The sequence below is a fragment of the Drosophila eugracilis genome, unplaced genomic scaffold (assembly GCF_018153835.1).
Source record: "Drosophila eugracilis isolate 14026-0451.02 unplaced genomic scaffold, ASM1815383v1 contig_2152, whole genome shotgun sequence".
NCBI classification, from domain to species: domain Eukaryota; kingdom Metazoa; phylum Arthropoda; class Insecta; order Diptera; family Drosophilidae; genus Drosophila; species Drosophila eugracilis.
The window spans coordinates 1,235,134-1,357,029 of record NW_024573036.1 but is presented as its reverse complement, the minus strand read 5'-3'; the positions used below and the strand labels follow the sequence as shown (position 1 = coordinate 1,357,029).

Genomic DNA, 121,896 nt, shown 5'->3' with positions numbered 1-121,896 from the left:
TCACATGGTTCTTAACAAATTCTTCAGACTTTCCAAAACTATGTAAAAAGAAGAAGAAGTTATCACTAAACTGTTTCTCTGACTCACTGAACTTAAACCATTAAACTACTTCCCCTTGAAATGACACATCCGAGTTTGGACATAATCACGGTTACTTTCGCAATTGCCCGTCTTCGGTTCACTTTCGCCAGCATTCTTATGAAATGCCATTGACTAATGATTCAGTTGACCATAAAACAAAAACCTTCGCAAACCAGTTCCCCGAGGTATTAAACTCTTTCGGCCGCTTATCCACGGATCCCCTCTTCTGGGTTAAGGCCTGACAAATTTGCTGACAAATTCAAGGCAGCAACAGCCGCAAAGCTGCCAGCCATCAATCAAACCATTAAAAAGAATGCACCGCGAAATGAGTCAAGTCAACGCCACCTACAAAAACTGACAAAGGAGGGTCCCCAAAACTTAAGCCAAAATCCGGAGAGGGTTCAGAATTGGGGTGCCTACACTGAAAGGAAAAGTGGGTCAATCTGATAATATAATTTTCTACTTCTCTAAGTAGTTTCCTAATCGGAATCCTAGTTACTAAGAGTATCATATGATTTCTGAGTACAGCACTTCAAATACCTATCAGTTCAACTTCCCCCTACATTTCTCTCTGTGTAGGAAAGCGTTCCCCCAAAAGAGACTGGCGAAATTATCAGCAAACATGTTGATTGTTATTGATCAGCGCTGTTGATTAAAACGACGGGATCCCGCGTTGCCTTTTTATTCTCGATTTCAGAGAGGTTAGGGATCGGACTCCGGATCGGGATCGGGATGGGCATGGGACATCGGATATTTGTGGCCTGGGTGGCCGTCAAAGCGACACTATGTCGCCTGTCAAAATTCTTAATCAAATACGCGGTGGAATGTCATCATTATGCACGAAAGGGAGTCTCCATGTGGCCACGGCTCCTTCTTTCTGAAGACTGCCGCATTTTCGCAGACATTTACAATTACACGGAGGGCGGAGAGAGAGGAGAGGCTCCTGCCACCTTTTCTAGGCCCCTTCTGCCACTTGACAGACGGCCAACAACATTTGCGCCACATTTACTTCACACGTTGCCGTCGTCTCAGGCCAAGAGGCTCTTCCATTCGCTGTCTGTGACATTTTAATCGCATTTGCTAAAACTCACTGAACAATTCGCCTTTTGAGGGGACTTGGGACGGAGTAAGACCTTGACATGGTAGCACTTTTATATACTCTAAGGAAGTCTTTTTAAGAAATGGTATTTATCTGGATGCATAGTAATAACTTCTCTATAACTCAATCAAATTATTATCAAATGAACTCCTTTCTTTGTAAGAACTGCCATGAAATCTTCCCCTTAGAGTAACTTGATCACATTGATCAGATCAATGAGACCCTATAGTTGCCATACCCAACTCCATAGACATATTATTCGCTGCAGGAACTGCAACTCCCAGCTGCAGGCTCCTTCTGCGACTGTCATTAAAATAGAGGATCGCGAAAGCGCGCGACTCGCACACGCATTTTACGAGTCAGCGGCAATCCGCAAGATCTGCCTCTCCTCTCTCTTTGAAGCTCACCCAGGTGTACTCCATGGCCCACTGTGACAAAAGTTACACTAAGAGAAAAAATTAATTTATACTTTACTGTAGTTTTAAAACAGATTTCAGCTCTTTTCCTTATCTCTCTGTGCCTGAATTTCAGCTATAACTCAACTTTAACTACAACTTTCTCTCAGTGCTGTGAGATAGCCCGCCTGAAGTTGAGAAGCCCGATTCCGATTCCGATCCCCAGACTGAGCCTGAGCCTGATGATAGCTTACTTAGTGACTGCGACTGCCACGCCGACTCCGTGTGTGTGTAATGTATGAAGCGGATTTCTGCAGGCCGTCGCCTTATTTAGGAGATCGTGATAAAAGTTGGAAGTCGCGTTGATTTATGTCAAGGCATGGTCTCCGGCTCTCCGGCCGAAGAATTCCCCAGCTTCTCCTCGCAGAAACAGCTAAGAATGCCCCGCTCTCATTGAATTTAAGTGCCAAATTAGGAGCAATATTGAAGCACAATTGCCGGGGATTCGGTTCTGGGATGTTGGCATCTGGGGATCTGAGGATCTGGGGATCTCCCCAGATTGTCAACCAAACCGAAGTGAGCTGTCACGTTTGCGGTCCGCTTATGTCAGCTTCAGCTGCAACCGGCTGCAGTCCCTCAGATTTTGCTGGCCCGGCTCGAATCGCCCGCCTTTAAGCCCTTTAAAATGTGTTGTTATGATCGGGCGGCGGCGATAAGTTTGCCTTCAGATGGCAATGGAGTCGGAGTCGCAGCCAGATCCAAGATCCAAGTCAGAGTCGAAGCTGCAATCGCAATCTGGCAGCCTTGCCACAGCCTCTAAAGTTACGCGGCATTGGGTTTTAGGTTTTGACTTTCGATGCAAATCATTTTACGTGTTGGCGACATTAAGCGCGAAATGACCCCGTTATCCCACTTGTCATCATCACTTCATAAATTAATGCTAACCGAGGAGGTAGCCAGGAGACACCGGAGCCCAGCCAGTGGGCATTAACTTATTTTTCAGTCTGGCGAAGGAAACAGAAGTTGTGCACCAAGAAAAATAGGGGACCAAAATTGAATATTGTATTGATATTTTTAAGCTCTTTTTAAACAATTTTTCTTCTTATCTAAGGAAGTAGTATTCGCCCTTCTAATAGGTTTTCAATCCCTAGTTTTAAACTAAAGTTCCTTCTATAGGTTTTGTTCTATTCCTTAGCTAAGGAGCGCCCCTTCACTCATCCCCCTTGCAATTGGCCTCAAATTTGTGCAGACAAATTGGTGCCTGGGTGCCTTGGACTTGGCCAAAACGAAACCAAGCCAACTGCAACCAACCGAACTACCAGCTCCACTGAGACACTCGGTCTGGGACTGCGTCTTTGGGGCGTGTGTGCTCCGCTTTGCGATTACGATCACTTTTAGATCCAATATATCAGGGGAGCGCTGACGTCGTACATTGGACGACAATTGATATAAGTTGTGGTGAAAAGTTTAGTGGCATTCAACGATTGCTTTGCTAGATTAAAAGCGACAGGCAGCCAGTTGGGACTGGGATTGGGAATGGGACTGAGACTGAGACTGGGGAGTGAACATGGACTGGGGCCGGAGATGTGGTCCTGGTCCTGGAGCTGGACCTGGACCTCGACCGGGATCTCAAGTCTTGGCCGGCCACAAATCTTTTTGGCTCTGCCACAATCACAATGCCACAAGTAAGACAAACGAAAGGCAACTTCAAAAAATGCGGAACAAAAATAAATAAATAAAGGAAAATAAGTTAAGAAGCAGGCAGACAAGTCAGCAGACAAATAGCCGCGAGTTTGTACGTGCCGCTCTTAAATCCGTTCAGTTATATATATATATATATATAGCTGCCTCTGAGGGTGTAGATTGGCCATATAGAGTGCCTTGCTCCCTGCACTTGGAGGTAGTTGGGCTCTTTTAATTGCAGATACAGCAGCCGCCACAGGAGCGGCCGCCCGTTAGCCGTAAAAAGCTGAATTATGCGATGCTACGTGATGACAACTGCAGCCGAGGCATTCCGATCCGTCGCACAGATGCTATCAGATCGGGGGATACGACTCGCGGGAGTACCTATACGAGTATGTATGTGGCCATCACTTATTACGCTCAAATTAGGGGAAAACGAAGGTCGAAGATGGGATTCCCTTACTGCTACTAACCAGTAATGTTATGAATAACCAAATTAAATACACAAAGAGGTATTCAAAGGGGTATTCTCCGAGTCATACAACCCCTTTGTAGGGTATACCCCGTGTTTATCAGCAAATGACATCTAATGAGTTAGACACCGTCGCTTAACGGGTCCCAAAGTCCGACTCCGCATGCCGAAAGGTCTGAGCTGGAATCTGCTGCTGAGGCTGCCGTTCAGGTTGCCCAGATATCGCCGCCGACTCGTCGCACCTTAGAGATCTGCTTTTGATCAGCTGGAGGAGGCTGGAACCTGTTGCCAAATATCTCGCTTAGATGTGACTGCCTGACTCGGATAGAAACTGTGAGTGAGTCAGTGGGATGGGAAACAGTTTTTTGGTAGCCACTCAGCGGCTTAGATGAGCGGTGAATCAGGCCATAAAAGAAATCTGCATTTGCACTTTGAAAAAACCCAAGTTGTCACCTCCTAAGAGGCGGAAATGATGATTGCGCTACCGAAGTGTTGAATCAGTCTCTGGCCTGGCCATGAAAGATGGCCCAAAATGATAGCAATGACCGAGAGCTGATTATTTTTTGGTAACTTAATGAGAAATGTTAAGTAAAGTTACAGTTTATACAGGTAAAAGAAATATATATCTAGCAGAGGTTGGGTGCGAGTGGGTGGGCAGTGGCTCGCCCCTCCTGACCATTTGCGATAAGTCTCTGAGATCGCAACGGATGGGATCGGCTTGGTTTGGTTTAGTTTTGACCAGTTTCGGGCCTAAGCCAATGTGCGGCCAACAAAATCAGCGGGTGACGGCGCACACAGCGGGCCTCCGCCTGGGCCTCCTTTTGGCCCGGATTTGACTCTGAATGTGACTTCGATACTGACTCCTTTTCGATGCCCACGAAGTCCAACTGCGTGGCCGTCGTCCTTTGGCCGGGAAGGTGGAAACAGTTTAGGTTAATGCCATAAGCAGCAGCAGGAAGCGGCGGATGCAGCAGCCTCGGCGCGGTTAGCTGGAAAACCACACGTGCCTCGGAAGGCGACCACATGCCGCTCCACAGCGGAGGTCAGAATAATAGAAGTGCCACCGAGAAATGCGAGACCAATCCCAGTGAAAGCCCATTGCGAAAACGAGCAGTCAGCTACTATCTTCTTGGGTATATATATTGTTAGTACAAAAATCAAATAAAATTCTAAATATTTCTACATAGAATCAAAGTTAAGTTAAAGTATTGCTAACTTCCTAATACTGTCGTGCATTTAAGTCACCTTCTTGGCCCATCATCATACACAGTGTCTCTACCTAATATTCTGACCAATTTTGTACCTGCCGAGATAACCACAGGCCGCAGCCCGACCACAGGCCCTATATCTATATGTCCTGGCCCACACTCGCCACAGTAGCTGTTCCAGCATTCGTTTCGCATTTGGAAACGCTTTCATTATGTGCAACTCGCCGTGGGCTTGGTATCTGGTTCGGGTTCTGGCTCTACCTTTTCCGGGATCCTGCCGCGTAGTGCCAACATTTAAATTTGTGGAAAATCGAACCTGGAAGCGGGGTGAGAGGACTCCTCCCGGGGCAATGTTACGGCTTATCAAAACATAGTCAATATTTAATTAACACGAACGCAGCGGGCCAAAGGGAATCGCTAACTGAGAACTGGGAACTGAGAACGGAGAACAGAGAACTTCGAACTTGGGAAATGATTTATGATCGCATGTGAAATCATATGCCCTCTCCTTTCTCCGCCGGTATTTACCAATTGAGCGAGCCGACAAAGGAGCAGTTGGTCTTAATAGTTTGCTTAATTGTTGGTAAATAGTTAACCTAAATGCTAGGCAAACGTTGCGATGAATTGATTATCGCATCCCTCACAGGTACAGTGGGTTCTCGCAAAGGGGAGATACCAGCCACAGCACCTCGAAGGTGAGAAGTTTCCTGAACACACACACACAGGTACACCCACGTGCTGCAGATAACAATTCGATTGGTTTTAGGAATATTTTAGGAATTTTAAAGATATATTTTTTAAAATTACTCAAAATAATAAAAAGATTTGATTTTTAAGCTATTTCTTTAAGCAAAAAGTTAACAAAAATGAAATAGTTTTGTCTGACAAGCTGGTTTGCTAGCAATGTTTGTCCTATTTCCCAAAATAAATATTTCATTGCTTCTAAGGAAAAGCCAGGTCTAACCATTCTTTAAGTGCCTAAATTATATCTAATATGATCCATGTTCTTAAGTGCTTTAATAGCATATACTTGAGCATTTAAAAGCCTCTTCTCGACACCTGTTAACTAGCCAGTAAAGCAATCTTTCCCTCTCACCTGCTAGATAACTAAGAAGCAATTCATTTTATGTCCTAAACGCCAGAAGTGCATAAAACATGAGAATTACTCTGTAAGCTGTCAGCTTGCTGATGTTCTTGGTAATTAACTAGTTGGAATTAATTGAGATAATCGTTTAAGCACCCACCTGCATAATTTTATAAAACTAATTCCGTTCTTCCTACGAAACAAACTTAAGAACTTTCCCTTTAGAACACCATCGTGAAAGGAAAACCTAAACTCTGCTTAAATCTTTCGCTTGATTGATTACCCTAAAGAGCCCCCCTTTCCCCCATAAACAAACACTTTTTATAATTGGATTTTGATTTTAATAGTATAAATATGTTTATTTTATTACTTATTGTTTCGCCATTTAACTCTAGGTTTAATCATAAATTGCTGTTTGTCGTTTTAGCTGATTTATTCGAGGGAAATAAAACAGAAAATGTCCAGAGGGGGGAGGGGGCGTTTAGGCGTTATTAATTAATTCATTTTTTATTATTATAAATAGCGGAAAAACATTTACAATCTTATTGCCGGGCACTTAAACGAGGGAAACAAAAACAAAAAACAATTTTCTTATTATTTTTCGCTGATTTTGGGCACAATTTGTTGCTTTTCTTTTTTTAAGTTTTCGTTTTCATTCTATTTATTTAAAATTTAAAATTTAAAATTTAAACTTAAACAAAACAATCGCATACCGTAAATATTTATTTAATAATTGTGTTTATTATTATTATTAATTATGATTAATTTTATGTAATACATTTTCAACGTGTTTATTCTTTCGATTTTAAAATACAAATACTTAAGATGAAGGTGCGGGGGTTTCTCGTTTGATTTCTTGCGTTTTTAATATTATTATTAAATTGTAATTAATTTTTATTACTCGTAAAATATAGCGAGAGTGGGTGTGGGTGTGTATCTGTGTGTGTAAAATATGTTTAAGGCAAGATGATTGCAGCTGATTGTTGTCGCAAGTTGCTGGTGTAGGCTGTTGCTGTTGCTGTTGCACGTTGCTGGTGAGCTGCCCTGTGTGTTGCTGCTGTTGCCTGCCTTTTGAAAAGCGCAAAAAGCTTTGGCTTAATTGCACTTTCGCCGGCAACACGAGCAACACATGCGGGAGAGCCAGCAGCAACATGTTCCATGTGTTGTTGTTAGGTCTGTTGCAGAAGTCTGCTGGGATTGCTGTTGTTTGTCTGCTGTTGTCGGCGGGAATGCTGGAGAGATGTCTGCTAGGTGTTGCATGTTGCAAGGACAGATGTGCTCTAATGTTCAGAGGTTAAAGTAAAAGTTGCAGGTAGAAGGGTTTTCAGCTAAAAAGCATCTAAAAACTGCTTTTAGGATGTTGCAAGCTCTCTGCTATTAGATGTTGCAAGTTGCCAGTTGCTTTAGGGTTGCTCCTTCATCACTTCCCGAAGCAGCCACGCCCACAAGTGTCCATGTGTAGATTTCTGCAAGTATTATTGAAAATATTGTGGCTGCTGTTGCAATGTCGGTTGCAAGTGTTGCAAGTGTTGCAACTGTTGCTGTTGTGCTGCGCCTGCGCAACATTTGGATAGCTTTTGATTGCCCGCTGTTGTTGATGGGGGCGTGGCAAGTGCATTGTATAGACCAGATAACCGAAAAGATTGAAAACCAACACCTGAACTTAGCATTCCGTTCACTATGATCGCTGTCGTGGCTGTAGATTGCATCTAGTAGTTAAGCAGTTGCCGCCGTTGCTGTTGCAGTTGCACTTGCAGTGGCAGTGGCAGGCATATATGTTTAGAGAGTGGTGCATGGAGAAGTGGGCGGGGTGTGTTGCAGTTGCAGTTGCCTCATCAGATCCCATTCAATCGTTAAGTGTGCGTAAGATATAGCTGTGATATTGCGTGCTGTTGTTGGTGCTGCTGTGCTTAGATATCGGTTTTACTTTATATATTGCTCTGTGTGTGGTTTTATATATATCTATATATATGTTTATATAGTATTTTAGCTTATCGCCAAACACACTGACTACATCTACAAATAAAAGAGAGAGAGAACGGAGAAATAGAGAATAAATCGTGATGAGCCAAGAAAAATTATAATAACAAATGGTAACAAGGCCTTGCTGACTGACTGCCCAGAAATGATTTCGGTTGTGTTGTTGTTTGGTGTTGTTTCGGTGGGTTGAGTGGGTTAGTTGGGTATGTAAAGGGTGAAGGGAGTGCTGATAAAGTGATTGAGCTTTTTGTCAATTAAAAAGAGCTTTTGATTCGAGAAATTCGGGGGTTATCTTTAGGTCTTTGGATAAGTTTGATATTATTATTTAGTACTTCTGAGTTCTGCTGATGTATACAGCTAAATTGAAAACTAAACTGATCTGCAATGTAATCTGTCAGTTTGTAAACTAATTACTGATTAACATTATCAACTTCTTGAATAAATAGTTTAGAAATACATTTACTTGACATTGCCTGTGAAATTTGCATAAGCTGCCTTCTGAATTGTAAATTCTAGTTTAAAAATCCCAGGGAACTACAATATTCCTTTTTAATTATAAACATTTGCGAGTTTAACTTTTAACTAAGAAACTTATCTCACTCAAGGGGGTTTTCTAAATGCAAATTTAATCTTTCTAAGGTAAACTTTCCCTGTAAGTCCCCTTGAATGTTATAAACTGCTTCTATTGCAGGTAAAATAAACAATTATCTTTTATAATAATATGAAATTCAAAAAACCGATAACCAACACCATTATTTGATAGTTCCATGCCTTATGTTTCTGAATATTTGTATATTTACACGCAGATATTAATCATATTGGATTTTATCAATTCGACCTATATAGTTTATCGTTTAGAAAGCAATAATGATTCAGTTGACTTGATATGATTTTAATAGAAAACAAATTAACACTTAGGTAGGTATGCAAATGTAACTTTAAATGTTTTTCAACATTTTACAAGCTATTTAGAGAGAATTTACTGCACTTCTTATTGAGAAAATATTGGCATCTTATGGCTTTATTAAATATTATATTTCTATTTAAAATGAGAAGTCTTAGCCAATAAAATCATAGAAAATCACATCAAATCAGTTTGAATCAGGAAAAGCTAAACCGAAGAGTTCTGTGCATGGGAATTATGGATTGCGGATTGGGACTTATAGTAGCATAGTGAAGACACTTTGGCTTACCTGTGCTGGCGGAGGTTGTCCCGCTGCTTGAAGTACTTGCCGCACACCTCGCACGAATAGGTGATCTCGGGGGACTTGTGGGTGCGCTCGTGGATCATCAGGTTGTACGGCTTGGTGAATCGCCGCTGGCAGTACTTGCAAATGAACTCGCACTTCGGACGCATCTTGCGGCGGAAATCGGACCGGCAGTCATCGTTGTCGATTCGCATTACAGCAAACATTTTGACAGGCGATATGTGTACTTCTGCTCCGCGGTGCTGAGGTGCTGTTGAGTGCTTGAGTGGGGTGCTGCTCCACGTACGGCGTTCGATACTGCTCGGGGCTCTCCCAACTGGGTGCTCCCGCTCTCGGCAAATGGGTATTGCTGTTGGCTCCACTCCCGCTTCGCGGCCCTCTCAATGGCGCTCTTTGGCTCCTCGGGGGGTTTTCCACTCAATGGGGTTTATTTCCACCTCTAATCGCTATCTAGCCAGATAACGGCCCGCTTAATTGCTGCCTTTTTGGCTGATTGGTCGGTGAAAAGCGGCAACGTCGCTTCCTCTTCCTCCTTCCTCTAGCTTTATCTTTTTCGGCCCGTATCGCTGCTCCGAGATTTCACCTCTCCTCCCCTTTTTTTCACGGGTGACCAGTAGGTGGCGTTGCGGTGGGCGTTATTTAGTTTTCGCTCTCCGCCGACTCTTAGGTTGGGCTTTTAGTTTATGGCGCACTTTAAGGCAAACACCTAAAACAGAGGGAGACGCAGGGTTTAAATAAAGTTAGCAACAGCAACGCCTGCGACAACTTTTATGGGTCAATAAATTTCAAGCGGAATATACCGTATATATATATAAATATGTCCAGGCTTATATCTAAACAGTTGCGGTCGAACGAATAGCACAAGTCGAGATTTCGTATAGTTACTAAACACTCTTCAGGGCTTGCAACTAATATTTAAAGTTTATATAAGGAAAATAAGGATATTTAAAGAAATAAAAAGAAGGTAGAAGTACAGAAATAGCTATTATTTTGACCACGACTGTGTATACACATGGCTATTACTTTCGTGCCACAACAGGCCGCCGAGATCACGCAACACGGATCGGCAATGACTCATTAAAAGCAACCAAATCCGCACCTCGGACGCGGTGTTGACATTTACAAATCACCCGACGTCCCGACAACTGTTTTTCACAGTTGCTAACCTTCGGCGGGCTTTATAATAATTTGTCTTCAACGACACCGACGACTGTTCACCGTTGTCTCCGGGTGCTAAGCTCAAGTATTTATATTTTCTTCCAAAACTTAAGCAGAGTTCATTGACGGAAGGAGGACTGTATGTTACTTCCGCAAACACAATTATTCAATTTGTGTGTTTGAAGAGGTCTTAGAAGTTCACACTAACTCTTTCTTTACACTTGACCTGGAGACTAGCAAGGAAAATAAAAGATATATATTCAGATCCAATATGAAATGGATTCCCATAGCGATACCCTTACCAAACATAATCAAGTTATGGCCATAAATACTGAAGTTCCCATGGTCGGTTTGCATTTCTAAATTAACTGAGTCATCACGCAGACGGGCCAATACCTTTGGCAACTCCCCCGCCGCGTTATGGCCAAGTACAGTTGCCAAATTCCCCTGTTTTTGGCCACTTCATTAAGGTGGCGCTGTAACAAGTTTATTTTTAATTGGCGCCTTGCGTAGCCGATCGAAATTTATGCCCATCGCCGTGCTTTCCCTTCACGCCCGCACCCGCACCCGCACCCGGGCGGTAGTTAACAACTGTTATTTTTTATGTAATTTTATTTTTGTCATTTCGGCGCCGCTGGATCTCTCCCTTTTCGGATGGCCTTTTCTTTTCGGGATATAGGTATATATATTTCCCAGATTTACTGGCCTTTTTGTTTCGCTCGGCTATTCGGGAATCTTTCTGCGCGAAACAAAAGCCAGCGCTGACTGGTAGCGACAAGCGTCTCGGCAAGACCCGATTTCGATATTTATTTATATGTTATGGTGCTTTCAGCTCGCAGCTGGAACACTTTTGGGACTGCGACTGGGACTGGCAATGGGAATGGGATTCGGATTCAGATTCAGATTCAGATTCAGATTCGGATTCGAAATGGGAATGGAAACGGGTTCGGCTCGGGGACCAACCATCGGGGAGCTAACGTTGACAACAAAAGGCAAACGTCACAGCGGGTGCTGCACCGGCCGCAGACGGTACGTAGTTATTGTCATTATAACATTAATGCCCACTAAACATATTCAAATTATAACACTGAGACTCGCTTGGATCATGCACTGAGAGAAAATCTTATCTGCATTAACACTTTCTTGTTATTAAAGAAAGTAAAGTTGATTGTCAATCCCCTTTCCTGCCTTAACAGATAGCTTTTCCATAGTAAATGAAAATATAAACCATAAACTCCTAGCATTCGGATACACTTTTTCCAGTGGGAGAGATGCTGGGTTCGGGGCTTGGGTCGCTGATCGCATTGGTCATGTCTGGCGGGAGACTGGAGCTCGGCTCAAAAGCCTGGCCAAAAGAGACTCCTCCAATGTTAATTTGTGTACACAATGTGGCGTCACATTGGCATTTTAACGCCGTTAATCATGCGACACAGGGCGCCTGCATAAGGCCATCCATTCGATATGGATTCTTTGGGTCCGGGTCCGCGATCGGTCTCGCATTTGGCCATGCTTTGCTTTGGATTTGGACTCGGATTTGGACGGATTTTATTCTGTCTCTGGGAGCGTGGGCCTAAGTGGAGCACCATTAGCCACGGGTTGCTCTCCGGGGTTAAGCACTCTATTTGGCCATTTGCTGGATGCGTCGAATGCCGATGGAATTGTCTGTCTGTCTGTAGTCATCCTAAGATGACAAAGGCAAAGTCCCAGCAAGGGAAAATGGCGGTGAAACTCGAGCTGACAATTGAGTGAGCCCATCAATTTGGAAGGTTAAATGAGTTGGGGAATGTGGATAATAAAAGTGACAAGAGGACTATCCAGAGAGATGAATCTGTGGATTGGGGGACAAATATGAGACCTTAAATGTTGTTTAAGTAAACAATGCTCAAAGTCAACCTTAAACTCTAACTCAAAGATGCTGTACGAATATTGCTTGTAAAGACTAAAATGACAATCTAACGATCTTTCTAATCTGTGGAAAATCCCAGCCAAACAATCATCTAAATCCATGGAACAACCTGTTCGAAATCCTGCCAAATCCAAACAGGCGTTTCTTGGCAGCTTCTTCTGGCCAGAATTTAAAACGAACTCCAACTGTTAGTATTTGGCAACTGGACATGGCAATCCGCTTAAGCGAAGGAAGAACACCCACAGATCAGAGGGAAAACTGCCCAAATATTGTATAATAAACTGTTGTCCAGCGCAAAGATAATCCCATTAATCCGCACTGAAAATAATTAGTGTTGTGCACACACACTTTGGGTTATTTGCTATATAAGGCAAGGTTGCGATCTTGTGAAGATCTCAAGATCTGGGAGATCTTTCGCACAGCGTGATCCTGACTCTGGACTTGGGTTGCCGTGTGAAGGGCATGCGAAAGGCGTTAATGCTGCGTGAAATTAGATTTGCAGCGATGGGAAAGAAAGAAAGAGAAATGAAATGGCAAATGGCCACGGAGAGTGGGATTATATGTGGCAAGATCTTTGGCGATGCGGAGTAAGTGCGTCGGCCACTTCCACGAACCTCGAGCCTCGAACCTCAGACCGAGAGTTACAGTTTAACACCCCGAGATAAATGTGCAGCGGCCTGGGCGATAACAGGCTCAGAACTGGGTCCAAAAAAGGGCTCAAGCCAGTGACACACACGTCGAAGGACGGGATATGGTCAAAAGCGATTACCACACTTCTTTCACCTCTCATCCCGGAGCATCCCTTCGTTTTTTGTAGGAGGCGGACAGTGAGTTGGCAAGGTGCCATTAAAAATTACAACCGAAAAGTGAAAAAGGGAAAAAACCGAAGCGAGAATAAATGACAATAAAAGGACATACGGCTGGCAAGACAAAGGCACCGAGGCCCGTTTGATACGAATCTAATTGTGCTAATGGCGCAGAATTCCCAGGAAAAACACCCACACACTCTCGAGGTCCTGGCAACAGGACCAACAAGTCGGTGGAAACAATTAGGATATGTGGCACTGCCACTTCAGCGCAACAAAGGAAGGCGACCCCAAACACAAACACACCACAAGGTACAAAGCCACAGAAAAGACAATGCATCGTAGAATGAGGAATCTCTTGGGATCCATCGCAAATCGGGTGGGAAATTCGGATCGCAGGAAAGTCGATTTGGGCCGCTTCTCACCTTCAGCTGTTAGGATATGACAGTTGCTCAAAAGTCGGCGCAGATTAGCTGCCAGCTGAGCCCATTTACCGTAATCGCTTAGCTAATTAGACTCTAATTGATGAAGCGCAGCGGGCGGTCCAGACGAGGTCGAAGATCAGACAAGCGGAAAAGAAATGGTCGCTGGAAAAGCGTTTGCTTTTCTTTTTAGCCAAGCAGCCAGACAGAATCTATTTGTTAACAATTTTTAAATTGTTAAATAAACAAACTAAAGTCAGCTTAAAACTCGAATGTAAAAGTGAAGTAAATGAGTATAGTTTAACCTACTTGTCCTGAGGTGCTTTTCAGACTGCTTAACTAACTTAACAAACTGCCTTTTTATATTTTCACTTAAACTGATTGCTTCTCAGTAATTTCCCCCTGGATTCATGGGAGTTTTCCTGCAAGTGTTGGCCACCTGAAAGAGACTTTGGTATTTCGGAATATCAGGCAAGAGTATTCGAACATCTGTTGGTAGCTTGAGCCGCACTCATTGGTATTTCATAATCGATCGAAAAAGCACAACTCCATGAGTCATAGTTTGGAAGCTTGTACGAAAACGGCTGCTGATGATGATCTTTCGGACATTCTTGGCGATGATTCGCTGGGCTTTGTGCGTTTTGCGATCAACCTTCGACGAGCTAGGCTTTGTCCAATCTAAGAGAAGTTTCTTCATGCTGACTCATCAACTTTTCGAGCTTACATTCCTTCGACTTGAACAAATGCCGACGGCTTTTCAAATTCATCTGTCACTTTTTGTAAGAAAATCAAAACAAACCAAAAGGAATTTTAAGGAAAACTGAGTATGGGATGCGGAAAAGCTGTATCTTGTACAATTTTAAAGAAAGAAAACATTTTTATAAACTAATCAATCATTTGTTGCATTTGCAGGTCTTAGTTGGGGATTTTCTCACTTTTTTTAACTGAGAAAATCTCAAGTCTCAAACAAATTTTCCATCTTAATTTTTATTAAAGCTTTTAGCTTATTATTGGACTCAAGAAATAAGGTTTGACCCATTTAATATAAACTTAATAAACATTTCAAATTTAAAAATTCCCCCAATTGGGTTTAAGACGTGTTACCAAAATAGATCACCCGATTTGGGAATTTGTGTCAAGATAAAAACTTTTCCCAATCCAATGGGGAAATGCTCGAACTTGGCGTCCGCCATTTTGGCAAATGGCGACACTTTCTCACGCACACAGAGGTCGAAAAAGCTCCGTTGGCCACACGCACGCCATGTTAGACGCGTCGCCCTCTCTCCCTCTGGCACACTGAGTGCCGCAACAGAGAGGCCCAAGAGGCAGAGAGAGAGGGCGATACACGCACCCGTGTTACGTGTGGGGTTACTTGTTCTTCGCCTTCGCCTGCTTCTTCTTTGCCCACTCTTCAGTTGTCCAATGAAAGCGGCGTAAAACTGGTAGCGAGGCAAGTGTGGAATGGGGAAGAACGACAGGCAGAAGAACGTGCAGAAGAACGCCATTGAAGAGAGGAGCGGAAGAAAGACTTACCCAATCGGATGCACTGGAGTTACGCGTGTTCGGGAAAGTCGAGAAGTGGCTGAAAACCGATTGCCTTAGCTGACTGATCGGGCGACTTTCGTGTGTCTTTTGTGTACAAGTTGGAATATATCGATTTGTATCTCTTTTAAAGGTACTCGCGAAGGAACTGATGCTGGTATTACTGTTACTGTTTCTGTTACTGATACTGATACTGATGAGAGGGAACTGTATACGCACGCTCGAGCGGCACAAAGTTGAATGAATGAATGCTACTAATAACTGAAAGAAATAGTAGTCGCCTCTGCCGCCGTCCTCTGCCGGCGTCGCTGCAGGCGTCGCTGCTGGCAAGTTGAGGAAGCGAGATCATCGCTCTGTCCCTGTCTGTTACTCAATTCGGTGGCACTGTGTGAGTGCGAGTGTGTGTGAGTCATCCGAAGAGAAACGAAGCGAAACGAAGACCAGTAGCCGAAGCTACTGCTCATGCGCAGCGCTCCCATAGCCATCCCTTTCGCACGCCTGAAGTTCTTATGCGTAAGTGCAGTAGCTGGCGAACAGAAGCCACAAAATGGCGACGCTTCTAACGGAAGCCAAACGAAAAAGCCACAAAATGGCGTCACTTACCTATTGCAAAAGCCCCAAATTCCCGTTGCTATTTCGCAAATCACTTTTCCGTGCGATTTCTGCTTGCTGGCACTGTGTTAGCCCGCGACTGTTGGGTAATATTATTAATAAAATATATTTCACTTCCGAACGCTTCTGTGCGCGAGAGTCAACTGCAAAGTTACGATCGAAAACTTCAGCTTGATGGGTTGAACTTTTTGTGTTTTCCTTTTTTTTCGTTACCCTCTTTTTCAGCAGCCCTCTCTCGGTTGGCCGTCTCGCTCTGACGCACTGTGTGGGTCGAGTCGAACGAGTTTTGAGTGCTTCAGCTGATTGGTCAGAGCCAAATGAGCTAAAGAGCGACCGGAGAGCGAACGGGAGAGTGCGCGAGCGAGAGAGGGCTACCTGAGTTGAGTGGTTTCGAAGGCGTTACCTGAGTTGACTGTTAATTAAGCTTAAGTAAGTCAACATTTCAATTAAGTTCTTAGCACTAATGAGTGAAAGGGGTGCTGGTTCATGGAAGTTCTAATACACCTCAGATTCCCTTGGATTACGCTCTCTTCGGATCGGACTCCCTCTCTTTCTTTCTAGCTGCTGTTCTGTTAAAAAAGTAACTTTCTTTCACTTATACCTGTGCATATTTTATAGACGTGGGCGTGGCTTTGGGCGGCGCTCTGTCTGTCCCTCTTTCGCGGACTTCCTCTCCCTCGCACACCCTACTTTAAAGTGCTTCCTAACCCGTTTTATGTGCGAGCGAGAGGCGGAATATAAAAACCAGTGGCAGAGCAGAGCAACCGTATTACGCAGTACTCATTTTTTGTATACTTTTCTTCTTTTTTCCTTCGTTGGAGCTCCATTTTGTATTCAGGGCCTGGGAAACTTTTTTCTCGCATTTCTTTTGGCTTTGCCGCCTCCGCCTTTGTTGTCCCTCCTCTGCTTGTGTGGCCTCTTTAGACCGAAAAAAAGATAATACGAAACAAGAAACACCATATTGATGGTCTGTTTATCTCCTCTGCCCCACCATATCTGTTTATCTTTTACGATTTCTCAATGAAAACTGAAGAATTGTGTCTTTCATTCAACAAAAAACTTCATTAACTTAACACCCAGTCTCTTTAATTAAGTGTTCCCCAAAAGGATTGTTTTTAATTAAGTTTTCGCCAGTCCATAAAGTTTAACAAATTATTTTCGACTGCTTTTGGGCACTTTTAAGTGCAATCCGCTGGCAACTCCACTTTTGATGGCTTCATCTCTGTCCGCCTCGGCTTTGTTTATGGATTTCTCATTGTTTTTCGGATCAAATTTGCATATTTTAAATGGGCAATCAGCGGACTCGAAAAGGAGACGAATCGACAATCTTGAGGAGCTTCCTTATGAAGGAGAAACTAATTAGGAACTGTCTAAAGAAGCCACGACTTTGCTGGACCATGGACTCTGATGCAATACTCAATTTGATGTTGAAAGATCTTTTCTACATTAAAGTTTGAGTCTTAGTAAAGCCATTTCATGATCTAAAACACAAAAATGCCAAGTTTTTCCACTGATCTATGTGATTTTAACGATGCTATTTTCTATATTGTCAACCTTTGTAAGGCTTCCCTTTAAAACTATCAAATCATATACCACTTTCCACCCTCATCTATCATCTGCAGACAATCTGTCAGTTGAAAACCCTTGAATGTTGCCCAAATACCTTGTCACAACTTTCCCAATCTATCAACGAACCAAGTTAAGGCCAGAAACAAATTCCAGCGAGCCAAAACTTCTGGCCCAGACAGTGCACACAAAAGTATTAAATTTCATTAATTGCCAATATTAAAAAGGCAAACAAATCGAACGACGAGAAATGAAGACTGGTGAAAAATTAAAAATTCATACGGCAGCGATGCGGTCACATAAATTTTGGAGGAGCAACAAAGAGCACAGACAGATGCAAAATTATAATAATATATATATATATATATCCGAAGATATATACGGATGAATCTGTGGAAGCAGGCAAATGTCGAAGACGTGGGCGTTGAATGGGATCCGTTGGGGTTTTTTCGGCTTCATTTTTTATACTTTTTTGGTTAATAATAATGAAACTGGACCGCAGCCACCGCAGCAAGGCGTTGTCAACAGTTGGCGACGTTGCTGATGATGATGCTGGTGATTCGGATGATTCCAATGATGACGAGGCCTCGACTTGGTTCCATCTTCATCTGCTCATCGCTCCATTTGGCACACGGTAGTTGGCTGAGTTGTCATTTGGCTTCGGGTATCTGGGCCCCATTCAAGGTGTGCGAGTGCTGAAAAGCTGGGGGTATCTCTTCACTCAGAATAACTGATAGGTAGCTGTGATTTAAGATCTTTTTGGTAATATTCCAGTTTTGGCTTGTTTTTATTTAATGATCTATGTATTTGATTTGATAAAACATTTCATAGAAGTACACAAATTATAATCTACTTAAAGCCGCTTTTTCCGAGTGTATCCTCTCCCCAGCAAAGTCGTGACTTGATTTATTTTTTGGCCCGGACTTGTGTTTTCACATAAATTTGAATTATGGTCCGCTGGCTCGTAAAGTCGCTGGGTGATGTGTCTATTTTAACAGTTAGTCGGGGACGGAAACCGGCGAGCGATCTATCAATGAATCCGCCGCATCAGCTGAATGAACTGGCCGGACCAAACTTGATCGGATCCTCATTTGATATGCGTTTCGATCTTCAGTTTGTATGCTAATTTCGGTTGTTCGGTTTTGGGTTTTTGGTTTTCGGTTTTCGGTTTCAGACCGCGTCCATTGTCCGCTTTTGGCTCTTTTAGCCGAGCGGTGTTTTATTTAATTTTAATTTTTATTTCGTAAATTTTAAATTTGTTGTCACTTCTGTGGGAGCAGGCGAGGTTTTTCCACTCACGAATCGCTTTTTATTATAATTGGGCGCGGTTCGCAGTGGTTCGGTAGTATTTCTGCAGAACTCCATGAATCGATCCTATTGTTCAGTTATAAAAACATATACACACACACACCCTGCCTTTTTGTGAGGCAGCCGCTATAGAAATTAATAAAATTTATGGTTTATTTGAAATTCTTGTTCGTTTTTTCGGTCATTAATTCGCCATAAAGAAGTAGGCAAAGTGTGTGGCAAAAGCTTTTAGAGTGGGCAGACAGGAGGGTATTCATGGCTGGTTGTTGTTTGTTGGGTCTTAAAATCAATTTCGGGCTTGATAACTTAGTTAGGAGCTGTGGCTCAATGGGTTTCTTAATGGTGAATTGCCAGCTTAGTTCCTCTTTCATTCAAATGCCTAGCCATCACCATTTAATCCCCTTGCCATCTACTTTGATTCGGTTTAATGGTCAACGGGGACAAATGACTCCAAAAGAGGTGATTTACCATAAAATCACTCTGCCACTTGACCCCAACCATCTCAACCCAGAAGTGGTCCATTGTAATTCGGCTCTTATGGCTCTTATCACTGCCCAATTGATCTGAGAAGGTGTCAACCCATGTCTCTTGGTTTTCCAAACAGCCATCCCTCCCCTTCCTCCCCTCATTGTGCTTGAAAACCTGTAAATTGCTGTGTTTTCCTAGGAACACAGTCCCCATCCTATACAAATTACCAGCCCACATATTTTCACCTGGATTCTAAGTGATTTACGATCGATTTAGTTCTTTGGTCTTATCCTAAGCGCCACACGAACTTCCGTTCCGATCGTGGGGGACATTCAATCTGAGAGGTGTCGCCTGCGTGGGTGTCTCCGATTCAGTTCCAAATTAATAGGCTAGGGCTAGCCTTTGCGACATTCAATACTGTTAGCTGCACAGTGAAATAATTGGAAGCCTATAAAAATCATAAGAAAATCAACCAAGGATTTATTATCTTACTTGAAGTAATTCCTTGAAAGTAACCAAGTTAAATATAGTATCTAACGAATGATACTTTTTGTACAAATCATAAAAATATTTCTCTATCTGTAAGTCGCAGCAAAGTGAAAAGACCAAAAAATGTTTTATTACATTGATTTGCATTTAAATCGATGTTGGCGGCGGCGTCACTCTTTCCGAATTTGGCTGGGGTATAGGGGACTTTGGAGGGGGGGATAGACCGATGATTACGGGCACAGCGAGCGGTCAAAATGTTGACAATGATCCCAGATATCCCACACCGCGATCGGGTCAAAACCCAACCCAAAAATCTCAAAAGTTTTCAATGAATTTGTTTCTTTCTTTTGCCCTCCGCCATTCTTTCCTTTCTCTCTTACTTTTTGAATGGGAAGCGCCGAAGTTTTCATCCTTCAATCTGGAGACTTTTTTCTTTTGTATATTAGATCATAAATTATGAAACTTTGCATATATGACAAAACAAATAATTTTTTCGGTCTGTCGTGCTTCCAGTAGCCACCCCGCTGGGTCCCGAACCCCCACTTCGCCCGCTAGTTGGGCAAAATTTATTAGTTTTTCCATTTTTATTGAGGAATTACAAAGAGAGGGCAGCAGCGGGCACAGGAATCTCTGGGGTAGGTGGCGCCTTGCTCAGGGATTAGAGACCTACGACTCGGAGAGGAACAAAGGCTGCGAGGGAGACCTTTGGGAGAGATCCGATCCCCTCACGATTTATGCTCACAAAATGCTTTTTAGCCCGAGGCCCAAAAAACAACAAATCTCAAAAAAATACACTTTTTTCATTCAGAGTCGAAAACGGACAACAGGTTTACTTTTTTCGTTGGTCTACAGTGGAACATACCAATCTTTCATTTCATTGCCTTTCTTATGATTATTATTTTTATATTTTTATTCGAATTAAAAACAATAATAAGTAAGAAATTAAGAATATTTCTTTAATTGACTTTTTCCAACTGTTTCCTTTATTGAAGTTCACCTGTAAATCAAACAATGAGAAAATGAAACTCATCCGCGTACTCGCACAGCAACAACAATGAGAGCAAGAGAGGCGGTTCAAGTCAAGCTCAGACCACCACAACAACAAGAGTGATAGCTGCAAAGAGAGGCTCCCCCTTTGTTGTTGTTTCTGCTGCCAGTCACTCGGTCTCCATTTCATTCTCTCTGTCTCACTGGAATGGCATCCGAAAAGAGAGAGAGAGGGAGAGAGAAGTCCTACCGTGGGAAATGAACAGTAGTCGCCTTTTGGCTTTTGCACAGCAACAACAACAACCATAACAGCAACAACGACAACAACAATAAGCAGCAGCCAGTTTACTGACGTTCCTTCTTCCTCTCTCCTTCTCCTTCTGCTACTCCTTCTGCTCCTCCCACTCAATCCCCTCTCCACAACGTTTGCTGTCGTTGTAGTTGGTTGAGTGAGCTTTGGCAATTTCACTGCAGTGCTTTGCTTTTGTTTTTGTTGTTGTTGTTGTCGGCGCATTTCAAATAAGCCTAATAATAATGCAATTTATGCCAAGTGGGAGTAGTGCGAAAATGGTAAAGAAGAAAGAGGGAGGGAGATGGTCAGCAGGACAAAAGTTTTACATGTGTTCTTACGTTATATTTTATATATATATATATATATATTTTCGTATATATATTTTATAGCTTACGTATACATAATATTAAATTTATAAAGTTTTAGTTCTTTGTGTTAAGTTTACTTTGGAAATTTCTCTAACTTATCAAGTGTAATTTTAGAAAACGCTCTAATTTCCAATTGCTATAAGTAATTTTCCCAATTTTCCACGGGTGGAAAATCCCTCTGCTTGTTTTCCTTTTCTTTTACGTGGCTTGCGCTTGGGAAAAACCTTTTAGCACCTTTGGCAGGCCGCAGCACAAATCACAACAAGTTGCGGGCCAAACCGAGTCCACATTTGGCCCAAACACATGCAACCCTCGGATCTCCGTTTTGGCTTATCAGTTACCGGGCCAAAAAGTGGGCAAACAGAGTATATGGGATGTGGAGTGGGACGCGAGATGTGCAAAGTGGGTTGCCCGATGCAGATGCGCAATGTGGACGCGGATGCAGCGGACAACACCTCCTTTATGGGTTTCGAGGGTTTTCCAGGTTTGATTGGTTTGCTTAGGTTATGGTTGCGGTTACACCGAGAACAACTTTGATGACTACATATTGGAACTCAAAAACACAGAAAAATGTAACTCATTTAATAAATTAAATATTATATTATATTTATCTTTATAAAAAAATATAATTTAGTCGAATAGTTCTAGAAAGGCAGAACTTATCAATAAGAAACATTATATAGCGTGATTCCGATTTATACCCATTTTTTCTCGCAGTGCATAGCTATGTAAGAGGTAGTTGTGTGGTAGTTGCGGCGTCGTCGGCGGCGTCTTTGTCAAGTACGTGCGCCACGGACCCGTACCGTTATCTCCGATCGATCGATGGGCGAAGGATAAGGATCGCACGCGCTTGTTGGTGCAACTACACCCCGAGTGTGAGTGTGAGTGTGTGTGTTTGTCCGAGGAGCAGATAACAAAGAGGTGATAATTGACCGCCCAATTGGCTTGCCAACCAATTACGGAACTTATCAGCGGCACCGGCAATCGAATCAAACGCTCGTCAAAGCAGGCGGGGTTAACGCGGGTGGTCCAAGTGCCATCAGTATATTGCACTAAAGCACTGAGAGAAATCGCACTCAACTTATGAAATATAAAATGGAAATCAAATAGCAAATTCTAAGATCATCAAAGCAAGGAAAGATGTTCTTAAAATTCCAAAGAAAAGAATAATCAAACTACTTTCCAGGAAAACCAATCTTTAATAAAAACTATATTCCAACAGGTCATTATTTTTCAGTGCAGTTATCTCCTTCAGAACGAGTGCAAACGAGAGCAACCGACACCCATCGGCAAGGTGTGAAAAGATCGGGCTGGCAGGGATTTACCAGATGATAGATTATGCTAAGTAGTTCCTTATCAACGGGCTATAGGTTTTATGGGCTGTTTGCCACGTCGGTGGTTTGATTTTGGCTCAACTGCCGCACCACTATGTCCTGGTCGTGGGCATGCACCAGCAGAGCCACTTCCAGATTGAGTTGCGCAATGTCCTCCTTCAGCTTGGCGATCGATTTCCTGATCTGCTGCACCGAACCTGATAAGTAGAGAAAGGCAATCGGATAGGGATTAGCACCATGCAGCGACGTGGGTGGCTCCCAGAGGGATCTGTGATTTTCTGTTAACCGGAATCAGGGACAAAGATGCCAAACAGAGCACCTCTTATCATTGCAGAGCAAATAGATAGTGAAAGGTGTCGATGTTAATGGTATATTGCCCTGATCTCAACTGATTGCTGTATTTGTTAAGCATGGAAATACCCAGCCCTGAAACCCAAATCCCTTTAAGCAATCCCCTTATACTCACTGCCATCGGACATGACTTGTCCACGTCGCTCCATTTCCTCCTTCTTAAGCTCCTGCTCCAACATGACCTCGTTGAGCTCCGCCATCTGCTTCTCCGTGTCCGCCTGCACTTGATTCTGGGCATACTGAATGGCGGACAGCTCAATCGACAGTTCCTTGAACTGCTGAATCAGAGGCTGGAGTTCATTGTTTAGATGCTTCTCGCGACTTTCGATCTTCTCCAAGCTAAAGGTGAACTCGCTGTGGAGTTTCTTCAGTTGCGCCTCGGTGGTCTCCGAGATTTCTTCTATAGTCGCTCTGAGCGCCTCCATCTGACTGATGTGGGTCCTCCAATCTCTGGCATCCGCCTTGACGAAGACTTTCAGATGCGGCAGAACCCTCTCCAGTTCCAGGTGCCACTCCTGATGATCGCTCATCCGGGCATCCAACTCCTTGTCATCGAGGTTAACATCCCCAATCGACTTTTTCTGGGGACGATTTATCCAATTTAGCTGCCTGAAATTGTGCGCCTCCAGCTCCATGTCGCTATCATCACTCAAGGCGGCTGCATTCTGCTCATCCTCCAGCTTTTCCAATATAATCTCAGCATTGTCCTCCAGATAATCACCCAGAAACTCTTCCTCCTGGGCAATGTGCAGCTTTTGGTATCCCACCTTGGCCACCTTGCAGGCTTGCGATGAGAGGACATCCAGGACCATCAAGCAGATCGGTCCAGCTCCACGTATCAGTTTGTTCGGTTGGAAATCCAGTGGGACATCCTGAGAAAAAGTTTTCCAAAAATTACTCTAAAAGTGAAAGAAATTCAAGTACTCACAATCTCTCCCAGCATCTTGATGATATTGGCAGCCACTGTGTTGGGATCATCGTACTCCTGTGGCCGCTCCATGTCCTTGCCAAGCTTCTTACAGAGCCACCAGCATATCAAGGTAAACATATAGAACTGCTCGCCGGGATTGGTGGCCTTCACAAAGTAGAAACGCGACAGGGGCTTTAGCTTGAACTCCTTCAGCAAATGCTTTTCGTAGTTGAGTAATTTTAGTTTTTCCAGCAAGTCGTCTGACTGGAAGTTTTGCAGCTGCTGCTGGGCTTTATCCTGTCCGTCGTCCTGCTGCATTTTCTTGATCTTATTCTGATAAACAATTATACCTTGGAAGAGAACAAGCTGTTTGAAAACCAAAATGGTCGCCTTGGTAGCGAAATTCGGACAAACATTTGAAATGCGCATGCGTATTTTTTTGTAATTTGTCGAAAGTTCTTATTTTTATTATTCGCTTTATTCGAATTTTTATATGTTTAAAAGAAGTAAATAAATAAATAAATAAAATAAATATTTATGATTGTTTTAAATTCATAGGAAAAGCCAACACCAAAAAGTAGGCTACACTTTTAAAATTTCAGCGTGCATTATCGACAACAACTATCGCATACATATTTCGATAGGACATCGATCGATGTTGCTGCAACATGTTGATGGCCTAGATTCTGTTACTTAAAATGTCTAATTATGAGAAATCCTCTTTTATAATTATATAGATGTTGCTTCGATTAAATTTCCGATTTTGGATAAGAGCATTATATTACCGGTGCAAAAGAGAACAATTATCATTCTTATTTCATAGTGAGGCTTTTCGGCTACGGTCACACTGCTTAGCTTGAAATTTTCTGGCAACGCTAATATCAAGCGTCTCTTTTCAAAAAGAAAATAATATAAATCGAGTAAACAATTTAATTGGAATTCAAAGACGTGCAATATGTATAAAAATCTAGACCTTTCCGCCCTAAGTGTGGATGATATCGTGGAGGAGTACAAGCTTCTGCACGATCGCCACCAGCAGTTGAAGGATCAGAGCGAGAAGGATGCGCAGAGGATTTATGAGCTAAAAAGGAATCTGGACACTGCTTTGGCGGCAGAATCGTATTTAACCCAGGAGCTGGAACATCTGAGCAGCCAGCCGGTGGTCAATAAGTCGGGAGCGGACTCCCAAGAACTAGAGGAACTGCGTCGGAAGTATAAGGCTCTAAAAGAGGAACAGGATACTTTGCAGCTGGATTATGACTCAAATGTAGAGGAGTCTAGGAAACTAAGGGATAAACTGGCCGCTACTGAACGAGAACTTGCAGATAAGGCGGCGTCCAAATCAAATGATCCACACGAGGATTTTATGTCGCGATTTAATGCCCTGGAACTAGAGAACTGTGAGTTGATGCAAAAACTGGCGGACTACGAGGACTCCCAAGTCGCCACCACCTTAGCAGTCGCCGAGAAAGAGGTTACTATAAACTCATTAACAGCTGAAATACCTAACCACTAATGTAACCTCCTAAACTGTCAGAAAACTATCGAGTGTCTGCAAGATCGGGTGAGCTGCATGGAGCAGAACCTCAACTGCAAGCGGGACGAACTGGAGGAGAAGTTGCAGTTGCTAGAGAGCTGTCAGGAACAGCTTGTGGATGCAAATGCCAAGATAGCATTGCTGACTTCCGCCCCTGAAAACAATGGTAGTTAAAGTAGAACCGCTTTGTAAACTAGAAGTAAAATTGAATTTTATACTTTTGGTAGATCGCAAAGGGAACTCCCTGTTCGCCGAGGTGGACGATCAAAGGCAGGTGATGAAGAAGCTGCTGGCGGCACAGAAGAAGAGCTATCTGGACATGAAGAAGACTTTCTCGGAGAGTCAGTTCGAGATCAGGCGTCTCAAGCGGGAGAACGTGGCCATGCACACGGAGTTGCAGGCCTGCAGCACCATCTTCTGCAGTGCGGACAAGACGTATCAGAGTGGGTATTTCCTTTTATGTACACGGGAGCGATAGGACGCACATCTTCTAAATATTTTTCCTCTGCTAATCGTTATTTTCCTTTTGCAGATAAGCTGAATGAGCGCATTCGTCAGTTGATGGCTGCAAACGATAGTCTGGAAAGGCAACTGAATCTCTCCCAGGAACGGCTTCGTCAGCTGGCCTCCGAGAAGTCGGTCACTTGGCTGGACTCGATACTGGATTTCTGCAAGTATGAGTTGCCCCTCTTGGTCGATACCGCGCTGGCATCACTCGGCAATCAGTTGCTGAGCCTCACCAGCTACGGCCTGTTCTTGCTGACCAGTTAGGTAGCCTCAATACCCTTAATGCATAATCCTAATCCCCATTTAGACGCGAAACGGAGGAGCTGAAGGCGCAGCTTCATAGCTTGCACATCCAGAAGGCCGGACTAGAGGAACGAATGCGATCGGTGCAGCAGGAAATGGCACGGTACTATATCTACTATAGGTTAATTTTCGGTTTCAAAACTAATATATATTTATTTCAGTTGGCGCTTTGAGTCTTTGAAATCCCGCTGTGTGCTCATTGATCGTGAAAATCTGCTTACGGAGCATAAAATCGGTTTCAAACCCATGCAGGCCATGGAGTTTAACATCAAGGAAGCGGAGTTAAATGCTGCGTTGCCTCGCATTGTCAGTGCAGCCCAATCATCATCTTCATTAGCCCAATTACCTACTCCGAATAACTGCTCAATTGGACCAAAAACCACGTCCACAACTCTTCCAACTCCTATTGAAACTATTGTTCTAGATACACCCATTAAGACTGACGTTAAGGAAGAGGTAGAGGGTCCTCTTATGCATGCAGTAAAACCTACCCGAAAGGGAACACCTGTAAAAATCAAACAGGAAGAAGATTACGGAGTTATGCCTGTGAAAAACAGCACACCTTTTAAGACAATTATGGGTATCAAAATAAAAAAAGAAGTCAACTTGAACTTTGAGCAAACGGCCGAGGTTAATATCAAAAATGAAGAATCGGAAAACATGGAGTTCAATGCTTCGGAATCGATTCCAAAGCCCCAAATAAAAGGCACTCCTGTTAAAGTCAATTTAAGCCTTCAACATAACGATCTTGATGAAGCGACGCCCCAGAAGGACATTAACCAAAATGACGCCCAAGAAAAGAATACCCCAGCTAAACCTTTAATGAAGGGTACTCCAGTCAAGCAACGCTTGGGCGAAATTAAAGTGAAGTCCAATGAAGTCTTGCTAGAGCCTGGGATGGACACGCCTGCTAAACCGCAGCGTAAAGGAACACCTGTAAAGCTCGTAAAGCTGGAAATGGAGCCTGATGACAGTGGCGAAGAGTCTTTCAAAGAAACTCCCAAGAAAGAGGGATTCGAGGCCATTGAAATTCTTAACAGTCCCACGCCGCAAAAACCGCAACGTAAGGGAACTCCTGTAAGGGTTCCTGCTATTAAAGAATCGACTAACAACAATATGCGCTCCATTCTGACCAAAAAACGACAAGTTTTTGCTGAAGATTCGCAAAAGACGGTCAAGTTTAGTGCGAATGATCCCATTGTTCACAATTTAAGTCCTACCGATAGATCTCTAACTGCGGAGCTCACCAAGGAAAATGAAAAACCAATGGAAACTGAAGAACTCAAGGACATTAAACCCACCATAAAGAGACCAAACATCATACGGCGTATAGTAGTGAGCTCCCGGAAACCAATGATGAAATGATTGCATCAGTGTTTTAAACGAACTTTAATTCGAATTTAATCTTGGCCAATCTTACCATTTAATTACACAGCGAAGACAGAGAAATTAAGGATACAAAGAGGCACAAATTAAAATAAATTTATTTCACCACAGACTAAATGAACTTAGTAACAATAAAAACAGAAGTTTATAAGAAGTTTTTCTCTTTGGATGTCATCAGCCAGCAACTGTACAGGAAGTGTCATAGGGCATTTCTGTTACAATTTCAATGCTCGTATGACACTTACTATACATTTACTGCTGATGTGCGAAAAATATAATATTTTCAAAGGTAAATGTATCAAGAATATGTGTTCGGTTGATGTTATCTTTTGATTATGTTATCACTCAGTTAAGCATTTAATATAGGGTTTAATAAAAATCAACTATCATATAATATTATTCGGTATAAATCGTAAATGATATCTAGGAAATATCTCTCAGTTCGTCCAATTTGGGCATCTCCTCCACAAAGGACAGATGATCGTAGATGGGAGCAGTTGGGCCTGGAGTGAGAGCCAACACCTCGCCTTGCTCTCCATTCTCATCTGCTGGCTCCTTGATCTCTGCGTAAAGTTGGTATGGAAGCTCAGTTGGCAGAGATTCGTAGGTGACATGATGGGTCCTCGAACAGGCCGATTCCCTGTGTCCGGTGCAATTGCAAATCGAAGCACCCCCACTGACTGGAGTCTCGTAACCGTCAGGCAATTCCGTTTCTAAGTCCACTGGAGAACTGCCGTTTGCAATGGGATAGCGCACTATGTCCACGTGATCCACAAACCTAGGTCCACTGGATGACTTTTCGCCGCCAAAGCAGGGCAGTCCAGAGGCGTAGTAGGACAAGTGGAAGAGTCGTTCGCAATGGAGGTATAGGTACAGCAACAGGAAGAGGAATGCAATCCCCAGAGGCAACATAAATACGATTATCAACGCCAGTGATCGCTGACTCCGGTGCAGCTCTATCGGGTTTCCATAAAGAACTGTGAAGCTGGAAACATTTCCTGGTGGATGTGGCACTGGGACGGAAGAGTCAGAACCATTAATTCTCACATGCATGATTCTTACCGCCTTGGGGGGTTCTTCCGTAGGCGGTTCTTGGGGCTGGCAGGTCAAACCTTTGACATTCATGTGAAATATATACTTGGAGTACTGGAAAAGCCTGAATAGTTGAAATTGCGTGTCCGAGAATTTCTGAAACCACAGGCAGCTCCAAGGATTGCCATCGACTGAAATGCGAAGTTGTGGGTTCCAGTAAGGGTTATTGGCCTTTTCTATATCCCTCATACTCATCAATTTATTGGATCGCAAATCAATATGCTGAATTGTGGCTGGAGAAACCATGCCCAATTGGAAGAGGGACAGTGAGTGGATGAGGTTTCCCTGCAAGTACAGAGTGCGAAGACTGGTGGTCCTCTCAAACCACGTGAAGTTCAAGTGTTCCAAGTTATTTCTGCTCAGATCCAGGATCTGAAGGGTGCTTGGACCACTTTGAAAACTAACATTAAAAGACTCCAAGGCATTGCCACTGAGGTTTAGGTAAATAATGTCCAGATTGTGCGGAGGATCCAAGGCAAAACTTCTCAGCTGACAATTTGTGAGGGTAACGTTAACCAGCTTGGCTATGCCTTTGGTCAGACGTAGGTATCCTGGCTTAACGGGCGTTTCTTCGAGCACCAGATCTGTTAAATTTTCCGGCAAGGTATTCAAGAACGCGTCCTCTACCCTTTTGATTTTTTCCAACCGAAGCTTTTTCAACTGTGGCAGCTGTGAAAGGAAGCCATTATCTTTCAGTACCAGATCAGCTTCGTCTTGAATATAGAGGTCTTTCAGCTCAGCACAGCCCTTTATCCTTTCCAGATACCTCAAGGAATTCCACTGCAGTTGGAGCAGTTTCAGATGTGGTGTGTGCTGGAAAGTATCTTCGCTGAAGGTGCCCAATTCGTTGTTTCTTAGGGATACAGCTGTGAGATTGGGTATTAAAGCTCCTCCACAGGATAGTTTCAGGGTGGAATCACCCACAAAACGTTGGATTTCTAGGCTCTCGAGGTCCACACAGTTATCCAGGTACTCCAGGCCATAACTTGATATTCCCAATGGAGGTGTTTGGGATCCATCGAGAAGAACATGCCTTTTTCCAGCCACTCTTTTGGCACCCAGGTCAAAGGAATTCAACTCCAGGGAGTCGTTTCCACTGCAATCTATATCCAAAGGCAAACCGAAATCCTGACTAGTGCGTTCCGAATAAGATGTCATGTAGAGCGTCGCCCGAATGACGCAAGCAAGGGGAAGGGGGTAATGATACAGATTCGTAGGCGGAAGAAGTCTCATCGCCAGCTGCCCGCACGTGTGACAAAATCAGCAACACGACGACGAGGAAGACGCACTGCGTCATCATCTCGGAAAAATGCGAGCTGCCCATCGGAGCGTGTCACTGCAAATCCGCTAAACTATCAAACTCATCCGCATTCGCCCGCGTCGTGTGCGAAAATCGAACTGAGCGAGAACAAATCGCCGAGCGACCCTCACATTGGAAAAGCCAAACTGAAAAGCCGAAAACATCAGCGCACCTTTGGCTTCATTTCAATATGCTCCCCGCTGGCCATCTCCGACAATATGATACCCACTGCTTACAAATGAGCTAGGTATGCTATGTTCATCCGGGTTTCGGGACATGTGCACTGAACTCAAGGAAAAATATAATTTCATGTTGACTCACAGGCTCCTGCGACTCATTTACTCAGATTTACCAAGCCGATAATGAATTATGTAATCTCATAAAACGGAAATCTGGCATTTGGGCTTACATTTTTTATGAATTCCAATATATATATATGTATAAATCCGGGAACATTTGTGATAACTTGGTAATTTTGATATTGAATAAAATTTCGAAATATTTAGGAATTCTGAAAAATGACAGGCACTTTTCAGTCTGTACCTAAACTACAGCATTTCTAGTTGTTTTAATATTAAAAATTATTTCTGAGAGAATCTGGTTATATATTTAGACCGTGCTCTGCTCACTGATTCTCCGCCTTTCTCCGCAGAAGAATGCTTCCTACTTGCTCCCCATCGCACACACTTATTTCTTTTATTTCAGCTGTCATCGGCCCCAGTTCCCTTCCCCACCAGGTCCACAGGCACCCACAGAAACCACCCGATTCCAAACACTTTTCGCACAGAATCACGCTCCAAAGTGGCTGTGGAAAATGTTTACATATCAATGCACATATACAACACCCGATCGCTACTATATACTATGGGAATCAGCTGAAGAAGAACGAAAATTGCCAGGCAAGTGGATTTCTATGGAATAGCTTTGTTTACATTGCATATTGCTTCGTACTTAGGTTTGGAATGAGATCACAAAATGCAAAATTAACCACAAAGTCAATACAAAATAAAAGAAAGAGAAAATTTATTTAGACTTTTCCAATATCAATTAGCTTAAAAATTATTACAATTCGAAGGGAATCCTTTTCCGGTTTCAGGCTTGAAAAGCTCTCAACAGTCATTTCAGCTTGCAGGCGCTCATTTTTTTTATCAATAAGTACTCCCACATGAAAAATTAACTCCGCATTCCTAAGCTTCTAAGAAATAAATCACAAATTAAAAAAAAAAAAAATTAATTTTGCTTAAAATAGAAATCCCTAGAGACTGACGGGTAAAGCCGTTAAAATACACTTTTAATCGACATGAAGGACACGAGTTCCGTACATACAAAAGTAGTCCAGCCAATAAGATACCCTGTACTCAGCCCGAGAAGCTCTATATGGGCAATTTCTGTTATCAAATTTGTAAAAATTTACCTGACATATACTCTTAAAAATTTATTTTCACTTAAGCTAGATAATAAAGTGTGATCTTCAGAAAATTAATAAAGGAACACTTTTTGATTGGGATGGTGATAAGAAAAAACAATCTGAACTAATACTCCCTGGCTATTTTCAAATCAGGGAAAATAGTTGCACAACAGCGTTATCAGCTCAGGCAATTGTATTCCACCAAAATTTTTAAATTTTCGGATCCCAGAGTTATAGAGTTTGATCGCGGAATACGGATCGGATCAGTCACTCATCAACTTTCGGGCATTATACATACTCCTAAGTACAACAGCAGTAGTCGTAGCCATGGACTATTTCCTATTTTTGGCACTTCTTTCTGCAATTATAATAGACCAATCAACAGGAAAATGTTATCATAACTTTGAATTAGGTCACGGGAATGTCACATATCATGCAGACGGTTTGTTATTTCAGTGCGATCCAGGTTACACTCTGATGGGAAGACCAATGTTTTCCTGCAATCCAGATGGTCGCATACAAGGAAAGAAACCCTTCTGTGCCAGTAAGTTCAGATCTATTTTAATGAAACCAACATTACAATAAACCTAAAAGCCAGAAAGTTATTTTTAAATGGAATAAAACTGATAAAGTTCTAAATTAAAGTGCTCAACTTATTCAGTTTGAAGTCTTTTTTATGGAAACGTGAAATCAATGAATACGATCACAATTATGAAAGTTAAACTCTTTTCTAAGATAATTATTCTTTCCAAGTAATTAATTTAGTAAATTACTTATAATTGTCTCTACTAATATATTCAATTTTCAGAAAAAGGTTGCAAAGATAGAAGAGGTCACCCATACATCCGCAGTAACTCTTTATCATCAGACATTTACTGCCCAAGCGGTTATGTGGCGGCTGGCAATACAATTGCCTATTGCGATGGAAAAAATTGGAGCAACCAGTTAGGACATTGTCGAAGGATAAACACTTCGGATTACTCTTGCGATTTCGAGGCAGATGAGTGCGGCTGGTCAGAGTATCCCTCCTCTGCAGTTTGGGAACGTGTCAGTACGTTGACCTATTTCCATTACGACAACACGGGACCATTCAATATGACAGGATACTACATGCGTATGGCCACGGTTGGCAACTACTTGGAAGCCAACAGCCTGATATCGCCGATATATCCTAAGAATGTCACTGTAGATGCGGTCTGCTTCCGGTTCAAGTACTTCATGTTCGGAAGGGGAGTTGGTTCCCTGGGGGTTTCCGTCAAGCCCGTTTCCATGGCCATAGACGACTTGAAAGAAACGTAAGTTGCCAACAGCGGAAGTTCGATTTGATAAAAATTAGTCATTATCGCAAAATTTTGTAGAATTTCGATAATTTGATTTCTTAAAATCACAAAAGATTTTAATGTTCAGTATCCCACCAATAACATGATGTATGCGTTGTTTCCTTAGGGTAAGCTTGGTTGGCTCGAATCTTGCCGAATGGCAAGAGAAGGGAGTCAACATCGACAAGGTGAACGAGGACTTCCAGATAGTAATTACCGCCAAAAATTTGGGTAAGCCATTCGGAGACATCGGTATCGACGACGTGGGGCTAGTGAAAGGTGTCTGTAAAACAGGACCACCACCATCAGTACCTCAAACTACAAGACTACCACCCAAAATATATTCTACAACACGACCAGGAATACCACGACCATCAATACCTCCAACTACAAGACCACCACCCCAAATATATTCTACAACACGACCAGAAATACCTCCAACTACAAGATCAACACCCCAAATATCGTCAACACAACGACCAGAAACAACACAAACAAATCCAGCTGCAACGTATCCGCCACAAACCACCACCAAGTCAACTGTAACCCCCATCACCAACAAAATCAGCAGCAACACTGCCAGCACCACCCCTACAGGCAACAATACCACAGACACCCTCAAACCCGACAACCTAACCATCCACACTACCCCCAAATGCAACTGCACCACCAACATTACCAACAACAATACCACCAACAAAACCATCAGCAATCACACAACATCGAAACCAGAAGAATCCGGCATTACGAATCCGACGAATCGCAGCAATATTGCGAGAACAGCAGAGCCGATCACTGAGCAACCACCACCTTCTGCAACACGACCATCAATACCTCCAACTACAAGACCACCACTCAAAATATATTCTACAACACGACCAGAAATACCTCCAACTACAAGACCACCACCACAAATATCATCAACAGTACGACCAGAAACCACACAAACAAATCCAGCAGCTACGTCTCCACCACCAACTACCATAACCCCCATCACCAACAATAGCAGCAACAACACTACCAGAAACACCCCTACAACCAACAATTCCACCAACACCTTCAATGCCAACACCAACCAAACCATCCACACCACCAACAATAATACCAACACCACCCCTACATCTAACAATACCACCGACACCCTCAAACCCGACAACCTAACCATCCACACTACCCCCAAATGCAACTGCACCACCAACAATACCAACAACAATACCACCAACAAAACCATCCAACCAGAAACACCTCCAACTACAAGACCACCACCCCAAATATCATCAACAGTACGACCAGAAACAACACAAACAAATCCAGCAGCAACGTATCCGGCACCAATCACCACCAAGTCTACTGTAACCCCCATCACCAACAAAATCAGCAGCAACACTGCCAGCACCACCCCTACAGGCAACAATACCACAGACACCCTCAAACCCGACAACCTAACCATCCACACTACCCCCAAATGCAACTGCACCACCAACATTACCAACAACAATACCACCAACAAAACCATCAGCAACCACACAACATCGAAACCAGAAGAATCCGGCATTACGAATCCGACGAATCGCAGCAATATTGCGAGAACAGCAGAGCCGATCACTGAGCAACCACCACCTTCTGCAATACGACCATCAATACCTCCAACTACAAGACCACCACCCCAAATATCATCAACAGTACGACCAGAAACCACACAAACAAATCCAGCAGCAACGTCTCCACCACCAACTACCATAACCCCCATCACCAACAATAGCAGCAACAACACTACCAGAAACACCCCAACAACCAACAATTCCACCAACACCTTCAATGCCAACACCAACCAAACCATCCACACCACCAACAACAATACCAACACCGCCCCTACAGGCAACAACACCACCGACACTCTCAAACCCGACAACCTAACCATCCACACTACCCCCAAATGCAACTGCACCACCAACAGTATCAACAACAATACCACCAACAAAACCATCCAACCAGAAACACCTCCAACTACAAGACCACCACCCCAAATATCATCAACAGTACGACCAGAAACAACACAAACAAATCCACAACTCCAGCAGCAACGTACCTCCATCACCAACAATACCAATCACCTACCAAAGTCTACTGTAACCCCCATTCCACCAACAACTTCAATTACCAACAAATCAACACTGCCAGCAACCACCTGCCCCTACATCTAACAATACCACAAACACCCTCAAGCCCGACAACCTAACCATCCACACTACTCCCAAATGCAACTGCACCACCAACAATATCACCAACAATACCACCAACGAAACCGTCACCAACCACACAACATCGAAACCACAAGAATCCGGCATTACGAATCCAACGAATAGCAGCAGAATTGCGGGAACAGCGGAGCCGATCACTGAGCAACCACCACCTTCTGCATTGCATCAAAAGGCAAACAGTTCGCCCAGGACTGGACTATCCATTTTCACAGCTGTTTTGGCTTTAGCTTTGCCGTTATATTATGCTTAAAACTGCTTTATTTTTAATATTTTATAATTCCCTTTTAACGTTCATTATATGGTTGGAAGAATACTATACAACCAACATATTGATTTGAAATTCCATTTTGTTTGCAAAATTTTAAAAATTATAATCAAATTAAATTTAAGAGCGAGCTTTTTCAATAAATATATTTCAAAAAACTCATAAAAGCAGAACATTTTGGCATCTGTGACTCAGTCTGGAAAGCTTAAGAAATTATCAGCACAACACCAAATAATAAAGATAACAAGAGGAAACCCTATAGTCGAGTGTCGTGACTATAAGGTACCCGTAACTTCTCAAAGAATCACGAGAATCGACGAGATGCTAGAGGACTTTCAAGTAATATTTACGGCCACCAATGCGAGCTCCCGCTTCGGAGACATAGCCATCGACGACGTGAAGCTGGTGACGAGTGAGGAATGTAAAGAAACTAGGCAGACCACAACCTTGACTGAACCATCGGAAACACCAGTGATACCGATGTCTAATGAAGAAGAAATGATGAACTGCAAGGATCATTGTGGCCAAACGTCCATATCCGGGAGCTATCTTAACAAAGGTTGTGGTTGAAGGAGGGCAGTAAGAGTATCAGCTGGAAAGCCACAACCCATTGAAACCAATAATAATAAAAAAATAGTTGTTTTAAAAAAAGTGACAAGTTAACATGATCATTAGAGTGAAATAATTGGTTTCTCGATAGCTTTGGGACATATCCAGGCAACTTGATGGTATGGTCCGGGAGATGACAATCGTACCTTCAAGTTGCCTGGACAGCTGATAAACCCAATCTAGGTTTTGAACTTTTTAAGACAAGCCCCTTCCTAGATCTTGGCCTTCAGCGTTCGCGGGCTACCGAGTCGTCCGGTGCTGGATCCCTGGGACAGCTGATTTATCCGGATCAGACTGGGTCGATGGGAACCTACAATGCCAGCCGGGCCACCGCCACTACAGCCGATTCCCGCACCACCCGGATTCGTCATGGAATAGATATGCCGCCGGAGAACCCTTATGTGCTTCTGTGAGACCTCGAAATTGTGCACCAAGGTATGGAGCTGCGTCTGGAGTTCAGCTATCAGGCTATCCCGTTCCTGAATTAAGCTGGATGTGGAGTTTTGGCTCCTACTCAGTTTCAGCTCGAGGTCGTAAATCTTTTTCTGCAGATCTCTGCGCTGCTTTTCACTCTGCTCACGATGGCGGGAAAGTTGGCGCTTACTACTCGCCTGGAGCTGCTCCAACTGATCCTTCATTGTGGACAGGTCCTGGGTTAATTTCCTCTTCTCCGACTTTAAGGCAGAGTTATAGTTTTTGAATATCTTTAGATCCCTTTCGGCAGCTTTAAGTCTGTTGATGGTGACAAGCTTTCTTCTGCCCAACTCATCTATCTTGGCCTTCAGTTGCATGGCCTCCTGTTGAAGGGCATGAAGTTTATCCGCCAGCAGACAATTTTCCCGCATTACCTTCTCGTACTTGCTGTGCTCGTCCCGCATCATCTTTGGCAAATGGGACACACTCTTCAGTTTGGTGTCTATCTTGGATCGCAGACTGTCTATGTCATGATAAATGCTCGACTCCAACTGCTTGTTGTTCACATGCAGCTTGTCGATCTCCTGCTTTTGGGTGCTCATGATGTCCTGGGCCTTAACACACCGACTGTGATAGTCCGCAATCCGGTCCTGTTGTTGGCGAATGAGTGACCGGAATTGGAGTTGCTCACTCTTCAGGCTCTTGATTGTGGTCAGGAGTTCACTTAGGTCTCCCGAATCCCTGTCTCTATTCCGATCTCGTTCGTGCTTGTACTTGCGGTCCTATTAGGCAAGAAAAATATTTATAATATTTATATTACGATATAGAAATCCTATTTCAAATCATTTATAAAGTTCCTACCTGTGAGGTGTTCATCACGTCCTTCAGGACATTGTAGACATCCTTGAATGATGAGGGCTCCCTCTCCCGATCGCCCTGCTCCAAAGATCCTTTTTTTCGTCTCATATGCCGGTTAGCCAGTGTTTCCACAATACGACTATTGAAAACATTTTCTACATGGGATGAGAGGCTGCTCTTATTTCGGTGATTCTTCGTCTGATGGTTACTCCTTTCGGATGAGTACTTCTTCCGGCCGATTTCGTCACAGGAACTCTGGGCGGATAGAACAGTCATGAAACTGGTATTACTTTGCAGGACCTTGGGACTCTTTCGTCTAATAGTCATTTGCGAAGCCACACTGGTGGCCGAGCTATAGAAACTATCACGATCGGCTTTACTTGCCATATCCATTTCGGAAGATTGTGCTCTACTGGACACAAAATTATCGTGCTTCTGTTGCATTTCGCATAGCTCGTAGTTGATTTTCATGTACTTCTCCTCTAGGTCCTTGGTGGTTTCGTTGTATTCCTTTAGCTCCTGCTTGTACTTGCTGAGTTCGTCCTTGAGATTGCTACCAATTGCTTGGGAGTTGGGTAACCTCCTATCTGGACCAAGGCCCTTTCGATAATCTTCAGGTTCTCCATCACTCAGGATTAGCTCAACTTCTTTGCTTTCCTTGCCATTCTTTGGCAATTGCAATACACTAGTACTTCCACGATCCCTAAATCCCAAACTGCTAGCACTCATCTTATCCTGGATACCTGAATTCTGCCGGGAGAGGCTGACAAGGCTGCTCTTCTCATCGGGATGATCTTCGGTCTTCTCATCCAATTCGAAATCCAATCCCATTGAGATGGAAGACACCCGATTTCGGGGATGGAATCCAAGTGGGCGTTGTCTTGTGGCTTGTGGCTTAGAACCCCTTGATGGCTTTAACATCTACGAAAATTTAGCCTATTTGGTTAATATTTCACTTCAGTAATTTTTTGCACTGTTTTTGGCGAACAGAGAATTTTTTAAAACGTTATGACACATTCGATTTCCCAAAAAAAGATAGAATTTTTACGGGATACGTTACGAAAAGTATTTGAACGAAAAAATGTTTTCCGCCTACTGGAACGTCATCTTATTCTTGAAGGAATCCGCTGAAGGCGGAAAGGGACTTGGGACTGCCATGATTTTCATTTTATATTTAAAAAGCAATAAGATTTCTGAGACAAAAAGTTCAATAACTGCCCAACCTTCTCAAAATACAATATTTTATTTATTTATTTAATAATGAAAAAGTTGATCGTTTTCAAGTTCGTCTGCGTTTGAATTTTGAACCAATGAAAAATATCGGCAGTAATAAATATAATTGTTGGTTTCGCCAAACAAATGTTTGGATACACATTCGTTCTGACCCACCCCGAGGCGCTCGTTTCTCGAGAAGCTCCACTCGAACCCAGAGCTCTGGGACTTTTCGTTCGCCTCTCCACAGTCCGAGCAGGCCATTCCAAATCTGTTGCCAACTGTCTAGACTGCGCGTCCGTGGATCTTTCAGTTCATTTTATTCGTTAGCGAAGAAACAACTGATTCGTCTAAAACTTTTTCGAAATTTTCTCTTTCAGAATATGTGTTAAATTTTACCCAGAATAGAAGTAGCCCAAAATCGCTAGTAATTTCAATCGGAAGAAAAGTGAAAAAAAAATATTTCAGATATTATTAACTTCTATTCGGTTTTGGCGGAATCGTTTACTGAATTTGAGACGAAATGGCTGAGAACACAGAGTACACGGATGAGGGCGGTGAGTACGAGGACGATGAGAACCAGTACGTAGGGGAGTTCCATATGATGGAGGAGGGGCCCGATGAGGACCTCTTCTCCAAACTGGGCGAGTCTTCTGACGATCCCGAGCAGAAGCGCATGTACATGGAGTACCTGGCACTGATCAAGGAGATTGATTGCCAGAACAAGATCATCCAGGACATCAAGGGAAACATCATGGACATGTGCGCCAAACCTTGCAAGACGCGAAATGAGCTGAGGGAGATCAAGCGACTGAGAATCTGCATGGAACAGGAGAACATAAAGCTGCACACCATGATGAACAGGGCGGTGCAACTGCAGAATTTTGGCTCCCATCGGCATTACAAGGAGCTCCCCATGACCACCACCGTGGACGAGGACAACCTGTCGCCGTACATGTGCGGCATAGGAGCTTGTCCTCCGGGTGGCAGTGCCACAGATCCCTGTAGTGAGGATGCCAGCTCCGCTGCCAGTGTTTGTGGTGGTGGAGGAGGAGGAGGTCAACGGGATATGGCTGGTCAGGACGACAAGCTGATCTGTGCCCTTCAAAAAGCAATGCAGAAGATGAAGGGTGCCTGTCCGGAGGACAAGAAGATGATAGAGGAAATCGCCTGTGCCATCATGAGCTGCAAGAAGCAGCCTGTTTGCGTTCCCGGACCTTGTCCGAAGCCCTGTCCACCCCCGTGTCCGCCACCCTGTCAGGGTCCGTGTCCACCCCCATGCCCAGAGAGCAGCAGCAGTAGCATAACTCCTTGTCATCCATGTCCCGCAAAAAGAAGGCAGCGAAACCCCCCATGCCCTGTTCCATGCCCCCCCGCAAAGTGTGAGTCTTTGGAAAAGCTGAAGCGTCGCATTCAAAGCATGCAGTCATCGGTGAAGAAGTTACTCCAGGAAGTAAGCAACAGGGATGGTCCGGAACCATGTGATGGCGACGATGATGATGAGGAAGAGGAGGAGGGTCCGTGCTCCAGGCCTTGCCCTCCCAGGCCGCCGTGTCCAGAAGATCCCGATCCGCTGGTCATCTGTGGCGGAAAGCGAAACACGAAGGCCGACAAGTACGAAAAGATGAAAGAGAACTACACCAGGCTACTAACCGAGTTCCAGCGCAAGGACTGCCAGATGAAAGAGATGCAGAAGCGGTAGGTTACTCTTGACTATATTCATGACATATGTATGTCAAATTGAATACCCATTTCTCATGCAGGATGAAGGGCATCTGCGGTCCCTGTCCATCAAAGGGAGGCGATGGGGATGCTGATGCAGCCGAACTTAATCTTCTTCGTTCCCGGGTCAACGAACTCAAAGAGGAGCAGCTGGAGTTTAAGTGCATAATGAAGGAGCAGTCGCAGCAACTGGAGGATTACCGCAACAAGTACCTTCTGGCCCAACAGAAGGTCGAGGAGCAGTGTGTCTCTTTGGAGAAGCTGAACATGAACAACAAACGCATTGAACAGCAGATCAATACTGAGGTCAAGGAAATCCGAGCCAAGTTCCAGGAGAAACTAAACGAGTTGCTGCACTTCCCCAAGCTTCTGGAGAACGAGCAACTAAAGTTGGCCCAGGTTTGCAAGGAGAAGGACGAGATGCAGACGAAACTGGTGGTCGTTTGCAAGGAGCTGAAGGCCAGCAAGGCCCAATTAGAAAGTACGCCTAACATCGATGTGCGACCACAGCTGGCGCAGTGCCAAATGGAATTGTCCCAGGCCAGGAACGAACTGGAGGAGCTCCTCAGACAACGAGATCTCTTCTGTGAACAGCTGAAGTCCACCCAAGACGATCTGGACACCCTGCGTACCGAATCGGCCAAGATTATTGCCGGTACCAAAGAACGGGCCGAGCTAATCAAGTCCCAACAACAAGAGCAGATCAATCGGCTGGAAAAGGAGTTGGCCCAATGCCGAGCTACTGCCTCACTGTCCGTCAACGACCGGGAGGCTGTGATCAGAGAGATGCAGGGTCAACTCAACACCCTTTCATACAGCTTTGATGCAGCCCAGAAACAGATCAAAACTCTACGCAATCATATCGCATATGTATCCAACGAGAACTGCTTCCCTGTCAAATGTTAATTCGAAAAAGCCCTAAATCCCGCATACCGACGTGCCTGTGAAAAGATGTTTGTTCGTCAACCATTCGCAAAGCTCATCATTTAAATCAATTTGTAACGCAAATCCCAGTCTAATAAATACTTAAGAATTCTTTCGGACAAAGAAATGCCTCAATACCGTATTTGATTTAAAAACGGGCTGCTCGTTTTTGATCAAACAAGCATCGGTTTGTTATATATAGAGATAGGTGAACCAGTGCTACAGGTTATATTACAATAGCTTACACTTATCGTTGCTTATCTGGCTTTTACAAGTCTACATTTTTGCATGATTCAGGTCAACTACAACTGAGGTTTTTGTTTTGGCGCTCCATAGGAAACAAATAGATATTGCTTTATTCTGGCATTTGAGAGGAACAACTACTAGTGGTCAATTTTTTTACGTTAAGGAAGCGCTCCTTGCGGCTAATGGCACACTAAAGACATATCTACAGGGACTTCACGGCCAGTCTCTTCATCTTGGGCGCGTTCCTCTTGGCCTGGCGTTTCTGTTCTTTGGCCTCCCAGCGACGCTGTTTTTCGGGATCCTCGTCGGCCAGGATGCGTTCCTTCTCCTGCTTTCGCTTGTCCTCGCGACGTTGAGCGGCAGCTTCAGCGCGTGCGGCATGAGTGCTCTTCAAAAACTCCTCCTCGACGCGCTGGCGGTTCTTGTCCGACTTGGCTTTGCCCTGGAATGTTCAGATACTAATAGGATATTCTTGAAAATATAAAAACAATACTAAAATTACCTCCTTGGACATGCGATAAGTCTTCAGACGCTCCATCAAGTAAAATATCAACAATAACAATGGCTTAATAGTCTCCATTTCGGCGTGCTTCGGCAAATTGAAGCCAGCGAGGAGCACGGCCTTGGTCTCGGGCTGCTTAAGAGTGCCCCCTTCCTCCTGCTGGATGGGCCCACTGAACTGGTCCGAGATATGCAGGTAATCGATATAGCTTTGGTACTTATTTAGTGCAGTGATAACACGTGACTCGAGGATAGCGGACGTGGCCTCCGGAACCTCGGAGAGCACGCCAAAGCCGGTGGGCACATTGTAGCGATCCTCCGGCTTGCCGACTAGACTACAGAACTTGCTCTGTTTTCAAAAGGATACATTAATTCAAAAGTATGGATATTTGAAAAAGAACTTCTTACCAGATCCGTATACTCCTTGAAGACCTTGGTTATGGTCTTTTTAGTTCCAACAGCAAATACAAATGCATCCATAACACCGCGTGTGAGCTTCGATTTTGATGTGGGCCTGATCTAGCTGTGGGCGCATCAATCCCGCCACCAAGGAGACGAGATCCTGCCGCTTGATCATCTTCAGTTCGACGAGCATGCCCTCGCAGCAGGTACGACCGGAGCACCACAACGTATAGAGACTCTCGCTTTCCTTAATCAGGCCTGGATTCTCGTTTTCAGCCTTACCATCATCGCCGACCAAGGCGAAGTTCTCATCCAGCAGGGCCCTGTGGGTACTAAACCAAAGTTGCGCTAGTCTAGCGTTTTTAGCTTTGCCGGCAAAGAAGTTGGCAAAGTAGGCCAACAACCCGGCCACCATAAGCATCTCCATCCAGTAGGAGTCCCAATGAGTGCGGAAGTGCAGCGGAATGTTGGGTATGTTCAGTTTAGGCTCAACTTTTTGATCAATGGGTGGATCTTTGGAGTCTCCGCCATCGTAGCCCTCAAACTCTTCCTCGTCCTGAAATACAAGCAAGGGCTTTGTGAAAAAAAATGTATACCAACTAAAACCAAAAAACTCTATTAACTCCGACCGCTTTTATGTTTATATAATTGTTTAATAACTTTTAGACCTGGAAAATTCAATGGCAATCACACTAAACTACCTTAGTTCCTCGATAAGGCAAGGGAAAGACAAACTGTCAATAAGGTGAAAGTTCTTAAACGTTGCTTTAATTAGCTAATGAATTTTTGATGTTCCCAATAGAACTTTACAGCAACCTTTAAAGTCCCGCAAAGGGTATACGAACAAAGCCAACTGAATACATATATATACGTGATCCACGAGTCAAATAATTGATCAAAGTTCTAACCTCCTAAGTGAACACCTGTGTTTGTTTACCTGGAAGTGTTCGAATTCATCGTCATCCTCGACTAGCCCGTCCTCCTCGTCGCTCTCCTCATTTTGTGCTGGTTTTCGCTGATCCTTGGCAGACGGATCTTCCCGGGACTCTCCATGGCTAGATCCTGCTGCGCCGGAGAAAGAATCAGCGTTCTTGGCTGCTGGCTCCGCGTAGAAGTTGCCGTCGTCGAATTCGGCAAAATCATCACTGTCGTCTTCCTCGAAATCACTTTCTGATTTGGTGCTGGCGAAGCATAGGAGTGCCAGAAGCAGAAAGGCAAATACTGGTCGCATCTTGGGGGGATTGCGTTACGTTGGCGCAATCTGGTCGGTTCACTTAATTTACAATTTATCTAAACGTCCTAAAACTTTTCACACTAATTAAGAAAAAAAAACTAGGTTAAATTTATAGTGTGCCCGTCGCAGATAATTTGAAAAGCCCTAGAACGCGTTAGTGCACTTTATTTTTGTAAATAGTAGTAGATTTCCCAAATATATATATATTATATTATATATTATATGGATACTTGTTAGCCAATTTAAAAAAAAAACGGTCTATCCTTTTTAAAAAATATTAACAAAAATAAACATATCCCCGTGTTCCAAGCTCCAATGTTCCATATCCGTAGAAATTTTCTATCCCTTGACTAGCAGTTTCGGTAAAAAGTGCCGAAAATTAGGCTGGCCACACCCTATACACACGTTGCGTTGCATTACAAATCTTAGTTAGATTTTTGTGGTTGCTGCAATCTGAATTAAAGAATTGTTCTGAACAATTTCAAAGACCCTTAACGATTCAGCAATGGTAAGTATTCATTGAAAAAGTGAAACACCCGTTCACTTATGAAGCACCGAAATTGCCACGATGGCAAACCGGCTGATGCAATTTGCCGCCTAATCAGTGCATTTGAAATGCAAATATCATGCTAATTCGACGTTTTCCTACTAAAACAGGCCACAGGCGAACGCAAGGGTACCTTTAAGGTGGAATATTTGCAGAAGATCGAGCGAGAGGTTCAGCAGCGATGGGAAACGGAGCGGGTTCACGAGTCAGACGCTCCAACGGCTCCTAAGAAACGGCAGGCGGAGAAGTTCTTCGTGACTTTCCCCTTTCCCTACATGAACGGACGCCTCCACTTGGGTCACACCTTTTTCGCTCTCGAAAGCAGAGTACTCGGTACGGTACCACCGTCTGAAAGGACGTCGCGTCCTCTGGCCCTTCGGATTCCATTGCACGGGCATGCCCATCAAAGCCTGTGCGGACAAGCTAACTCGCGAATTGGAGCAGTTCGGCTTTCCGCCCAAATTCCCTGAAACTCAGGAAGTGACCCCTCCTCCTGTTGAAACAGCCTCCGAAGTGCCCAAAGACAAGTCCAAGGGAAAGAAGAGCAAGGCTGTAGCCAAGACCGGAACCGCCAAATACCAATGGCAAATCATGCAGAGCTTGGGCCTCAAGGACGAGGAAATCAAGGACTTCGCCAATGCAGAGCACTGGCTGAACTACTTCCCACCGCTGGCGGTACAGGACCTCAAGAGGATCGGCGTGCACATCGACTGGAGACGCACCTTCATAACCACAGACGCCAATCCCTATTTCGATTCATTCGTCCGTTGGCAATTCAATCACCTGAAGGAGCGGGGCAAGATCATGTACGGCAAGAGGTACACCATCTATTCGCCCAAAGATGGACAACCCTGCATGGACCATGATCGATCTTCGGGCGAGGGTGTCGGTCCCCAGGAGTACACGCTCATTAAGATGAAGGTTCTGGAGACTCCCAAAGCTTTGAGGTAAAACTTACTAAAAACGTTTTTCTTTAATTTATGCTATATGAAATGAATCTGATATTCTTCCAGCTCCATCAAGCAACCAATTTACATGGTGGCCGCCACTTTGCGTCCGGAGACCATGTACGGTCAGACGAACTGCTGGCTGCATCCGGACATCAAGTACATTGCTTGGCAAACGAGCAGAAACAACGAAGTATGGATCAGCACTCGTAGGGCAGCCAGAAATATGACTTACCAGGGTTTCACTGCTGAGGAAGGTGACGTCAAGGTTCTGGCTGAAGTAACTGGGCAAGATCTGCTGGGAGTTCCCCTTTCCGCTCCTCTTACCCAGCACAAGATCGTCTATACCCTGCCTATGCTAAGCATTAAGGAAGATAAGGGAACTGGCGTGGTAACCTCAGTGCCCTCCGATTCGCCTGATGATTACGCAGCTTTGGTGGATCTGCAGAAGAAGGAAGCTTTTAGACAGAAGTACGGACTAAAGGATGAGATGGTGCTGCCCTACGAGCCCATTCCCATCATCGATGTGCCCACGCTGGGAAAACTAAGTGCCGTCCATGCTTATGAAACTCTGAAAATCCAATCGCAAAACGATAAGGACAAGTTGGCCGAAGCTAAAGAGATGTGCTACCTCAAGAGTAAGTGCATTGTAGTAAAGTCTTAATAGGTTGGATCCTAATCTTCTTCACCAAAAGGTTTCTATGACGGCGTAATGTTGGTGGGTGAATTTGCGGGTCGCAAAATTCAGGATGTTAAGAAGGATTTGCAGAAACGTTTGGTCGACGCCAATGAAGCGGACGTGTACTACGAACCGGAGAAGACCATTATGTCACGTTCGGCCGACGAGTGCGTGGTGGCTCTTTGTAACCAATGGTACCTTAATTATGGAGAACCTGTATGGCAGGCACAAGCCATCAAGATCCTGCAGGACATGGAAACCTTCCACGAGGAGGCGCGCAACAACTTCGAAGCTTGCCTAAATTGGCTGCACGAGTACGCCTGCTCCAGAACGTACGGCCTGGGAACCAAACTGCCTTGGGACGATAAGTGGTTGATTGAATCCCTTTCTGACTCCACTATCTACATGGCGTTTTACACGGTGGTACACCTCCTGCAGGGCGGTACTTTCCGTGGGGAGAAGCCAGGACCTTTTGGTATGAGAAATTAAAATCTCTTGCAGTTTGGAAATTAATATGATTTTTTTTTATAGGAATCAAACCGTCCGACATGACCGCTGAGATCTGGGACTACATCTTCTTTAAGGAGACCCCACTACCAAAGAAGACGGCCATTAAACCCGAATATCTTGCTGTTCTGCGTCGCGAGTTCGAGTACTGGTATCCAATGGATCTCCGGGTCTCTGGAAAGGATCTTATCCAGAACCACTTGACCTTCTGTCTGTACAATCACGCGGCTATTTGGCCAAATGATGAGAACAAGTGGCCCAAGGGAATGCGCGTTAATGGTCACCTGCTGCTGAATTCTGCTAAGATGTCTAAATCAGATGGAAACTTCCTTACCCTTACCGAAGCTGTGGACAAATTCTCAGCAGATGGCATGCGTCTTTGTTTGGCTGATGCTGGCGACAGTGTGGAGGATGCCAATTTCGTTGAGAGCACTGCAGATGCAGGTATCCTCCGCCTATACACCTTCATTGAGTGGGTCAAGGAAATGCTGGACACTAGGAGCAGTCTTAGAAAGGGTACTGAAAAGACCTTTAATGACCAAGTTTTCCTGAGTGAACTCAATTTGAAAACCCAGCAAACCGATGAGAATTACCGTAAAATGTTGTTTAAGGAGGCGTTGAGGAGTGGCTTTTACGAACTTCAGTTGGCCAGGGATAAGTACAGGGAGCTGTGTGGCGCACAAGGAATGCATGAGGATCTGGTACTAGAGTTTATTCGCAGACAGGCTCTTTTGGTTTCTCCCATTTGTCCTCATATGGCGGAACACGTTTGGGGATTGCTGGGTAACAAGGAGTCTATAGTCCACGCTCGCTGGCCAGAAGTTGGATCCATCAATGAAGTCGACATCCTGTGCTCGGAGTATCTCATGGAAGCCGCTCATTCCTTCCGTCTGAACCTTAAGAACTTGCTGCAATTGAAGGGCAAGGCTGGAAAAGATAAGTCTGTGGATCTCCAGGGAGCCAAACCTAATCGAGGACTTATTTGGGTTGCTAAGACATATCCTCCTTGGCAGTGCTGTGTCCTCGATACCATGAAAGAATTGTACAACAAATCACAAGCCCTACCAGATAACAAAGTCATAGCTGCTACACTTCAACAAAAGGCTGAATTGAAAAAGTTTATGAAACGCGTGATGCCCTTCGCCCAGATGATTCGAGAAAAGGTGGAGTCTGGCAAGGGAGTTGCAGCTTTAGCAGTCACCTTGGAGTTCGACGAGCGTCAAGTGTTGATCAGTAATCTGGAGTACCTGAAAAACACGTTGGATGTGAGTATTATATAGATTGTATAGAATTTCCTTGAGGTATATCTGAACAACTTAAATTCATTTTTAGCTGGATGTATTGGAAATTAAGTACACCGATGATCCTTCAGCGCCTGAGAAAACTAGAGAGGAAGTTCGTCCCGGCTCTCCCTTCATCAGCTTCTCTGTGGCACCCAATGTGAGCGTAGAGCTGACGAATCCTATCGAGCGTTCCTCGCTTTTCCAGGTCAACACCGTTATCTCCGAGGGGGACACCGTGCAGTCCCTGAGAGAGAAGCTCTCCAAGATTATTGGGCTAAAAACAGATACGGCCAACCTAAAGATCTGGCGCTATGAGGATCCCGTTCTGGGTCCCAGGAAGATACCCAACTTTGAGGACTACAAAGCCGGAAAGGTTGTGCTCGACGAGGGAAGTTTCATCCTGGATGTTGCGACCAAGAAAGTGAGCCTGGACCAGTCCGGAAAACTGACTGAAGTGGGAAGAAATCTGATTTATGTTCTCGATTAAATCGAACACCATCACAAGCCTTAATTTATTCATAAAATGAAACGTAATCCTTGTAGAACAAAACCTGGCTATTAAAATGTACTGTGAACTGCTTGTATCCAATCCAAATTAAACTTGCACGGGTTCATTGTTGTAAAGGTATTCCTAGCGAGGGTTAGCGAGAAACACGGTAAGCTACTCAATGTATGCCTATCATGAACTTGAAACAGTGCTGGGCTACCACAAGTGTCCCAATTAAAATGAAGGCTAGAGCCCACCTTTGTATATAAAGATAGCAATAGTGTCTGGAAGAGAGAGTGTTTCCAATGCCACCCTTAAAATTGATGTCTTTAAGGTGTTTAGTGTGTCAGTGGGCTGATAGGCTGCACAGCGGGCCCTCTACCCAATAGGTGGCAATCACTAATCCAAGAACATAAGAAAGTACTGAAACACCTATGTATATAAGGCTTTCGTCTGCCGTAATTCACAGTAGACTTCTTTTTGTTGTTGACTAATAATGTTAGCCCTTCGCTTGTTTCTAGTGCTGCAGTGCAGTCTGTTGGTTCTGGCAGGCGTTTGTTTAATACCGCAGCCCATTAAAAGACAGCGCTCACTAAAGGATGTAATGGAAAAACCCTGGAAGCTATCTCCTCGCTTGGATGGTCGTATCGTGGGCGGTCATCGCATTAACATAACCGATGCACCGCATCAGGTTTCTCTGCAGACTTCCTCTCATATTTGCGGAGGCTCAATCATTTCGGAGGAGTGGATACTGACTGCTGCCCACTGTACTTAGTAAGTTAAAAGATAAAGCTAAAAGCTAAACTTTACAGTGATGAACATTTCCACTCTTCTTAATTTATAGTGGTAAAACAGCGGATCGCCTGAAAATCCGCTTGGGCACCAGTGAATTTGCTCGCAGTGGTCAACTACTCCGAGTCCAGAAGATCGTCCAGCATTCCCAGTTCAACTACACCAATGTGGACTATGACTTTTCTCTGCTCCAGCTTGCTCATCCTATTAAGTTCGACGAAACCAAAAAGGCCATTAAGCTGCCTGAGCCTCAGATGAAGTTCATGGACGGCGAGACCTGCTTCGTAAGTGGTTGGGGGAATACCCAGAATCTGCTGGAGTCTAGGGAGTGGCTACGGCAGGTGGAGGTGCCTCTGGTTAATCAGGAACTGTGCAGTGAAAAGTACAAGCAGTACGGCGGTGTCACCGAGCGCATGATCTGTGCCGGATTTCTGGAAGGCGGAAAGGATGCTTGCCAAGGCGATTCCGGTGGTCCAATGGTCACCGAAGCCGGTGAGCTGGTGGGAGTGGTTAGTTGGGGCTACGGCTGCGCTAAGCCCGACTATCCGGGTGTCTATTCCCGAGTAAGTTTCGCTCGGGACTGGATCAAGGAGCACAGTGGAGTTTAAGTCTTTGAATCCTGCAAAAGACAAGAAAAGACAACAAATAAAATAATTGATTTAAAAGTTAATAGTTGATTAAACAAACATTTAAGGCTCTTAAAATTAAATATTAAAATCTGTCCTAGCTAAAATAGATCCAGCAAGAATCAAAAATCGACAAATCTGGATGCATGTTGCCAATAATTTCGCATAAACAATTTCATACTGTGCGCTCTGAAAAGAGAGAGAATCGCACACGTTGCCAGGACTCAGTCAACATGCCAGACACGCGACCCTTCTGCTCGTCGCACACTTTGTGGGCGGATGTCGCGTTGTTGGAAATGAGTCTAGTTGGCCACGTTAAAAGGATGTCAGTCTCGGCACGGGTCCTTGGGCTCTCGAGAAGGGGAGTCTCCACAGCATCTGGGAACCGCATCTAATTGTTTTGCCTTTCATTGGGAGGCTTATCAGTTAGTTATCACTGCTTCTGGGCTCCGGTCATGTGTTACATGCGGCGTATACGCAATTACTTGCATTACGTATACGTCGGGACAACTTGTATACAGCGTGAACAATTTTAAAGGCAATCGGTTGGCGTGGCTTATTCCTCTGTCGACAGGGGTCCCCCCTTATTGTGTTTGATTACTGATAAATTAGCTTGGAAAAATTAACATTAGACGTTGCATAATTTGGATGTATGTACTTACACAGCCTTGGCATTGGCAAAGTGATCGCACAGCTTACGTCGCCTTTACTGGAAACTTTGCCTAGATCGGTTGAAGTGGTCTAATCACTATGATGTTAATGCCTTTGTTTCGTCAGAGTCACTTTCTGTTTTCTGATTTTATTTTCCTGCAATGTTAAATAAATGTTTTGAGTTAAACTAGTATACAACTTACTTAACACATTGCTAAGAAAGAGTAATAACTGACTATAAATTAATCCCTTATCATTATCCCAATGAGCTTTAGCATAATTCTAGCTTTGATTGTCTTAACGATCAGATTTTCACTAATGGCGAAATTAAGGGATAATTATATTTCAATCTATAAATACTAAAATAAGACTTTTTATGTGTTAGCTGTTACCTTGTTTCCCTGGCAAATTTAAAATTCTAAATAGTTTTGTAATAATTCTTATGAGTATGAGTATAAAAATGATATCCTCTTTTTAAGGCATATAAAAATGTGATCGTCTAGCACTCCTTAAATATGTTGAATAACATTCTGACCAAGTCGAATGGCCTTTGTTGCGAGTGAGTGACTTTGTAACTAGCGCCTCAGGCTGAGCAAAAGTACACCCCAAACAACCGTTTCCAGTTGATTTGCAGCCGCGATTCGGTGACGACGTGCCTTGACTCGCGCGGCCGAGAAAATCTGCCAAGTAAATACTCATACATATATATACCTCGCAGTACATGTGAGCAATGAGAACGATGCGTATACGCCGCGAGTGCCTGTGCCTGCAACCAACTGTTGATTCCATTCCCAAAAGGATTATTCAACAGATCATCTGAGGCACTCAGAGCCGAACAAAGTCACCCTGACGAAGCCTACGACTTAGTCGACTGAAGGCGATTTTCCGCAGGGTAAAAACATTTAACAATACACTGAAAAAAATTGTGTTTTTTTTTCTGTTAATAATATCAATAATATTTTTTTTATATTAAATTTTTTTGAATCCTTGATTGTTTTACGTCAAAGTGTTCATATCAATAAGTGTCTTGTATAAAAAAAGGTTAAGAGGTTACATTTCAAAACTAAAATAAACAAAAATTACCAAATATAATCGTCTAATTAAAACATTCTGTATTATATATTAAAAAGTTGTTAATCAGTGGCTTTTCTTTGAGTGCACTGAATAGCTCTGACTGTTGCTGTTGTTCCCAGAGAGTTCTCCGTATTTTCCGGCGCTGGTTATTCATGGTTATCGAACATTCGCCAGCGGCAGTTGGCAAATAAACGTGCGGCACGTTGCGAATACACGTGAGCCGAGTTCCCTGGCCGCTCGCCAGTGGGTGGAAAAGGGACGGAGCAAAGCGGCGAAAGCTTTCAGTGCGAGGCTCTCACTCACACAAATGCCACCAACAGCACGTTCTTTCTGTGTGAGTGGGTGCTTCGGTCAGTGTGTGTATCTGTGAGTTGCATTTTGTATCTGACTTCGGCGAGCGAGCGAGAACTCAGATCACATTCAGCATTGTGCGTTCCAAGTAAGCGGTTCGTTGAGCGGGTCAAAACAAATCCACCAAACACAACTCTCGTGGACAAATATCTCAAAAATAAACAACTCTTATAAACAATAGATTTATTAATATATAACCAACTACGTGACTTAATTGTTTTACAAATTTTCCTAACTGCAAACAGTAACTGCAAAACAATAGTGTCTCTCTGAAAGCTCTAAGCTGCAGTATCTGGGAGCTTGCTTATGTGATGCAGTGCTCTTTCCCTCAGTGTCTGCCTAGATTGCAATCGAAAAAGTGCAAATGAATTGTTCAAGTTGTTGTTTTTGCATTTTACGTAAGTCAAGAACATGCAACCCTAGTATAAAGAGTGTATTTTGTGCAGTGTCAACAAAAAGCCAAAGTTCGCAAAGTGTTAAATAAACATGTACATCTTGTAAAAAAAGCGCCTAGCTAAACAATAAACCTAGGATATAATCCCTAAAAATAAAACGAAATTAATTCCAAAACATTTTTCAGATATAAAAGTAACATATTACCATAGTGGATATGAAAAATACCTAAAATAGAACACGATCTAGTTCTCAAAGAAACCCAACAAGTGCTTAGAAAAGCTCACAACATATTTATAAACAATTAGCTTTGTTGTTTGCGTTTTAAGCAAAAGCGCACCGAACACCACAGTGAAACAACACTATTACAGTAACAACTACAAAAACACTAAATTGGTAAGGAAAACCATGTTTTTCTTAATAATTCTTATAATTCTTAATAGATAGAATAGAAACACGACCTAACTCGGTTCCATTTGGATTAACCCCTTTGAAAAATTAACGTTTTAAAAAGCTCTTAAAAAGTAGCAGCTTTCAGGCGGATAATTTAAATTTTAAGCTTGCATCTAAAGAACTTACAATTTCATATTAAAACGAAAAGAGAGAAAAATTTAAGGGACAATTTAGACCTCCAAGGGAATGAAGAAACTCCTTCATTTCTTATGTAAATAGCAGCCACTGAACTGGCAGAAAAAGAGGCTTGGCCTCACTCAGATTTTCTGTCAAAGTCAGGATAGCAAAATAATTCCGGGGAACTCCCCTATCAACTGCAATTGACAGATTTCATTGCAGAATTGAGATGCTGATTGTGTTCACCCAGGATCTTAACGACCCTCAGAGCCTGGGATTTATTGGCATTGCAAATTCAAATTTCTTAAATATTTATTCGTGGTCTATCTTCGCTTTCCGTTTCAAATGCAAATTTGTGTTCGCCTCAATGAATTTCCTTTTTGCGAAAGAATGAAAAATGTTCTCACTGTCTTAAAAGAAATACTCAACTCGGAATTTCAATGCGCATATCATTTTGTAGTTCTCGCCTTGCGATTTATGTAAGTTGTGTCTTTGATTTCATAACCAGTCAGCGGAAATGGTATTGGGGTTGCTGGGAGTGACCCATAGACATAGATGGCCGGATAAGATATAATTAGGGATTGGTAAAATTTCTTAAAAACATGCTAAACTGATAATAATTCAGATTTCGGTATAAATATGAAAAACAGATGCTTAACTTTTTCTACATTTTTTGTTAAAGTAAGCTAACTTATTTTGTTTTAAGCACAACATATTTTACTATATCCCAAAGTGAATTGTGTTTAATTAGCTTATAAACTCATAAAACAAAACTATGACTATAACTTTTTGATAACCTATGTAAATTTTTTCCATTGCTTATTTCCCGGACTTAATCCCCTAACGTGCCATTTAACGTGTTCGCCCAAAAGAAGGCAACACATTTCAATGCAGTTCAACTGCACTTTTGTGGCCAAATATAGCGCCAAAGCATTCAAAGTCGACAACCTGGAAGCCGCACAAAAACCGGAACCAACAAAACAGGAGCTGCTGCGCCATTCTGCATCCGTGCCAGATTCAATTCCTATAAATATCGCCACGGGGGTCGACATTCCTGTGCGAATGCTTCAGCTGCAGCCATTGTTCTTTTAGAGTCGGCAGTCCGTAGTCCGGACCCAATGGCTTTGTCCTCCAACTGTGTTGTTTACACAATCAGCATGAATGTCTGCAAGTGAGTCACATGTGGCCACCGGGTGCCGCACTCGCCTGTTGAAGATTTACCTGGTTACGTGATGGATGAAGGTTGGGCTTCTCCCTCTTCGGCGGCGGGGGTGGCAAAGGCCAATCTAACCCACTTTTTACCCTGAATGATAAGTGTGGCTTCTCGGAATTTTTGGGGCTCGTCTCGTAGGCATTTACCTTGATGTGACTCACAGCGGGTGTCCGGACACGTGTGTGAGGTGATGCGCCCGGATTTAATGGGAGTTGATTGGAATTGGGATTTCATCCCCAAGTGGCTGCAATTTTAGCACATTGCATTCACTGCGCCTTTGATGGTCACATGGGCAAAAATTTATGGAATGCGGCGATGTGCGGCCCTTGTGGGGTGGGGGAACAATTAATAATTGGGTGGATTAATCTATTTTTGAATGGCAGTTGGGTCGGTCTTTGTTATCGGCAACAGGCAGATGACCTTTACTTATTTTTAGAATTTATTTAAGGGTTCTAGTCACAATTGCTGAGCCAATTCAATGGAAGTCAAGCTTAAGTGAATACTTTGTGCTTTTAAATAATTACTTTGTGGCCAACTATAAAACTTTAAAAATTTTTAAATAATATTATTTTAATATATTTTCAGCTCTTGCGTAAGGTCGTAAGATTCCTCCATGCTTGGAATCGAAAATGAGCAGAGTTAGGCAGCTCAAACATCACATCTGGAATAATCAAAACTGTATAGAGTGATTCGGTTATGGACTGGTTACTAGCAACTCCGCAGTTGTACAGTGCGTTCTCCTCGTTGGGATGTCTCGAGGGGGACACCTATGTGGTCAACCCAAATGCATTGGGTAGGTGATCTAAATTGTTTATATTTCTGTTCATAAGTTTAGTTTTAGAGCGTAAAGAAATCTAATTATATATTCCTTCCACCCTTAGCCATACTGGAGGAGATCAACTACAAGCTCACCTATGAGGATCAAACACTTCGCACCTTCAGGCGTGCCATTGGATTTGGACAGAATGTGAGGTCCGATCTGATACCGCTGCTGGAGAATGCCAAGGACGATGCCGTGCTGGAGTCGGTCATCAGGATACTGGTCAATCTGACGGTGCCGGTGGAATGCCTGTTCTCCGTGGATGTTATGTACCGAACGGATGTGGGTCGCCATACCATCTTCGAGCTTAATAAGCTGTTATACACCAGCAAAGAGGCCTTCACCGAGGCTAAGAGCACCAAGAGCGTGGTGGAGTACATGAAGCACATCCTGGAGTCGGAACCCAAGCTATCGCCGCACAAATGCGATCAGATCAATAACTGTTTGCTCCTGCTGAGGAACATCCTCCACATCCCGGAGACCCATGCCCATTGTGTGTTGCCCATGATGCAATCGATGCCACATGGCATCTCCATGCAGAATACGATTCTGTGGAATCTTTTCATCCAGAGCATCGACAAATTACTCCTCTATCTGATGACCTGTCCGCAGAGAGCCTTTTGGGGTGTGACCATGGTGCAGCTGATTGCTCTGATCTACAAGGATCAGCATGTCAGCACCCTCCAGAAACTGCTGAACCTCTGGTTCGAAGCCTCTCTGTCGGAGAGTTCTGAGGATAATGAGAGCAATACCTCGCCACCGAAACAGGGAAGTGGCGATTCCAGTCCCATGCTCACCTCGGATCCCACCTCCGATTCCTCGGACAACGGCAGCAATGGCCGTAGCATGAGCGGTGGGCGAGAAGGAACGGCGGCCACCTTGCAGGAGGTGAGTCGCAAGGGGCAGGAATACCAGAACGCCATGGCCAGAGTGCCAGCCGATAAGCCCGATTGTTCCGAAGAAGCCAGTGATATGACAGGGAACGATAGCGAACTGCCAGGATCTCCAGAGCAATCGCAGCCTGCTGGGGAGTCAATGGATGACGAGGACTACGAGGACCACCAGCAAATCCAGCGAGACGAAGACGGGGACGATGATGAAGATGAAGTTAGTTTAGTTATTATAAAAGAAACCTTTGATTAAATATTATTTAAATGATTTACTTTCTTAGGATGAAGTAGAACAATATCTGCTACTGGGCCGAGCCTCCGAGCCCTTGAATCTAACACAACAACCAGCTGACAAGGTCAACAACACTACCAACCCAACGCCCAGCCAAAGTGGTTGCCTGGGAAACGAGCCCTTCAAGCCACCACCTCCTCTGCCGGTCAGAGCCTCCACCTCAGCCCAAGCTCAATTGCACCAGTTCAACGAATCATCTTACACGTCCCACGTGTCAGCGGTCAAACTGGGTCAGAAGTCGCCACACGCCGGTCAACTTCAGTTGACCAAAGGCAAGTGCTGCCCCCAAAAGCGGGAGTGCCCCTCCTCGCAATCCGGAGCTATCGGATTGCGGTTATGGCACCCAAGTGGAGAACCAGGAGTCCATTTCCACCTCTAGCAATGACGACGATGGGCCGCAGGGCAAGCCGCAGCACCAAAAGCCTCCGTGTAACACGAAACCACGGAATAAGCCACGGACGATTATGTCACCAATGGACAAGAAGGAGCTGAGACGCAAAAAGCTGGTCAAGCGCAGCAAGAGCAGCCTGTAAGTTCTAGAAACATCCAAAGTATATAGTAGAGGTCAATAATCTGTAATCCACAGCATCAATATGAAGGGCCTGGTGCAGCACACACCAACCGACGATGACATTTCCAATCTTCTGAAGGAGTTCACTGTGGACTTCCTCTTGAAGGGCTACAGCTATCTGGTGGAGGAGCTTCACACCCAACTTCTGTCCAATGCGGTATGCGGCTATTACTATAATTAATATCTTATAATTGTCTAATTTTGTATTTATTTTATATTTGTAAATTGTCACGAAACGAGACAGAACAAGGTGAAACTTATAGATTTTTCTTTGGTTTTCCTGCTCTGCTAGATTTTTGGATGATATAAGCTTATCTTAGTTTTTAGTTATAACAAATTGAAAAGTTTCAAAAAGCTAAGTCTATTTTATAATTCTCTCCAGAAGGTGCCCATTGACACATCGCACTTTTTCTGGCTGGTCACTTACTTCCTGAAGTTTGCCGCCCAACTGGAGCTGGACATGGAGCACATCGATACCATACTCACCTATGATGTATTGAGTTACCTGACCTATGAGGGGGTGTCGCTGTGCGAACAGCTGGAACTCAATGCTCGACAGGAGGGAAGTGATCTGAAGCCCTATCTGAGGCGGATGCACTTGGTGGTGACGGCCATTAGGGAGTTCCTTCAGGCCATCGACACCTACAACAAAGTGACCCATCTGAACGAGGATGACCGAGCCCATTTGAGGCAACTCCAGCTGCAGATTAGCGAAATGTGTGACCTGAGGTGCCTCTTTGTTCTTCTGCTAAGGCGTTTCAATCCCAGCATCCATTCCAAGCAGTATCTCCAGGATCTGGTGGTCACCAATCACATTCTCCTGCTAATTCTGGACAGTTCGGCTAAGCTTGGTGGAGGTCAAGCGATTCGCCTGTCGGAGCACATTACACAGTGAGAATTAACTTGGTAATAATTAATTTATAAATATAATAACTATATTTTATTTGAAGGTTTGCCACCCTCGAGGTAATGCACTATTATGGCATTCTGCTGGAGGACTTTAACAACAATGGAGAGTTCGTCAATGACTGCATTTTCACCATGATGCATCATATTGGTGGCGATCTGGGCCAGATCGGTGTTCTATTTCAGCCCATTATTCTGAAGACCTATTCCAGAATTTGGGAGGCGGACTACGAGCTGTGTGACGTAAGTTGTTTAAGATAAAAGTGTTTTCCCTTCTGTAAGTTTGTATTGCTTTGTAGGACTGGTCCGACCTCATCGAGTACGTCATCCACAAGTTCATGAACACTCCTCCGAAGTCTCCTCTCACCATTCCCACAACTTCGTTGACAGAAATGACCAAAGAACACAATCAGGAGAATACCATTTGGTAAGGATTTCTGACTTACTTTTGAGGAATATTTTTAAAACTTTAAAACTTTATTAAACATAAGTTCATTGATCTAAGCCACAAACACATTCACAAACAAATAAACATTATTTTGACCACTTATGGACCATTAAGACTCGGCGTTTACTGTTTTCTTTTCGCACTCTCTAATTTCTCATCTGTGGATGTCCAGCGATCATTCATTAACTTATAGGGGATCAAGTATTTATGATTTCTTTATTTGATATTATAAGGCCACTAACCAAACTTTCCCTATGAAAGAGCTTACTAACCCAAATGGTCCACATTGGTGAACATTGGAAAAACTAACACTAAGCCTGCAATGTTAAATTAGTTGATAATGTCTAGCAAAATGTAGCGAATAATAAATCCTGCAAATTAACTAAAACTAATTATGATTTATATCTTAATAGCTCTTGGTCGCAAGAAGAAATGGACACCCTGTATTGGTATTACGTGCAGAGCAAGAAGAACAACGACATCGTGGGAAAAATCGTAAAGCTGTTCAGCAATAATGGCAACAAGCTGAAAACCCGGATTTCCATTATCCAGCAACTTCTGCAACAGGTGATTATATAACCTGAGACTATTCCTAAAAGCTTTTTTATACTTTAAATCGTATTTTATAGGATATCATCACCTTGTTGGAGTACGACGACTTGATGAAGTTCGAGGATGCCGAGTATCAGCGCACTTTGCTGACCACACCGACTTCCGGAACAACAGAGTCCGGGATTGAGATCAAGGAGTGCGCTTACGGCAAGCCCTCAGACGATGTTCAAGTAAGATTAGTTGATATTATTATCAAAATATATATATATATAATCTGCATTCTTACAGATCCTGCTTGATCTGATCATCAAGGAACACAAGTCCCAGCACCTGCTGTGGCTGCAAAAGATCCTGATCGAGTGCTGCTTCGTGAAGCTGACCCTGAGGAGTGGTCTCAAGGTCCCAGAGGGCGACCACATTATGGAACCGGTGGCCTATCACTGCATCTGCAAACAGAAATCTATCCCAGTGGTGCAGTGGAATAACGAGCAGTCCACCACGATGCTGTACCAGCCATTTGTTTTGCTGCTCCATAAGCTGGGCATCCAGCTGCCGGCGGATGCGGGATCGATCTTTGCCAGAATTCCGGACTACTGGACCCCGGAGACGATGTACGGACTGGCCAAGAAGCTGGGACCCCTGGACAAACGTGAGTTGAAGTCATCCCACACAAAAACAACCTCTCAGTCATGTTTCAAGGTGATGTGTATACCGTTATCAACAATTTTTGCTCTCTCTCTGTGTAAAATTTTGATCATGGGAATCTCGCCCGAATTCGAATCCAAATCCGCACTTCCATCCACTCCCAATCTCATTCTGTGTCCGTCGGTGTATCTCGATATGCTGTGTGCCTCTCTCCTTCTCCTCCTTCTGGGCTCTTATAGTCAACCTCAAGTTCGACGCCAGCGAGCTGGAGGATGCCACGGCATCCAGTCCGTCGCGGTACCGCCACACTGGACCCCGGAACTCGCTCAGCTCGGTGAGCAGCCTGGATGTGGACCTCGGCGAGTCTGAGGAGCTAGCTCTTATTCCAGAGGTGGATGCGGCCGTGGAGAGGGCCCACGCCATGACTTCGGCACCCTCGCCCAGTGAGATCTTCGCGGTGCCCAAGACCAAGCACTGCAACTCCATTATCAGGTGAGAACAGAGTACCCAATAGTAGCTTTGGTATTTCTGAATGTTTACCTTTATTTGACAATCGATTTGCTAATTTTCCTCTATCCTAACTCTACTTGACAGATATACCCCCGATCCCACTCCTCCAGTCCCCAACTGGCTGCAATTGGTTATGCGCAGCAAATGCAATCAGCGCTCAGGTCCGGCTGGTGATCTCAGCGATTGGTAAGTGCACTTTGTCCACATCCATATTCACATCCATATCCATATCCATATCCCAATCCAAGCCCAAGTCGCGCGACCTAGCCCAACCTAGGCGAAGACAATGCCGAAAATCTTCAGATTTATGGCACACGGCAGCCGTTAAGGCTCTCCGAACACCGAACATATTGTTAACACGACGCGACGCTCTCTCGGCCAGCTGAAATCAGCCAACTCGGAGCTCTGGGCCGCGATTTATGAACTTTGGGGCCCCCGGTACATTTACTTTCCTGTGTTGACAGTCGTTGTCGCCAGTTGCGCACTAAATGTCAGCTCCGTTTTGGCCATTGTGTCTGTCGGCCAGTCTCCCAGAGCCTTCCACTTAGAACTGTCTGCACTGGCAAAAATAAGGGGGAAGCAAAACTACTTCTAACTGCGAACCCCGAATTAAGCACCCTAAGATTTTCTTCAGTGCACTTTGGGCCACCGCTCGACTATCTATTTAGATGCATATAGAGTGTGTATCTCATCCGCTTCGGCCATGTGTGTCCGTATTACTCGTACTTTTGGCCCGACTCCGAGTCCGACTCCGTTTCAAGACCCCACACGATCAGCTCACCCGCTGGCTGAGCTGCTCCTGCGATTTTCCTATTCCGATTGCGACGGCTGCTGCTCATGTTGAACAGCATTTTGCATTTGGGTTTATGACTTTTTGTATGGCATTTTGTTGTTACACCGAAACTCTTAGATCCGCGATAAATAGTCGGACTAGCCGATTATAGGATAACGCAAAGTATATTGGTTCTGCCGTGGAACACGCCTGGGAATGAGACCGAGAAGGGTGGGGCTGCGTCTAATTTGGGCATTTAAACTAGTTAAACATGATGGATATCTTGCACTTGATAGCTTTGGTCTTTAATTGAACTGCGAACGAATTTAATTGCGATTGTGAGTTTGAATAATTCAATAGGTCCAGACTGGCTCTGACTTACTTTGATGATTTAATGCAGCCATATATTTCGCATTTCATTCAGCAGTGTTATTTTCTGGGGTATCATTTTTGCAATCAAGATAATATTTACATAACTCCATTAACTAAAAGATTTATTGGTTTTTAACAAAAGGCGTTGGCAGTATAAACAGAAATCTAAAAAGTTGATTTTTAAATTTGATGAAGTCAAACTTTCCTTAGCGATACCCTATCTTTTCACTCCCTCGAGTAAACCCATTAATGTTGGCATTTTTGCTTAAGAACCATTTACACCTTCGACAAGTTGGCCATGTCCACAAGCTAACATACGGCAATCAATGCTATTCGCGAAGTACATTGGCCTGACCTCTGTCAGCGAATCCAGCAGCAGCAGCAACAGCAGCAAAAACCCAGCAGCAACATGAGCAGCAGCAGTAGCAGCAACAGCAACATGAACAGCACCAGCAACATCAAGAGCAACACGAAATGAAGTCATCGCGATTAGCACGCGCAGCTGAGACAGAGCCTATGAATGTCGGGGCAGTTGTATCTGATAGATACCCGAAAGCTGGAGGACAGTGGCTATACTCGCACCCTGCCTGCATAAATTGTCTTTGTCGCATAAATAAACCAGATAATCTCGATACTCGACACCGCAGCTGGTCGTAGTCAATCAATTCATTAGGCTTATAGGGCGAAATCAAAGCGCTTACACCGAATTAACTAATTAATAAACCGCCCGAATAATTGCCCATTGTTTTGGGTAATTAGAAATCCGAGCTGGGCCGTATAAACCGTCATTAATCACATCGAGAGATGTTGACATTTAGCCGGGCTTACAATCTTCTGACGAATGCTGTGCATCCTTAGAAGCAACTGTCGTCGACCCCATGAGAATTTCCAGTAAACTGAACCAGTTTTCGGCTAAAATTTGCATATTTTTTTGTCCACGATCTGCGTTTTGCTCTTTGAAGAAGGCATGTGAAATATTCTTGCTGATATTTTATTTATTGTTTGCTGCACAGACGCTGCGGCTCCTCTGCCTTTGTCAAACGAGTTTTCTGTTTACAGTTTGTTACCGATTTTTTACGTGGAAAGTAAAAGTCAAATGTTACGCGATCTTTGGCCCCCGGGGATCCCCCGAGCCAAAGGCAGTGCGTGAGTCCAAGAGTGCAACCAAACAAGTTCTTTTGTTAGTTTGGATATATGGCATAAAAAAGCCAACTTGCTTGCTGACTCAATAGTTGGGTTAGATCATTAAGGATGAAGTCATCTAGGCTTGCAAGCGATAGTGCTATCTGAATACGCTTTCTTATAGGTTAGACTTTAAATTTGATTTTATATTTTTAATTATATTGCGACTAAAAGTATCTCACAGATACTTTAAGTAATTGCACAACTCTTTGAAAGCTTAAGCAAATTAACACAAGATCTAGGCACGCTCCTCGGTCGCCTGTAAAAATATCTTTTTACTCGTTGCCCTGGGGGCGTGGGCGTCGACAAAAGGCAATTTTCCAAAGTAATTTACTTTGACGCCTGGCGAAAATTGAATTTGACATTTTTCTCATTTTTTGCTGTTATTTGCTGGGAGTCGTACGAGTGAATATGCAACGACCAGCCCACAAGGAAGCCAAAGTCAACAGCTCTGGCTTGAGTTGAGTTGCACTTTTCAAGTGGCCCGTGGGCTGTGGGCTGTTTTCCACTCCGCAATCTGTCAGGCACAGCAGCAACACCAGCAACAGCAGCAACATTGGGCAGAAGACTACTAACTACTAACTACTAACCATATTTTTCCGTTTGGTTTTCCCAGCTTCAATTGGCGACCTTCTTTGGCTGTGACTCCGTTTTGGGTTTGGCCAAAACTATGCTTTTTTTGTGCTCCTACATTTTGTTAACATTTTGCATGATTGCCAATGCTTTTTGTTGCTGCTGCAGAGCAATAAGTGCAACATGCAGCCGCAACACGGACACCTATTGCTCTCTGGTGGACTGGTGCTGCCACCACATCAATCAGGCCCATAAATCATTTTAATTATTAAATAAACAAGTTCCTGAAAAAAGAACTGCAGCAGCCATCGAGTCTTGTTGAGTCATTCAATTCAGTAACTGCTACTACGGCCATAAAGTGTGAGAATATATGGGCTCGAGTACCAAAGGGTTAATTGGGCAAAGATCTGTGAAGTTGGTTTGAAAGGGAAGGGATATAAGGTGGATTCTGGTGAGGTAATGGAAAATGCAGATTGGGAGGTGATGACTGAGAAACGGTTTCTTTTGTAGCTAAACTTGAAGCTTAGAACATATTAACAATATTAAATAAATATTAACATTAAGAGACGTTTCCCTCTATTAACATAATTTGTGATGCTTCTTCCCCTTACAGTCCTGGCTCCTCGTCAACAGTCGTCGACGATGAAGGTCTGGGAAAGTCCATCAGTGTGGCCACTTCGCAGGCAAACACCTCGATGAGCACCGTGAATCCCACAACAGCCTTGAGCCTCAACCTGCTGAACACCTTCATGGGCAGCCACAACGAGAACAGCAGCAGTTCTGGATGCGGGGGCACAGTGTCCTCATTGTCCATGGTGGCTCTGATGAGCACAGGACATGGACTGGACATGGATGTGGATGTATCCATGAAGTCGTCGTTCGAGCGACTGGAGGTCAACGGGTCGCACTTCTCGCGGGCCAACAACTTGGACCAGGAATACAGTGCCATGGTGGCGTCTGTGTACGAGAAAGAGAAGGAATCAAAGTGAGTGCGATAGAAACTGGAAGCCCAGTGGGAAGGACGCCCATTTAGGAAGTCAAAAACATCTTAAATTATGTTAAATTTAATACCGATTCCTGCTGTTCTTCAGAAGAAACTGTTTGACAGATTTCTTCAAAGCAATATTTTCTTTCTTGCCTTCAGTAAACTTCTCATGAAATGTTTTTCATGTTTTATGAAGCTTTCCCTTAAATAGTACTAGAAAATATTGTTTGAACAGATTTCTTGAATGGAGACTTCCCTTCGTAATTTATACTTCTTGAAATATGCATGGATGGTGCATCCTGCATATCTCCCTTTACCAAGTACTTATTATAAACAGAAATTATGGCTTGACAAATTTCTTCGAAGAATTCGCCCAGCTTTGAAAGCATAAATTAAGATGAATAATTGTTATACATTAAGGATGGTGAAATGTACCACCATCTAGCCCCCTTTCTTAACTTATTTTGTGACCCGTTTACCTAACAACTGATGACATCTACAGAAAACAAGATGAAAATTGAGAGCGATGGAGGCGAGGCTCCAGTCAAGACAGGCCCAAGCCAAGCCAAGATTTCGACCTGGCTAATTGACAATTAGACAGATTGCGCAAATGGCAGGCCGTCATTCTGTCAATATGTCCGCAGAAGCGGGGAAAATCAGGAAAATGCCGGGCATTGCCGAACAGTGTCTCACATAAATTTATGGCAAGCAATTATTCAGTTTCAGACATTTGCGGCTACCAAGCATTTTATCCCATTTTCGATGCCTTTTTTTGGCCACAAACTCAATGGAAATTGTTCTTGGCCTTTTTTTTTTTTGGCGGCTAATCTTATGTGTGTGTGTTGCTCATGTTTCGATTTTCGCTTTTGGCTCATGATCATTGCAGCAGCGACAATGTCTCTTTGACCTCGGACCTGACCAGAATGTATGTGAGCGACGAGGACGACCGGCTCGAGCGAACCGAGATCCGGGTGCCCCACTACCACTGAGGATCCATCCGATCGGGAGTCCAGCAGCTGGAAGAATTGTACCTTAATCAAGCAAATCACAACCTTTGACCCTTTCACCCAGCACAAGGATTGTACACTTAGGACCTCCAAAGGCAAAAGAATACCTGATTACCTAGCTACGCATAAAGTTAAGGACAAGTCTAAGCAGAAACTAAAGCGAAGTGCATTATATGGTTAATAGTCGTGAGGCTCTGTAGATTCTATCCCTGTCGTTAGTTATGATTAAGTTAACCTTAGTTTCCAACTGTATTCTGCATATTAACCACATGCATACACACATGTCAATGGGCAGTTCCTGGTTGAAATAGTGCAAATATACACAGACCCAAAAATCTATTTACACGAGTAAGAACGAAGACGAGCGTCCGTATCCAAGATCCATCTGTATGTATATCCTTAGTCATAAGTAATCCTCGGCCGTAATAAAGCTTTCTCTGTAGCCAAAAGCCACAAATCTCTGTCTCTGGCTGGGTGCAAATCCAAACGTGAATAATGTGCAGCAAATTGGCGGAGCCAAAAGATAAACGACCGGTGGGCACCGCGAATTAAGGTCATCTGGCCGCTCTGGGGGTCAGGGGTTTCGGCGAGGGGCTACTCGGGGGATAGTCCACGCACGGTAGCTAATAGAACTGAGAAAAACAACAGCAGAAAATAAATAAATTGAAAAAAACGTACACTGAGATAAATATTTTTATTTTTAAAGAGCCTCTCCTTCTGCCATGGATGTATTTTTATAAATAAAAAATCAACTTTTGTTCGCAGTGTAATAAATAAAACATAGGCGACTCGTTTCCAGTCACATATTCGGTCTTGGTCTGGCCCATACATAAATGGCAAAACATGGCTAAAACAATTACCAAAATGCGGCGGGCACAACAATCGGCCATCGGAGCATAAGCATACTACTCGTACAAGAAATAATAATAATAATTGTGGCCAATTGCTGCTTAGTTGGCTAGTTAATTGCAACATGGCCAAGACGACAGTCCACTCTCGATGGCCACGAGTTCTTGACTTGGCCAGATCTCAGAATGGCGAGTGGCTCTGGGTGAAGAGTGATTCACTGTGGTTGGGAACCAGTTCGGAAATGGCTTAAAATGGCTAAGTTTAGTTCCGTTTTGGCCTAAAATATTTCCTCATTTCGTCTATATTATTTATTATTTCCACGGACTAAGTTTGGGCATTATAATTTACTTTGAAAGGCATTTTGTGAATACCGTCCACTTCTTGTTAACCTTTATTGATTAGTTAAGAGCAGCTTTAGATTTATTCATAACTTCTTTATTAATTTCAAAAATATATATATTTTTCCCTATCCTTTTCCCTGTCTGATCCATCCAACACCTATGGTTCCATAATTTCCCATTCGTGGCATCGCCTCTTTTTCCCATCGTGGGGAGCTGGCGACGGGTTGGCTTGCTATATGTCTTCGCCTGCAAGTTGGCCCGCAACTCCTAGCCAAAATGCACTCTGCACTGCAATTACCAAGACAAGCAGCTAATTTTATTTGCTGTAAACGTGCGCCTCCGTCTTCAGATTTGCTCTTGGCTTATGGCTGTGATTTTGGAGTTTGTTTTTCAGGTCGGTGGGAATTATTTGATGACTTTTCGGAGGCACACGAGCTCCGAGAACCCGCAGATTGCGTGTCTGGGCCACATTAAGCTCCTTTGACGGGTTGCCGCCGCCGTCACTCGTCAATTGAGTTGTCAGCACCTAAGCACCAGAAGTGAGAAAACTCATTACTCTGGGTGGTCTCTTTGGCCAACTTGATATTAAGCCAGGGTGCTAAATGGCCAAAGAGGCCGGGCCAATATGCAAATTGAACCGGAAATCAAAGCGGCTGCGGCTGCGATTTGAAAGTGAAGAGAAGCGCTGCCCAGCGCCCACAAAAGAAGCGATTGTCACAGACTCCAGCAGATTAAATAGCACAATGAGCCAGCCGATCGCGAAACTTGGCCATTTGAAAGTTGAGTTCAAGTTCAGAAATGGCAGTGGCCACGGCAGCGGCAACAGGTTGCTATAATTTATCTACCACAATAAGCCATTATCCCGCATACACGAATAGTTGTCAACGGGAATGGTGAAGCGGCAAGAAAGTTTTTGTGGTTTTCGGGTGGTTTTTATACCCTAATCGATTGATTTTATGGGTGGAACTTGATTTCTTTATTGCTGGCTTGGGAAGCAATCATTGCCAAAATTGGATTTCATTTAGTTAATGAAAAATTAATCATAAATTGGGTTTATTTTCGGAAAGATAAGAGAACCAATTTAAAACTAAAAAGACTTAGTGGATTACAACTTATAAACTGATGTTTTTACGATTCAAAGTCAATTTAGTCACATTGGCAAGCTGATCCCCAAAGTCAGCATACCCCAAAGTTACCAACCAACTTCTTTCAAAACAAATGGCCATCCTCGATGCTCATTCAATAATGACTTTGATCTTTAGCCAAGGGAACAATCGAATATTATTTTTGCATAGGCATGTGAAATGCAAACGCCGTGGAAGAGCTTATGTAATGGGGGAAGTGTGAGACATTTAGATAACATTTGGCCAGGCCTCTCGCAACGATATGGATAGTACTTGAGGCTGAGGTTCGGGAATTTTTGGGCATTTGAAGGAGGGCCAGGAGAGCAGCAGCAGCTCGAAAAGTCGTGTCAAGACAAAGTGCAATAATTCACACTCACTTTCTGGTTTGACGGTTTATAGGTGGGAACACCAGAAACACCAGCAACACCAGCAACATTAGCAACAGCAACATTGCCACTTGGAGGGAGACCTGGCAACATTGCAACCCCGCAGCAACAGCGGCAGAATCGACATCATGGACATGCCCAGACACTCCACTTTTAGACTCCCGAGATTATGAAACTTTACATGCACACGGCTGACACTTTATATAGTTTATGACTTGATAAACTCTCGCAGCGATCCACAGTCCCATTGTCCAAATAAAGCCATAAGCCCGGCCAGCACGGCCAAATTCAATTTACGATTTGTTTGATCGAGCATTTGAAATATGAAATGTTGAACCAATTTTGCATCGCCACCGGCGGCAATTTTCAGGTCTCGGATTTATAGTTCAATTTGATCATGATTTATCCAAACGCCCATAAATAATAACCGTGATTAGGGGGCCAGGGAGTGGCCTTTGGCTGGGCCTCTAATTGATGGCGATCTGAAATTTAATTAGCCTTAGCCGAGAGACCAACAAGCAGGTGCTTGAAGATGACAATCTCCTGGTCATTTGCATGTGGTTCTGGGGCTAAGATGTCTCTTTATACGGCTGCTATGGATCCCATCTTCGAAGCCTCGGAGCCAGCAGAGACATCAACCCGAGCCGAGCGGAGGAGAAGCCTGCTGAGCTTCGCTTCGTATCTTCGTTTCTTCGGGCACTCGGCTATTCCGATGTTCGGAGTAGCGGACTTTCGGAGTCGGCGGCTACTTCTACTTGGCGTTGCATAAAAAGTGGTTCAGTGGAGCAAACGCCTTCAAACCGAAAGCGTCGCGAACGCCTCTATTGAAATCACGTACTGTAAATCGCGCGGAAGTGAAGTGCGGCCAAGGATCAGGCTTCTATATCCTTTATATAGTGTGTGGCTAGTTCAAACCTCCGTTCTCAAGGCTCTTAAATAGGTTCATTTGCAGTAACCGGAATAAACACATCTAATTTGGATACAACGCGTAATTGAGTTCTAAACGAAAGTGAAGGTAAGAAGCCCCATGGAAAGAAGAGCAGCGAACGGGGGGTATGTGAGCCAGTTTTTGGCATAAATTTCCGAGATCGTTGGTTTATTAATTAGCTTTCGCACGAAATGTTCTTGAGCATCAAATAAAACGATTATTTATGATGCAATTTCGTCGGCTCTGCTAAATTTTGTGTTATGTTTTTGACGTTGGAACATTTCATGGGCCAAATGTCTTCAAGGGCATAAAAATTGCCAAATAGACTCACAAAAGATTCATTAAAAACAAATCTTCCAGATTAATCCGTCCTTTATACTTAAGCATTTTTGTTAGGGAGTTCCTAACAAGAAGATTTTATAAGGTAAAGGAAAAAAATGTTAAAAGTTCTATAAAATCCACTGCTTAATAATGCACCAGTTTCCGAGAATGATTTCACCAAGAATTTAACAGGAATTATTTATAAAAAACTATCTATTATTATAACGTCAGAGATTGAATAAAATCAAAGCATAAAAAAACTGTTTTAAATAGAATTTCATAAATTAAACTTCGCCTGATAGGTATTGAAAGAACATTTATCAAATTAAAAATTCATTTTCGTTTCATTAGAATTCGATAGAACTTGATATAGAACTATTTATTTATGAACCATTTTTCAGCTCTAATGCTTATGCTTTGTTTTTCAAAGAGAACTTTCTATAGGCCAAATGTCAGAGATTGCATAAACATGGCACCGAACAAAATTATAGACTTTTTAAGAGGATCTACACCTAGATAAACTCAAGTCTAGCTGTGGCTCACTTTTATTAATATTCATACCAGTTTGCCTAGTTTTTGCTAAGCTCTTGCATTGCGGAAATATGCTGGCTATAATGAATTCAAATTGTGCTAAGTAATGTGAAGAACGAACTTTGGATTTCAGGGGATCAACAATGGCCAGAAGAGAGGAACTCCGACTTCATTGGCTACTGACAAGTACAAGTGTCTTTTTATTGCAGATTATTTTGATTAGCTTCGATTCGAATTGCATTGGCCATTGAAATTGCCAGCGAATTGCGCTCTAATCAGCCTGACAGACGTCACACAGTGGCAGACAGACTAATTTGCATATTAATTTTAATTGAGTGAGCAGCGACCGGCAGGAGACATCTGTCGATAAAGTTCACTCGAATTGAAATGGAAAATGTCAGCCCCCAGACCCAAACTTAAACTCAAACCCAAATCGAATTTGAAATCGAAATGGAAATGAAAACCGAAATAGAGCCATTGGCATTGCAGCTGCCCTGGCTACGTGGTGGGTCCTACTAGCAGCAAGATCAGACACAGAATAAATTTAAATACAATGCAGCTACAGATTGTCGAAACAAATGTGGTTACAGCAGAGCAGTGCCTTTTCGGTACCGAATTGAAAGCAAGTTCGTTGCCTAAGTCTTTTGATTGATTGACCAAAAGTCGGCGAATTTATGGCAGCATCATCCCCCTCTCATTTCTCTTTCATTTCGAAGTCATAAAACCCCACCTATCGAGACTTCCGACTGGCGAGTGACAAGCTTGGCAAATTGTTACACACTAACCATTCAATGTCATTGGCAAAAACAAAAAATTTGGCGAAGCCAAAGCAAAGCAAAAAGTTTGCGAATCTCGCACTGTATTCCATCATCAGATTTGCATATGCAAATTTCATTCCCACGACTTTTAATTGCAATGAAAAAGCGAAACTAGAAAAGCAAATGGAAATGCTGAAAAGAAGACCTGGAACTAGCCAAATGCTATTCTCGATAGTTGTTTGCCAAAGCCAAAGCCAAGGTCAAGTGCGTGATGCTATCCCCTGATATTTATCACCGATCAAGGCTAATCCGGAGCTTCTTAAGTATACGTTTTATGGCCAAGAATTTATTGGGTTTTAAAGTAGTGTTTGACTTAACACATTTGCTTCTCCTCTTTAAATTAAAGTTAAAGGCAGGCCAATGAGTTGCATATTTACTTTTACAATCTCTTAGCCATTTCAAAATTTATTCAAATGAAATCATGTAGTTTGTAGTTTGATATAACATCTTTTCGTTTAAGTTTTTCCCAGAAATCCCGAGAGATTTCACAACTTAAATGCTCTGAAATCCCATTTTCATTTTATTCTTGTTAACTATGACTTAAAAGCAGCAAAGTAGATTTATTTATAACATTTAACTATCGTCTAAAAGCCAACAACTTAATTTATGTAAGACATCTGGCTGCCTCTATTCATCGCCAATAAATCTGTAAGCCAAAAACCCTAAATTGAATGTACTTTACGTCTACTTTCAACCCATAAATCTTGGCTAATGGCTGCTTCTAGAGTATACAGTCTTCGCTTTACTTGAAAGGAGTTTTATTTTTATGACGTTCTATTGCCAGGCACATCTTTGGGTCGTTTTAATTAACACTATTAGCGCAGCCATCAAACAAGGCTAATTAATGAAGCTAAGTTAAATGACTTTTATTTGAATTCAATTCGGTTTCCCCACAAGTTATGTGTCATAATCAAGTCAGAGCCCTGACACTTCCCCTGGGCAATCGAAGCAGGTGAACATGGATTTGAAATTCAAGTGAGCTCAGTTCACTGCACAAAGATCAATAAATATAAAAAGGAAACCAGACCAGGCCAGATCAGAACCATGGGTGAGGCACAAGCCAAAGTCTGGGCTGCACCTAGAAATGCGTACAAATCCGTTGACATTTTGCCCGACAACCTTACAAGACACCCGAGCCTCCAGCCTCCAGCCTCCGAGCCTCCGAGTCGGAGTCGGAGCCAAAAACAGCGACAGAAACACAAGACGGGCCCTGAGACAGACACTTACTAATTGAGTTCCCCCCTTCGAGACCTACATTAATTACCCTCTGACGGGGATGTGGAGTGGCCGAGATCTGAACTTTGAGTTCATTAAGGGTGGGCGTCGCCCAGTTGGGCCTCGGATTATGTAACTCTTGTATCTTCGCCGGCTAAATGTTCAATTTACAAATTATCCAAAGCAAACAGCTTGCCTCAAAGTTCAATTACAACAGCAGCAGCGGCAACAGGAAAACAAACAATTGTTGTGAAATCCTTGTAAGTGAATCGAATATCGAAATCCGAATCGAAACAAAAGGCAAACAATAACAAGGGCAGGCCGACGAATTAATTGAAAGTATTTACAAGACTGGCCAGCAAATCAGAAAAGTCAAATTGAATTGAAGAGCGCGGAAAAGCAAAGCTGATTGAACTCCAAATTGATTGAGCCCAGCGGGGGATTGGCTTGAAAAACTGGAAAAATCTTCAAACTGTCGAAAGGGTTTCCACCCACTGACCTCTGATTAATTAGGCAGTTGATTGAATATTTCCCCAAAGATGCTGTCATCGAAGATCTTATTTAGTTCAGGGAACCTTCCCAATGAATCAGATAATCTTTGGAAGTAGTTGCAATATTTTCCTTATATGCTGACTAACTGAGGAAATACCAAGGTTAGGCGTGCCACAGATATTACAAATTTAGCATTTCCCAACCGATTATTGTTTTTAATGAAACTCCCTCGACTATTTTGCAACTCCCCAATTGAGCATCCAAAACATTTCTATGAAGAAACCAATTCATTATTCACATTTCCCTCGAGGCGTCCATTATTGTTGGCCAGTCAAAAGTTCAAATTGGCAAAAATATTGATTGTGGACCGAGTTCATGTCGGGTTGAGTTACTCAAGTCAGTCAGGCAGTCACGCATATGCCCCTTTCGATTCCGATTCCGATTCCGATTTCGAATCTGAATCTCTTTCCAGCGATTTCTCAATTCGAGTTTGGAGTATAAGTGCTATGCAAATCGATCGGCGAAGTTACCTGAGCCAAAATTCAATTTGCATTTCCCAGACAAAGTTCGTGATATGTCAGCGGGCGTTAGAATGTGTTGGAGGTCACACCGCCCCTTTCAGTACTCGGTAGTTGACACTTTTGCTGGAACTTCGCAATTAGCAGAACCTTTCAAAATAAAGCGTCCAGTGTCGCTGGCATTCGTGATGAATTTCAGCTCAGTTTTATTTGTGGCTTCGGCTTAATTCCGTTTTAATTGCTTTATCAAAATGCCAAAGCCTGCAGCCGAAAACGAATGACTGAGGCAACGAACTTGATTCGAAAACGGGTTGAATCTGCCTTTTGTGTTCGCTGTCAGCTCCCCTCATTAATAGTTTCAGCTCACTGTTCGGATCTAAAATCTCCGGATCTTAATCGCTGTTTCCTTCGATTGTGCAGCGATCTGTTGCTGTTGCTCTAAGATTTGCATAGCTGTTGGCACCTGTCCCGGCTTATTGAAACATTTATATTGGCATTTATATAGCATACACATGTTACTTCTTGTTTATGCTTTTAATTCGCTTTTCGGTATCCAGGTCAAGTCGGCTGTCATTTGATGCAAGTTATTAGGCAACGTTCCTCCCTCTCTTCGCCCAACTTGTCCAGCTACAAATTGCGTTTTGCATTCGCTCTTGCCCAAGCTAACGCACAAGTGGGCGTGGTCTGGCCACTAAGGCGTAGCTTTTGATTAGAATTTCGGTTTCGCAAAGAATAAAGGCTGCAAAATGTGTGAGCACATCGAGTTTGCCTTGAACTGCACATTGAGGTGGGGAAGTGACTTGATAGATAATAACCCATTAAAATCATGAAAAGAAAATATTAGCGATAAGTTTACTTTCAATGCTTTTCTTTAATGAGATTTTCCCACTGTTTTCTTAGCCACGGCTGACCCAATTCTCCTAGTAGTTGCATCTAACAGTATCTTCCACTTAACTCATTGTCTCCACTGATTAACTTTCCAACTGCTACAGATCCGGCTTGTTCAACTCTAATTAAAACATTTTCAATGCCAACAATGGTATTTGATGGTTTCTATTGTCTTTCAGACTAAAAAGTAAAGCATTCCAGAGTATTTGTTACAAGTTTTGAGGGTTTCGTAATTTACTAATTAATCAATGAAGAATGTTTTACTTTACTAAGATAAACGAATTCCAACTAAACTAATCTATGGCCCCTGTTCTAAGCCATTTATCACCTTTAGGCTGCCAAAAATATTTTGTCTAATTACCCTCGCTCGAACACCCGCTTTAATTGGCGCAAAGAATTTAAGCCACCATGAGTGATTGACTAAATTAGCATGGGCCAGAACACGATAGACCCACACAGATAGGATCGCTTTTGATTCCAGACAGATGTTGCAACTAGCCGCGTCAACGCGCAACCTGCAACAGCGTCGCTGCCTGCGAACGACATCAATTAGCGGCGTTTTAAGTGCGTTCCACATTTGGCGTGAAAAAAGCTGAAAAGCGCAAGAGGAAAATGCGTCGAAAAACGCCTCAAGTCAATCAATTTTCCAAGTGCGGTGTAGAGTACACAAAAAAATAAAACAGATAAATGAGAAATATAGTTTGTAACTTTAAATGGAACCACATTCCTAGTTACTATACCTATTTCAATGTCTTATTATAGGTACCCCCTCGAATTTATAAAGACATTTCAGAGGAATAAGTATATTACCTACCCTTCCTGTTTTCTCTCTCTGTAACCCAGCCAGCAAGGAGGCCAGAGCTCGCCGCTTGAGCCTGGTCAAGATTGCGTGGCCAGATTTGAAGCCATTTGGAAAGGCAGCGCTCGAGTTACGCGCCGGCAACTTACGCAAATTTTGTAAGTCCTCCATACCCTGGCGTCCCCCAGACTCCCCCCGAAGTTACCCAGATCCGCGATCTGAGATCTCCCCTAAGGCCCGAATGTCCAAGCCACTAAAAGCCGCCTCATCAGAGGGAGATACTCAGCGACACACCCTAATCGGGCCATGTCGTTGGATCTCGGTCTTGGACTCTGTTTTCGAGTGCCAGACACTGTGTGTGCTGGCTTCGATGTCTGGAGTTTCAGAGATTTTTAATTGAAATCTGCAATGGTCCGACTGTCTGGCAGACAACTAGTTTACGCATTTGAAAGTGCTTTGCCGTGCTGTGCTGTGCTGGTAATTAAAAACTTGTCGTTCGATTTGATAACTTTTTTCTGAGTACCCTAAACGATTGGGGCTAGGTGATCTCAAGGAGGGGATGGCCTTAGGATGGTTAATGGGTTTTTTTTATGGGGAAATAAGACGATGATTTATCTAATGTGATACTATCTTGGAGTTACGTAGGAAGGAATATTTAAGACTCACATTTAATAACCGAAACTTAATTATTTATTTTGCGGAAGATATGCAGATAGTAATTTACTAATTTTTTATTATTTTCAATTTGTTTGCCAATCAATAACCCAATCAATAGCCATTAGTAAGTGTATTCCACCTTCAAGCGGCTCCAACAGAGTTCCTTTCACGTCTCTGAGTCGGCCAACGAGGCGCATACGCAACATTTGTCATGATATGTCCACTCGGTCTGGGCATGCTCATTTTCGGCGTGTAAATCGCTGGTAGAAGGATGTACAGCTGAGTGATTAATGTGCTGGCGACTGTGTTAGCTGCCCCCTCGATGCAATAACCGATCCGCATTCCGGCCCTGCTCCATCATCCCGAGATTTTTAAGTAGCGATGCCAATTGATACCAGTTTATAGAACCAGTTTAGACGCAATGCGAAAACCCAAACAAAACGCCCCTCGGCTAATCCGAAAAACCCAAAAAATATATACAGATTGGAGCATGGACATTGCACAACTTCCAGGGAGGAGGAGGCAGCCATAACGTGACATCCTGGCTACTGGATCGCAGTAACTTAATATGCAACGCACTGGATACTTTTTATGGACACAACTTCTTAGCCTTTGGCTCTCGGCCAAAAGTGAGTGGGAAAATCGCGGTCAACTGGCGTGGCCAAAGGATTTTAATTAACCGATTGGCCAGAAATCTAATTTCCGCTGGTCTAAGAAATAAGAGCGCGCCACAGTTTCGGTGATGCAATATCATCCGAAATGTGCCACGCAAAAGTTATCAAAAAATCAAAGCGAGTCCAAGCCGCATTGACACACTTTTCCCGCCCGCTTTCCACCACCCACTCCTGCCCCTTTCCCTGCTGGCGGAAAGTCCACATACAATTTATAGAGCAGTGTGGATTTGGACCGGAGCCGAAACAGCCAGGCCCAAAGCGAGGTGCGTGAGTCGTTCAATCAATGCAATTCATTCATTGAGTCTGAAGTGGCCAACAACACGCAAGTTGACGTTTTGCCTGTTGGCCAAGTGCCTTTCAAGTCCAGTGGCGTCGAGAGGAGAAGGGGTTTTTGGTCCCTGATCCAAAGTGATATTGTTTTCCCTAAGAAAGCTCAAGCACTGTCCCTGTCTAAGCTGTCACCTCCAAACTCGACTTATACCCCTTTTTCTCCTCTTTTGTGACCAGTTTTTCCTCGTTTTCAATATAAAAAAACCCCTCCTGTCTGCTTGGCACACGCTGGCAGCTCTGAAAAAAAATGCGTTTTCGCAGTATGCAAAAAATATATTCGGCACTCGAAAAAAAGATAGAAAAAGACAGCAAAATCGATGACCAGCAAAAAACTGCGTATGGCTGCAACTTATTGATTTATTATGGTGCATATAACGCATAATTTATTACAAATCTATTTGAGCTGAGTTCGCGAAGGGGGAAGGGGAGCCTTTGTGCGTGCCACGAGATTTATTCATCAACGGAGGGACGTAAACAAAGGACTTAGGCAACCAACTAGTTCTTACTGAAGTCGAAAATAGGTTAAGCTTGCAAGGGAATTGTAAAGATGAAATTACAAGGAATTTAACAACTTTTACAAACTCCTTCACTCTTCACTTGGCATGCATAATCACAGGCATTATTATCTGCCCCTTGTTAATGACTTAATTAAACGCCTTTTATGTAAACAACGGCAAGTGAGCCGGCAACAGCTCGATGCATGATCTGAACCCACAGCTGACACCAGAGCAACGCCCACGCAGCCACAACAACTGGAGTAGAAGCAACAACAATGACCACACGCCACTTGGCTGCACACTTCCCACGCCCCCTTTCCGCCCCCTGTCCCCCTTGTGCAGCCATGGCCCCTGTGTTTGAACCTGCTGCCAGTTTTTGTTTGTTTCTGTATCTACACAGGGAGAAATTTAACAAACAGTTTGATTCATTTTTTCATTTAAAAACTAATCAAATATCAATTAACATTTGTAGTAGAAGTATCCCTTTTTAATATTATTTTGCAAATTGCAAAGCCAAACCAACACATAATCTCTCAAAACCTAACAAGATTTCGCTCAGTGCATTGTTGTTGCCTCAACGGTGGCGACTGCCTGTTGATAAATATCATTAAGCCGCCCGCCTTGCTGTTCGCTTTTGTTTAGTGGGCCCAAGAAGATTGATAATGCGGCTCAAAGGAGGGCTATTTGTGTGGGAAGTGTTAATAGGAGGAATGAATATAAATATCCAATTAAGTGCAGCGATTTGATTTAATTGGCCGGCGATTTGTGGGGGGCACTGTGGAGTGAATGGGGCCCAGACCCCTGGTGACTAGCAGATGTTAGCGATCCGATTTGCTAATTAGCTTGTGGCTCTCCTCTGGCCACCGCCTCCCATTATGATCGCCGCCTTGGGCATCGATCTGTGCATGAAATATCACGCCAATTACAGTAGCGGCCAGCTCGATCCAGCAACTTAACGATTCACCAATCCACCGATCCACCGGCAAACCACAACCAGTTACTTTTAACTCGGCGTACTGCGAAATTAAATCAATTAAATCAAAAAGAGTGGAGTTGGAAGGCCAAGAAGCGAATGGTTGATACTCTTTCAGTGTGTTAATCGACTAAATGGTTCATAACTAGAGATAAATTCCTAATGATCACGCACTTAAAATGCAAAATCAAGAGCTTCCCATATAAGAATTTATTATTATAATGAATTGAGCTCATAGATAACAATTAAAATAATAAATATACCCCTTAAATGAATAGAGTAACAACCTAATAGACAGCAGCAACCGCTGTAGTTGAGTGATTTTGAATCAATTATGTTTACGACTGCTCATTAAACATTTATTAGATTGATTGAGCGGTTATGTGATGTCACATAATTACATGTGTGCTAAGAAATATTGCCCCACCCAACTCTATATTTCCACTTTTAATTACCCCTTAACTAGTTTGATCACCTTCCTGAAAAGATACCCTCTAATTCCCATTACAGATGCCTTACCACCGACTGAGTATTCTGGGCCTGTTGCTCCTCTCTTTGGCCTGCACCAAAGCCGACGTGGGCTATCATTACAACAGACCTACTAGACCCACAGCACCTTCGGCGCCTTCTGGACCTGGATACACTGGTCACCAGTTCAGTGCCCTGCCCACCATCCATCCGCTGCCACCTATTCCGGCACTTCCTCCACTTCCCACGGCCAGAGTTCCGATTCCCAGGAGTCGTCCTACTGCTCCTGCCGCCAACATCGTTAGTCATTATCTGCCGCCCAAGCCAGTGGTGTCCACCTATATTCCACCGCCAGCGGCAGCCCCTATATCATCTATAACTTTCCATGGAACGCCCACTTTCAAGCCCATTTATGGGCCTCCACCACCAGCGAGGATAACTCCGTCCATTCCCACGATTGCTACGCCTATTGTGGTGCCACCCACTGGTCCAGCTCCCTTGCCCGAAGGCGGAAATCTCCGCATACCCTTCGGCAAGAAGGCCCTGATTTCTCCCGGAGAGTCCTACGTGTCCAATGGCAGACAGCTGAAGCAATATGCCGTCATCGAGATTATAGACAACGATATAGACGAGACACCATCTCCTTTCTTGGCGGGATCCAGCTTCTTCGATCGCTATGGAGCACATGTAGGTGCTCCCGCGGCGAACGGAATCCAAATAGATTCTCGGGCCAACGCCCTGCTGCTGGAGCAACAGCAACTCTCCATCCAGCCCAGATCTCAGGGAGGAGTCCAAGGAGGAGACGCCATTGCCCTGGGTTCGGGAGGACTGGGCTTTGTGCGCTTGCCCAACGGAAATGTATACCTGGGCTCCGGATCGCTGGGTTACATCAGTGGTCAACAGCGAGTGGCTTCTGTCCTGGATGCACGCACCCGGTCGGAATCCACTTCGGATGCCCTGCACTTCGGTCATGGTGCCTTGGGGGGAGTGGACAACCTGCTGAGATTTAAGTAGAGAGGCTACCCTCCTTACCCACTCACACATCCACATCTATATCTATTGAAATATGTATATTGTATTGTAAATATGTAATTAAAGCACCTTCTTGTTTGTGTAGACCGTAAGCTTGCTTAAACTATTTGAGATTCTTGTACATTTGTCCTATGCGAAACATCGAAACTTGATCAAATAAATACAAATATGGTTACAAATCAGTAGGATTGTTATTAAAATATAGCGAAAGGTGTGTAAAATCGGTCACTAGAGGTACTATTCATAATTTTACCTTTTCGCACAAAAGCAGGCTATAATTTTTAGCAGCACAAAAAAATACTAAAGCAGATACCGCGAAAATTCAAATACTTTCATGCTTATAATTTACTAATTTACTTAACAAATGTTTAATATGATTGCTAGATATATTAAAACTGAATTAGCCCTTTCTAGATTTCTATATTTAAATAGAACTCGGAATAATGAAATTTTTAAATTCATTTTGTTATTGCTTGTAAATCATTTCGATATTTGTTAATTCAATTCGAATTCAGAATAATTTAAAATGTAAATGGGATGAACTTTCGCGTTTGACTGGCTGGCGTAGTTTACTAATTGAATTTAATTGATTGCTTTATATTTATAACTCGGTAAACATCTGAGATCACACAGAATCTGCATGCGTAGCACTATTTGTACTATCTCGTGTGCTTTAATTTTTGCACTGCGATGCTAAATCTCGGCTGAGCAAACACTTTTTCAGCGCCTGTTTGCCATTAAGTAATTATTCATGCGCAATATTCAAATGACGCTGGAACGTGCCGGGATCAGAGTAGAATATAGTGTGGTTGCTGCTATTGTAGGGATCGGTCTATCTGAACATGTGCTTGGCATAATACTTTTGACTTCTAGGGAAGTAGTAGCCAAGGGGCCAAGGCGGGGTCGTTTCCTAACTGCGCAGTTTCAAAGATCTATTTTTTGTTGGGCTTGTTTGCCGGTTTTTAGATATACACAAACGCGTTGTTGATCTTTTGTTTGGCCTGTACACACATATATAGTATATATCCGATAACTGGGACACGCGCTGCTGGGGCCACTGACTGGCTAACTAAAAAGCCGGCCGGTATTTCCAGCCGTCTATGTATAATCCTCCCCCTCCACAAACCCCCTTCACAATATTTCTCTTCAAACTGTTCAACAAACTGCCAAAAATAATATTAAACCGAAACTGACTCAAGGTGAAGTGGAAAGTGTTCTATCGCACGCGTGGCCTCCCAAGGTTCATTCGCTGATAAAGAAAGTAATTTCGAAATCAACATAAATAATAATGTATCATTAAAGTACGATATTGATAGTAATTAATTTCATTATAATTATTACTCTCTTTAAATAATGCGTATTTTTTATTGTTTTTTACTTAACATCTAGAGATTTACAAGTTACTAAGTCAATATGACCGAAAGAACAAAACGACGTGGAAGAACTAAGAACTTAGCATCTAGTAATGGGTATGGCTAAAACGATGCACTCTAAGCTTATAAGATCGGGTTTAGTGGGTGTTGTCTAATGGCTAAATGATTTTGGCAGTTGCTGCTTGGTGAGACTAGGGACAAGTCCCCTACAGATCCAGTTGGAACTGTTCCTGATCCTCGATCTTCAGGGACTTGGTTTGCTTCACCAGCTCCGTGGGCACTGGCACACACTTGCGAAAGGGGGTACGGGGAGTGCCCCTCAGCAGGCAGCTGGGCACATTCGAAGGGGGCGTTTGGCTCAGGGGCGAGCCACGCAGATTCTTCATGAAGGCCCGCTCGTAGATCAGTTTAGTGCCTGGAATGATAAGAAAGGTGGAAGTGCTGATTAGTCAGGGTGTCTGCGTTGCATCAGAAAGGTATTCAAAGTTCCCCAAAGCTGATAAGACAGCTGCGTACACATTTCTCGGCGGTGATAGTGAGTCACGAACCCCGAGCACATGTGCTCCGGATTGTCAGCCAACTGACTGATTCAGGGAGATGGCCAGGTTTAATCAGCCGAAAAAAGGTGAGTGAGGTATTTAAAAATAAGCGTGAATTATGGTTAATTAAATCTTTAAACAAAAGCTTGTTTTTGTTTGAATGAAGATGGAAAAACCTTCAGTTGCTTGGGACTTGTTATGAATTTTAGATATCTTGTTTACTTTTTAAGTGGAATATCGATTTGTTTGGCACTACTGTCAATGGTTCATCATAGTTTTTGCTCACTATATCTTATCGTTTAACATTTCAGAGGGAAATTTAGTTTGTAAACTTGTAAGATTAAATTTGCAGTCTGAATATCATCAGGTAACTGAAATGTAATTTCAATTGCCGCTGTTTGAAACTTACCTCCAGGAGTGGTGGAGTAGACGGTTCCGCCGGGTGTCGAGGAGTAGACCTCGGGCATCTGGATCGGGTCCGTGATGACAATCTTCCTGGTGATCATGGGCAGAGCCTGGCTGATGGCTTGACGGGCGGTCGGGGAAGCAGACATGTTTGCTGATTGATTGTTTGGTGTTTTTATGGAACTGTGAAAACTTTCCGCTGGACTTGTAAGCACACTCGATATGGCTGCGACAATTTGATTGTTTACACAAACTGCGTTGTTTGTATTCTGTTTATCAGCTGTTGAGCTGCGCTGTATGGCTTCTATATGTCGACCGTTGGCTGTTCGCTAGGCGATTGCTGGCGGTATCACGACGGCGGGCTGTATTTATACCCCTCTGGTTCTTACGCTCACGCGCAGCTATGCTCTCTCCCCTTCTGGGCGGTTGTCAGGGTACTCTCTCTCTCTCACTCGCCTGATTATTCCGCTTGGTCGGCTGATGTTTTTGTTTTTATCTGGGTGTATTTTCTGCGTAGTTTATGACAAACCAAACCGGGTGCTCTTCTTGTTTTTGCCTTATTCTAATAACCCCTTTGTTGTTGTTCTTGCTGTTGTTGTTGCACAGCAGACGAGAGACCGCTGCACACCTCAGACGTTTCCGAAGATTGCCGGGGGAGCGGGGGTTGGGTGTCTTGAGGGGCTTCTCGCCTTGAGCTCTTGTTTATCTTTAGCCATTTGTTATTGTTTAATGCACGGCAATATTATTGGTAAACAAGTTGGCCAGCAATACAAAACGGCAATCGCATTCTTTTCTGAAAAAACCTCTATTATCGATCTTGCTGGGGAAATGTGATGACTCAGGTGCAAGTGAGATGTTATCAATGGATCTCTGTAGGTGTTCCGGGGAATTTCGGGAAGCACTGCCTGCCCTCCATGCGGCCATTATTTTGCACTCATTTTCACGAAATTCTATCAATTAGCATAACGACACGTCGCCGGCAAACGTTGACGTAGGTTCTCAGTGTATTCCCATGCATGCTCGTACTCAGAGAGCATATAAATTCAGAGTTCGATTATTTACAGGGGGTTTTCGGCTACGAGATACTCAGTAGTTGGTTTTTCAGAGGCATTCAACGTTTAAAAATAAGTAACAGAGAAAGTTAAAAGGTATGCAGGAAAGAAATATGCTTTGCTATGGTAAAACAAGTCTATGAAATTGTTTTTGTTTAATTCTAAAATTACAAGGCAATGCAAAGAAAGCTAAAACGTAATTAAGTTGAAGACATCCATTTAATGAACCATTACGATAGCACTGCCTGAGGTATTATCCTAAAACTTAAACAAGTATCTGTTGACATACCTTTACTATATGTTAAACTTATAAGACTAATATCTAACCCTATTCTTCTTGGGGCACGCATTCCCAACAGTTTCTGAGTTAAGGTTAAGGTAGGTAAGATTCGATATAACTGATATACCCACTGATCGTAGCAATGACAGGGTGCTCCTAAGAGGAGGCACGAGCAGTTTCGCCATGCGGGGGCGATGTTGACGATTTTTAATCGTTGGACGCATGTAAATAGTGGCAAAGGAACTTTTGCTTGCGTCGGCGCCCACGATTCGACGTAATTCGCTTTTGGCCACGGGCCACCTTGAGGGATGTGGGGTTAACGTAAGGTGGCCACGTGTGTTGATCTACAACGATCTCGATGTGGGACAAGAGGTGGCGCCCACCTAGAAATCCGCACAAGGTCAACACTTAAGCGTGCTAATATTTATGATGGATAAACAGGGAAAGCTTTGCAGACCTTGAAAGATTTCCATAAGTATGTAAGGAAAGCGTGACCCACATCCATCAATTACATGTTAGGGGGTGGAGTTAGCTAAGTGCCAACTGACCCCCAAAAAGCAAACGGTAAACAAGGGAGCGAGAACCTAAAAATCGCTGAGAATTATGCCGTGTCATCTAGCACGTAGTCCACAGCATTAAACCGCCCTACGTGCCGGGAGATATGTTTATACATTTTTTGGGTGAGAGACGGGCTCTTCTCTGCCACTTCCACTGCCATTAGGGCTTATCAACCCTCGAAGAACCAGTTCGGATTTCGCTTTCGGTTTCATCAGATACAAAGTACCTGCGCAGAGAGAGAAGCAGATAGTCGCCCAGAAAGAGATGGCAGTAAGTTTTCCTATTGCGTTGCAGCCAAGTGAAAATGCGTCTTGAAATATTCTTAGCCGGTTCTCTAAGCGCCGGAGGGGTGTGCCTTCTCTCCGCCGGGCAGAGGTGACATATAGTGAAATTCGGATGAAATCCGTTTTCGGGGTGGCTGATGAAATTGCACCATCCGCTTGCGTGCTACGCGGTGGGTCATTACCACTCGTGGGATCTATTTCTAAACGAGTCTGCGATAGTTGTGAATGAGCCCGACGAACCAACTTGTTTTTATTTTTCGGCTATGGCGAATATAACGAAGAGCGTAAACAAATAAACGGCGGGCTAACGATATGTGGATGCTCTATAGGTTACGACAAGCGAAGTCAACGAGAACGACTTGTGGAATAATAATCTGAGATTATAAATTTTAAAATATTCAAACGTCAAGATAGGGACAGAACTAAACATTTCCCATAGGCGCCATCATTACTACAGCCATTGGATACTTAAAATGGAAACTAAATGTATGATATTTGGTAGTAAATAAGTTTCCAAGAAAATATTGCATAATCATCTATAATATAGAAACTTTAAGCAAGTATCAAGATTATTGCATTAACAAAACCCCTCCTAACAAGACCAACTGCCTTCAAAGAGGGCATCTCTAGACGCTGAAAAGACCCACATCGATCACATCCCGCATCTCTGTTGACGTCGATGACCCACATTCTGTGAATTCGGATGAGAAGCGGCATCGACGTCGCGTTGGCCAAAAAATCAAATCATTTGACTTTGTTTATTCACAAAATATGAAAAAAGGCTGAGAAAAAATCAGAGGAAATAACCAAAACAACAGCACGCTGTCTATAAATTAGCATGTGCTTATGTCTGGAAGATAATGACCTGCATAGATAAGGATAAAGCCAACCCAGATCGAGACAGCTTGACGCTAAGTCATTGCCTGCTCATTCAGGGATCTTCGATCTTCGTCCTCTCCTGGGACAATCGCGTAATTTGCGTCTTAAATTACATCAGCTAAGCAAAGAGTCTGGATTCGAGGGGTTCCGAGACTCCAGAGGGATGGGAACTCCTCTAGTCTATCTGCCATCTGCCGTCTGCCACCACTTCTCGACTCCTCTTTCTCTTTTGTAGAAAGTTCAACAGCCCCGGCGATAAGGTTTGCGACAGTCGAAAAATGTAATCATGAGAAATGGGATGCCACAGACAGTTTTAGATGCTCTATCTGAAAAATAAAAAAAATATAATAATTACAAAGTATTATACCTATACCCACGGATTTGATAGTTTTATACACATTTATTAACATTCAAGTCTGTTTCATTTTCGAAAATTTAATTTATATCTCTTCAAATTGTTAATACCTAAAGACAGTGTATAGACCGCAAATAAAGAGCTGAATTTGTGGCTTCCGATCGGACAGAATCTTCGGTCCGATTGCGATCTGACCGTCCAGATCTTTCACTTTCCGCTACCATATGTATATCAATAATGCATGGGGCAAGAATTAATGGAAAAATGGAATTTACTTGGCGAACTTTTTCTGAAACCTTCACAACGATCAATGAACTAAACCCGTGACGATCGAGGTCTCCGAACTTATCCGATCGACATGTGGCTGTAGTTACTTAAAAGGGAGTGGTTTATTTTAAAAAGATGACTACTTCAATCCCTTGTAGAAATCGTCCATCATGGTGTGGTTCACGAATCCGAACTGCCAGCGCTGGCGATCGTTGTTCCTTTCGCAGCGATTGAGGACGACTTTGGCATTGCCGTTCTCTACAAATCCCTCCAAGCAGCGGTCGCCACTTTCTCCGTGGACCAACCACTGGTTATCCCTGTCGTAGTACCAAAACTGGTTGCCACCCTGGCTGTGGCAGTTCCACAACCAAACGGTGGTATTGGGCAGTGGCTCATGGGCATCCAGGCACACTGATTCGAAATTCTTCATTCTCAGATCTCGATGGATGGAGAGCTCCCAGAACTGATTGTGTTGGGGATGGGTTTTGTTATCCGCACAGCTGAACATTCCCACCGCCGCATCTTTTTCGTTGCCCATGTTATCCAGGCAGTAAATCGGATTGGCCAAGTTTTGAATGGCGCCGGAGGCATAGGATGGTGGCTCTACAGGCGGGAATTTTTCGAGAAAGTCGGCAGCCACCTCCGTCATGTACCAGTGGAAGCTCTTACACTTCAGCTGCTCCCTAATTGCTTTCTGGCGAGTCAGATCTCCGGCATCCAGGTTTTTGTAGGTCTCCGGATCTCGGGTGTACACATATTCCTTATACTCATCCATCCAAACCTCCGCCACTCGTTTATGGTTCTAAAAAACGTAATATTAACATATTATCTTGATTCAGATAAGTACACCCCACCTTGGCCACAAAGTTGTGTCCCCTTGGATTGCCCCTTGGTTTCATGGGTCCTCGGAAAATGTGCGCTACCCTGGAGCAGGGAACATCCAGCAGCATGCCGCCACACATCCAGATCTTAAAGCTCAACTCGTACTGCTCCCCGCCCCATATGTCCAACTGATCGTCATAGCCACCAAGGTTCCAGAAGAAGTCCGTGTTGATGGCGAAACAAACCGCCCATCATCACGGGACTTCGGTAGGGCATGGAATTGTCCGCAGCATCCTCGGGTAGAACAGGCAATTGTTTATAGTAAAATTTCCAATCGAAACCGCCTCGAGCTCCTGTCTGATATCCACCTGAATAAGAGAAGTCACCATGCATGATGACATCCACAATGGGGCACGTGGAGATCTTTGGATTAATGGCAATCGGTTCGATTAAGGGAGGAAGCTGAAAAGTTTAGAGTTCGTAATATAATTTGAAACTAAAGTATCTAAAGACTACACCTTACCCAATTGTAGTTAACTTCGATGTGAGAGTCAAAGAAGACCATTACTTTCCCGATGGCCACTTTGGCTCCTGCTATTCTCGCTCCAATCAGCCCTCGTCTCTCCGGATTTCGAACTACGGTGACTAGATGCGGAAAATGTTTCTCCACGTAATCATCTAAGGGCTTCTTTAAGTTCTCCCACTCGCTACCATCGTCCACGAGGACAATTTGCTTCAGTAATTCCGGTGGAGTGCGATTTATTACACTATAGATGGATCTCAGCAAGGTATTGAAGTGCTCGTTGAAGAAGATAAAGACCACACTGATGTCGGGTAACTTTGCCAAGTACTTCCGGGACTTACACCTACAGAGATATAGAGAGAGTTATACAATACCTATCTGGAAATACTTTTCTAGGGATATACTCACGCCTCAAGTCTGACATCCGGCACAGATCGATTCACGGAGATTCGATCAGACAAGAGGCCGTTGAAGCCGTTCATCTCGTAGATCTCGGTTTCCAGATGCTTTTCTTCGGGATTTTCGATTTTTCCAGCTTCTCCGTGCTCACCTAACCCGGTTCGCTTTCTATCCGCTTCCATGGCAGCGTAGTCGTGCCAATCCTTGCGCTCTCCTTTCGGTTCCGGAAGCTGGAAACCCTGACGCTTCTCACTTTTGGGCAGCTCGACTACTGAGTTGCGATCCTGATACGGAGGCCGTGGGGCCTTCCGGGTGGGATGTATATTAGCAGCCCTGAAAACGGGCGTTATAGGATCCCCATTCGGGTCGAGTTTTTCTTCCGCTTCCTCGGACTTTCGCATCCGCCGCTCGACTATCATAGTGGTGACCAGGGAAACGGTGACGATGACCATCAAATACAGGATCACCTTGCGCACGAGGCGCTTCACATATCTTTTCTTCATGGCCATATGGACGTCTTGCCGGCGGAAGTCCAAAGCGCTGACTGCTCGCATGGCGGTGCAGCGGAGGAGCACCTACCTGGCAGTCTGGTGACACCTGGCAAAAAAGCACAGCCATTAGTGTAATTGGGAACCTCGCAAATGGAGTGAGGAAATTCGGCGATAAGGCGACGGAGTAAGTTCGATTTTCGGTTGGCCAAAAACACACTTCTCCACTATCAATCAGTGGCAGACTAGTCGGCTGCCCGGTGACGTGTAAGAAGCAGACCCGCACTCACCTGAGAAAAAGTCGGGCGAGAAGAACAATAACAAACTAAACATCTCCGCATGCGAATTCAAATTACCGAAGCGCGCGTTACGGTGGCGACATCTACTAAGGTATTTTCGGAACTAGAGGTATGTATTGAAAAAAACGTCGAAGCCCTGGAAATTCAGATTACTTAAAGTGCTTAAAATCGCTGTTTTCAAATGTTACAAAATGTTTGAATATTTTTTTATTGGTTTATTAATATTTAAATTAATCTCTTAGAAACTGGACTTTTCCCAGCTTCCACTGCTGCTTTGCATTGTTTTCATTGCAAACATTATTGGATAGCACCTGGCCAACTTCCTGACCGATGGTCAAATTGGCCTCCAGGCACCATACCCACATTTGGCCCTGCTGGAACCACTGATAGCGGCGGTTGTACAACCAGTACTGATTTCCACCGTAGCCGTGGCAGTGAAAGAGCCACACAGACTTTGTTTTAATGCCCTGAGCTTCCAGGCAATCATCTTTACTCTTGGTCAGTCGAATCTCATAGTTTCGTGTTAGGAACCAGTTTTGAAACTCCGAAGGATTCGTACTATTCCCTGTGCAGCGGGAGAGGACCACTGGTTTCTTGTGTTTTCGATCCAGAGAGTCCACGCAGAAGCCGGGAAAGGCAACACTTTCGATGGCTCCCGAGAAAATGATCGGTAGATCGACAACAGGATATTTTTCTAGGAAGTCTGGAGCCACTTTGTTCATGTACCAATCAAAGGACTTGCATTTCAAGGTCTTTCTTAGGGTTTTTAATTTGGTTAGGGATCCTGGGTTTGTTTTCTTATAAAGTTCGGGGTTTGAGTCGTAAAGGTGTTTCTTGTACTCATCCATCCACACCTCAGCCACTCGTTTGTTGTTCTAGGTAAGATTTTTGTATGGAATTGGGATATTCAATATGGGATTCCTCACTCACCCTGGCCAGACTATTGTAATTCCGTTGTCTCGACTTCGGTAGCACTGGTGCTTTGTTTATGTGACCCACTCGGGAGCAGGGAACGTATAGTGACATACCGCCACACATCCAAATCTTAAAACTCATCTCGAACTGCCCTTCATCATAACCGCCAAGATTCCAGAAGAAGTTCTTATCGATGGCCATTGGGCCTACTAACAGAGGGGTGCGGTACGGCGCAAAACCAAGGTCTTCATCCTCGGGAAAAACTGGTAGTTCCTTAACCTTAAGTAACCAATTAAATCCGGAACGGGTCAGAGAGTTAGACTTCGTGTACTCAAAAGTCTTGTCTGAGATTTTGTCCAAAATGGGACCGGTGACTATATTCCGATTTACAACTATAGGTTCCAACAGGGGAGGTAGCTAAACAATGAAATAAATTATTAATAAATTTGAATTTGGATTCGAGTACCAACCCAATTAGTATTGACTTCGATGTGGGAATCCAGAAAGACCAAAACTTGACAGGTGGCAATTTTGGCTCCTTCTACCCTCGCCTTACTGAGGCCATGTCGCCCTGTAAGTCTCAGTATCTTGATTAGTTTGGAGTGCGGTGCCACAAAGTCCTCTAGATCTGGTCCCAAGTCCATTAGCTCACTATCACCATCAACGAGGACAATCTGCTTAAGCAGCTCCGGAGGAGAGCGGTTAATAATGCTAGTTACTGATCTTAGCAGCACGCTGAGGCGTTCATTATGAAAAGCGATAATGACAGTCACGTTGGGTAGCCTCTGTAAATACTTTTGATTATGGCACCTGAGGTTAATTAAACTCTGTTAAATTTAATGAAAGCTCTTTTATATGTCTAAGAACTCACCCCAAAGGTCTGATATCCGGCAAGGCTCTTTTTAATGAAATGTGATCGGAGAGTTTGGCATTGAAACCATGGTCTCCATAATAGGTGCCCATCACATCCATTTCTTTGGCATTTGGTAATTCAGCGGGGGTTCCCTGCTCACCTAATCCTATTCTAACTTTATCATTATTCATAGAGAGTGGATCGTGCCAATTCTTGACAGCTTCTTGTTTTGGTAAACTAAACTTTACATGTCGCTGGATTTTCAAAACATCCAGTTCATTTTGGGATAAGGATGCTATATGTGAGGAAATTTCCCGAGGAATCTGTCTATTTGATAGCTGCCTTGTTGTTTTAGGACCAACTTCCTTTTGATTTATTTTGTCCACCACGGTATCCACTATTCTTCTGTGTATCTGGTTGCCCATTAAAATCGTGGATATTAAGGAACAGAAAAGGACAGCCAGCAGAAGGCGCACAATGAATTTCAGATCCACATTCATAGCGCTCTTCAGTTAATGTAGCTCCAATCTAAATGAATATTAGTTTACTTTATATACAATGAATTAGTATTCGTGGCCTACCCATTACACACAGTTTGACATTCAAATGTAAAATGAAATGGGGCTTGAGTCCCAGCTAAAAAAGAACTTAACTAACTGGAAAGGAACTTAGATATCCGTCAACGAATATATCCAATTGGAAAGTAACTTAGCTATCTGAAGGATTGCAATGTTTATACGATATTTTTGCACGATCAACTTGCGGTCACACAACGCACTCTAAGTGATATCGATCGTTTTCACTCTAATGTCGCTTGGACAATCGGCTATCAAGCGCATGGAAGTGTGTTTGAGTTTTTTAAATTTTAAACTTTGATTTAAATTAGAACTGACTAAACCCAAGGTAATACGACTATGGATATCAATGACGCAGTGCTCACGTGTGCGGTGAACATGCAGTGGACCAATTCTGTAGGCATTACGGGTCGAAAACTGGCCTACAAAACGGCCACTTTGCGTCTTGTGCGGAATGATCTGCGGGAATTGTTTGTGGAGGTGACGCCGGAGAAATTAAAGCCGCTCAAGTTCAAACTAAAGGATCTCATGGTGCACAAGAAGTTCATGTCCGAAGGCAAGGCCACCTTTAACTTTAAGGCGGAGAACTGCACCATATACTTGTCCAATGCTCCGCCGGGCACTCTTATGTTCTTCCTGAGGACGATATTTATTAAAATGAACGGAACCGAAGGAGGATCTCAGCCGGATGATGCCTCCTTGCAGAAAAAACTTCGCGAGCATTTGCTGTCTGGAAAACCCAGCAGCTTTGAAGATGTTTCTCCGGTCACTACGGCTGAGATGATTTTGGCGCGCAAAAAGGGCGGGTTTGCTGTCCAAAGGGTCGGTGACCACTCCGTCGCCTCAGGGCGCCAAAAAACGAAGATTCGATGAGCTCAAGGAAGAGAGGGACAAGAGCAGCATGCCAGCAGCTAAGAAACTATATCAAACGGCCACCGATGAGTCCCTAAGGCTGAGTGAGGAGCAAATGGAGGTTCTGCGGGCCTGTACCTCAGGAAAAAATGTATTCTTCACCGGCTCTGCGGGCACTGGCAAGAGTTTTCTGCTTCGAAGAATCATATCGGCCTTGCCGCCTGATGGAACAGTGGCAACAGCCTCTACAGGAGTGGCAGCATGCTTGATTGGTGGCACCACTTTGCATGCCTTTGCGGGAATAGGAGGAGGAGACGCCACAATGCAAAGGTGTTTGGAGCTGGCCTCCAGACCCGTAAGTGCCCAAACCTGGAGGAAGTGCAAGCGACTGATTATTGATGAGATCTCTATGGTGGACGGACAGTTCTTTGAGGTATTTCTTTAGTTTTAAATCGGTTAGGTAAAAAAACAAAGCTTCATTTTATACCTTTAGGGCGTTCTCTACCAAATTAATCGTCTTTATTCTTTAATTTATCTCTACACAGAAAATCGAAGCCGTTGCCCGTCACATTCGTCGCAATGATCGTCCTTTCGGCGGCATCCAGCTGATCCTCTGTGGCGATTTCCTTCAACTTCCTCCAGTTATTAAGTCGGATGTCGGAGCAGGGCCCACTGCGACGCCCCAACAGCGCTTCTGCTTCCAGTCCAGCGCCTGGGAAACCTGCATCCAGTGTGTCTTCGAACTGAAGCAAGTGCATCGACAATCGGATCCAGAGTTTGTAAAGATTCTGAATCACCTTCGAATTGGACATGTAAATGATTCCATAACTAATCGACTGACAGCCACTTCCAAGCAGAAAATCGAGGGAAATGGCATTTTGGCCACTCAACTCTGCTCCCACACAAACGATGCTAACTCCATTAACGAGTCCAAGTTGGAAAACCTTCAGGGAGATAAGGTTTTATTCAAGTCTGAGGATTCTGATGCAGGCATGACCAAGACATTAGATCAACAGGTTCAGGCTCCCTCTCAATTATACCTTAAGATAAACGCCCAAGTGATGCTGCTCAAAAATATTAACATAGCCAATGGTCTTGTAAATGGAGCTCGTGGAGTAGTTGTTAGAATGGATAAGGATCTACCAGTAGTTAGATTTAAAAACAACCAGGAATATGTGTGCAAGCACGAGAAGTGGATCATCAAAACCGCCACAGGTAGTCTCGTCACACGTCGCCAGGTTCCATTGAAATTAGCCTGGGCATTTTCAATACACAAAAGTCAAGGCCTAACACTCGATTGCGTGGAGATGTCCCTGTCAAAAGTATTTGAGGCTGGCCAGGCTTACGTGGCCCTATCCCGGGCCAAGTCCCTTCAGTCCATTAGAATTCTGGACTTTGACGCCAAGCAAGTGTGGGCCAATCCTCAGGTGCTGCAGTTCTACAAAGGCTTCCGGCGCAAGCTGATAGATACAACAATGATTCCCTTGGGCCCTAAAAATAAGGACAAGAAACCAGGAGATGGTAAGGCCGGAAATAGTGCTCTAGCCAAGCTCAAAAAGAGTCTCATGAACAAGCCACTAGTTTCGATTAGCTGAACTCAGAAATTATTAGTTGAATTTTAGAAAAAGAAAGACCTTTACACAATTACCTTTAAATATTATAATGGCTAGCTCTGTAATGAAATTTTCACGAATGCATTGAATATTGCTGAAAACTTAATTAAATCGCATACAAAATAATACATTTTACGAACTGAAGACAGGCCTAATAAACGTTCACGACTGTTTCCCTATTGAGAATTTATTGTCTGAAATAGTGTTTAAGTTAGCTAACATTTTATCAAAAAATATAATTATTTTAATTAAAAGAATGACTTAACTGATGTATAAAAAGAATACACAAATGGCTTTAATTTCCACTTTTATTAGAACAGACATGGCCTCATCAATTGGTCTAATAATTCTGATGAGGAATGTATGGTAAGTTCCTCTTACACCCTTCTACTCTACTAGGTGATATATGTAGCTTTCACAGAAACAAAGTCTTACACATCCTTGGGATTACGATTTCAGGGCATGTATATTTAGTTATAACGGATAATGAAACTAGAAAACATCAGCTCAGATCGGCACTTTGGGCACATAAAAGCAGATTTTAATGAGCGGCCTCCTCCTTCATGCCACTGCCCACGGGCCCGTGACGACGCTCCCAGATCAGGCGATGCTTCTGCTTCATATAAGCGGTCTTGGCATTGGCATAGCCTCCCAAGTCGCCATCTGAAAAGAAATGATTTTGGTGAGTTGGTGTTTTATTTTTGAAACATAAGAATTCCACTTACACTTGATAAACCAGTTCTCGGTGGCCTTCTCGTACTGTTCCAGCAGCGGCTTGCACTTAACAATGTGATCGGGGGCCTCGTAGAGGGTACAATCCTCAAAGCGCTGGCGCAGAATGTTCACGATCTCGTTGTCAACCATGCGATCCCGGCGGAACTGCTGATCGGCCTCGAATCGGCAGACTGCATCGTCCGTATAGCACTGATCGATTGTCGGAACACGGCGGAAACGCTGGTGGTACCAGTTCTGCTTCTGCTGGTTAGGCTCCACAATGCTCTCTGAAAGTATTTATAAATTATTTTTTAAAGAATAATCATTTTAATATAAATAACATTAATTAACATTAATAGCACTAGCGACAGGTACTCAAATATCAAAAACATTCGGAATTTAAAATATATCTTCATCGCTCTTCGTATTTATTTTTTAACTGTGTACGTTTTATTGCGGGAATTTTTTCTTAATATTAAAACCATATCCTGGTAAAACCACAACACAATTTAAAATTTAGCATTATCAATTTTAGCATTAGCAATGCAGTGTAAACAAAAACAAATGCCCTGAGTATTGAGGTTATGTCATTATGTAATTGCCTGGAGTTTTTTCCACTTTTTCCGTTCGCTGGTCAAAGGAAACTTATTTAAACTGAATCTGGAAACTCCCAGGCCCTTAAGGGAAGGCAATCCTTGAAGATTACGTACCACGGAACCATGTTATGGGTCCATCGATGACATTGAGCACCGACTCGGCGAAACTAGCCATCGGACTGCGCGGCTCCGGCATTTTCTGGCTTTCCTTTCACCTGAAATATGCGATAACGGTGGCAGGATAATAATTTAATTGATTCTTATTTCTTAGAACGGAAAATACTTAAAAAACACATAATTACTTAAAAACTTAGTGTTAAAATTTTTAGTAGGACCGCAAGCTGGATTAACGATAAATCAGCAGGACAGTGGAATCAGCTGTTTCGGTGATGAGGCCATACTGCTGCTATGCAAACAGATTAGTTGGTATAATTGCTCTGCCGAGCTGTGTTCACACTGCTTCGCTCAGCAACATTGCTTGGGTAAATTTTTTTTAGTTGTTAATTTATTTGTTTTTCAAGCGTACACCGTACAGCATAACCATTAATAATGACTTGAGACTACTCAAACATAAACAACCAATTTTTTTTTTTTTTTTGCACGTGAAACATAGTGTTAAGGATGTACGTCATTGCTAAGTGAAACCTACAAGAGATTTCCAGTGAATTTTCAATTTAATGGAGAAATCAAGGATTAACGCGGTTTGAGAATGTGTAACTAAGGTTTAGAAGGCAGTGTATTGCAGGTAAATAGCCAAGGAGCTGTCAGGTAGCCGAAGAGGCCGCGTGGGCCAGGTCAGCCAGCGGAGTCTCAACGTCGGGGTGGTAAACAAAAACACCGGTGTTTGTACAGTCTCGGCCATAAAAATATTGCCACAATGCTGGCCCAGTCGGCCTATCTCAAGGTTACGCGCCTCTCGCTGCGCTCCGCCTCGAATCTCTCCAAGCGCCGGGTGTACGAGCTGAGCTCCGGGATCGGTGAGCTGCGCCAACTGCTGTCCTGTGTTGTCTGTTGTCAACTTTTGGTCGATCCCTACTCCCCGAAGGGCAAACGATGTCAGCACAATGTGTGTCGCCTGTGCCTGCGCGGTAAAAAACGTCTGTTTCCCAACTGCTCCCAGTGCGAGGGGTGCTCCGACTTTAAAACATACGAGGAGAATCGTATAATGGGCACCCAACTGCTATGCTATAAGACGCTGTGCGTCCATCTGCTACAGTCCTCGCTTTTTGGTCAATTGAGTGGTCTAAGGCCCGAAGTAGGCAAGACGCTGGTGTCTCGCATCAAGCTACCGGCCATGACTACCCAGGAATTCATAAGAGAAGGCTCCAATATCTCTGACACGGGCGACACGTTCCTGCCTGAGCCAGATCTTCCCTTCCTCAAGGAACTGCCCACGTCGCTGCCCGCAGAAACACCGCCCACAACGGCGGCCACCACTCCGGAGTTACCCTACGATCAGCACCTCAACATCAGCGACATCGAAGCAGAAGCGGCGGCCACAGCCGAGCAGGGACACTTTTCGCCACTTCCCCTGCTTCCGACGGGATCTCGCATGGATCTGCTGTCCCACGGTGGACAGATAGTGATTGCCACCGAGTCATCGGAATCGGGCTTTATGGATCACGCTTGGACTGATCAGGTAGACCTATCTGGGGCCGTTTCGGTGTCTAGCTTTCCCAGTAACAGCACCAACTTTGCCGTGTCATATGTTATGCCCACGGGTGCTTCCACGCCATTCGATCCCCAGGAACTGCAAATCGGCCAAGTCGTTCAAATGGGAAACTCCACACAGTTGGCTGTGCTGGCTGCCGTTGAGGAGACCGTTGAAACCTCCACCCATGTGGCTGTGCTTGCCTCTGCTGTTGAAGAAGCAGACGTGACCTCTACTCAGTTGGCTGTGGTATCATCCGTTGAAGAAGCCGAAGAAATCTCTACTCAATTGACTGAGCACCCAGATGAAGAACCTCAGCAGGTTCTGGCTACTGTTGAAGAGATGGTAGAGATCAATGAGTCTGCAGTTCAGACGGAGGCTTTGGTTGACTGTGAGAAGTTCGAAGAAAACAATACACACTCGGATATTCACACCTCACAGTCACCTGTGCTAGCGGATAGTAAGGAGCCAGAGAAGGACCCAGTTACTCTTAAGCGAAAGTTGACCCCGCTGCTAGAAGAATGGCAGGAAGAAAAGGAGATGGATAAAGACTTAGGGGAGTTACACGCAGCTGCCGAGGAGGAAGAAGAAGCGGCATTGCTTCCCAAAAGTGTAGAGCTCGAGGAGGAAGTCATACCCGAAGCCCCGCTGAAACGTAAGCGAACCCGTAGCTTGAAAGCCCCTCAAACTGCTAAAATCGAGTCGGCTCAAGCTGAAGTCAAGACAAAACTTCAATCTGGGAAAAGTGCCTTCCGAAAGGTTCGTGGAAAGGAGAAGGAGGAAAAGGAAAAGGCAAAGCCAACCAAATCCAAGTGCCGCTGCGGTATCTCGGGCTCGGCCAATCCTCTTACCACCTGCCGTAACTCTCGTTGTCCGTGCTACAAGAACTTCAATAGTTGCACTGGATGTCATTGCGTGTGTTGCAAAAATCCTCACAAAGAAGATTATGTGGAAAGCGATAATGACGATGATGGTTTTGAGGACCTGAAAGGAGAACAAGAGCCGCTGCTACAATCAGAGAAACCAGCAGCACCACCTCAGCAAGGGGATAACAGTCGAGACACAGCACAGCAGGATTCGTCGAGCGACGGCATAAGTTTGGTACCCCTCAACAACCTTCAGCAGTCACAGCATCCTTTGGTTCTGGTCCAGAATGAGAAGGGCGAATACCAGGGTAAGCCCATTTGTGGCATTGTAGATTCTTTTCTAACTCCTATCTATTTTTAGGCTTTAATATCTTCCAAGGCAACAAACCCGTTGATCCAGCCACTGTTGGCTTTATTCGAGTTCAGCTGCAAAACAACGATGGCAACGGTTCCATTCCCCAGTATGCCTATGTAATGCCACCGCCTGCGATGCCTGACCCACCACCGCCATCTCTTTCGCCACCACCTCCTCCAGCTCCTCCACCACCAGAAAGGGAAGTCATCGAGCCGCCGCCCAAAAAGTTTAGAACCAGTAGAACCCGTAGGGGAAGGGCCAATTTCTCGGCCCTCGACACAGTAGACGAGCTTGTCAGTGGCGGATCCAGGAGTAATTCTGCCGCTGGCGATAGATTATCGGCCACTGACAATGCCCACTCACTGTTCGAGGAGATCATGTCTGGCTCGGATGACTTGTAAGCAAGGAGACTCTTCCATATATGTTGTTTTGTCTTTAGAAAGCTTTTTTGTGTATGTGTTTTATGTTTCCCGGTATCAGCTTTGACTCATGTTATGGATGGTCCTATTTACCACTTAAGTCCATCCATAACTAGTTAAAGCACTGTGGTGTTCTTCTTACTGATCGTCTTATTTTGTTAACGTCCGGTTTCGTATTTTTTATGTACAGTTCCTCTACCCTAGCAAAAACCTCTCAAGTCACCTCCCAAATGTATTTTAGGAGCTTTCTCCATCCTGAGGATTTCCCAAAATTCATGTAATCAACCAGCAAACGTTTCCAAAACTAAATTTTTTTTAATAGGTATTAAGCAAAACAGTCGCATATAATTTAGAGGTAAAGCAATTCTTCAGCAAAATTATGTATTTAAGAGCAAGGCAATAGTCAGGACTAAATAATATTTTCGTTTAACGAACAGCGAATTAAAAAATAACTTAAAGGCTTTGCTGAAAATGCGGTTGCTGTGAGCCAAACAAATTTTTTTCATAGGCTAAGACAATTTTTTTCATAGGCTAAGACATTTTTTTGAGCATGAATTTTTTTGAGCACGTGAACTACTATTTAAGTAAAAATATTTCAAACTAAGCCATATATAGCCATATTATATATGAGCAAACTATAAACTATAAACTATTTAACAAATGCAAATAAATATGAGAATTGGTCTCAGTAATAATGTGACATTTTAAAGGTATGGGTGGTTTCCAGAATGCAATATTGTCTTTTTAAGGTATTCACTTAATAGACTTATGAAAGGCGATTCGTATTTTCTGGAACATCGTTCTCGGGAGTGAGAAAAACGAGTGCCTCCAGAGTCTCAAATGCACTGGCCGTTTCCGCTCACTTAAGTCACTCATTCTCAATTCAGAGTTTAATCAGCAGCTTCGCGAGAAGAGTCACCCTAAGATAAGCGTTTCTGATCGTCGGATCGCCGTCTGTATGCTCATCATTATCTCCTGATTAATACACCAGTCGGTAGTGCGTGTTTGTCCGGAGGCGAGAACGGAGGTTGGCGCGTTTTCCTACTTTTTCTCAACTGATAAGCCGAAGTTCAGGCTAATCCCCAAAAGATGAAGCTGCTGATAGTGGCCGTACTCGTGGGGCTTTTGACATGTAGTTGCCACATTGTCCACTCCCAGGAACCTGGTGAATGTAAGCATAATCCATATCCCATCCCCCTAATCTTACGCACTCAATTTTGACCTTTGAGCAGTCGTGGACCAGGAAGCGAGCGAATCGAATGACGCACATGCGATCGAGCAGAGTCAGGCCAACATAGCCGCCCAAGTGGAGGCCATGCTGGAGCACTTCCAGCAGGAGGACCCTCAGGGGTTGCCTGGAGTGCCAGTTCCTGATCCCTTGGAGGTGCCCAATGTCAAGAAGAGCATGGGCATGGCAAATCTAGACATGCGGCAAGTTAAGGCCTACGGGTTATCCAAGTTCCGCATTGACAAAATGAATCTAGACTTGAAGGAAATGAAGGTGAGTTCTGAACAGGAATATAGTGTTTTTAATGATTAGTATCCACTTTTTTCCAGTTCAATGGTGGCCTCCAACTGGATCAAATGCTGGTCAAAGGCCAGTATACGCTGAGCTCATTCTTTTCGAAAGCAAACGGACCCTTCACTGTGGTTCTGAAGAACGTCTATGCTGAGGCAACGGCGTATTTGGCCGTGGAACGAGATGGCCACCTAGCCACCGATCGTATTAAAATCGACATCACCTTCTCGGACATGACAATGGATTTCCAGAACCTGGGCTTGGTGGGCAGCGTCTTCCAGAGCGTGGTTAACGGAGCTCCCAATCTCGTTTTCGACGCCATGAAGCCATTTATGCTCCAGGAAGCAGACAAGAAGTTGCGAAGCGAAATCGACACGATGATCCAGAATACTTTAGGAGAGCGCCGATTGCCCAACTCTATAACTCCACTGGATAGTGCCATAGCCATGGCCCGTAAGATGGTGCGCCAAAAGGGCTATGATCCTTACCATTTGCCCGATGTGAACCGCACCATGGGTGTGTTCAGTGTCCAGCTGGCACACACATGGATCAATGGAATCTCGAGCTTCTACCGAGTGGGAAACATAACTGCTGGCATGGCCAACAAAACAGTGTCGGTGGTCCTCCAAATTGGTACCCAGCAGGTGACGGGATCCGGTCAATGGGAGGTGGGTCTAGGAATGATGACGCGAGTGGGCCATGTGCAGTTCACCGTTCAGCACATACGCGCCACCGTGGCAGTGAGCCAGTCTCTGGACACGCGCAAGCGGGCGCAAATCACCGATCTGCAATTCGACATGGGTAACATCCAGGTGCGATGCGACGGAGCGGGAACCTTGGATTACGTTATGGAGTTTGCGGTGAATGTGATCCCCAACCTTTTGCGTTACCAGATCATGGACGCTATAGAGAACCCCATTAAGCAGCGTGTGCAGGAGAAGTTCAACGCCATCGATGTGGAACAGGTCATCAAGACTATGGCCCAAAACAATTTTGAATTTGACCCAAAATTGTTGGGACTGTGAGTCAATAGCAAATAAGATTATTTTTTGCAACCGAATAAAGATTTATCCCTAGAAAATGGGGAATCACAAGCTAGTTATAGGATAAGCTATCTACATTGGCAGTGCCAAGCAGTGGAATGTGCCTAAGGATCCTTGACACTGAAGCAGAGCAGTTGCAGTCTCATGTTCCGTTTAACTCGCTCCAGAATCTCGTCAGCCTTTCGCTTCTGTTCGCCACTTAGGGGTGGGTTTATGGCCTCCAACGCCTCCATAAAGTAGTTCCTATTTGAGATTAAGATGATGAAATGTAATACCTCTTTTTTTGATTTTATTTGCATTACTTACTTGGCTGTCTCATTTACATAACCCTCCAAAGAATCCCTCAGTAGACGGATATCCACATGGGCCTGAATCGCTCCCGTGAAGCTAAACCGCTGGACACAGCTCATTAGGCGAGCCAGCTCCTCGGATATGGTTTGCACAATCGACTCTAGGATCGGGCGCAGTAATGCCGGAGAGATGCTGTAGATCTCGGAGTAGACACCAACTAAGTTATCGCAGCATTCGTGGGCATAAGGGCGCAGCTGGCCGATCTCCATCTCGTGATCCCATTGAAACCGACCCAGATACATAGATGGCTCTATGGTACCCACAAGTGGATCGCCCTTGTGCTCAACATACTCCTCTAGTAGATTTGTGAAGAGCTGATTTACCGTGTACCTGGCCGTTTCGATTGCCAGGGTAGGTAGTGGATAACCGTAGCGCACAAAAATCTCGCCTAGGTGCGGAAAGAAGCTCTTGTTGCAATATGCATAGTTAGCCAGGCAACAAAGCATGCGCTGCTCCCAGGTTACAGCCCCTCCTCCACCGCTCCCAGCAACTGAGTCAGGTTGCTGAGCATTAGGGAATCCCAGTAGCTGCGACACGTTATGGGTGGGCGTCTCGTCGTCGTGGGAGTGAAAGGCCAGCTCTTCGATTACCGCACTAAAGGCGGATAGGAATTCCTGCAAGCGCTGTGTCACCTCTCTTTGTCCATCTGACTGGGGCTCGAGGAGATTACCCTCTCGCGACTCCCTCTGCATGCACACAGACTGCACCTCGTCCAGCGTTTCGATGAGCAATGTCTCCAAGGCAGCGGGAAGCAGAGTGGCACCCGGATACTCTTCTACACCCAACTCCCATGTCTCCTGACTGCCCAACTTTTTACATCGATCCGTGGATCGCTTGAAGATTATTGAGAAGCAGAAAAGCCGCACCTCGTCAATGAGTTTCTGGATGATGTCTAAAGGCTTCCGAGGGCAGATCTAAGCTTATAAGCGTGGCATAGGCTATCCTGGTGTAGCGCAGACATTGCGGTATCCACGGAAGGAACTGATGCGTGGCCGAAGAGGAGCCAATGGGCCAGGCCAAGCCGCTGGATTGCCGAAGTGCACGCTGATCGGCAGCTATGAGAATAGCCAATCTTAAATAGACACAAAACTTTTCAATGGCGTTCAAAATCATTCGCTTAAAGTCTCCAGGTTTAGGATCATGTGGTCCGCGCAGCTCTCCAGTGAAGTACAGTTGACCCAGACGCCATAAATCTGGCAGTTGGGAGGCGGCAATATCGCACAGTTCCTCACAGAAGTTTACCCGACTGGGTGCCTGGCTGGGATCCCTGTTTTTGGACTTCTCTTGCGCGCCCGAGTCTTTATTGGCATGCTGTTCGAATGTCTGACGGAAGGTGCCTTCCAGATACTTAGCTCTGGCCTCGATGGCATCCCAAGCCGGATCGATGTTACGCAGTTTATCGCCAATAGGGGTTCCACTCTGCTGGACTTCCAAACTAATTAGGGCCTTGATCAATTTCTTTTGTTGCTCTACACTCTGTGGCATTTTAACGACCTTCTCGTGCAACTGCTTTCTTATAGACAATATCCTGTGATCCACCTCCTCTAGCACCTTGCGGAAGATGGGAATTTCCGTCTTGCCAAAGAGATTCTTTGCTCGGGAGTAGTCGTTAACCACAATGTCGTATTCGCCCGCCTTAGCACGTCGGTCCACCGAATTTGGGAGACAAAAGAGAAACTTGTGGCGTGACAGAGCAAAGAGAACAGACCGGGTGGAGTCTGCCTTCTCCTTGCGCACTAGCACATCCGTAAAGATCTTCTGCGACTCGCTGATAGAATCTAAAAAGGAAGAAACCCTTTTACAAAAGCACCGCTTTAAATAAATGCATCACTTACTTTCTATTGATGTCTCCAGAACATTCAGGGTTTCGTTGCCGTGCAACTTAACATCCTCCTGTAGCTTGTCCCGAATGTTCATTAGCGTGTCCAATTGATCAATCACCGAGCCAGCATTGGACTTGAGAAAGGACAGCTGGCCCTCTTTTTGGCTCTCCACTTTCCGCTTTAAATAGGACAGGCCCGCCTTGAGATCCTCAAAGGAGGTGGCCAGGTGATTCTCGAGCAGAAACCAGGCCGGTGAGAAGTGCTCCTGAGACAGATCGCCACAGGCTTCTGGAAACAGGTCTCTCAAATCCTCAGGAATCTTCTGCTCGTTGCCCTCAATGGACAGGCCGAGAGGATCCTCCTGCGTCAGTCCGGATTGCGCCAAAGTGCGACGACCCCAGGCGAAGTTTTGCGAGGGCGACTCCTCGATCCACACGGCCGACTCTTTGAGCGGTCCAATAGTCTCGTGGTAGGCACGGAATTGCACCGTAGAGGTGCCCACTCCGCCGCTCAAAGTTGTCACTATTATGTCGCCTTTCCCCTTCGCCGGACCAGTTCGCGCAATAATTTTGTTGGGTGATTTCCATTCCGCGGACAGCAGACAATCGGAGCCACAGATTTTTAGGCCTACGGTTTGAGGGAAGGTCAAGTCATCATAAAACTAAAGATATTTGGGGCAGACTACGCCTACCAATCAAATCTTGCACTCGGGTGCCCAGGAACTCGCCGCGGATAATGACGCGAGTGCCAGGAGGACCCTCCTTCGGGGAGAGCCCCGTTACCACCGGCTGCGGGGCCATCGTAAGCTGTATTTCCCCGGTAAAATTGACAAAAATTCAATAAAAACAGAAATGAACAGAATTTTAGTAATGCTGCAGTGGTGGTAAACGCCAGTTTAGTGTCAGTGCTGACAGTATTGCTATTAAGCCGCTACAGTTATCGCTTTGCAGGTATCTAATAAAAACGAACTAACCGACATGGTATTCAACTAGAGTACCATCACTTCCTTAATAAAACATTTAAATTACAAAAGAAAAGTAATTTAAATTAGAAACTATATTTAAAAGCATATGTACATAGTTATTATCTTAGCATATGCTGTACTGTCAGTCACAGTAAGTCATCTCTGGAAGGCGCAGTGCTCCCATCGCTGAACAGCTGATTGATTGTTTCTAAATCCGCCGCAGAAAAATGGATGACGTAGAGAATGCGAGAAGCGAAAATGAGAATTTGCGGAAGATTCGCAACCGCCTCATGCAATGGGAGTCCAAGACGGACCCACTGGCGGCGCTCAGCATCCAGCAGGAGGAGCATCTGGACGTTCTAACCAATCTGTGGCGCGACACCGGACCATTGGTAAGCAAGCTCAGTCGGGTTGACGAGCAGAAATTTGTAAACTCTCATTTCTTTCATTCTAGGCACCGGCACCAAACACGTCCATCAAGTCAGGTCCTGCCGAGCCTCTGAACGAAACCATCCCGCAGAGCGGCGATGACATTGAACTGCCCGTCGAGGGACTGCAGAACACAAACGATTTCCTGCTCTGGTTTGCGGACGTCAGTGCCGAGATCGAGCAACGTGGCGATGCCGACTACCACAAATACCTGCAGCAACTGGTGCAGCGGAAGGCGGAGTGCTCCCACATGCTTGATCAGATCGCGGGAGCCATGGAGCGCTTGGGTGCCCTTTGCGACGAGTACGACTTTGTGTCCCAGAAGACCAGCGCTCTTAACACTGCCAGCGAGCAGTTGATCGAGGAGCAGGAGAAGCTTCAGGACCTAAGCCACGAGATCCAACGACGTCTGCACTACTTCAGTCAGGTTGAGTTGCTCAACCAACGACTTCAGAGCCCAACGCTTTCTGTGGCTAGCGAAGCGTTCCGGGAGTGCCTCAACAAAATCGATGAATGCCTTAATTACATTGAGGAAAACGTGAGCATTGTGCCTATCTTTGCTCAAATTAATCCTAATGAACCTCCTTTTTAGCCGAAATTCAAAGACGCAGCTGCTTACAATGTGAAGTACAGGCAGTGCCTTGCTAAAGCGTCTGGTCTAGTGCGCAACTATGTGACCAGCGTAATCAACCAGGCTACCGAGGCCACATTGCATCCCAAGAACAATGTGCCGGATGCCTCCACGGCGCTCAAGGCGCCAGATGCTGCCTTTGCCTTGTACTACGGGAAATATCAAACTGCCGCAGCGAAGGTGAAGCGCGTGGCTCAGTTAATTGAGGCTCGTTCGGAACACAGCCATGACTACGCACAGCTTATGGCGGACCTGCAGCAGCACTACTTAGCCCAGCGGGCCAGCGTTATGTCGCCGGCTGTTAATCTGTCCATACAAAACGTAAAAATCGCCCACAAGGGCGATCACTGCTCACTTACACGGAGTGCCTGCGCTTTTCTGGTGCATATATGCCAGGACGAACAGCGGTTGTTCTACCAGTTCTTCAGCACAGGAGCTCCACACCTGACGTAAGCATATTCAGTCATCTAAATGGCTTAAGTATTTAATTGGTCGATCTGTTCAGAGTTTACCTAGAGGGTTTGTGCACCATTCTCTACGACACCATGCGGCCCTTTATCATACACATCAATCACTTGGAAACACTGGCGGAGATTTGTTCAATTTTACGTATTGAAATGCTCGAAGAGCATGTCCAGCAGAACCGTAAGTTAATGTAATTTTTTAAATTGGAATCACATTTAATAAATTTCTTAATGGAACAGCTGCTGCCCTGGAGGCTTTTGCTACCATTGCTCATCAGCTTCTCCAGGATGTGCAGGAGCGTTTGGTCTTTCGAGCGCATTTATACCTCCAGTCGGACATTCAGAACTTTAATCCCTCGTCTGGAGATTTGGCATACCCAGAAAAATTGGAAATGATGGAAGTAAGTGATTTCTGTCTATTTAAATTGATTATATTCTTAAAACTGCGTATTTCAGAGCATTGCCTTGTCGCTCCAAGAACCTCCCCCCTTGCGTCGATCTGATTCTCGCGCATCCATGATATCAAGTGTATCGAGTGCTGTGGAGACGGAAAGTGTGGACACTGCCTACAGGGTCAAGCAAATGAGTAAGATTTTAAAGCACGATACAGCGTCCAACAACATACAACATCTAACATGTCAACTCTTTAGATTCTCCTGCTGATCTGCATGGAATGTGGTATCCCACAGTTCGTCGGACATTGGTGTGCCTTTCCAGACTTTACCGTTGCGTTGATCGACCTATTTTCCAGGGCCTGTCTCAGGAGGCGCTGAAGCTGTGCATTCAAAGTGTCTCCCATGCTGCTGGAAAAATTTCAGCTAGCAAAACGCCAATAGATGGCGAGCTGTTTGAAATTAAGCACTTGCTTATTTTGCGGGAACAGATTGCTCCATTCCGCGTTGACTTTACAGTAAAGGAAACCTCCTTGGACTTTAGCAAAGTGAAGACAGCAGCGTTCGGTCTTCTGCAGAAACGGAAACAGCTGTTTTCCATGGGCAGCAACAATGCTCTGCTAGAATTCCTGCTTGAAGGCACGCCGCAGATCAAGGAGCATTTGCTGGACTCCCGAAAAGAGGTGGATCGCCAGCTAAAGTCAGTATGTGAGAAATACATCAAGGATGCAGTCCACATGCTGGTGGGACCCCTCGTTACATTCCTGGAAAAGGCTCAAAGTCTGTTGGCGCAAACCATCCCAGGAACGCCCCAGTCACCAGAGACTTCGAAGGTCAGCTATGTCTTAAGGCAAAGCCCGTGGGCCAGTCCACAGCAGATAAGCAGTATCATACAGGAGACCCAGCGCCTGATTAAAGCTAAGCTAGCGGTGCTTCAGCGTGCTATGCAGCTTTATTTGAGCAATCGAGATACAGAATTCATTATATTTCGGCCGATCCGCGTAAGTTTTAAACCAGTTAAGCCATAAAGTAGGCTGCTATAAATTAATTTCTCCACTTAGAACAACATCATTCAATCCTTTGTGAAGCTGGAGCAACTGCTGACCACTAATGGATACTCTACCGATGATATGATCATCACGAGTTGCCCTTCGGCAGAGCAAGTGTCCATACTTTTGTCCAGCGCCAGTATTCTGGCCGCCGAGGGAGTGGCCAGTTTTGCAGCAGCAGCTCGGAAAATCAGCACATCATCCTCTGTGGAAGGTCCCACACTTGGCAGGAAGTTAAGCACGCTGTCCAATAAATCCGAACTGGTGGAGGAACCGAAAGCAGAAGAAGCCGCTGCCCAGAAGGAAGTGGTTCCCTCGGAAGGCCCGTCACAGGAAAAAATCGTGGAGGAACACATTGTGGAAACACAAATGCAGGCCAATTCCGAATAATTTGCAATCTTGTATAACTATTTACGTGTATCTATTTATGTAGCTAAGTCTTGTATCATATTTATCTTTTTAGAGTTGAGTAAGACCGATTTGCAATAGGATCGTTTTCCTCGTTTCCCTTTCAAAGATCCGTGTTAAACAACTCCATTTAAGCTTTCCAAAAATGTAGAATTAACATTGATTTATTTTTGCTAAACCACGTAGAATGTGACGAAGTCGAAGTAAATTACCAACAAAATATTACGATAACGAAGTTTGATTAACATCTAATAGTTGGGCAGATTTCTTGCTGCTGGTCAAGTGATGGATATGTTGAGACATAGCTGCCTTGTATAAACTAGGACAGCAGGCACTTGTCCTTCGCATTTCCCTGCTGATTTTCGCCCCCGCCCACGGTTACTTGCTGGGCGTTGTTTTGGGCTGGTGATTGGCGGTTGCGTTCCGCAGCGTCATCCTGCTCCATGATTGATAAGGCTAGGGCTCGCGCAAGAGCTTCGTCTTCGCTCTGAAAGTAAGAAATTAAGTTTGTTAAATGTTTTGATATCATAGAAGGGTATTTTGTATCATAATTTTCCTTCACTTTAGTAAGGAATATGTTATTTAAACAAATTTTGAATCTAAAATTACGAAATTCTCCCCTTGCTTTTTAGAAGAGTTTATTTCTATTTGTAGGAAACTCGCAAACTTACCATATTGCCCTGTATGTTTTGTACTTGTGTGGCCTGCACTGGTCTTGGTCTGGAATTGGTATTGCTCATGCTGTTGCTTGTGGGCTTAATCTGCCTACGCCTCTCAGCTGCCTGAGCTGCCATGGAGCGGGTGTCCGAGGAGGATTTGAATATGGATTGCCATCCACCAGTGGCGGAAGATGTCCCTGTTTCAGCTGCTGGCTTCGTACTTTGCGGCTGGCAGTTGTGGTCGCTCGTGTGGCGATGACGCAGGCAGAAGTTCAAGTGACACTGGGAGCATGTCACCGGAATGAGTTCCTTGCGTTTGCAGCCCTTGGCGTGGCAGCGATTAGTGTAGATCTTCTTGCTCTCCGACTTGCATTGCTGGTCGATATGCTGGCCCACGGTGACGTCGGGCTCGACTCCGGGTGGCGTGGGCACAGGCTCACGACAAAGGGGGCAAACGGGAACCTGCACGTTCTTCTTGTGGGCACCCGGGCAGTTGTGACGCTCGTAATTGTAGTGGGAGGCGCAGAAGACCTTGTCGCACGAGTCGCATTTAACGGGCAGAAAATCTGGATGTAGATCGAAATTAATTCAATTAGTTTCTGGTTCCTGGTTGGCCACATTTGGCGACTCACCCAATCTGTTGCAAGTAGACTCGCTGCAGTGCTGTCCCAAGTGAGGAAACTCCATGGTTGTTGTCGTCTTGTTGATATCTTAGAAGAAGCTTAGAAGGAAATTGTTTCAAGGCGTCTTATATGGCCGTTTTTTGGAAAACTTCGAGAAACAATTTCGTTTGAAAATGACTAAACACTTCTTCTTCTTTTGGTTTGTGAAACAATGTGACCGTTCGTTCACTAATGAAAAATCATAGCTAAAAAGCTGTGTATGAATAAATACTAGATTTGCAGTATATGGCGCTCAAAATTTGAATGTTAAGTTATGCTGGATTTTCAAAAAGAAAGGTTGGTTATTATAACCTTATAGAATCGAATTATCTGTAAAACATTGAACTTCTAAAGTTCTGCACTTAAGAATCACTTAAATAATGCGTAAGGTTATTACATATAAGCGGAATAAACTCTAAATGAATTATGGTTCCCTGAAACTTTTAAAAACACATTTAACTTGATATGTTTGCAATTGAGTTTGTTCCAAAACTAATTTCGAGATATAAAGAAAAACATAAGGTACATTCACTCTTTTCAAGGGATCTTGTCTTTATAAACCCAAATATGCACACAACAAGAACTATTTACATCTATACATATTTACAAATTTATTTGTTGAAATGCTCTCTTTGTCATGATACAAAATCTTTTAATAGGAATATATATATGTATATATATAAATACATAAGTATACCAATAATAAACCGGGAAAACCGCTTCCCAGTTAAATGGTACAAACTTCAATTTGGAAATGACCAATGAGTCTTCTTCACTTTTATCTATCTACTAGATCCACATTGCCGAGTTTTAGATAATACCAAAAACATGCTTAGAATGAGAATACGCAGAACTGGAAGTCTGCTGCAAACTTTCAGCTTTCTGTGAATGTATAAAAGCCTTGATAAAATTTACTGTGTATGAATAGAGATATAGGCTTTGTGAATGCAACGATAAAGTTGAACTTTTCTATGCTTGAGAGGAATCGAAAGCAGTTTCATAAAAATACGAGCTTCGGCGGCGAATTGCAAGATAATAGCTCAAGGCGAAATTGTAGCTCCAAATCGATAGATTAAGAACGAATTTGGTCCCGCTGAATAAGTTCTTAGCGCGCATAGCTGTTAGTTAATCAAAAAGTTTCTGGAAATGCATCGATGATCGGAATATAAGTTAAACAATTTCGCGGGCATACGGAGCAAAGGCCTCCCAATAGCTGACGATCTGAAAGACAACAAAGATCATTAACCCTGTGTGTAAACTATGGAAATATTGAAATTCACCTGTTGCTGATGCGCCATTTGGTCTTCTATATACTTGATAATGTTTACTTTGAAGTCTTTAACTCTAGTCAATTCAAAGCGCTCCATTTCACGTTTAATTTCAGCCGAAATGTCGTCGAATTGCTGCTGACAGCGCTGCACCTTTCCTTGCCACTAAAATATAAGAACACAGAATTAATAATAGAACGAACTAAAACCCAAACGCACCTCATCCACTTCCTGTTGGGCCTGGTCTAGCTTATCCGCTCTGTTGGACAGTTCAAAACGTCCGCGATTCTCCCGTCGCTTGGACAACTGCATTTGTGCGTACTGCCAATTCTGAAAGGCCTTCACCCGCTCATGAAAAATGCACTTGATGGCCCCAAATAGGCCCAAGTAATCCTTGATGAACTCTGCCAGAATGAAGAAGTCCGAGTTTGCCTGCTCAGAGCGCAGCAATTCGATTTTCTCCTCCACGTCCGCCAGGTTGGACAGAGCCCTTGAAAGTCCAGTGTGCTCCTCGCAGGTGCTCAGCATGGCCGCCGACTTAGCCACCAAACCTGTGAGCAGCGACAACTCCCGTCGTGAGGTGACCAATGATTTCATGGCATTGTGCAGCTTCTGCAGATTGGCGTCCAGGCTTTCCACCTCGGTGATCTTGTCGTCGAACCAAGGATCGTTCTCGTCCATTTTGTAGGTAATCTTATTCACTGTCTCGCCCACTTTGTTGAATAGCCGGATCACGCCTGCTCCGCTGAGAGCTGAGGTGTTCACGGAACGCGGAAGTTCCTGGTCGCTCTCCAGAAAGTTCATAAAGTCCAGGTCAACACGCAACACCGGATGCTGGGCGGTGCGGTGGACAAACCGCTCTAGGGCCGCCCTGCGGATCTCTACCCACTCCTGGTTCATGGGAGTACCAGGCTCGCTCTGCTGCGGACTAATCTTGACCTTCGTGCTACCGATTATGTTCTTAGAAGGCGCTGGCGGTATGATGCGACCCTGCCGCATGTACTTGCCCACCAGAAGATCGTGAATCCCGAGAAAATCACTGAAGCGACGAAGTGTGCTGAACTCGCTGCGCTTGAATTTTGGAATGTTCGTTTTGGTCGTCACCCTAGGAAAGGAGATAAGGTTTGTAATGTATTTCTATGATAAGGCGTCCGGGTGACTCACTTGTAGGCCAAATAGGACCCCATGCCATCGCCGATTTTCTGTGGATCCGAGACAACAATGCTGATAAAGTAGTCCCCATCGTCGGTTAGGACCTCTTGCAGCGGCTGTAGGATATTTAGGGTGTAAAAAACTCATACTCAAACTCATTTCTATGAAGCAACAAGCTTTGCTGGTGGGCGGCTCTCGTGACGTAGTCATCAAAACCAAACAAAGCAAACTCTGATAAAGCAACCGACGCCCCAAAATGGAAGCTAATTTAATAGACCTCCTGATGCGGGCTGCTCACGGGTTTATTGCCCTCACTTACGTGGATATCCCCAATACTGCTGGGGCTCAGTGCCGACACAAATAGATCACTTTCATTCCGATCCAGAGTTACGCTTCCCGGCGCAGGTACCTCCTCCTCCTCGTCCTCCGATCCAGATGCCGCCCCGTTGTTTATATCCACTTCGGCGAAATCTCGTGTGTGTTCCGGGCTTTCCACCTCCATTTTTACTCTACTGCTTCTCTTTTTATAATTATATTAATTGCAATTATCGGAATTTTTTACTCGTTTCGACCGTCGCCTCAGCAGTGTGACCAGAGTAAGAGGAAGTCACTGAAGACAGAAAAGCTATCTAAAAGCTCTTAATGTCTACTAGAAAAATAAAATACTGCTTTGGTATGTGTTCACGGTTTAAATTTAAAGTAACCGTTACAAAGTAATAATAGCTCATGTTCAAAAAATGCATTATTATTTATAAAAGTTTTATTAATTTGCTATTATGATTACTATCTTTTATAACATTCCTTGGATTCAGTTTATGTTAAGAATTCCTGAAACTTTAAAAGTAAATAAATGAAAAAAGGTTGCTACAATAACATCATAACTCGAGGATTGTTTTTGATTAAGCAAATGTAAATTTAATTACTTTAAAACCAGAAACTTTTTGGCGCAAACAAGCTTTTCTTTTAGAGGTTGTTTTTCAAGAGAAAGCAGGGCAAGTAAATGGACATTTAATTGGCTTAATAAATTAGAAGGACTTATGTTCAAGTAAAAGTATTATATACAGAAGTTAAATTAAGGCAAATGGTTAAATAACCTAGATGATTTTGAATTTTAATTTTTTTGATTTAAGTAAAGTTTATTAGTGGTCTAATAACTGTGAAAATATTCTTCTTATTGTTGTGCCCTTTGACTCTCTTCTTTTAAGGCAATCTGCATTGTGCCCAACTTTTTGACAATAAACATTTGGCCAACACCATGCACGACACTTGGTCGACATCTTGGCTGCGAGTAAGATTTCCTGCTATTTCTGATTTTTCTCTTGTTTTCTCGAGGTCTGTTCATGCTTGGCGCATATTTTTATGCGAAAAATTTTTCAATTTTTGCAATTGCAACTTTCTGTTGCTGCTGCTTGTTTTTCGGCCCTCGTTCCACCCAGTTTTTTGGCGACTTTTGTTTAAATTATGCATACAAAAGTGTCGCAGCCACTTAGGAAAAGACAGAAGAGGTAAGATGGAGAAGAGCGAGGGCCAGAGTTGGGGTGGAAAGGCGGGAAAAGTGGGAAAAGTTTGTCAGCGCTTGGCCAGTCACTGTGGATTTTCCGCATGAGAAATACTTTTTACACTTTCTGTTTGCCTTTTCCAACAAATTGAAAACGAAAATAAAGGATTATAGGGTCAGGTCTTGAGCGGGGCTAACCGGCAGATTTATAACCGCCCAGATGTCTGGGATGTGCATCCCGCCCGCCAGTTTGTCTTCTCTCCCGCCGGGACAAAATCCTTTTACACTTTATTAATTTTATTCCCCTGTTGCCTTTGATGATCTGCAATTTCCGTTCGCCATTAACTTTTTCGTGGATTTTTTCGTCTGCTGACGCACTTGAGCCTCGTCACCGGCATTATCCTCTTCCACATCAGCGGTCCGCGATTAATAAAGAGCTGCGGTTTAATTGCCACCAGGCTGGCTTTAATGGTTGATGGCCAAGAGTCGAGGAGAGGGGCGAGGGGCTTAAGCCAGCCGAAGTGCGAAGTTCTCCTGAGTGAGCAGTGAATGGGAATTACTTAGAGTCAATTAATTATCTAGGGGGTTCACTGCACCAGGGGGTAGAGATGGGGACTTTTAAACCTAACGCGATTTAAATCTAACTCTTAATCTAACAAGTGTTAGCTGATAACACCTGATAACACAGAAATTCCTTTTTCAAAAAGTTTTATTGGCGAGTGATTCCGCTTGATGAAGTTTATACCTTTTACATTCCCGATAATCATAATTTAATTGGTTTTAAAGTCCCTCCAGCATATAAGCTCCCCTTCTAGGAAACCAATATACTTTCCCCCTTATCAATGTTTATCCCTCCGAGTGATAACCGCTCACTTAACCACATAAATCATCATTATAAGCATATTTGCGACTGCCCCCAACTAAACCGCCAAACAAAACCAACTCGTGGAGACCCCAGTGCTAATTACTGCAATTTAGGTTGCGGGTGGTTGAGGGGTTATGTAAGTGGAGACGAGACCAGCTAACCACGTTATCCAGCCAGCGATAATGTTTGTCAACAAACCCGGAGGAAAAAAGTTGTACATCACAGAGGCGTGACCAAGCCAAGTTAAGGGAGCGAGGCAGACTGAGGATGATACAACCCGACCAGCAGCAGACACTTGTTAACTGGTAATTAGCTCGGCACGTTTGTCATTTTGGCGAAAACTGTCTCAGGAGGTCACTCACTTAGGGTCTTTCTCAAAAATAATAACTGAATTTGGGAAAAATTATTTGAAAATGATTTTAGCGTTTATTTAACTTAAACTTCGTATTATTTTTAGTTCAAGAAATAAATTATTTTATTTCTTAGATGCTGCCGCATCGTAAGCCTTGCTATAATCTAACACCATATCGTTAATGACCTTCTTGACCTCTGTGGCAAATATAAAGTCCAAATGTCCCCAAGTGGGATCAGGCACTTCATGGAGCAGAGCCACGTTGGGCAGGAGATCGGGCAGTCGGGAGATGTCTTGCTTGTTTGCCGAACCATCTTGCAATCCATAGTAAAGATACAACTCAGAGGTTATTTTGGTAATGTCATATGCTGGAGGCTCTGCCTCTCCGTAGTATTCCAAGTTCTTCCGGGTTCCCCAATCGTACAAGCGGAAATCGTTCGAGGCGAAGGACTGGATGTAGTGAATGGCCTGGTTAGAGGAGACTCCGGCTGGATGTGTTTCAGCAATTTGTGGGAGAAGTGTCTAGGATAAAAATTGTATATTAATTTTTCTGAAAAATAATCTTAAGAAGCACTCACCTTATTCAGGTTCCCGATTTCGGGACCTCCCCAGAGCATGGCCAGAGTTTTGCAGTAGCTCAGCATAATTGGACGATTGCTGCAGGTGGTGTCCAATAACCGCTGTATAAAGTTGTTCTGGGGCAGGAGCACTTGGTTCTCCAAGAGGGTGGAGCCAATACCATGGTGTCCGAAATAAGGAGCCGTGCCCACAATAAGACCCTCTGTGGTATTGCCCATGTAAACGGGTGGGGCGAGCATGTGAGCCGTCTTGATCTTGGCATTGTATTCCGGCCTGAAAGAGCCCATAACGAAGAAGGATGTACATCCCTGAGAGTGGCCAACGTAGTGCAAGGCCTGCTGTCCCGTTAGGTCCAGGATATAGTCAATTGTGGTGGGCAGGTCGATGGAGCCAATCTCGTGCCAGCTGAATTTCCAGAAGTACGGATGCTTCACATCCAGCCTGGTGTTGTTCCTCGAGTAGATATTTCCACGGGCGTTGCCCAGCCAGACATCGTAGCCAGCATCTGCGTAGTTATACGGCAGCGCATCCTCCGGTCCATTGAGCAGGAAGCAATCGGAGCAGCTGAACAGTCCGTGCATGATGAGCACCACCGGACGGGGCTCCCCGGCATTGTTTAGCTTCGGGGAGTGGGGAATGCGGAACAGGTTCAGCACATAACCGTCCGGGGTTTCCGCATAATGCGATTCGGCCGGGTAGCCATGCTCTTCAATGCGCTCCGCCTGCAACGGGAATGGAAGTTAAATCTGGACTCTAATCTGGTGGGTAAGTTAAATTAAAATATTGATCTCAGTTTAGGATTAGATTTCTATAAGGTAATTCCTTATAGTTTATCTACCCACCGAAGTTTTGATCCGCTTGAAGGGTATATCTATGAATGGATCAAAATCGTCGATAGCTCCTGCTAAAGCCACAGTGGCCAAAATTATTGCTACTCCTCTCAGCATTTCTGGTTGAACTGGTGCCTTCCAGGTCGGTCGTACGACTAAGCATTTTCGCAAATACCTATTAATCAGTTTTGGTTGAATCTAATCTATCGATTGAAAGTCGAGTGGGGCTATTTATTAGTGTTTCCTTGATACCAGAAAAGCGCCGCGTAAATCCAAGATTTATATACTTTTCGCTGTCCACTTGGGTTACTTAAAGCGATTATCGCAATCGATACGCTTTTCCAAGGGGGTAACTTTAATTATTTTATGGGTTTCAACAGCAATAAACTTAACATGATTAGCAGCTACTCGAAGGGGTAATAGTGACTTAACTAATACTTGCTAATACTATACTTATGTTTAGGTGTATTTATAGACTTTGCTACCAAAACAAACACCCAATAATTGCTTTAAAGCTTGTTCCTTTAAAGATTACTGGTCATAATTTTAAACAAAATTTCCAAGTTCGCCACATACTATTTCATAATTTAGATCTGCCAAACAAGAACTGGTAAATATTAACCAGACCAACTTTAATTAGCCAGCTCCATGAGGCTTCCACCATTCACAAAATTCCTTGAAGCCCTACTGGGACAATACAATGCTCCTTTGTGCCCCTTTCACCAGGTCCTTTCCCAATCAGACAGAAATTGCAGAACACGCCTATCAACGAGTTGCGCCTGACTTGCTGCGATTTTTGCATTATGTCAGTGAATTGTAATGCGGCAAGATAGCACGATGGCTGCGGGGGAATGGGCGGGGTGAGGGTCCCGTATTGGGTGCAGTGGGTGGTTCTTGCTACGGGGGGCGATTGGGAGGTGGACCCACTGAGATTGGCATTAAGCGTGGCGAAAGCCACAAATTGCGAGCATCGATGACGCTCATTCTCCACGAGTTCCCAGCGCAAAGACTTTCCGCGCTGAGAGGAAAAGGGAGTGCAGTTTACAATTATCTAGAAAATCTTATATCTTTGTTGCTTGGAAATAATAATATTAGAATATTAGAACTTCAGATACTTTAATATTGATAAATTTAATTTTAAGAACTCATACTAATTTCTTACAGTGTCAGATTTCCCACTCCTTCTGTCTACGGGTGATATGTGTGTGTAAGTGAGTTCGGCATTGTCACGGCAATGTCGGCGCCGTCGGAAATTCAGAGGAAAGAAAGATAAACCGAACCAAACGTAAATGCGGTTCATTGAAATTTTGTAAAGTGCAGGGAAGGTACCCTGGAAAACCCCTCGGGAGGGAGAAGTGAAAATTGCAAAAGGCGGGCTAGACAGCACGAATGAAAATACATTTTGCGGGAAATGCGAGCAGCAGAAAAATTAAGCAAAAATGTAAGAACATTATTGTTGAGGCCTTTGGCGGAAAACTACAGAAAAATTCCAGGTGGAACAAGATGGCAATTATCTCAGGAATTAATTCATATATATAAGCATATATAATAATATAATAATATTTAGTAAGAAAATAAAAGGAATTCAGGCACAATTATTCGTTAAGTTTTTCGCTCGTTTGCCAAATTGTTTTGCTGAGGCTTCTTCATCTCGTTCGGCTGGCTCGGCACTTTCCACTTGCAATTCAATTAAACAACTTAATTGGCCGCCTGATGAGCACCCACTGTCTGCCAAAATGCATTTCGATTGCATAAAAAGTATGCTTTTCGCCTTTGGGCCTTATGCTCGTCGCAATTTTCCATCAGCCAGCTGGAATCGTGACTTATCATAAATCTAAACTTACACCGTGCCACGTCTATCCATCCATCCAGATATATATATATATATATATCCACAGATATAGCCAAGTGTTAGGCGACAGACACCATGGATGGCACAAACGATAGCGCCAATAACAACGTTGTCATCAATGTGTCAAGTTTGCGTTAATGGCCAAGTCAAAGAGCCACTTACAAGCCAACTGCCGAGCCAACTCAACCTGCCCTTAAAATTGTTTTCATTTTCCATCTTCCATTTTTTTTGTCGTTTTTTCAGGGGTCAGGGCAGAGTTGAATGTCAAATGTACATATGTGCATATAGATTTACCAGTGATTATGCCATTCGTTTGGCAAATAAAAACAATAAGTTGTTTTGGAGGGACAGCTTTTTGCTAAGCTAATAATAGATGGCAGAGATATTGACATTGGCCATCGATGAGCTGAGGAGACACTAAAAAAAATGTACTGCATATTATTTAAATAATTTATACAATTTAAAGGCACTTTCTAATTGCACAGCTTTCAGAATCGTTGTATTCCATTAACAAATTTGATGGCAAGGCCAAGAGCACACACCCCCAAAAGCAAACCACTTGGATCTGCGATGATGATTTGCCAACATTAAGTTGGATGCGAGATATCAAAATGCAATATTTCCACTAGAATAAATCTACGAACTTCCCCTAAACTCTTGCTATTCAAGAACGAGTATGCATATGGCATGGCAGCAATTTTTTTGCCTCCTTGCAATTGACAAGCACAATAAATTGTGAAATATGGCCGTTGCCTTACCAGCTCCTCCACATCCACATCTACATCTTCATCCTGGGTCCTCATCTGGGGGAAATATTAAAATGTTGCTATGTGGGAGTCGGGAGTTGGGTGTTGGGAGTCCAGGATGTGCGAGCGGGCGTGTGAATGAAAAATAAATATATGCAATAAAATGGAAAGCAGGTTGACCTTCCAACAAGTCGTTTTTATACTCTTGCAGATGTAACTAGAGCCTAAAAGCCCAAGTTAAAATATATAAATTCATCTAGAAAAAATATTAAATTAAAATCATGGAGGTGGAAAAGTAGTTAATAAAATACAAAATAATATTTTTGCTAACTCAAGAACTTCTCTAAAATACAGTTAAAGTCAGTATACTAATTTGAATATTTTTATATACAATATTTAAAGACTATGATATGTACACCAACCAAATCATCAACTTTTCATTGCGAAACATCTCAGTATTTCAAGGGTTATTGGGACAGAGTAAAGCCATGTGAACGCATAAATTCAGAAGCCCAACTGAGAGGCAGGAAGGAAACCTTCAGCACTTTGGCACCCATTTGAAAGATAAATTGCAAGGGAAAATTGTTTCATTTGTTTCGGTTTCAACCATTTTATTTTAGTGACCGATGCTTCATAGATATTTACAGATACATGCTGGGTTGCTGTACACATTAAATTGCATTTAAAATATGCATTCCCACACATTTCACAGCTCCAACCCTTTCATCTTCATCATCCAGAACCCCACGAGGTGTCGTGACATGTCAGCGAGGGGTGGACAACTGGACGAGCAGACAGGTAGACAGCTGACCACAGCGCGGAAAAGCAAGCAAACATGTGTCGGGCTTTAATTATGTCATAACATTAGCGGGGAAAGGGAGCCAAAGGTGGCCAAACATGATGTGGCATGTTGGTTTGAAAACAAGCATTTGTGCAACAATCGAAAGGCGTCATTTAGCTCTTTGTTTGCCATTCAGCTTATTCCGATTGCAATCGATTTGTTTGGAGAGATGTGTTGTCAAAATGTCAAAATACAAAAAATATAAAATGTATAGTTCATTTTTAGATCTGTTAACAACTCACACCAACTGACAAAAACTATTAATCCAAGTTTATTGCTATTTCGGAATCTTAAAAGATATTTTCTATAAGAACACTTCTTCTTTTCGAGTATAACACCTTACAAAATATGAATTAGAATCATTAATGCTATTACTTACATACCTTAAAGATATTATCAACTTATTTTAAAACAAATCTTCTTTAAGTGTAAGCCGTGTTAGGTAATTTTCATCTAATCCCGATTCTGGACAAATTGACAACGGTCAAAGTGGCATTACACTGCTCGATTTGATACCATGTGTTTCTCTTTTTTTTTTCGATTTTTGCCACAAATGTGTTGGCATCTCGCGGCACGCCCTCTCCGCCCAGTCTTCCATGCACCCACCGCTATATAAACAGCAGCAACTAACTCATGCAAAACCAATTAGGTGCGGTCGTTTCGCATCGCAACATCAACACGATGATGCATTGTACCACCAGGCCACCCCTCCCCCTTGGGCATTATATTTTAACCAAGTTTTAATTATTGCAACGTATGCTGGCTTTTCGGATGTGTGAGTGTCTGCTCTGCAAACGATTTGAGCGAAAAACGCAGCTGAAAAATGGAAATGTATCACTTTTTTGCAGGTTTCCCTTCGGTTTTTGCTGCTGAATTTCGTTTGCTGATTTTTAATAATCTGCAATCTCGAAGCCGCTTCTTGGCCAACTCTCATCTCATCTGCTCATTAACGGGAAGAGCTGCTCATGCAATGCATTTCGAGTGGAGTTGCTGCTACACGCAGACAAAAGGGTTCTAAATGCATAAAGTATTTGATTAAAATATTAAAAGAAAATCAAGATTGACTAAGAGAACGGAAGAAACTGGAATGTTGTTTGCAGAATTTTTGATTTTTATACATCAAATTAGAAATATTACTCAATTTTCTCTCTCTGCAGATGATGGTTGCTTCAGCTTGGCTGGCTTTTTGTAAAACTCAAACTTCTTGGCACCTCAAGATGTTGGGCCAGTGTTGAGCAATTTGCAAACGCTCACTAATTGTTGGCCAAATGCTTCAGAGCGTTATGGCCGTAATGGCGGAAGCGTTCAGCGGAATAAGTGCCATTATTTCTGAGAAGAGGTGCTCGGCAATATAGGACAATGCAGGAAACCAAAGTTATTGTAAGTATTGAAAAGGAAAATAGTAAAAAATGGTAGTTAACATAATAAAATGTTACATAAAGTAAGTTAGGTAAGGAAACCTTTAATTCTTAATTATGAAATTTAACTTGTTAAGTTTAATTGATACATTTTGAAGATACTATTGGTGAAAGAAACTATAATGATAAAACAAAATGTTGTGGTAATATAAAATAGTGGCAAATTATTAGATGATATAATTCTTATTAACACCTTCTTAATAGAGCCGATAAGTTGATGGACACGACTTGTTGGCCGCTGAGCGTCGAACAAGTTGCAACCTGCTCAGCCCAGCGAACTCGTATACGGAAATAACGGTCTGGTATAAGAGTGGCAAGACAGAAGCCCAGAGACATGCACAATCCATTAAGGATAAATGCATGCAGAGTTTACAGCATTAAAAGGATAATCGGCGGAGAGTGACAAGGATATCGCCGTTAAATATCTTTTCAGCTGTTGCTTCTGACTGTTTAATTAAAAGTGGCAGTAAACCAAACAGTTCAATAATGGAAATCGTGCTCCATTTAAACCGAAAGGCTGAAAAAAAGTAACCCAAATAATGGGATGACAGTGAAAATCTATTAAGTAAACCAACCAACATTATAAATAAACAGCTGGCTGGCTGTCAAATTGATTCGAATTGAGTTATTTAGGGCCAGCGAAAGCCATTTCGACAATACAGTGATTATTCGGGGGATCTACTATAGTTGTCAATGGTAACATAATAGTCTGGTTATATGGCAAACCGCGTTAGACAATGGCCTCTTTCGATCCCCGGAGGGTGTTATAAAACGCCAGATCGTTTGGGATCTGATGAGTTAGGGAGCCAACTGTTGATATGCCCGGCTGGGCAAAAGAGTTTCGCCTTATAATTTACCGACCGACTTAACTCGAGCGTTACAAGTGCGGGACATGGGTATGATTTCCGGGGGGCAGTGGAGGGACTTTCAGCTGGGCAGTGCTCACTTTGGCACTTGTGATGCTTCGACAGCACGGTTTTGGCTCATGCCAAACACGTTTAACAGGGGGATACACTGGTAGAAAAATCAGATGATTTTTAAGTCTTACAATTCGTAAAAGTTCCCACTTTATGTTGCCTTCACAGATCTTTACTCTTAGTTCTATAAGTTCCTTGCATTGCAATTCAAGGTTTTTATTTTAGATTTTAGCTACATCTTTTTTCACAGTGCAGGCAAACAGACAAAACCGACACTCACTCTTGGCCACTGCCCACTTTGAGCCATTCACCCATTTCTTGTGCGAACAGTAAGCGAGGGATTTGCTAGGGACTGGCGAGGGGCAAGGGAAAGAGGAGCCCTCAGTGGTAATTACTCCATTTAAAGGTGTACCCCTTTCGCTGGCCAGGCAAACCCTCACCCACCTTGGAGCCAATCAGCCGAAGACCGCTCGCTATGTATGCATAAATTACCAGTGCCAAAATGTGTGTCAACCGACATTCCTAATCAAATTCAAATTCAATATGCATTTTGTTTCAGCTCAGCAAGGTGTGAGTGAGTGTGTGTGTGCTTAGAACCCCGGGTGGTAGGGGGGATATTTGGGAGGAGGTACTGGGATTGGGGGTCAGAAGAAGAACGGAAAAAAACTCGAAAGTTGATGGTGCCCACCTCGGGAAAAGACAATAAAATGGGCAGACTAAATGACCAAACAGCAGACACACAAAGAGAGATAGAGAAAATAATCAGAAATCAGGGGAATATCTATAATGTCAAGTACCCTTACTTTCTATTTAATATATACTTTATAAATAATGTAATTCATAAAGATAGGAAAGATCTTTATAGGAACTGAAATCCCTTCAAAGCACAAAGTAGATGAAGAGCTGTGACAAAAGTTACTTCGTTAGTTAATGCACCTACTCAAAGGGTATAAAATGTAGTATGCATTCGATGGAAATATTTAATGAATACTGAATGAGAAGGAGAGTGCACACAGAACGAGCATTTGTAGAGGAGTCGCATATTAGAATGGCTCACAGGTTGAACTTGGCTCTGAAGTGCCGAAAGAACCAGTTTGCTGCATTTTAGATGATTTCAAGAAAAACACTTTTCTCCGCGGGTCCTGGGTGTAGCGTTCTTTACTAGAGTTTATTGATTTTAATATGAAATTAGCGAGGCATGGAGAGTGAAAGAAAATGATATGAAAAGGGCAGTCAAAAGAAACAAAAAGAAAAGAAAAGAAGTGGGGAGGCTGGGCCCAAGAAACTCTGGTCGCATAACGATCGAAATTAAGATAGCCAGCAGGTCAGTGCTGCGTCATAATTAGTCGGATTTTCTTTCACTGATAGGGAAGCCTATTTTAGGGCTATGTTAATTCGTGTTAAAGTTAGACGAACTCAGGAGTAAGCTGAAAATTGCAGGGGGTTAATAAACTCGAAATTAACTAAACCCCAAAAATCAAGCGTCGTATCATAAATTATTCCATTCGCTTGTAAATTGCTTTGTTTTAATCAATTTAAATATTTAACAATATTTTTGGCTTTTGGCCAGCAGCAAACTAATGAGCAAACAACCCGCTTTAGTATGTATTAATGAGCTGGCATAAAATAAATAATTTGCGCGATAAATTTGGCAATAGCAAAGGCTAAAATATTCAATTAGATGTGTGAATTATGCAATGCTGGATGCAAATAAATATTTTTTGTAACACGGCTAACGGGTCGCCCTCACACTCTGCTTTCTTTCGCTTAGCCATGCCATATTTGGCCAAAATGACAAAGGAAACCACTCCGAAACCTGGCATTATAAATTAGGCATAATAATTCAGGAAATCGCGAGCTGAGTTGTCAGCAAATAAAGCTGCCAAAGGAGGAAAATAATAGAGAGATACAATCGCGGGCGAAACCGGAGCTGGGGGCCCTGAAAGTAAAAAACACTTTCGTTTGTAAGTCATTAAAATGATAATGACAGCATTATTATCATTATAATCATGGCAGTCGGGCCATAAATCAAGCAATTTCTGGCTTTTCAACTTCAATGGCATCACCCCAACTCTGGCAGCCTGAGTGAATTTTAATTGCTGATTACCGATGGCGTAAACTGCAATTTAATTGCTCCCCCACTAACGCCCACTAAGCTGTTATTGATAATTGAATTTCATTAGGGTCATAGTTGGATCAAAGGTTGGCTATCAAAGGTTGAGCCAGACCAAATATCAAATGTTATCTTATAAGATAACAAGATAGTAACATAACTTACTTATCTATCTGAACCCACATTTTGGCCAGGTTCAATGCCTTTGGCCGGGTCTCCAGTCATAATCCATTTGTATTTATTCTTATACTCGCTTAGCCGCAGGTACTAAAGAAAGAAAAGAGAGCTGGTACACAATGCACTCAAATTAAATTCCGTGGCGTTGTAAGCCCTCTGGGAAATAGACCGAGTTCAGCTGGCCAGAAGTTGACAGTTTTTTATTGCCTTTTTTTGGCTTTATTATTGTGCTGTTTTTGTTTTTCTAAGCCCTGTGGAGGTTTCTCTGCTACGCTGAAAAAGGTGAAATAAAGCCAGCAGACTTTTTTGTTTGGCTTTGATTAAAGTGCTTATTGGATTTGCTGAAAAAGTAAAAAGCTGCCTTTTCCCTTCGTTTGTTTTCCTTCTAACTGAAAATTGCAAACAAAAACTGCAAACTGGCATCCTGGAATAATGAAAGAATGGAGGGTTTTTGCCAGGGTATTCTTGTTTTTAAAGTTATTAAATTTTCTTTAATTTGATTTTTATTTGATTAAATTATTTTTTATACTAGAATTAAATAAAAATCCTATAGAAAATAGATTACAAAACCATTGGACAAACTTGAAATGTCATTGTAAAGTTCTTTTTGTTTTGGCTTGTACTAACTTTTCCTCAGGCCGCAATCGCTGACTCATGTTTTGTGTTTTCCCAGTTAACCATTGTCTTTTTGCCGCTTTTGTTTGAGCCATTACGTACTATACGTAATATATATTCTTCAATGCAAAAAAGTTGAAATATATCTGCGAGCGACAAGCATAGTCGTTGATGATTTATGCTCGCACGAATGTTTTTGACCTGCGATATGAATATTAATACGGCTTGAGAAATGTTTATGCCGTGCGAATTTCGAGAACTTCTTCAGCAGATCAAGATTTAAATTGCTTAAAATGTTTGTTGAAATAAATTCTAGTTACCATTAAACTAATATTTTGCAAATTATATATCTTTACATCGCACTGTTCGCAATATCATCCCCGCATAAACCGACTGCATTTGAATTGGTAGCTTGGAGCAGATGAAGAAGATGTTTGCCAGGGATTGGGACAAAAAGGTGGCCCCGACGCCAAATCGTGTTTGCACGCGCGCCTTATGCAATTGGCCCGGCTCGTTGTTTGCTTACCAACTGAGTCTTGGCCAACTTGGGCAACTCGGCTCGAATGTTGGCTAAACGAGAATGCTAGCGACGATTTTGATTTACGTAAAGAGATGTGGTTTTTTCGCTTCTG

The 121,896-nt window shown here is 43.6% G+C and overlaps 24 protein-coding genes across 26 annotated transcripts; 11 read left to right on the top strand and 13 right to left on the bottom strand.

Moving 5' to 3' along the window:
- Positions 1–6,719: 6,719 nt before the first annotated feature.
- LOC108111141 (protein drumstick) lies at positions 6,720–15,794 on the bottom strand. 2 transcript variants are annotated; one of them, XM_017220509.2, is made up of 3 exons: positions 15,648–15,794; positions 9,196–9,916; positions 6,720–8,038 (listed from the first exon to the last, which is right to left on the bottom strand). In XM_017220509.2, the coding sequence occupies exons 2-3, from the start codon at positions 9,414–9,416 to the stop codon at positions 8,014–8,016; spliced, it is 246 nt and encodes an 81-aa protein (XP_017075998.1). In that variant the 5' UTR covers positions 9,417–9,916; positions 15,648–15,794; the 3' UTR covers positions 6,720–8,013. The 2 variants fall into 2 exon arrangements, with proteins under 2 accessions (XP_017075998.1, XP_017075997.1); XM_017220508.2 differs by lacking the exon at positions 15,648–15,794 and adding an exon at positions 15,036–15,285.
- A 6,680-nt stretch (positions 15,795–22,474) lies between these two features.
- On the bottom strand, positions 22,475–24,072 carry LOC108110596 (intraflagellar transport protein 57 homolog). Its single transcript, XM_017219694.1, has 3 exons — positions 23,748–24,072; positions 22,935–23,691; positions 22,475–22,665 (listed from the first exon to the last, which is right to left on the bottom strand). The coding sequence occupies exons 1-3, from the start codon at positions 24,045–24,047 to the stop codon at positions 22,508–22,510; spliced, it is 1,215 nt and encodes a 404-aa protein (XP_017075183.1). The 5' UTR covers positions 24,048–24,072; the 3' UTR covers positions 22,475–22,507.
- Positions 24,073–24,599: 527 nt separating this feature from the next.
- LOC108111086 (protein Spindly) lies at positions 24,600–27,597 on the top strand. The gene is made up of 6 exons (XM_017220422.2): positions 24,600–25,203; positions 25,267–25,432; positions 25,494–25,709; positions 25,799–25,940; positions 26,081–26,179; positions 26,238–27,597. Exons 1-6 carry the CDS (start codon positions 24,685–24,687, stop codon positions 27,439–27,441), a joined length of 2,346 nt encoding a protein of 781 aa, XP_017075911.2. The 5' UTR covers positions 24,600–24,684; the 3' UTR covers positions 27,442–27,597.
- A 7-nt stretch (positions 27,598–27,604) lies between these two features.
- LOC108111087 lies at positions 27,605–30,083 on the bottom strand. The gene is given in 2 exon segments (XM_017220423.2): positions 27,605–29,745; positions 29,747–30,083. Coding segments are annotated over 2 exon segments (1,992 nt in total). The 5' UTR covers positions 29,879–30,083; the 3' UTR covers positions 27,605–27,885.
- Positions 30,084–31,547: 1,464 nt separating this feature from the next.
- LOC108110496 (mucin-2) lies at positions 31,548–35,677 on the top strand. The gene is made up of 5 exons (XM_041818128.1): positions 31,548–31,806; positions 32,071–32,557; positions 32,709–34,710; positions 34,763–35,021; positions 35,370–35,677. Exons 1-5 carry the CDS (start codon positions 31,590–31,592, stop codon positions 35,675–35,677), a joined length of 3,273 nt encoding a protein of 1,090 aa, XP_041674062.1. The 5' UTR covers positions 31,548–31,589.
- A 53-nt stretch (positions 35,678–35,730) lies between these two features.
- LOC108111010 (myosin-9) lies at positions 35,731–38,022 on the bottom strand. 2 transcript variants are annotated; one of them, XM_017220323.2, is made up of 3 exons: positions 36,992–38,022; positions 36,565–36,912; positions 35,731–36,513 (listed from the first exon to the last, which is right to left on the bottom strand). In XM_017220323.2, exons 1-3 carry the CDS (start codon positions 37,907–37,909, stop codon positions 35,929–35,931), a joined length of 1,851 nt encoding a protein of 616 aa, XP_017075812.2. In that variant the 5' UTR covers positions 37,910–38,022; the 3' UTR covers positions 35,731–35,928. The 2 variants fall into 2 exon arrangements, with proteins under 2 accessions (XP_017075812.2, XP_017075811.2); XM_017220322.2 differs by having other exon boundaries at positions 35,731–36,912.
- A 470-nt stretch (positions 38,023–38,492) lies between these two features.
- LOC108111009 lies at positions 38,493–40,973 on the top strand. Its single transcript, XM_017220321.2, has 2 exons — positions 38,493–39,898; positions 39,964–40,973. Exons 1-2 carry the CDS (start codon positions 38,724–38,726, stop codon positions 40,826–40,828), a joined length of 2,040 nt encoding a protein of 679 aa, XP_017075810.2. The 5' UTR covers positions 38,493–38,723; the 3' UTR covers positions 40,829–40,973.
- A 187-nt stretch (positions 40,974–41,160) lies between these two features.
- LOC108111011 (PAT complex subunit CCDC47) lies at positions 41,161–43,356 on the bottom strand. Its single transcript, XM_017220324.2, is given in 5 exon segments — positions 41,161–41,534; positions 41,595–41,942; positions 42,002–42,088; positions 42,090–42,551; positions 42,933–43,356. Coding segments are annotated over 5 exon segments (1,431 nt in total). The 5' UTR covers positions 43,227–43,356; the 3' UTR covers positions 41,161–41,294.
- A 248-nt stretch (positions 43,357–43,604) lies between these two features.
- On the top strand, positions 43,605–47,792 carry LOC108111029 (leucine--tRNA ligase, cytoplasmic). Its single transcript, XM_017220348.2, is given in 7 exon segments — positions 43,605–43,737; positions 43,887–44,081; positions 44,083–44,723; positions 44,790–45,361; positions 45,419–45,877; positions 45,934–47,174; positions 47,242–47,792. Coding segments are annotated over 7 exon segments (3,549 nt in total). The 5' UTR covers positions 43,605–43,734; the 3' UTR covers positions 47,680–47,792.
- Positions 47,793–48,076: 284 nt separating this feature from the next.
- On the top strand, positions 48,077–49,149 carry LOC108110466 (trypsin-1). Its single transcript, XM_017219533.2, has 2 exons — positions 48,077–48,453; positions 48,524–49,149. Exons 1-2 carry the CDS (start codon positions 48,176–48,178, stop codon positions 49,077–49,079), a joined length of 834 nt encoding a protein of 277 aa, XP_017075022.1. The 5' UTR covers positions 48,077–48,175; the 3' UTR covers positions 49,080–49,149.
- Positions 49,150–53,939: 4,790 nt separating this feature from the next.
- Positions 53,940–64,331, top strand: LOC108110922 (protein timeless). The gene is given in 16 exon segments (XM_017220200.2): positions 53,940–54,034; positions 54,036–54,142; positions 54,231–55,276; positions 55,341–55,667; positions 55,669–55,880; positions 55,938–56,079; positions 56,305–56,813; positions 56,873–57,071; positions 57,128–57,255; positions 57,690–57,843; positions 57,906–58,058; positions 58,117–58,477; positions 58,713–58,965; positions 59,068–59,169; positions 62,496–62,867; positions 63,754–64,331. Coding segments are annotated over 16 exon segments (4,224 nt in total). The 5' UTR covers positions 53,940–53,978; the 3' UTR covers positions 63,857–64,331.
- A 3,039-nt stretch (positions 64,332–67,370) lies between these two features.
- On the top strand, positions 67,371–77,894 carry LOC108110506 (protein transport protein sec31). Its single transcript, XM_017219586.2, has 2 exons — positions 67,371–67,589; positions 76,726–77,894. The coding sequence occupies exon 2, from the start codon at positions 76,726–76,728 to the stop codon at positions 77,695–77,697; it is 972 nt and encodes a 323-aa protein (XP_017075075.2). The 5' UTR covers positions 67,371–67,589; the 3' UTR covers positions 77,698–77,894.
- A 1,164-nt stretch (positions 77,895–79,058) lies between these two features.
- LOC108111233 (eukaryotic translation initiation factor 4E-binding protein) lies at positions 79,059–80,395 on the bottom strand. The gene is made up of 2 exons (XM_017220636.2): positions 80,037–80,395; positions 79,059–79,503 (listed from the first exon to the last, which is right to left on the bottom strand). The coding sequence occupies exons 1-2, from the start codon at positions 80,179–80,181 to the stop codon at positions 79,295–79,297; spliced, it is 354 nt and encodes a 117-aa protein (XP_017076125.1). The 5' UTR covers positions 80,182–80,395; the 3' UTR covers positions 79,059–79,294.
- Positions 80,396–83,470: 3,075 nt separating this feature from the next.
- LOC108111230 (N-acetylgalactosaminyltransferase 4) lies at positions 83,471–86,035 on the bottom strand. Its single transcript, XM_017220632.2, is given in 5 exon segments — positions 83,471–84,509; positions 84,562–84,768; positions 84,770–84,991; positions 85,053–85,395; positions 85,461–86,035. Coding segments are annotated over 5 exon segments (1,980 nt in total). The 5' UTR covers positions 86,006–86,035; the 3' UTR covers positions 83,471–83,846.
- A 377-nt stretch (positions 86,036–86,412) lies between these two features.
- LOC108110615 (putative polypeptide N-acetylgalactosaminyltransferase 10) lies at positions 86,413–88,506 on the bottom strand. The gene is made up of 4 exons (XM_017219714.2): positions 88,025–88,506; positions 87,624–87,963; positions 87,169–87,570; positions 86,413–87,113 (listed from the first exon to the last, which is right to left on the bottom strand). The coding sequence occupies exons 1-4, from the start codon at positions 88,504–88,506 to the stop codon at positions 86,469–86,471; spliced, it is 1,869 nt and encodes a 622-aa protein (XP_017075203.1). The 3' UTR covers positions 86,413–86,468.
- A 293-nt stretch (positions 88,507–88,799) lies between these two features.
- LOC108110752 (ATP-dependent DNA helicase PIF1) lies at positions 88,800–91,328 on the top strand. Its single transcript, XM_017219961.2, is given in 3 exon segments — positions 88,800–89,382; positions 89,384–89,866; positions 89,979–91,328. Coding segments are annotated over 3 exon segments (1,995 nt in total). The 5' UTR covers positions 88,800–88,920; the 3' UTR covers positions 91,029–91,328.
- Positions 91,329–91,493: 165 nt separating this feature from the next.
- On the bottom strand, positions 91,494–92,753 carry LOC108110755 (NADH dehydrogenase [ubiquinone] 1 beta subcomplex subunit 10). The gene is made up of 4 exons (XM_017219964.2): positions 92,659–92,753; positions 92,471–92,571; positions 91,772–92,047; positions 91,494–91,709 (listed from the first exon to the last, which is right to left on the bottom strand). Exons 2-4 carry the CDS (start codon positions 92,550–92,552, stop codon positions 91,588–91,590), a joined length of 480 nt encoding a protein of 159 aa, XP_017075453.1. The 5' UTR covers positions 92,553–92,571; positions 92,659–92,753; the 3' UTR covers positions 91,494–91,587.
- A 14-nt stretch (positions 92,754–92,767) lies between these two features.
- Positions 92,768–96,512, top strand: LOC108110751 (E3 ubiquitin-protein ligase msl-2). Its single transcript, XM_017219960.2, has 3 exons — positions 92,768–92,838; positions 92,970–95,181; positions 95,235–96,512. The coding sequence occupies exons 2-3, from the start codon at positions 93,234–93,236 to the stop codon at positions 95,627–95,629; spliced, it is 2,343 nt and encodes a 780-aa protein (XP_017075449.2). The 5' UTR covers positions 92,768–92,838; positions 92,970–93,233; the 3' UTR covers positions 95,630–96,512.
- A 125-nt stretch (positions 96,513–96,637) lies between these two features.
- On the top strand, positions 96,638–98,264 carry LOC108110753. The gene is made up of 3 exons (XM_017219962.2): positions 96,638–96,818; positions 96,880–97,148; positions 97,205–98,264. The coding sequence occupies exons 1-3, from the start codon at positions 96,737–96,739 to the stop codon at positions 98,189–98,191; spliced, it is 1,338 nt and encodes a 445-aa protein (XP_017075451.2). The 5' UTR covers positions 96,638–96,736; the 3' UTR covers positions 98,192–98,264.
- LOC108110749 (exocyst complex component 2) lies at positions 98,158–101,265 on the bottom strand. The gene is given in 5 exon segments (XM_017219959.2): positions 98,158–98,452; positions 98,516–99,456; positions 99,458–100,338; positions 100,396–101,010; positions 101,075–101,265. Coding segments are annotated over 5 exon segments (2,685 nt in total). The 5' UTR covers positions 101,184–101,265; the 3' UTR covers positions 98,158–98,313.
- Positions 101,266–101,535: 270 nt separating this feature from the next.
- On the top strand, positions 101,536–104,945 carry LOC108111084 (conserved oligomeric Golgi complex subunit 3). Its single transcript, XM_017220419.2, has 8 exons — positions 101,536–101,739; positions 101,802–102,314; positions 102,369–102,856; positions 102,913–103,052; positions 103,112–103,272; positions 103,328–103,457; positions 103,522–104,264; positions 104,325–104,945. The coding sequence occupies exons 1-8, from the start codon at positions 101,575–101,577 to the stop codon at positions 104,700–104,702; spliced, it is 2,718 nt and encodes a 905-aa protein (XP_017075908.2). The 5' UTR covers positions 101,536–101,574; the 3' UTR covers positions 104,703–104,945.
- On the bottom strand, positions 104,869–106,219 carry LOC108111085 (AN1-type zinc finger protein 2A). The gene is made up of 3 exons (XM_017220420.2): positions 106,012–106,219; positions 105,392–105,945; positions 104,869–105,207 (listed from the first exon to the last, which is right to left on the bottom strand). Exons 1-3 carry the CDS (start codon positions 106,064–106,066, stop codon positions 105,040–105,042), a joined length of 777 nt encoding a protein of 258 aa, XP_017075909.2. The 5' UTR covers positions 106,067–106,219; the 3' UTR covers positions 104,869–105,039.
- Positions 106,220–106,627: 408 nt separating this feature from the next.
- LOC108111182 (sorting nexin-2) lies at positions 106,628–109,056 on the bottom strand. The gene is made up of 5 exons (XM_017220565.2): positions 108,781–109,056; positions 108,474–108,577; positions 107,529–108,414; positions 107,322–107,474; positions 106,628–107,262 (listed from the first exon to the last, which is right to left on the bottom strand). Exons 1-5 carry the CDS (start codon positions 108,961–108,963, stop codon positions 107,212–107,214), a joined length of 1,377 nt encoding a protein of 458 aa, XP_017076054.1. The 5' UTR covers positions 108,964–109,056; the 3' UTR covers positions 106,628–107,211.
- A 2,243-nt stretch (positions 109,057–111,299) lies between these two features.
- LOC108110438 (lipase 3) lies at positions 111,300–112,702 on the bottom strand. Its single transcript, XM_017219505.2, has 3 exons — positions 112,598–112,702; positions 111,755–112,477; positions 111,300–111,698 (listed from the first exon to the last, which is right to left on the bottom strand). The coding sequence occupies exons 1-3, from the start codon at positions 112,700–112,702 to the stop codon at positions 111,300–111,302; spliced, it is 1,227 nt and encodes a 408-aa protein (XP_017074994.2).
- Between the last annotated feature and the right edge of the window lie 9,194 nt (positions 112,703–121,896).

Bases quoted from the DNA above. Each gene is read 5' to 3' on its own strand.
- LOC108111010 (XM_017220322.2), bottom strand. From the start codon at position 37,909: ATGTTAAAGCCATCAAGGGGTTCTAAGCCACAAGCCACAAGACAACGC. The intron at 36,913-36,991 runs GTAGGAACTTTA...CTTGCCTAATAG, and splicing joins ACGTGATGAACACCTCACAG to GACCGCAAGTACAAGCACGA.
- LOC108110496 (XM_041818128.1), top strand. From the start codon at position 31,590: ATGGACTATTTCCTATTTTTGGCACTTCTTTCTGCAATTATAATAGAC. The intron at 32,558-32,708 runs GTAAGTTGCCAA...TTGTTTCCTTAG, and splicing joins ATAGACGACTTGAAAGAAAC to GGTAAGCTTGGTTGGCTCGA. The intron at 35,022-35,369 runs GTTCGCCCAGGA...GAAACCCTATAG, and splicing joins ATTGCATCAAAAGGCAAACA to TCGAGTGTCGTGACTATAAG.
- LOC108111086 (XM_017220422.2), top strand. From the start codon at position 24,685: ATGTATAAAAATCTAGACCTTTCCGCCCTAAGTGTGGATGATATCGTG. The intron at 25,204-25,266 runs GTTACTATAAAC...CTAAACTGTCAG, and splicing joins TAGCAGTCGCCGAGAAAGAG to AAAACTATCGAGTGTCTGCA. The intron at 25,710-25,798 runs GTGGGTATTTCC...TTCCTTTTGCAG, and splicing joins TGCGGACAAGACGTATCAGA to ATAAGCTGAATGAGCGCATT.
- LOC108111182 (XM_017220565.2), bottom strand. From the start codon at position 108,963: ATGGAGGTGGAAAGCCCGGAACACACACGAGATTTCGCCGAAGTGGAT. The intron at 107,475-107,528 runs GTGCGTTTGGGT...CTTATATTTTAG, and splicing joins CCCAACAGGAAGTGGATGAG to TGGCAAGGAAAGGTGCAGCG. The intron at 107,263-107,321 runs GTGAATTTCAAT...GTTGTCTTTCAG, and splicing joins AAATGGCGCATCAGCAACAG to ATCGTCAGCTATTGGGAGGC.
- LOC108110506 (XM_017219586.2), top strand. From the start codon at position 76,726: ATGCCTTACCACCGACTGAGTATTCTGGGCCTGTTGCTCCTCTCTTTG.
- LOC108110753 (XM_017219962.2), top strand. From the start codon at position 96,737: ATGAAGCTGCTGATAGTGGCCGTACTCGTGGGGCTTTTGACATGTAGT. The intron at 96,819-96,879 runs GTAAGCATAATC...ACCTTTGAGCAG, and splicing joins CTCCCAGGAACCTGGTGAAT to TCGTGGACCAGGAAGCGAGC. The intron at 97,149-97,204 runs GTGAGTTCTGAA...ACTTTTTTCCAG, and splicing joins TAGACTTGAAGGAAATGAAG to TTCAATGGTGGCCTCCAACT.
- LOC108111141 (XM_017220509.2), bottom strand. From the start codon at position 9,416: ATGTTTGCTGTAATGCGAATCGACAACGATGACTGCCGGTCCGATTTC. The intron at 8,039-9,195 runs GTAAGCCAAAGT...TTTTATTTGTAG, and splicing joins GACAACCTCCGCCAGCACAG to ATGTAGTCAGTGTGTTTGGC.
- LOC108110438 (XM_017219505.2), bottom strand. From the start codon at position 112,702: ATGCTGAGAGGAGTAGCAATAATTTTGGCCACTGTGGCTTTAGCAGGA. The intron at 112,478-112,597 runs GTGGGTAGATAA...TTCCCGTTGCAG, and splicing joins TCAAGCGGATCAAAACTTCG to GCGGAGCGCATTGAAGAGCA. The intron at 111,699-111,754 runs GTGAGTGCTTCT...TTTTTATCCTAG, and splicing joins AAATCGGGAACCTGAATAAG to ACACTTCTCCCACAAATTGC.
- LOC108110755 (XM_017219964.2), bottom strand. From the start codon at position 92,552: ATGCCGGAGCCGCGCAGTCCGATGGCTAGTTTCGCCGAGTCGGTGCTC. The intron at 92,048-92,470 runs GTACGTAATCTT...AAATACTTTCAG, and splicing joins ACCCATAACATGGTTCCGTG to AGAGCATTGTGGAGCCTAAC. The intron at 91,710-91,771 runs GTAAGTGGAATT...ATTTCTTTTCAG, and splicing joins CGAGAACTGGTTTATCAAGT to ATGGCGACTTGGGAGGCTAT.
- LOC108110751 (XM_017219960.2), top strand. From the start codon at position 93,234: ATGCTGGCCCAGTCGGCCTATCTCAAGGTTACGCGCCTCTCGCTGCGC. The intron at 95,182-95,234 runs GTAAGCCCATTT...ATCTATTTTTAG, and splicing joins TGAGAAGGGCGAATACCAGG to GCTTTAATATCTTCCAAGGC.
- LOC108111233 (XM_017220636.2), bottom strand. From the start codon at position 80,181: ATGTCTGCTTCCCCGACCGCCCGTCAAGCCATCAGCCAGGCTCTGCCC. The intron at 79,504-80,036 runs GTAAGTTTCAAA...TTATCATTCCAG, and splicing joins CTACTCCACCACTCCTGGAG to GCACTAAACTGATCTACGAG.
- LOC108110615 (XM_017219714.2), bottom strand. From the start codon at position 88,506: ATGAATGTGGATCTGAAATTCATTGTGCGCCTTCTGCTGGCTGTCCTT. The intron at 87,571-87,623 runs GTTGGTACTCGA...TTCATTGTTTAG, and splicing joins TCGAAGTCAATACTAATTGG to CTACCTCCCCTGTTGGAACC. The intron at 87,114-87,168 runs GTGAGTGAGGAA...AATCTTACCTAG, and splicing joins ATTACAATAGTCTGGCCAGG to AACAACAAACGAGTGGCTGA.
- LOC108110466 (XM_017219533.2), top strand. From the start codon at position 48,176: ATGTTAGCCCTTCGCTTGTTTCTAGTGCTGCAGTGCAGTCTGTTGGTT. The intron at 48,454-48,523 runs GTAAGTTAAAAG...CTTAATTTATAG, and splicing joins ACTGCTGCCCACTGTACTTA to TGGTAAAACAGCGGATCGCC.
- LOC108111009 (XM_017220321.2), top strand. From the start codon at position 38,724: ATGGCTGAGAACACAGAGTACACGGATGAGGGCGGTGAGTACGAGGAC. The intron at 39,899-39,963 runs GTAGGTTACTCT...TTTCTCATGCAG, and splicing joins ATGAAAGAGATGCAGAAGCG to GATGAAGGGCATCTGCGGTC.
- LOC108111084 (XM_017220419.2), top strand. From the start codon at position 101,575: ATGGATGACGTAGAGAATGCGAGAAGCGAAAATGAGAATTTGCGGAAG. The intron at 102,315-102,368 runs GTGAGCATTGTG...CCTCCTTTTTAG, and splicing joins TTAATTACATTGAGGAAAAC to CCGAAATTCAAAGACGCAGC. The intron at 103,458-103,521 runs GTAAGATTTTAA...TCAACTCTTTAG, and splicing joins CTACAGGGTCAAGCAAATGA to ATTCTCCTGCTGATCTGCAT.
- LOC108110596 (XM_017219694.1), bottom strand. From the start codon at position 24,047: ATGCAGCAGGACGACGGACAGGATAAAGCCCAGCAGCAGCTGCAAAAC. The intron at 23,692-23,747 runs GTGAGTACTTGA...ACTTTTTCTCAG, and splicing joins TCAAGATGCTGGGAGAGATT to GATGTCCCACTGGATTTCCA. The intron at 22,666-22,934 runs GTGAGTATAAGG...TCTACTTATCAG, and splicing joins ACAAGTCATGTCCGATGGCA to GTTCGGTGCAGCAGATCAGG.
- LOC108111085 (XM_017220420.2), bottom strand. From the start codon at position 106,066: ATGGAGTTTCCTCACTTGGGACAGCACTGCAGCGAGTCTACTTGCAAC. The intron at 105,946-106,011 runs GTGAGTCGCCAA...ATCTACATCCAG, and splicing joins GTCTACTTGCAACAGATTGG to ATTTTCTGCCCGTTAAATGC. The intron at 105,208-105,391 runs GTAAGTTTGCGA...TCTTACTTTCAG, and splicing joins AAAACATACAGGGCAATATG to AGCGAAGACGAAGCTCTTGC.